Raw genomic sequence first — 121896 nt, forward strand, 5'->3', positions numbered from 1 at the left:
TTTAAACGGTCCTCACTATGTCCAGCAATTCTTTATTTTTATGAGGACACCTGAGAACACCGTTTTATGAAGAAGGATCGCTTCCAATATAGTCCAAACAGCTTTGCAGGAGACAAATGAGAAACAACAGCTCACTCTACTTTAATCTGCTTCAAAATCACCACATAGTGGTAAGTAGATACCTTAAGGGGGATACCCCGAAGTCGCAAGAATAAGCATCCAGTTTCTGCTACCTCAAAGAACTGTTTTATGGACTGTTTGCACATAGTTTGCATTTTTGGAGTTTTACATTGTAATATCTGCACTTTATATGCATTGGTATTTTGCACAGTAATTGCACTGAATGGCACTTTATTGATGGTTTACATTGATGGTCTATTTACCACTTTCAGTTCAGGATAACTGTTTTTTATGAACACCCATTTATTTATTTACTATTTTTTTATCTTAAGTAGCAGCGCTGCAATCACTGACCTTCACTCATTTAAAGCACTAGCACTTTCCTTGCAGCAGGCAGCTAATTTACAAGCACTTAATTGATTATTATTTCACACCCCATAAGCGCGAGGTCCACAGTCCTGATAGGCTGCTAGTATGGCATTTGGTATAGCAAATGGCAGTGATTATGGTGCTGGTATAGCGTATTGTAGTGATCAGGATGCTGGTATGAGGTATGACAGTGATCAGGATGCTGGTAGGGGGTATTGCAGTTATTAGGATCCTGGTTTGGATTATGCCGGTGATCAGAATGCTGGCATGGCAAATGGTGGCGATCAGGACCCTGGTATGGTGTATAGCAGTGATACGGGCGCTGGTATGGCGGTGATCAGTCTGCTAGTATGGCATTTGGTATAGCATATGGTGGTGATTATGGTGCTGGTATAGCATTATTGTAGTGATCAGGATGTTGGTATGAGGTATGACAGTGATCAGGATGCTGGTATGGCAAGTGGCAGGAATCATGGTGCTGGTATGGTGTATTGCAGTGATCAGGAATCTGGTATGGGGTATGGCGGTGATCAGGATGGTGCTATGGGGTTTTGCAGTGATTAGGACACTGGTATGGGCATATGGTGGTGATCAGAATGCTGGTATGGTGTATGGTGATAATCAGGACACTGATAAGGTGTATGGAAGTGATCAGGATGCTAGTATTGGGTATGGTGGGGATCAGGGCGCTGGTATAGTGTATGACGGTGATCAGTACACTGGTATGACCTATGGCGGTGATCAGGGCGCTTTTCTGACGTGGTGCTGATAAAAGCGCTGGTATGATGTATGGCTGTGACCAGGGTGCTGATATGGCGTATGGAGGTGATCATAGGGCTGGTATGCCAAATTGTGGTGAACACTGGGCTCCCAGGTGCGCACTTGGTGAGTCCTGCAGGAGCCGCTGATGTGGGCTGACGTATGGGTACGTTAACCGGCATCAGTGCTGCTTCCCATCTTCCGTCTATAGGCTATGGGCAAATGGGAAGCGGTTAGGTTTTGCCATGGCCAGGAGGCACAGCATCGTAGCCACAGTATGTGTACAGCCCTCAGCAGATGTATCTTAAAGTGGTTGTAAAGGTTGAAGGTTTTTTACCTTCATTAATTCAATGCATGAAGGTAAAAAAACTGTGTGTTGGTCCCCCCACAGCTCCCCTAATACTCACCTTAGCCACCTCTCAGTCCAGCAATGTGCATGGGAACCTCGGCTGTTTTGGGTCTCTCTCCTCATTGGCTGACACAGCAGCGGGAGCCATTGGCCATTGTCAATTATAGCCAGTGAGCCAATGAAGAGAGAGCAGGGGACGGGGCCGAGCCGCGGCTCTATGTGTGTTATGGATGCATAGCGCGGGGCTCAAGAGAGAGCATGCATCAGTGCTCCCATAGCAAGCGGCTTGCTTTTGGGGGTACTGGTAGAGGAGACGAGGCCAGGAGCTCCGGTGGGGACCCAAAATGAAGAGTATTGGGGCTGCTCTGTGCAAAACCATTGCATAGAGAAGGTAAGTATAAGGTTTGTTTTTTTGTTTTTTTGCTTTTTGTCATTTTTTTTTAAACTGAAGCTTTAATATCACTTTATTTGTTCATGCAGGAGGTCAGGGGAGGTAAAACCACAGCTCAACTGCCTGGTTTTACTTCCCCCGACTACAAGTGTGAGCAAGTCCCAATGGACACTGAAATCCCACAAGATTTGGGTGGCCATTGTTGACACAGAAACACATGAAGCATTTTCTGCATCATTCAAGAGCACCTGCAGTGTGATAGTAGGTGAAGGACAGAGCCCCACTTGTCAGGAGAGAGCTGGAGCAGTGTTGAGGAAATTGTCTGCCAGCTTACTTTGCTTTTCTACTGGCAGGCAATCTGCAGAGACTTCTGGGGACCCTGCAATATTGGCACCTCCTCTATAGGAAGCACTTCTTACACATTTAGCAGACCGTAAGCCTGCATGAAGAAGTACCTTGTTAACATCCATTGCATCTCTGTCTAAACAAGCTGTGTAAACTATAACTTATCCTGTGCTGTTTTTGTAATCTACCATATTCCAGTTGTAATTAAAGTTTTGAAAAGTTGTAAAAAAAGTTTTTTAAACACCCCTCCCCTTTCTTGGATATAATTGTAAGCCCCGCCTACATTTGGGACTGGCTTTGGTGTTGATACCTTAATATAATGGCACAAATGCAGGCTGGAGAGTGCGGGAAGCCGGTTTATAGTAGGAACAGGACACACATCCCTGATCTGGCAATAACTCCATAAAAGATATTGCTGGGTGACCCTTACTCGTCATAGGCTCTGTATATTCACTAACCTAAAGGTGGCAGGCTGGGGAGAACATTGTGGAATAAATGTCCCCCTCTTTTGGGCTCCAGGCAATCATCTTGGGAAGGATGACAATCGTATTGGATACTGAAATCCCACAAGATATTAGCTTCCATCTTTACTCAGAATTGCATGAATGTGAGATTGTGTGCCATTTGGTGCACTCCCATTGTGGAAGCAAGATAGGAACAGAGCAATGCTGGTTAGGGAGAGAATAGGGATAGTACTGGGGAGAAGAACCTGTTCAGGAGGAAAAGAGTAGGTTTCCCCTTACAGGTTTGTCTCTTAGCTTCCTGGAATAGTCCCTCACTGCCAGCCAGATATCTGCAGGTGTTTGGGGATGGAAGCGTGACCAAACTATATCATAATCTCTTCCTCTGGCATTCAGAGGTATGTAAGTGCATGATATATTACTTTTGGAAAGAGCCTTGTAGATATACAGTGCCCTCTTCTTTCTGTAGAAGTGTATGTCCAGTAACATATATGGTGCAAATGTTCTAAATTGTCTTATTTCTGTAAACATTCAATTTCTACAATATAACAAGCTTAAATAACCTTGTGTGTTTACTCATTTCCCAGGTACACTGGTTAGGCCCCCCTACAATGTTATCAGATGCTGAACAAACGGCCTCCAAAAATGATATAGGTAGATAGTAAATCAGATGCATAATTTATGTCCCTTGAATGTCTGAAGGTGCTCCTTGGATTTTGGGCTGTTCTGTGCAGCTAGGCTGCAAAAAGTCCTATGCATGTAGCATCTCCATAGCCACGAGGAGCAGCAAAATGTGTTTTGGGATGTAATTGTAAACTATGTTGATACTGTCATGTGATTACAATAATGACTCAAGCTATGTGCCCACTGAAAATAGACCATACTTTCAAATAGAATAAAAATCACTTCACAAACCACCTAAAACTTTAACTTTTAATCACTTGAGTACCAGCTTGTAATACACCTTCCTTTACAACGGATTTTTCTGTTTTTATTGCTGTTTTAGTCAGACTGAGAATTACTTGGTTATACAACACAGTACCCCGTTCAAGTTTACATAATTTTTACAGACAATCTCAGCTTTCTTTTGGTGGTATGAAATAACCACTGAGAATACGTATATATATGCCACAAATTCCACTTATCTCAGATGGACATCTCTTAATGTCCAAAGGTGAAATTGCTTTTAATCCTTCACCACTGGATCATAGGATTACAGTACATCTTAGGTACTTATCAAAGACATCAAATATTATCTTTTAGCCATAGCCTGCATGGTGGGGGAACTCAAGTCACTGTGCCGCATTGACATGTTTCAATTAAACCATGAGCTTCTTCGGGAATGCTGCTGGGCATGTGCCGAGGGGTTTCCTTTATATTTATCATGACACCACAAGAGAGAGCTCTGACTTAGATCTGTCATTAACTTTTTTTTTTTTAAGCATACCATCCTTCTATGTACAGTATATGCATTGGCCAGGAGTTTCCACTGCTCCTAATAAACACAAAACCTTTTTCCACTTTTTTCCCCGGACACCCAAGTTTTAACCTATGGGTTAACCGTTTTAGTTGCAATGTATAAGATATATAGTATATATCTAGGAGCTTTCTCTTTGTAGAAGGATACAGTCAAAATCACCCTACAGGTACTTATCTGTAACTGATAAATTCCTTTCAATTTGAACCCCTTTGGGGATTTATCATGACATAAAGCAAAATGCAGAGCAACTGGACTTTTTTTGCTCAATGAACTTATATCTCTTATATGCTCTATAATACGTCACTTACCCAGTGCCATTATTTTCGATCACTTACTTATGGCATCCCTTATATTCATCTTGAACACAGACAATTTTATAAGGTTTCAGGACTTTTTTCAAGGGATACTTGTGCAATATTATTAGTAAGGGGCTGAAATGTGTAATTTCCAAAGTGATTTTTATTTTTTCAGGGTTGAAAGTTGTGTATAAAATTTTTCTTGGAGGTATTAAGGCTCATGCACACTGCCGATTAGGGTTGTGCACTGGCCACAGGGCCGGCCTTGGGGGTGTGTGAGCTGTGCGGCCGCACGGGGCACCATGGGCAACAGGGGCACCGTGCGGCCATCACAGCTCGCACATGATCAGTCTGGCCAGATCAGCATATTCCTGTGGCAAGTACAGGCAGGTGTTTTCTGTTGGCAGCGTACAAGATACCTGTACAAATCAATGACAGGCTAGCACTGCTTACGACTGCAGCTGTTTGTATGGAATTTAGGCATGGAGTGATTACCTGTGTTTAGGTAAGGACTACCTGCAGTTAGGGACTGATATGTGCCCTAACCTTAGGTCATCACTTTTTGTACAATCACATACGAACAACTGTGGACAACATCAGCTATACCAGCTTCAGAAATGCGCTGATCTGGGTGATTTACAACCCTAATGGGCCAAGTGCATGAGCCATTAATATCTTAGTTTTAGAAGATTACTTCTATATTTTAACATTTATATTTTGAAGGACATATTGTATAACTCATTTTTTGAATATGGGTTGTACATATAGGGTACCCTGAGTTTGTTGCTTTTTAAATGACAGACCTGTCTGTGGGCTAGGTGAAGCGTTGTGTGGCGGGCAGTGAACAAACAGGGGGAGACTTACTAAAACTAAAGCATGCAAAATCTGGTGCAGCTCTGTATACAAACCAATCACCTTCCGTGCCGGTTCACACTGCGAATTTGCAGCCTGTTCCCGCATCGCATCCGCACCTCTGGCAGTTCACACTGCCATATGCGATACGCAGGGGGTGTCAATTAAATGTTAACGACACCCCCAGTTTAATCGCATATCGCAGTGCGATCTTACAGTTCGCACAGGATCGGACCGCACAAGTGTGAACCACTGTGCGATCCGATCCTGATGCGGCTGAAAAAAAGGGTCCTGTGCGTCTTTGGTGCGGATACAGTGCGAATTCAGCCATACAAAGTGTATGGCTGAATTCGCATCCGCACAGGAGATCGCATGTAATGAAGGAGCAGTGCGCTCCGAATTACATGCAATCTCGCAAGCCGCACATATGTTAACCGACACTCCAGGTTTTATTGTCAAAGCTTAATTGAAGAAGCTGATTGGCTACCATGCATATCTGCACCATATTCTGAGTGCTCCAGTGTTAATAAATCTCCCCCACAGAGTCCAAGTTTGGCAATAACAATATATTGTAGAGAAGTTCAGCAAGTACAAACAGGCTCAGCAGGGAAGCATACCCGACTGGAGCCACTTACAACTGGGACAGCAGTGGAACAGCGGTTTGAAGAATGAAAGATACCGAGAGCATCTGCCATGTGGAAAGGAATGCGGTCTGGCTGGTCCACACCCAAAAGGGGAGGCTTCCTTAAAGAAGTAGACGTGGTCCCTGCACTGTCCCTACTCCTCCGGAATCTTTCCCTATATCTAAGCACTGTCCCTGTCAGACAGAGATCCTATCTGTACACTAGCCAATCGCATAAAGCGTGCAGATCCTGGAAGCCAAAGTCTTAATTAGACTCTGTCTGACCAAAGATGCCTGCAAAAGTCACATGGGGCCCCAGCATCCAATCGGATAGTGGCCCCCCTGTGACTGAGGAAATCATAGAGGAACCAAGTTCCCCTCAACTTCCTCCCACATCTGCATTGCCTCTGTTTCTCTACTACACATCCACGCTCTGTAGTCCTGCACAGAGCCAATGTGCACTCTCTGTGTCCTGAAAATTACCATTTTACCATGACAGAGTCTCGACCTGTCACAGTAGGAACATAGTCACCCTGTGCTTCCTCCCGAGATGGACTATAGGTTGTTCAGGAGGTTCAGGAGCTCATAGAGGATATTACAGAAAAAAAAAAAAAAACAAAAGGAAACAATTTCATGAAAAAAAGATTACAGGGCCATTAAGTAGTGGATGTGTAGGGATTTGGAGAATAAGGATATGGTTCAGTGCGACTTTAAAGTGTTAAATAAATCATACTTTCCCTATAAGGAGCAATCAGTATTTCTATTACCCTTGTGCTTGGTGATGTATTTAGTGCAGTGTGTTATTGTGTTTGTGAAATGAGTTGTGTAATTGGTATTATTCAATAGTCCGTACAAAGCAGATGACAGACTTTCACGTATCTTCGTCATATGTAATCTTGTTAATGTTAAGTCTAAGCAGCTTTTTTGAGCTGTCCAGTTAGATAACATAGCTACTGAGGTGTCTGCTCTGCCTCTTACAGTTACTGCCACACTTACAATCCACTTGTTGGAAGCCAATGGACAGCACATGTATGACAATGCACAGACTATGCAAATTCTAGCTCAAGATTGGCCAAATGGATGAGCTTTGTAGTAAAGTAATGTGAGGGTTTACACGTGTGATGAGGATTGTGCGTCATCAGCATCCAAACAATGAGCTGCATACGTCTGAAAGAACAGCAAGGATTCTTTTTTCTTATTTCTTTATTTAGATTAAAGTCTACAGACTTAGGCTCCATGTACAGGGGACTTTGTTCAAAGTCCCTTTGAATGCTGTAATTTTTAGGACGTTTGAAACGTCCGTTAGGTCGCGTTTGCACCCGCGTTTAGCGGGCGTTTGCGGGCATTTGCGTTTAGAACCGTTCCTAGAGGTCAAAAAAATTATTCCCCTTTAAAATGGAAAAACGCGAACGCTAAACGCGGGTCATCGCGTTCGGTCGCGTTTTTGCGTTTGAACTGCCGGGAAACACACGTTCGAACGCAAATAATTGCATTCTAAAAAACATCCCTGAATGCAACTGCCTGCAAATGACTGTAAACGACCATGTGTACATGGACAGATAAGATAACATGGAGCTGCGTTCAGGGGCTTCTGAAAAAACGCCCAACTGCTCCTAAACGGCCATTTCCAACATCCCGTGTACATGGAGCCTTAGGCTTATAAAATTCAGTTTGTAAATTTATAGAAAATTGGCTAAAAGACTGAATTCAGAGAGTAGTGGTTAATGATTCATACTCTGAATTGTCTAAGGTTTATAGTGGTGTACCCCAAGGTTCAGTGTTGGGACCCTTACTTTTTAATAAATATATAAATGATATAGGGTCTGGGATTAAAAGTACCATTTCAGTGTTTGCAGATGACACCAAGTTTTGCAGTAGAATAACGTCCTTACAGGATGTCTCCAACTTACAAGCCAACCTTAATGCATTGTTTAATTGGACGACTGTGTGACAAATGAGGTTTAATGTTGATAAATGTAAAGTTATGCACTTGGGGGCTACAAACATTCATCATACATACACTTTATTGTCAAAAGTATTGGGACACTTGCCTTAACACGCACATGAACTTTAATGGCATCCCAGTCTTAGTCCGCAGGGTTCAACATTGAGTTGGCCCACCCTTTTCAGCTATAACAGCTTCAACCCTTCTAGGAAGGCTATCCACAAGGTTTAGGAGTGTGACTATGGGAATGTTTGACCATTCTTCCATAAGCGCATTTGTGAGGTCAGGCACTGATGTTGAAGGCCTGGCTTGCAGTCTCCGCTCTAATTCATCCCAAAGGTGTTCTATCGGGTTGAGGTCAGGACTCTGTTCAGGCCAGTCAAGGCTCTCCACCCTAAACTCGCTCAGCTGGGAGCCAAATATGCACGCTAATTTGTATGTATACATGCGTATGTGTGAGTGTGTGCACGAATGCATGCACGTTGAATAGGAATAGTACATCTTTGTCTAGAAGTATTAGCACATGAGCAATGCACACGCGCACAGATATTAACATAAGCTTGCACTGATTTTATGGTGCTGAGAATCTGGTTTACCTTACAGGAATATGCGATTGACTCCTGTGGGATCAGGAAGAAATGTTTGTTTCCCCACAGGAGCAAATTGGATCATGCTTTATCGGGGTTTTTTTTGCCTTCCTCTGGATCAAATGTGGGTATAGAATAGTAAAAACAGAGGTTTTCTATTTATGTGTGCTTTTTTTTTTTAATATTGGCTGAACTAGATGAACTTGTGACTGTTTTCAACCTGACTAACTATTTAACTATGATTGCTAAACCTCTCATTAATCTTTTGTACATCAATCTTTTGTAGCCATGTGTTTGGGTAAGAATGGAGAATGAGAGGATGAGAGAAACATTGGCTGCAGCTGCTCTCTGTAGCTGTTGTCCTGCAGCGCTGAACTGGATAACAGCATTATCAGCAAGGGAAGGCAGCTGCTGAGCAGGAGGAGTTCAATAGACTGAGTCAGGCAGCACTGGACTGTGGGAACTTTAGTCCAGAGGAGAGAGTTTTTGATCTGCATTTCCCAGAGAGAAATTGCCGGGAGGAGGAGAAAGAGCTGCATTTTCTCAGGCTGTACAGGACATATCGCTGTTCAGTGTGCACCATTACTACTGCATGTGGGTGGCCTGAGTGGGTTCCGGAGTGCTAAATTTGAGAGTGCCGACATGACACGCTAAGAGGTAATTCTCAGGGAACATTGCACCATATCCTAGTCATCCTCCTAAAATGTACTGTAGACTAATTATAGTTAGTTAATATTCCCATAGCAGTTAATGCTCATATGCACTGTTTATTGCTGACTTTGCTGATTTATGTGTTGATTTCAGTCTACAGTAGTGGTATAGAACTTTAAGTTACTTTTGCATAGTGATTATACTGTCTAGCAGACTGTGTCTGAATCTACCTTCTGTGTACTTGTTTATGCTCAATTCACCATTTACTCTAACCCATACCAATACATTGAGTTCATTTACCACTAAACGGTCTTGGGTCTATTTCTTGAAACTAATTCAGTTGAGTTAAAGGTATCCACACTTCTGTTCCTATAAGTGTGTGCAGTAACTTTCACTCAACCAGGTGTGCCAGAGGAGTTGAGGTTGAGTCGAGGCGCAGAACAGAGAACCCAAATTACCAAGCAGCTCCATCACGGGAAGCGCTACACTTTAAATTACAATTATTCTTCCTCCAACCCTTTCAAAAAAACTGATCAAAACAATATAGTGCAGCGCTAATCACAGAATTGATTTGTGACACGTAATAAATAGCTACAAAATATGTCCTTATGTAAAAGTCCACCAGGAATAGCAAATGACCGCAGTTCCCAGAAAGGAAGATTCCACAGAGGTGAGTAAGATGTGTCAGGGAGTCACAGAAGGAAGTTCACCCAAAGTGATCCAATTGGCTCCTTACCAGATCCCCTCACCACCAAGTTATAGGTGGTTAAGCGCATCACACAAGAAACCAGATGATCCGGAGTTAAATAGCCATGTTCACCACAGTAGCCCTCAATAACCGGAAAGACCAGAACAGCTCTGGGGCAACGACTCCTTAAAGCGGAGTTCCACCCAGGATTTGTTTTTTTTTTTTTTAATACCCCCGGGACAGTCAGGGCTAGTGCATTCCACAATGGCTAGCCTCTGATCTGTCCCGGGTTGCACTTACCTGCAAGACGAAATACTTACCTTGCAAACGTCTTGTCCAGCGCTGCCATCTCAGATGTGGGCAGCTTGAAGCCAGCGCGTCCTCTTCGGCGTCTTCTTCCGCCTTCTGTGGTCCCACGATGCTCTGCGCCGGCCCCGACGTCACTTCCGGGTCGCGCGCGTCACCCCTCCACAGCTTCTGGGCATGCCCAGAAGCTGTTTAGAAGGGGATGACGCGCGCGACCCGGAACTGACGTCGGGGCCGGTGCAGGCGCAATGATTCCTGGGAGCTATGACGTTCAGCTCCCAGGAATCATTGCAGAGCCAGGAAGTGACGACGGGCCGCGGCCGAGGAAGGAGGAAGAAGGAAGTAAGGTAAGTATATTTTCTTCGCTACGAGGTAAGTAAAAAAAAAAAAAATATGCGATTATCCATTTATTTTTCAGGTGACCCGGAGCGAGAAGATGGAGGTAAGTATAAAAATAGGGTGGAACTCCACTTTAAACAAACTCTTCTCAATTTCAGTATTGGAGTGAACAAACTTCTACGTGCATGCGTCAGAGCTGTGGTATTCTGGCCCAGTCAACCAAGATAGCTCCAAGTTCTCGTACTGATGTGGATCAGTTCCTACCCGGACATGCACAGGATGAAGTCCTGGGAACGGGAACTAGCACTAGAAGCACAACAGGACATGAAAGGAAATCTCTCAATAGTTAGGGTTAATTCCCTGTTAGACAGTTGTCCTTGGAACAGGTATCCCCTTTGGGATATTTTCACTCTTCTTCCGCTCTGGTGACAACTGCAAAGTCTCGGATTTCCCATTACTTTCTTGGAGTCAATGATCACCGGGACAAGCAGAGACTATGAAACGCAACAGAGGGGTCACAGACAGCAATAAAAACCATTTAGTGCTTTTTTTTAACACTACTATTTCTTTATATTGGCTTTGGAAAATGTACAAATGCAGCAATTTAGAAATTAGATAAAAGGTTTACCACTCTGAAACACTTTTTGATAGATAAATAGTGCATTTATTACACAACTATATAGATCAGACCAAAATGAGGGACAAATGAGGAAGAAAGAGGGACAGAGGGACGTTGTTCCAAATCCAGGACAGTCCCTCGAAATCCGGGATAGTCCCTCAAAATCCGGGACAGTCCCTCGAAATCCGGGACAGTCCCTCGAAATCCGGGACAGTCCCTCGAAATCAGGGACAGTTGGGAGCTATGTTTTGACAATAGAACTCCTTTTCATATACTGTACATACACATACTGTATATCAACGATCACAATATTTTCACCTAGTATTGCAGGCAAATTTATTTGCAGATGATCTGTTCCTCCTAAAAATGACAACATAGTGGAGTGGTTTAATATTGTAACCAATCATAATTCTTTTTTATTTTTTACTAAAAGTTAAGCTTAAAATCTGATTGGTTTCTACTAGCAATGACTACATTTTTATTTTAGCCTTAATTTTTTAATGAATTAGCCCTAAAGTCTCTTACTATCTAGCACAATCTATAGCAGATGCTTACATGCAGCAAAAGGACTCCAATTTGTTGAAATATGGCTTTACTGTATTACATTACTGGGCAGATAAGCCTGTTATAGAAATGCCAACAAAAGCAGACAGTTTACATTCCCTTACAAACTAATAAAAAGCCATATGGGTAATATGTTATTGTTTGTCCTAGCTTACATGAGACCTTTCCCTAAGATAAAAAAAGGTTTCCCCTCCCTAGTTGAAAGTATACATTTGTGATAGCAGACACTAGATGGCAGTGCGGGGCCCTGCACTATTCAGCATAAAGTACTAGCTAAGGCTCCCCAAACTACGCTACAAACTACACTATATTGTAAAAAGTATCGGGAAGTGGTTAATGGCATCCCAATTTTAATCCGTAAGGTTCAGTATTGAATTGGTCCACCCTTTGCAGCTATAACAGCTTCAACTCTTCTGGGAAGGCTGTCCACAAGATTTAGGAGTGTGTCTATGTGAATGTTTGACCATTCTTCCAGAAGGGCATTTGTGAGGTCAGGCACTGATGTTGGACGAGAAGGCCTGGCTCACAGTCTGCGCTCTAATTCATCCCAAAGGTGTTCTATCGGGTTGAGGTGGGTATCTGGTTTTGACAGGTAACTGCTTCCATTTCTGGGTCGGATCGCTGTGCCAATCAGACCGGAAGTTTGACCCCCTTCTTCCCCCACAGCCTTCTGGGACATGTCACAGGTCCCAGAAAGCTGTGGGACCATTCAGGTAGCGGGACAGTGAGCAGCTGGCTGTGAATCCGTAACCAGTTGCAGCTGGCTGTCCACAGTTAATATGCTGGTGCCGAGGACCTAAGCCCAGTGAAGAAACCTGATGGGTGATCACAGTGCTGGATCCATGGACAAGTGAGTGTCTAATAATTAACCACTTGCCGACTGGTCACGTTGACCCTACTGCGGCAAAGTTGCTCGATATCATCCAGCGACGTAGACCTACGTCGTTGGACTCCTCCCCTTGTGGGCGGCGCGCGCGCGCCGCCGGAGGCTCGCTTCCACGGTATTCAGTCACAGTGGGAGTCGGGCCAGGGGAGGAGCGGCAGTGATCACCGCCGCTCTTCCCCGATCGTCGGGGATCGAGTATAGAGATCCGCCCACTTGTGTAAACAAAGCGGGCGGATCTCCTAAGTGACAAACAGTGACAGATTGCAGGATTCAGCATAGCTGAACCTGCGATCTGTGCCTTTGTCACACAGTCCCCTCCCCCCACACACGTTAGTAAGCACCAGGCATACATTAACCCCTCCCTCTCCAATACAGTTAACCCCTTCCCTGCCAGTGTCATTTTTACAGTAACAGCGCATATTTATAGCACTGATTACTGTAGTAATGTCACTGGTACCCCCAAAAGTGTCAAAAATGTCAGTCAAGGGTCCGATCTGTCCACCGCAATGTCGCAGTGCCGCAAAAAAATTGCAGATCGACGCCATTACTAGTTAAAAAAAAAACAATAAAAATGACATAAATTTCCCGTAGTTAGTAGCTGCGATAACTTTTGCGCAAACCAATCAAAACTCACTTATTGCGATTTTTTTTTTTACCAAAAATATGTAGCAGAAAAAAAATTGGCCTAAAATGTTAAAAAATTTTGATTTTTACATTTTTTTTTGGGGAATTTCATATAATAAAATGTGAAAAATATTGTTATTTTTTCAAAATTGTTGCTATTTTTTTGTTTATAGCGCAAAAAGTAAAAATCGCACAGGTGATCAAATACCACCAAAAGAAAGCTCTATTTGTGGGGAAAAAAGGACATAAATTTAATTTGGGTACAGCATCGCACGACCACGCAATTGTCCGTTAAACTAACGCAGTGCCGAATCGCAAAATATGGCCTGGTCAGGAATGGGGTAAAATCTTCCGGTCTTAAAGCGGTTAAAAATACGCTCATTGAGAATTTTTTTGTCAAAGACATGTAGCTAAATACATTTTGGCCTAAATATATGACAAAAATTGAATATATTGGATATTTTTTTACTGTCAAAGTAGAAAAATATTGTTATTTTTTCAAAATTGTCGCTTTTTTTATTAATATCGCAAAAAATTAAAATCGCACAGGTGATCAAATACCACCAAAAGAAAGCTCTGTTTGTGGGACAAAAAGGACGTGAATTTCATTTGGGTACGGCGTTGCTTGACCGCGCAATTGTCAGTTAAAGTCGCACAGTGCCGAATCGCAAAAAGTGGCCTGGACGTAGGACAGCAAAATCCTCCGGTGGTAAAGTGGTTAGTAGTTTTTGTAACTGCTGACTTTCAATTTTTTGAAAGGTGACTGAAGAACTGATTCGGCACTGCGTTACTTTAACAGACAATTGCACGGTCGTGCGATGCTGTACCCAAACAAAATTGATGTCCTTTATTTCCCATAAATAGAGCTTTCTTTTGGTGGTATTTGATCACCAGTGCGTTTTTTATTTTTTGCGCTATAAACAAAAAAAAAACAATATTTTTCACATTCTGCTATAGGACATTCCCCCCAAAAAATATTTAAAAATCAAAATGTTTTAACATTTTAGGCTAATTTGTTTTCTGCTACATATTTTTGGTAAAAAAATAGCAGTAAGCGTATTTTAATTGGTTTGCACAAAAGCTATCGCGTCTACTAACTACGGGAAAGATTTATGTCATTTTTATTGTTTTTTTTTTTTTTTTTTACTAGTAATGGCAGCGATCTGCGATTTTTAGCGGGACTGCGACATTACGGCGGACAGATCGTAACCCTAACTGACATTTTTGACACTTTTGGGGGTACTAGTGACATTACTAAAGTAATCAGCGCGCCGCCGAAACCCCTTTCCCTCCAGTCACGTAGTACTACGTGACTGGACCCAGGGGAGCCGCACTAATACTACTGTGGGTAGTCGGCAAGCGGTTAAGGGAACAAAAAGTTATTTATTCTTAGGGTTTATATACACTTTAATTATTCCCCCCCGTACTTAACACTTACACTAAACCCTACAATTAGCCCTTAAAGCTGGATTCCACCTGGTGGATCCCACTGGAAGCTGGAAATTGCTGTAGCAAACACTGCCACTACCAGGGCTTTTTTTCTCAGAAAAAAGGTGCAAGAACTCAACCATGACCCTGTGTTTATAAGTGATAGTGGTGTGCAGGGAGCAGAGGGCCTGAGCCAAAGGTGGTGGAATTCATATCCACCAAGTTCCAGCTGAAAAAAAGCCCTGGCTACTACACTTATCACCATTAGCTTCTGGGTCGGGTCCAATGTCAAGCAGCTGCTGATGCTTACGGAACACAGGAGTTTGCTGACTCGGCAGGGGGGGGGGGGGGCATTTAGGGAACACTTTGCATTTTCTCAAAGAATGCAAAGTGTTCTCTGATTGGATGAGGTGGAGATTGCGATCTCACCGCCCTGCCTCTCCATTTTGTCCAGGCAGAAAATGCAAAGTGTTCCCTGAATGGTGCCCATGCAGCAAGGCCACTGCTTGTACCTGTTAGAGACTGACATACTGTGCACTCCCTCCCTAGCCACTGCGCTCATTTTACTGAAAGCCACATGGCCGAGATGTAATGTAGTAGGGTGGGCAGAGCCTGTTGGGGAACTGGGAGACCAGTTCCCCATCCAGTCCGCTTTACTTTTGATTGACAGCACTTGGCAGTGGGCAGATGGATAGCTGCAAATCAGTTCAATAGCAGATTTAGAATCTGCCCATTGCCATGCGCTGTCACTCATAAGTAAAGCAGACTAGCCTCTCCCATTCAGGCTCTGCCCACCTAGTGACAAATAATTTCCCAAATATGGGCATTGCCACATTTAGGTAAAATAACATCACCTGTACCCCAGCCCCTAGGTCGGGGATAGAGTCCTGAGTGGGAAACTGTCAAAAAACATGACAGCTTCCCAGCACTAACATGCTCCACTCTAAACCCTAACATACCGCTAAATGCCAGATCAGAGTTGGTCTTAGTTAACACCAGTTTCCTAATCAGGGAACTTATTTTGATTCTTTAGGAATCTGTTGCTGCCATGGCGAAAGGTTCTTAAAGTGGTGGCAGTAAAAATTACTTGAATTGTTGTCAGTATTTATTGTTTAATATTATGTATTTGATTGTGAATATAATTGTATGTATGTACTCCCTTGTAGAAAATGTTTGTAAGTCCTCTGTAGCCCTGAGAAAGCCGACGCGTTTCGCCACAAGCTTCGAGGACCTGCACATTCTGCTATCAGGGACATTTCTATGTTTTATATCTTCAATATTCTTATTAGGGATATGTTTTATGTCTAATCATGTTTTGTAAAACAGTTTTTTAAGTATATGGATGTAATAAATTTAAATTTTTTATATATGTGTGATCATCCCTCCTTTGTGGACTTTAAAGTCCTGCTTTTCTATATATTTGGCTGTTCAATATTCAAATTGGATGATGGCCAATAGTACACAGTATTTTTCTATAATTAATTGTTGTCCGTAATTATTCCTGCTTGCCTAAATTAGGCCCAAATAGTTCTTAAGGGAGCTACCTGCAGAAAATCTTAAATAGGACTATTTAAATAATAATTAGTGCTAGATCCTGCAAAGATCAGCCCGTGTGCTGGGAAACCCCTGTATGTAATGATAACAGCTTCTGATATACAGTATAATGCTTACTTTTGATCTTTTGTGAACCCTTAGGAGGCCTGTTAGTTAAAAATGACATTCAGAGCGATTGCATCACTAGTGATAACTGTTTTCAGCCACCTTAGAAAAACCTATCATGATATTTCTGTAAATAAATATTAGCAGGCTTCAGAATGAGGACTTTGTGCGGGATTACATCTTCTCTTTCCTGCGAACAAATCTCTGGTTATACAAGTATGTCACAAATAGGATATTGTTTTCTCTTGTAGAAAAATCTCATACCATCTGCTAGGTAGCATACAGAACTGGAGATGCATCAGTATTCATCTCTTGGTGAACTAATACTTTCAGCATTATCTCTGACCCATTTCATATGAACTCTGTCTAATTAGATGGGGACAGTCTCATGATGATATAACAAAAAATGAAAATGTGAACAGACATAGTGTAAAATTTTTAATCATTCGCATGTGCCCACCAGGGGCTAATAGGCACAAGCGGCAGGGAAGAGGGGTCGGTATAAAGTAACTCCTTTTGCCTACCTGACATGCAATAAGATTATGGATCCGGGTTTCTCAAGCAAGGTTCCGTGGAACCCTAGGGTTCCTCCTGAGGTTGCTAGGGGTTCCTTGAGAAATGGGCAATTTCTGCCTCTCAGATAGGTTCCCAATGACACCATTGTTCCTTTTAGCTATCTGTAAGGGGAAATTCTTCCCAATGATGACAAGAGTAATGAGCATTCTTCCCACTGACTGTCACAGTAATGTGTCACAAGTTGTAGGTTTTTAATTGTTAGCAGGGGTTCCCGGAGACCAGAAATTTATTTCAAGGGTTCCTCTGTGTTGAAAAGGTGGAGAAAGGCTGTTATGGATGATTAAAATTTTGTTTTCTGCTACATATTTTTGGTAAAAAAAATTGCAAAATCATATTTTGATTGGTTTGCGCAAAAGTTATTGCGTCTACTAACTACGGGAAAAGATTTCTGTCATTTTTATTGTTTTTTTTTTGTACTAGTAATGGCGGCGATCTGCGTTTTTTTTTTTTGCATGACTGCCACATTGCGGCAGACAGATCGGACCCCTAACTGACATTTTTTACACTTTTGGGGGTACCAATGACATTACTACAGTAAACAGTGCTAAAAATATGCAGTTACTGTATTAATGCCATTGGCAGGGAAGGGGGTAACCCTGTGGGTGATCAAGGGGTTAAATGAAATGACCATAGAGACATGTGATCCTATATAGAAGGATCACATGGGCTCTATGATCATTCCAGGGAGAAGAACGGTCGGCTGTGCTTACAACAGCCGACCGTTGTTCTCTCTCAGCGGGGAGCGATCGCAGGTGTCAGGCGGCAATCTGCCGACTGGGGCAGAAGGGCGCCGCCCCCTAGCTCCCTGCTCGCGACCACCATACAGTTACGGCGATTCGCGCAGAAGCGGCTGCCTGCCGCAGTACATCTGCGACGGCCAGTCGTAAAGAGGTTAAAGCAGTCTTTTTCAACCTGGCTGCCTTGAGGTTTCTTCAGGGGTGTCTTGGTAAAATGCCTAAAAATTGATCAAAAATTATATACAAGCCAGAAGGGGGATCAATCCTGCCCCTTAGTTACACAAAGCCACTGGTTTTCATTATGCACCTTTACTACTTGCTAGACACTGGCATTCTAAAAACCAATGACGTCATCAGTAATAAGCAGAATGTCTGTTGCCTCCACAGCATCCTTGTTTGACCCTCCTATGCTCCTCTCCCTCAGCACTGGGGTGACATTAGCTGACTGATAGAGAGAAATTGAGGGAGAAGAGAAACATTGGAATACTAGTCAGTACCACTGTGCAAAAATGTATTTGCTTTGGAAGAATAAATTACCTCTAGTGTTGGGTGTCCTATGTGTAGATGTTGCTTTAATATGTAAAGCTATTAGAGTCGTTTTTTACATTTTAGAATGGGGTGTCTCAAGATTGTCCATAACTTTAAAGGGTGCCTTGAGATTGTCTACAATTTTAAAGGGTTCTTGACTGAAAAATGGTTAAGAAACACTGCCTTAAGTTTCATTAAACCCAGACTATGAAAAACCCTCATTACATGCTATAAGACAGAGTGTGCATTCTCACATAGCCACTAAAGCATTTGTTTTAGTGAAAAGTGAAACATACCTGGTTGATCCTGCTTTCAGCTGTCCCCCCATCTTCTCCGTGTCCCAACTGCAGCCTGAGATTGTGTAAACCAGCTGGTGTCCTCTATGAAGCATGCATAATTTCAGTTCCCTTCTAAGCTCTTAATTTCCTCCTTTTTCTTAATTGTGTAGCCCATATGACCATATGTGCAGCCCATAGATTCACTCTATGATGGTATTACCCATCACTGGGAGTGAAAGACAGATAATTAATGGTTTGACATGCTTCAGATGGTACAGTAATATTTGTCAGCAATATCTTCATAAAGAAATATGAAGATTTATTCCCACTTTACACTGGGTGACTTAGACTGTTATAGACCATTGCCATGAAGTCTGACTCCTAGATAATGTGTATTCCGTGTGCTTGTCTGTGAGAGAGACACACAGACTGTCATTGGCAGACTTCCCTATTGTTTGTGTATTGAAATGGAATGTGGATTGTGCCTGTCCCATTGTTAAATGTTAATGACCTCACATTGTCCTGTCCAGATGGCTAGATAATTAGTTTAGGTTAATTGTGTTCCTGTATACATTTTCATCTGCATATGATACTGTAATCAGCCAGAGGGAAGGGATTGTGTACACTGTATGGGAGTGTAAAACTCTGTCATTGGATTGTGAATGTCATGTCCTGTCCCCAACAAGGTCCACCTGGGCACGGTAACCTTGTGGGGGAAAACTGTATAAAAGAGCAGATGTACCATTAAAGTTTGAGTTATACTTCACCCTCAATCTAGAGTCCTGTCTCTCATTGGGGGAACCTGCTACAAGGGATTAGTATGTTCTTCATACTCCTTGGATAATCACTAAGCTTTTGTAAGAGCTTGTTCCTGTTCCTGCTGCTCTCTCTGGAGAAAGAGGTTCACCCACTGGAACCTGGAGAGTTGTCGTAGGTCCAGGGTGGGTAGGAGACGGCAAGACCCCAACCAAGCTGCGGCGGTTCGTGGGGTCTGAGGCGGTGTCTGGTGGAGTGCTTGGAGCCCTTGGGGAGCACTAGGAGCATCCGTCAATGGAGGTACCCGGTCAGGTTGCCGGTTGATCTGTTACACACACATGTGGGCATATACACAGTGTAAAACGACACTCAACTCCCTCCTCCTCCATGTCATCCTATTACTAAACACTATCCCAGACAGCAAGGATAACTTGCCACAAATTTGTGGTAGTGTTGAATTGTAAATCTTGTTAACTTGCTACACACATTCACCAGCAAGTTGTACACTTGCAGAGCACTTCAAGCACAAGTTCTAGTTGACACTTTTCCAAATTCAGCCACAGTGACCCCTGTGGTGGGATGACTATCGCACAACATAACTTAACCAGAACTCACAGCAGACTTGCAGACTGTTTGCAAAGAAAGTTGATCTGGAGCCATGCAATACAGACTTGCTGCAATTGTGCAACAAACCTGTGAAGCCTTGCAAGTCTAGCAATAGAGCAAGTAATTCATTTTCAAATTTGCAGCTCAATTGCTTGCTATCTTGGATGCGGGTGAGATATAGTATGCTGATTGATTACATTCAGTAATAAACACACAAAATGCTTAGTTTTAATATAAATCAATATTAAATATATCAAATGTAATTGCTAATACCTGTAAAGAAAAAGGATCTTGGATGCAGATGCCATCCAAACAATGTGAAAGCTAGTGTCAGTCATCCCTGACTCTGCCTACACCATGCTAATGCGCAAAAAATACATATTTTATGTTCACTATAGATTTATAGGGAGCTGTAAAACCTTTTTTTTATGTTTAAAATCAAATTCGAATTGCTCTTCTGATGTAACTGGCACAGCACCAATTAGGGCTAGCCAGACACAGACTCACACTGTGGAGAGCATATATCAGCAGGGTAATAATTGCCCCTTCCAAGGATCTTTCCCTGCATGTCAAAAAACAGGGATTGATCATGGGACCACACAAAAGCGCTGCAGAAATAAAGTACTTTGAGGATTTAAAAAAAAATAGAGTGGCATGATATATATGATTTATGTGACTGAATTATGACAATTAACACTTATGTTTGGTATTTTAACTTACAGGTAATGTACAGTCTTTTATACAGTAAAAGTAACAGTTTAGGAGTAATTATTTCACCTGTATATTCTGCTGTTTTTTTTTTTTTAATCCCTTTTCACTTTTGTGCAGAATTTTTCACAAGAATTATATACACACCCAATGAATCCAGCTTTGATCGTTCGTTCAGCTGCTGCACGCTGGGTCCAATCCTGCTATCTTCCTTTGTTGAGAGCCAGGCTGTCTCTTAGGGGTTCTTCCAGCTGGACCCTGATGATGCCCCAACAGGTCAGCTATCCAGCTACTACATGTCTTTGCTCCTGCAGCCTCCAGGGTATGCCAGGAAGCTCAGGGGCAAGGGCACATCATCCCTGCCAAGTCAAGAGTTGAGGCAGATGGGCAGACTGGACTAAAAAACAAGAATAATAAAAAACATAAATAACACAAAGAAAGGCTTTTTAAAAATATAGTGAGGGAAGGCTTGTTATGGTGAAAAGTCCTGTTTTTTTGTGTGAAGGTTAAGAGTCTTTGAAGTCTTCTTTAGAAAACTACACATCTCCTGGTGAATTATCCTAACTTTCCAAACAGATATTTTCCAGATTACTATTAAATATTAAAAATACATTTCAGGCAGAAGCTGATCATGAACGTTTTTTACTGACTGAAGTTCTCTTGTAAGTGCAGTTACGTTCGCTTTCAGAGGTTGGAGACTGAAACCAAGAATTTTCACTGTAGAGTTGCTGGTGCCAAACACTACAACCTACCCTAATACCAGAACTTACCCTTCCTGTAACCCCAACCCTTACAGTGGCCCTCCCTGTAACCCCCAAACTAATCAGTCCTGTAATCCTCATGCTAACCCTTCCTGCAAGCCTAATCCTACTTGTAACCCTTAGGCCCCTTTCACACAAGCGGACCGTTCAGATCCGCCTGTCCATTTTTTAGGCGGATCTGAACGGATGCCCCATGCATCCCTATGGGGCATCGGATGTCAGCGGAGACATGTCCGCTGACATCCGATTTGTCAAATCCGGACGGATGGAAACCCTATTTTCCATCCATCTGGTGGATCGGATGAGAACAGACACACGGTCTGTTCTCATCCGATTTCCTCATAGAGAAGAATGGGGACGTGACAGCTCTGTCTCCGCACACAGCGTGGAGACAGAGCTGCCATCTGCCTGCCTAGCATTGGATCGGCAGATCGATCCCTCGCTGAGAAAAATGGAGTCCGCCGACGGACTACCGTATGTGAAAGGGCCTTATGCTACCTCTCCCTGTAATCCTAACACTAACAGTCAGACTAAACCTGCCCCCCTAATCCTTTTAGGAAACCTTTCTGTAACCCTCAAACTATCTATCCCATTAACCCTCTGTAAGATTCTGGTACCTTCGGTACCCTTCCAGCCCAATTCTTCCGCATATAGCTACCTGTCCCTTTAAATCTCGTGACGTCATCACTAAGCGCCGCTCTGAGCGGCTATTTCAATCGCCGGTTTTCACTCACAAGGTGTTCGTACAAACCGCTTGTTACACAGCCTTGTCTGACGCTGCTGAAGCCTCCAGCTATTTCCTGTATCTCGCTACGGATCCTGTATCTCGCTACCGATCCTTCTCCTCATTACCAGACCCCTCATCTCTCTAAAACCAACTAGTGATAAGTACCCCGCAGGGGATTCCTTCCTATCAACTTGCACTATCTACTCTTGTATACTAAAGACTGTTGCTATCTATGCATTACTATTTCTATCATCTGCACTGTTACATAGATTGCTAGCTCTTGAGTCTACTACCATCTATATCCTTGCACTGAGTTAGCAATTCCTGTACACTTCATCTGCTGTCCCCTACCACCTGTTAATTGTACATGATTGCTAACCTATCTGCATACTATCTATCACCATCTGCTAACACTCCTGAACATTACTATTAAGTGCCTATCATTGCTATCACTACTCACGCCTGTCCTTTCAGCACATCACCTCTATACTATCGTATACAACCTATCACTCCGGGAACATCTTAAACTGAGTGCCTGTATATTTGCATGGTGAGGCAGGCTGGGCCACAATGATGAGTCTGGAGAGTTGGATATGGTGATTCAACACATCTCTGCACGACTACTGAGTGGAAATTCTGCAGCTGCATATCCATTTCACTAAACAAACGCCGGAGCGTTACAGATTGTACGAACCAGAAAAAAAAATGGATTCAGCAGAATTAGCCACTCATGTGATGCACCTAACACAAAAGGTAGATGCATTACTTGTTTCTCTTACCGAAGTGCAAAAAGAAAATCAGATTTTGAGACAGCAGATAGCCCGTGTATCACAGCTCACTGCTGCTCAACCTCGTGAGCCCAAAATAAACCCTCCACAAGTGTTTACAGGTGATCGGAAAAAAATTTGTGAATTTAAAAACGCATGTCAATTGCTTTTTATTTTAAAACCTCGTACTTACACTACAGACCAAATTAAAGTCTGTACCACTATATCATATATGTCAGGTGATCCACGGGCTTGGGAAGACTCCTTCTTTGAGAAAAACGACCCTCTTCTCAACACCTATCCTGCGTTCCTAGCAGAACTTTCTAGCCTGTATGAAGACCCAAACAGGCAGAGTACTGCTGACACCCAATTGAGGGCTTTAAAACAGGGAAGGAGACCTGTTGAAAACTTCGTAGCAGAGTTCAAATGGTGGACCCTAGATTCAGGGTGCAATGACGCATCTCTACAAACCCAGTTCAGGCTCGGGTTATCCGAAGCCGTACAAGACGAGCTCGCCCGAGCGGATTTACCTGGCACTTTGGATACCTTAATACAACTCAGCATCAATATCGACAGACGGTTATGAGAAAGGAAGGCTGAGAAAATGGGATTACCATTACCCAATCCTTCTCGATTTTCGGCTGAGAAAATGGGAGTACCATTATCCAATCCTTCTCGATTTTCGTCCTCCGACCCTACTCCTATGGAGGTAGGAATTATACATCCACCATTGTCGTCTGTCGAACGAGCTAGGAGAAAATCTCAAAATCTCTGCATGTACTGTGCATCCGCTTATCATCTGATAAGCGTCTGTCCCCTTGTCCTCAAAAAAGAGGGTGAGCGTTCACATGCATTACTGGGGGGGATTAACGACTTCTTTTTCTAATCCCTATCTTTTCATTCATTTGACCTTACAGTGGGACCACAATAGGATCACCACCAAGGCTATGATCGACACAGGATCTTGTGGGAACTACATTGACACTAGTTTTGTTGCTTTAAATAAAATACCTATTATTTCAAAATCTAAACCTGTCTCTGTTAGTTTTATTAACGGTATTCCATTATCTTCTGGTCCAATTACCAATCAGACACAAGCACTCCTTGCTACTATTAATGAGTCTCACGCTGAGACCACCACTTTTGATGTATTACCTTCACCCCATTTTCCCATTATTTTGGGACTTCCCTGGTTACACATACATCAACCAATCATTGATTGGAAAACACGGACTTTAACCTTCCCCTCTCACTATTGCGAGACCACGTGTAACCTCCAATCTTATAAAAAAATCCTGTCCATGGTGTCGGATGAAATCACACCACCACCATGCTATCAGGACTTGTCTGAAGTCTTCCTTGAGAAAAAAGCTCAAGTATTGCCTCCCCATAGGGACTATGATTGTTGTATCGATCTACTCCCTAACAGTAAACTACCTTTCGGACATGTTTATCCTCTATCTCAGGATGAACGTTCTCAAATCCCTTCACTTCCTATAATACCCCATGATCGTATTATTGGTGTTGTTCGTTCCTTAAAGGAAGAGATTCTGCACAGTCTAGGACTGGATTCACCACCACCACAACTAAGTGCTGATGCAGAAGGCTTCCTCTACTTTGACAACAAACTCTACATACCTCCTGGTATGCCTACTAAAATTTTAGAACTATCACATGACGTACCTATGGCAGGACATATGGGTATGACTAAGACATTTAATTTACTCACCAGGCAATTTTGGTGACCTGGAATGAAGACGTCTGTACAGAAATTTTGTAGAAGACCTTCTCCTCAATATGCTATTGGGGATCTCGTTTGGCTATCTACGAAAAACTTAAGGTTAAAGATCCCCAGTAAAAAGCTTGGGCCTTTGTTTCTAGGACCTTTCCCAATTGAGAAGCTCATTGGGAGAGCTGCAGTTCAACTCACCTTACCGGCAGATCTTAAAATACACCCCATCTTTCACGTGTCGCTACTGAAACCACATGTTCCCAACCAAGGAATAAGACCTACCATCTCGCCTCCAACTCCGGTACAAGTTGAAGGCGGAGAATAATTTGAGATTAAGGAGATTTTGGATTCTCGTATCCACAGAGGGAAACTCCAATATCTCATAAGATGGAAAAACTATGGACCCCAAGACGACACCTGGTTGGATACTTCTGATGTTCACGCTCCCAGGCTTATACGAAGGTTCCACTCCAAATACCTGGAGAGACCAGTACTATAGGCCTTCCGGAGCCGGCCTTAAGGGGGGGGGGTACTGTAAGATTCTGGTACCTTCGGTACCCTTCCAGCCCAATTCTTCCGCATATAGCTACCTGTCCCTTTAAATCTCGTGACGTCATCACTAAGCGCCGCTCTAAGCGGCTATTTCAATCGCCGGTTTTCACTCACAAGGTGTTCGTACAAACCGCTTGTTACACAGCCTTGTCTGACGCTGCTGAAGCCTCCAGCTATTTCCTGTATCTCGCTACGGATCCTGTATCTCGCTGCCGATCCTTCTCCTCATTACCGGACCCCTCATCTCTCTAAAACCAACTAGTGATAAGTACCCCGCAGGGGATTCCTTCCTATCAACTTGCACTATCTACTCTTGTATACTAAAGACTGTTGCTATCTATGCATTACTATTTCTATCATCTGCACTGTTACATAGATTGCTAGCTCTTGAGTCTACTACCATCTATATCCTTGCACTGAGTTAGCAATTCCTGTAAACTTCATCTGCTATCCCCTACCACCTGTTAATTGTACATGATTGCTAACCTATCTGCATACTATCTATCACCATCTGCTAACACTCCTGAACATTACTATTAAGTGCCTATCATTGCTATCACTACTCACGCCTGTCCTTTCAGCACATCACCTCTATACTATCGTATACAACCTATCACTCCAGGAACATCTTAAACTGAGTGCCTGTATATTTGCATGCTGAGGCAGGCTGGGCCACAATGATGAGTCTGGAGAGTTGGATATGGTGATTCTACACATCTCTGCACGACTACTGAGTGGAAATTCTGCAGCTGCATATCCATTTCACTAAACAAACGCCGGAGCGTTACACCCTCACACTAACCCTTCACATAACCCTGAAACTGACCCCCTCATAACCTCCATACTAACCTTTTCTGTAATCCTAAAACAAACCCTCCCTGTAATCCCAACACTTCTCTCTGTAAACCTCACATTTATACTCCCGTTAATCTAACCCTAACCCTCCCTGTAACCCTTACACTAACGCTCTCAATACTCCTCAATGTAACCCTAAAACTAACCCATCCTGTAAGCCTCACACTAACCTTCTCAATACTCCTCAATGTAACTCTAAAACAAATCCATCCTGTAACCCTTACACTAACCTTCTCAATACTCCTCAATGTAACCCTAAAACGAATCCATTCTGTAAGCCTCACACTAACTCTCTCAATACTGCTCAATGTAACCCTAAAACGAATCCATCCTGTAACCCTTACACTAACCTTCCCAATACTCCTCAATGTAACCCTAAAACTAATCCATTCTGTAAGCCTCACACTAACTCTCTCAATACTCCTCAATGTAACCCTAAAACGAATCCATCCTGTAACCCTTACCCTAACCTTCTCAATACTCCTCAATGTAACCCTGAAACTAATCCATCCTGTAACCCTTACACTAACCTTCTCAATACTCCTCAATGTAACCCTAAAACTAATCCATTCTGTAACCCTTACACTAACTCTCTCAATACTCCTCAATGTAAATCTAAAACTAATTCATTCTGTAACCCTTACACTAACCTTCTCAATACTCCTCAATGTAACCCTAAAACTAATCCATTCTGTAACCCTTACACTAACTCCCTCAATACTCCTCAATGTAACCCTAAAACTAACCCATCCTGTAAGCCTCACACTAACCTCAATACTCCTCAATGTAACTCTAAAACTAATTCATTCTGTAACCCTTACACTAACTCTCTCAATACTCCTCAATGTAACTCGAAAACTAATCCATTCTGTAACCCTTACACTAACTCTCTCAATACTCCTCAATGTAACCCTAAAACTAACCCATTCTGTAAGCCTCACACTAACCTTCTCAATACTCCTCAATGTAACTCTAAAACAAATCCATCCTGTAACCCTTACACTTACTCTCTCAATACTCCTTAATGTAACCCTAAAACTAATCCATTCTGTAACCCTTACACTAACTGTCTCAATACTCCTCAATGTAACCCTAAAACTAATCCATCCTGTAACCCTTACACTAACTCTCTCAATACTCCTCAATGTAACCCTAAAACTAATCCATCCTGTAACCCTTACACTAACTCTCTTAATACTCCTCAATGTAACCCTAAAACTAATCCATCCTGTAACCCTTACACTAACTCTCTTAATACTCCTCAATGTAACCCTAAAACTAACCCATCCTGTAAGCCTCACACTAACCTTTTCAATACTCCTCCATATAACACTAAACTAAAACTCCCTGTAACCCTAACACTAACCCTGTCTGTAACATTATCTCTTTGTACTCCTAACTCTTAAAAACTAACAATGAACTTGAGTATATTCAGATCTTAGTCCGAACCCACCTGAGTGAGCCTGCTCATCTGTGGCCAGAGCAATCTCTACTCCTCAGCTGCACCTATACAAAGGTTGTGTATATATATGTGTCTGTAGGACCTTGTGCATTACCACTAAAAAAGTTTATTAAAATGCAAATAGGTAGCATACATTATACTCACAAATGTAAGATGTATACATGCATGTAGGAAATAGGGACCAATTGCCTCCAGGACACTTCTATACTGCTGGATGGCGTGATGGTGTCCACAATGACCTGGCTGACGCGTTTTCAGGGAGAACCCTCTTCCTCAGAGCTAAATTTGCCACGCAGTGCGCCCTTCTCTTGTTGTTTTTGGGCATGGTGTGAACCAGCCCTAAAAGAGAAAAATAAATGTGTCTGGAAATTAATGCAGTTAGCTAGGGGTGGGTGGGATGGCAGGGTAATATAAAAAGAAAATATTTATTATTTTAATAAAGGTGTGTATATGTTTTAAATGTGTTTGTGTTTTGGGGGGATATATTTTAACCCCATAACTCAGTTCTGAGGATTAACCTATGATCCTTTAGGGTGGAGGATGTTAAGGGAATAGTAGAATTAAAAAATATACAGTATATGTAAATATATACTTTATAATATTACTCAGGGTATGTGCTTTTGCATGTGTTTAATTTTTATTTTTAAACATTTCTGAGAAATAATTACAATCCTTTTACTGTGAATCATAGGTTTTCCTACACAGGATGGCATCTGTGCAGCTAGAAAAACCTTCCCCACATTCCTTTCACTCTCTAACAGTGCTAACATGCTGCTAGCTAACACCGCTTATCACCGACCTGGAGTTAACACTGCACCGTTTATTAATGTCGCTCATCCCTAGAGACATCTAGGCTTTAGCCTGTGTAGTTATCATTTAAAGTATAAATATATAAGTTGTATGTTGTATAATCACATAATCAAAACTGAAAGAATGTTCTTTCCTTCTATTTTATTCCTATTAATTGCAAATGTACTTGATTTGTATTTCCTACATAGAAGTTGGGTGCACTTAGAATTTTTCCCATGGCATTTTATGTGTTTTATTTTTGGGATCAGGAAAATTTCAATAATTATTAAAGCGGAAGTATCGTCGCTTTTTTACTTTTTACCTACAGGTAAGCCTATAATAAGGCCTATAATAAGACTTACCTGTAGGTATAATTAATATCTCCTAAACCTGCAAGGTTTAGGAGATATTCGCCCTGCATGCAACCGCTGAAACCAGCGGCGCATGCGCTCTGAAGGTCCGGCGGACCTTCAGAGCTCTTTGCCGGCTCCTTGCCGGAAAAGTAAATTAAGTTACGTCAAGTAACGTTACATCATCGCGGCTTCAGCCAATCACAGCTCCGGAGCCGCCAAACCAGGAAGAGACGCAGAGGGAACATGACAGCTCCCTCAGCGGTGTCCGGGTGACCGCGTCGGGGCTTCGTTTTAAGGTAAGTATTTCATAATGAGCTAGTATGCGATGCATACTAGCTCATTATGCCTTTGTCCTGCAGGGTTTTTTTTTTTTTCGGTGAGGATACAACCGCTTTAATAGCCCCATATAAAAGATTTCTCAATTTGTCCAGGCTTGCACAAAATGTGCCTAAGCTCTCAAAGCACAAATCAGATGAAGTCTGTGTCCATTCCTGAGCAGCCATGCAGGTTAAACTGTATTTCTGACCAAAATTAGTATTTTTTTTTAGTTTTAGATTGAATAGAGATTGGTTAAAACCCCTGTCATTTTTGCTGTCTTTGTCCTTTCAGGGTGATTGCACTTTAACCACCTAAGAACTGCCCCACGTACATTAACTGCGGCAGGGGGACCCTTAAGCGCAAAATCACATACCTGTATGTGATTCTCCTCGTCGGCTTTGGGGCGATGGCTGCCGGGACCCCCGATCGCTCGTAGGAGAGACAGAACGGCGGTCTGACTATGTAAACAAGACAAACCACCGTTCTGTCACAGAGAGATCTTGTGTTCCAGTCAGTCCATCCCCCACACAGTAAGACAGCACACCCAGGGAACACAGTTAACCCTTTGATTGCCCCTGATATTAACCCCTTCCCTGCCAGTGTCTTTTATACAGTGACAGCGCATTTTTTTTTAACTGATCACTGTATTGGTGTCACAGGTCCCCAAAAAGTGCCACTTAGTGTCAGATTTGTCCGCCGCAATATCGCAGTCCCGCTAAAAATCGATGATCACCGCCGTTACTAGTAAAAACAATAAAAAAAAGAAAAAGTCCTTAAATCTATCCCATAGTTTGCAAACAAGATAACTTTTGCGCAAACCAATCAATATACACTTTTTGGGATTTTTTTTTTTTTTTTACCAAAAATATGTAGCAGAATACAAATTGGCCTAAATTGATGAAGAAATTAGATTTGTTACATTTTTTTTATTGGATGTGTTTTATAGCAGAAAGATAAAATATATATATATATATATTTTTTTTAAATTGTTGCTTTTTTTTATTGCGCAAAAAAAAAAACCGAGGTGAACAAATACCACCAAAAGAAAGCTTTTTTTGGGGAAAAAGGACATTAATTTTTTTGGGTACAGCATCGCACGACCATTCAATTGTCAGTTAAAGCAACGCTTAGAGGGTAAAAGAGGGTAAAACCTTCCGGGGCTGAAGTGGTTAATTTCAGTCCTGCTGGTATTGTTGTCACTATGATAGAAAATATTCCTTTAAAATATACCCAGTAAAAGTATTCAGCTTAGAAACATTACGGTTGTATTTTTTTTTTTTTTTTCATTCAACAATAAATTCTGATTATCAATGCTTGTTGAATATCTCTTCAGCCTCTATGTGCAATCCAAACTTTTAAAAGTTTTGCATTTTATAAAAACTTTTGCTGATGATCCTTTATTAGATATTCACATTCGGAATTCTGTTGCATTAGTAATACAAAATAGTCCAATCAATCAATAACGCTCTATGAAGCCATAACAACTTCCAGAGCGTTGTCCCATTCACAAAATGCCTTTCTGATGTGAGTTAAATAATGTAGCAGACAAAAATAGACTGTCCCTAACTGCTGTCAGACAGAATAAACAGAACATGTCTGAAGCCCAGACTCCAGTGTCACAGAAATCAAATAGCACCAATGTTTTCAATAACGTGTTCATGATACGTAACTCCATAGCCAAATGCCACAAAGTTAGCTAAAGTGTAACATAACTTCAAGGAGCTGTCATTATTTTTTCATTAGCTTAGTGTGATGGAGAAAATAGCATACTATGGGCAGGATGCAAGCAAATTCTAAAGGGTAACATGGTAAGCATGGTGGCACCAGGTCCTTCACAATGCAAGAACATAGAAATGAATGAAACATAATATTATAGCATTTCAATAAAGTTAAAGAAAAGAAAAAAAATGGTAAACAGTGCCTTGCTTGTAAAAAAACACCACCATGCCCCTTTTAAAAAAGAAACCAACCCATACAGGAATATGGCTCATGTTTCTGTGCCATCTAGTTTGCGTGTGCCTTTACAGTTTGTTTCCTTTTAAAAAGCAGCCACAGCCTGAGTAGAACATTCTCTCCACTGCCAGCCATAGAGGGATCTTAGCTCTCTGTGGGGAAACAGTGGTCTTTCTACAGAGGTTTAACGTGCCCCCTCAGAGAGAGGTTCTCCAATCATCAGGGAGCATGAGCTGCAGAGAGACCACTGCTTTCACCCAGAGAGCAAGGGTTACAATATAGGGCTGGTGGCAGGGGACAGGCTTTTCTATTCAGGTGATGGCTATCTTCTAAAAAAAACAGAACGTACGACTTTGAACACCCATTGTTTTGACGTACCTGGAATGTATTTAGCTAAATTAAACTTAAAGTTCAGTTGGGCTTTTAAACTATAGCCACGGTAGTCCCGTGCTCTATCGGTGATAGCAGCAAAGAGGAAAATTTTCCCTCTTCATTTTTGGGATTTAATTCACCAAACTGGGTGCGGACGGGTCCTTGTATATTTGATGGAATGATGTCTTTTGTGAACTTTTGTGTCTACCCCTGATTTTATGGAAGAATTTTACAATTCAACTTGAGTCCCTATTTTGATTGAATACTAAAACATCCATATTTCATGACGATACAACCTGGATAATCCTTGTTACACTGGCTGGTTGATGTATATTTGGTGCTTTTAGATATTGTACCCATATTATGATATGGAGAGCTTGTGGATCCTAAAGAAGCACTGGCCCTATTTGAAACGTGTCAGTTCACCAAGCTCAATATTTTGTATCCTATATACTCATATTATGGATCAATTTTTAATAGGAACAGTTGTGTTATAAATGTTAATAAAGATGTATTGTTTCTTTTTAAATAGCATTTCTATTTTGTGTATTATGTGACACCCTAAGGCTGCATTCACATGTCAGCGTATGGATCGCGGGCAGAACCGCCGCAATTCCGCCCGCGATCCGGAGATCGTTGCAAATCGCGGGGACGCCTGTGCGTTGCCCGTGATTTGCAATAGCACCCCAAATGCTGAGCGATGTTGCCGCAATTTCCGCCTGCCGAATCGCGGTAACATGGCGCAAAAAAATTTGCGGGACGCAATACGCTCCAAAGAAGCTCTTGTACTTTTTTGGGCGTAATGCGTCCCGCGATTTTTTTTGCGCCTGCGATTTTGCAACGATCTCCGGATCGCGGGCGGAATCGCGGTGGTTCTGCCCGCGATCCATACGCTGACATGTGAATGCAGCCTAACATCCCCTTCTTCCAGGCTCCCCTGTTGGAGACTTGAAGTTTATTTTTCCCATATTTTGTTTATAATGATCTAATGGAGGATGGTGTCAGGTACTTTTGATTGGGATACATTCTTTTATGAAGTCTAAGGAATTGTCTGTAGACCTCCGAGACTGTATTGCACCGAGGCACAGATCTGGGGAAGGGTACAGTAACATTTCTGCAGCATTGAAGGTCCCAATGAGCACAGTAGCCTCCAGCATCCGTAAATAGAAGAAGTTTGGAACCACCAGGACTCTTCCTAGAGTGGGCCACCCAGCCAAACTGAGCGATCAGGGGAAAAGGGCCTTAGTCAGGGAGGTGACTAAGGACCGGATGGATACTCTGACAGAGCTCCAGCATTTTTCTGTGGAGAACCTTCCATAAGAACAATCAACTCTGCAGCACTCTACCAATCAGGCCTGTATGGTAGAGTGGCCAGACGGAAGCCACTCCTCAGTAAAAAGCACATGACAGCCGGCCTGGAGTTTGCCAAAAGGCACTTGATGGACTCTCAGACCATGAGAAACAAAATTCTCTTTTCTGATTTAACAAAGATTGAACTCTTTGGCCTGAATAGCAAGCGTCATATCTAAAGTAAACCAGGCACCGCTTATCACCTGGCCAATACCATCCCAACAGTGAAGCATGGAGGTGGAAGCATCATGCTGTGAAGATGTTCTTCAGCGGAAGGAACTGGGAGACTAGTAAGGATCAAGGGAAAGATGAATGCAGCAATGTACATTCTTGATGAAAACCTGCTCCAGGGCACCATGGACCTCAGACTGGGGTGAAGGTTCATCTTCCAACAGGACAACGACCCTAAGCATACAGCCAAGATAACAAAGGAGTTGCTATAGGACAACTCTGCGAATGCCCTTGAGTGGCCCAGCCAGGGCCCAAACTTGAACCCAATTGAACATCTCTGAAGAGATCTTAAAAAATGGCTCCCTATTCAACCTGATGGACCTTGAGAGGTCCTGCAAAGAAGAATGGGAGAAACTGCCCAAAAATAGGTGTGCCAAGCTTGTAGCATCATACTCAAAAAGACTTGAGGCTGTAATTGGTGCCAAAGGTTCTTCAACAAAGTACTGATCAAAGGCTGTAAATACTTATGTGCATGGGATTTTTTTCGTTTTTATTTTTAATAAACTTGCAAAAATTTCAAACAAACGTCTTTCACATTGTCATTATAGGGTATTGTTTGAAGAATTTTAGGGGAAATATTTGAATTTAATCCATTTGAAATAAGGTTGTAACATAAAATGTGGAAAAAGTGAAGCTGTGAATAGTTTGGATAGATAGCATTGAATATATTGTTTTGGTGGTTATATTGAATCGCATTACTATTGGAAGCACAGTACTGATATAAGATTGTGCTGCACTTAGATAATATTTCAATCAGAAGCTTGTGTGGTAGATTCTACCTTTTGATTGAATCACATTGGCTTCTAAGAGTAGTGGTATCCACATATCATAAAGAAGCGTTCGTTGGTTTGTGGGCTAAAACTGATGCAGCTGATCTTTTACTGCTCAATTATCTACATACAAAAAACTGGCAAGCACTTGTACATATATCACATTTTTTCTGAATGTATGTAGTTCTCTTTAGATTAAGTATATTCTGAATTTGTGGATATTGGTTAGGTAAAAACCGGTTAGGGACTTGGGCTGCCCCAAGAACTGCTGAGTCAGCAGGATTGTTCAGCGGGTCTATGAATATTAAGGTTCATACAAACATTTATAATAAAACGAAAAAAAAAAAAAAAAAAAAAAAAAAACGCAATGGTCTGTTATGCTTCTATTTAGGTGTTTAAAAGATAAAACATTAAAATCCATAAAATTATTTTTCTAGTACTCTAGCTTTTCAGGCCTAGCATATACCAATGTACATGCATTCACGTGGTGTAATTGCCCAGAAATACTGACCGCATCCACAGAATTTTCTACTTTGAATACAATGCAAGATTACTGAACACAACGAAGTCTTACCTTAAAGTGATTGTAAAGTCTCACATTGTAAAACAACCTATTCGGTTTAAAATAGAAATGAAAGGCAAACCATTTGTGTATACTGTAGATATAAAAAGACATTATAATACCCTTTTCCCCCTTTTTTTATAAGTGATCATATTCCCTCGGTTCTCAGCTGCATACGAGTTGGGGGTGGAGAAGTAGCAGCAGCACACTGATCTTCTCTGTAGGCGGGGGCGCTGTTAGGACAAGTCTGATCATTGGAGGAGAGCACACTGAAGGGTTGATTTACTAAAACTGAAGAGTGCAAAGTCTGGTGCAGTTGTGCATGGTAGCCAATCAACTTCTAACTTTAGCTTGTTCAGTTAAGCTTTGACAAAAAAAAAAAAAAAAAAAATCTGGAAGCAGATTGGTTTCTATGTAGAGCTGCACCAGATTTTGCATGCTGAACTTTTATTAAATCAACCCCTTAGTTCTCAACATAGCTAGAGAATTGACCATGGTGTGCTTAGTGTGGTCAGCTTTTAATAGGAAAGCAGAGGGACTTGCAGAACAGGATATTTTTTCATACAAGTACATGGTACAGCAGGCACATATCAGGAATATGAAATGCTGGGTTTACATACTCTTTAATGCATGGAATGCATGAAGATAAAAACTGTTTAGACTTTAGAACCACTTTAAGCCCCGTGTCTGTTTTGCTGAGCAGTGTTTGCAGAGAGTGCCATGATTACTTATCTCTAAACAGTTTTTTGTAACCTTCCCCATCAATGTTTGCCTGACAATGACTGGCAAACTAGATACAGTATATGGCACTGTATGCCAGGCACAAACAATAGGATAGAGTGAATGTCATCTGAAGTACAATGTACGTGGGCAGTGGTGGCTGGTGTAATGAGGGCGCAGGGGCGCCGCCCCCCCATCTATGCGTCCAGCCCCCTAATCTGCATGCAAGGGCGCCGGACGCATGGAGCTTAATGGGTTTTTTATTTAATCACCTGATTAGAACCAGAGGCTCTAATAGGGTGATGCAAAGGGTGGAGCCGGGGCGCAGAGCAGTGCGCCCAGAGCCCACCCATTGTGTGACAATAGCGAATGAAAATTCGCTATTGTCACACCGATCCTCCTCCTGGCCAATCAGGAAGCGCCTCCGATACGCGCTTCCTGATTGGCCGCAAGGCAAACCACATGCCATTGGCCGAGGAGGAGGCAGGAGCGGGAGGACTCAGAGACGCGCTGCCGGGACTGAGGAGAAGCCGACGCCGGGACACTGATGAGAAGCCGCCCGCCGCCGCTGCTGCTCCAGGTAAGTAAGGGGGCACGCACGCTGATCTCTGCATTGGGGGAATGTATGCTGGTCACTGCATTGAAGGGGGCACGCACACTGATCTCTGCATTGGGGGAATGTATGCTGGTCACTGCATTGAAGGGGGCACGCACGCTGATCTCTGCATTGAAAGGGGCATGTATGCTGGTCACTGCATTGAAGGGGGCATGTACCCTGGTCACTGCATTGAAAGGGGCATGTACGCTGGTCACTGCATTGAAAGGGGCATGTACGCTGGTCACTGCATTGAAGGGGGCATGTATGCTGGTCACTGCATTGAAGGGGGCATGTACGCTGGTCACTACATTGAAAGGGGGCATGTACGCTGGTCACTGCATTGAATGGGTGCATGTTTGCTGGTCACTACATTGAAGGGGGCATGTACGCTGGTCACTGCATTGAAAGGGGGCATGTATGCTGGTCACTGCATTGAAAGGGGCATGTACACTGGCCACTGCATTGAAAGGGGGCATTTATGCTGGTCACTGCATTGAAAGGGGGCATGTATGCTGGTCACTGCTTTGAAGGGGCATGTACGCTGGTCACTGCATTGAAAGGGGGCATGTATGCTGGTCACTGCATTGAAAGGGGGCATGTACGCTGGTCACTGCATTGAAAGGGGGCATGCTGGTCACTGCATTGAAAGGGGGCATGTATGCTGGTCACTGCTTTGAAGGGGGCATGTACGCTGGTCACTGCATTGAAAGGGGGCATGTATGCTGGTCACTGCATTGAAAGGGGGCATGTACGCTGGTCACTGCATTGAAAGGGGGCATGTATGCTGGTCACTGCATTGAAAGGGGGCATGTATGCTGGTCACTGCATTGAAGGGGGCATGTACGCTGGTCACTGCATTGAAAGGGGGCATGTATGCTGGTCACTGCATTGAAAGGGGCATGTACGCTGGCCACTGCATTGAAAGGGGGCATGTATGCTGGTCACTGCATTGAAAGGGGGCATGTATGCTGGTCACTGCATTGAAAGGGGGCATGCACGCTGGTCACTGCATTGAAAGGGGGCATGTATGCTGGTCACTGCATTGAAGGGGGCATGTACGCTGGTCACTGCATTGAAAGGGGGCATGTATGCTGGTCACTGCATTGAAAGGGGGCATGTATGCTGGTCACTGCATTGAAAGGGGGCACGCTGGTCACTGTGCATTGAAAGGGGGCACACTGGTCACTGTGCATTAAAAGGGGGCACTGGTCACTGTGCATTGAAAGGGGGCACGCTGGTCACTGTGCATTGAAAGGGGGCACGCTGGACTCTCTGCATTGAAAGGGGGCACGCTGGTCTCTCTGAATTGAAAGGGGGCACGTTGGTCACTCTGCATTGAAAGGGGGCACACTATACCCTATTTACTGAAGGCCCCTTTCACACTTTTGCGACCTCAAAGTCACGCAATTTTTGACAGCGTTTTTTCCTGCAAAGCAATGCCTATTACATTTTTCTGTTTGCACCCCCCCCCCCCAAAAATTTTGAGCACCAGCCGCCACTGTACGTGGGTATCTGTGGGTTCTACATGTGAGCCCTACCCACTACTTTATTATTTTAGCATCATTTTCTAAAATTAAAAATTCTAATTTAATTTCATTTTAATTCTAATTAAAAATGTAACAAACAGTGTGAGATCACTCTACAGCAGGTAAGCAGACATAAAGAAATTTGGGAGCCATGACCCAGCTAACAGACAGGTGAAAGTGTTGTTTTTTTTTTACTTTTTATTTGAAGAGATCAAAATAAACAAGGGATTCTTCCATGCAAAATCTTTTATTCTAAGAGGCATAGCATATTCAAGTAAATACAGTGCAGAAAAAAAAAATTATTGAATCCCCTGGAGATTTGGTAAGTTTGCCAACTTACAAAGAAATGAAGGGTCTATAATTCTTATCATGGATGTATTTTAAATGAGACAGAAAATCAACCAAAACTCCAGAAAAAAAAACACATAAAACAAGCACTATAAATTAGGCTACAGTTCAGTGAGTAAAATAAGTGATTGATCCCCAAGCAAAACATGATTTAGTACTTGGTTGAGAATCCCTTGTTAGTAAGAACAGAGGTAAGGCGTTTCTAGGAGTTGGTGATCAGGTCTCAGGAGGGATTTTGGTCCACTCTTCTTTACAGATCATCTGTAAATCCTTAAGGTTACTTGGCTGTCTCTTGGCAACTCAAAGTTTAAGCTCCCTTCATACATTTTCTATAGGATTAATGTCTGGAGACTGACTAGGCCACTCCATGACCTTAATGTGCTTCTTTTTGAGCCACTCCTTTGTTGCCTCCGCTGTATGTTTTGGGTCATTGTCATGCTGAAAATCCCATCCACAACCCATCTTCAGTAATCTGGCTGAGGGAAGAAGGTTTTCAGCCAAGATTTTACAATACAAGGCCCCTCAATGCAGCAAAGTCATCTGTACCTTTAGCAGAGAAACAGCCCCAAAGCATCATGTTTCCACCTCTGTGCTTGACTATAGGGATGGTGTTCTTAGGGTCATAGTCAGTATTTTTTTTTCCTCCAAACACGGCGAGTCAAGTTAATGCCAAAGAGCCAAATTTTGGTCTTATCTGACCACAGCACTTGCTTCCAATCCTTCTCTGAATCATTTAGATGTTCATTAGCATGACTATAGATGTGCCTTCTTAGGGGGGGGGGGGGGGACTTGTTTGGAGGAAGATAAATGCTGACTATGACCCTAAGAACATCATCCCTACAGTCAAGCATGGAGGTGGAAACATTATGCATTGGGGCTGTTTTTCTGCTAAAGGTACAGATGACTTTGCCGTATTGAGGGGCCAAGAAGAAGAACATTAAGGTCATGGAGTGGCCTAGCTAGTCTCTAGACCTTAATCCTACATTGAATGGAGAGAAATAAAACTTCGAGTTGCCAAAAACAGAAAGCAAGGTCCAAAAAAAAAGACATGGGTGAGTGAGTTTGGGGTGGAGGAACTTGACTGGCCTGGACAGAGTCCTGACCTTAACCCGATAGAACACCTTTGGGATGATCGAGAGCGGAGACTGCCAGCCTGGCCTTCAACATCAGTGCCTGACCTCATAGATGCGCTTCTGGTAGAATGGTCAAACATTCACATAGACACACTCCTAAACTTTGTGGACAGCCTTTTCAGAAGAGTTAAAGGCTGTTATAGCTCCAAAGGGTGGGCCAATTCAATATTGAATCCTACAGACTAAGACTGGCATGCCATTAAAGTTTATGTGCATGTAAAGGCATCCCCATAACTTTGACAATATAGTGTATTTCTGGGCCTACCAAACCTGGACTTGTTTTATCCCACTGAGGCAATGCTGTGCCTTGGCTATAGCTATATACAGTTATCCACTTTTTATGGAGCTCAGCCACAGAGAAATTGTAACATTTCACAGTCCTGAAATCGCATTGCACCCACCTGCTGTTATTTTATAAACTTGAAAAGTTCCCATATTCTTCTGCCCTCAAGATAATTTCATATTTAAAATATGAACAAAAAAAAAACAAGTAAAAAGAAAAAAAAGACCAAAGTAGGTAAAGGTTTTACAAAAATAATGACAGCATCTCTTTAAAGTTTGTGTTACTTGTGTTAATGTACTTAGGCATACAGAAGTCTCCTGACATTCGCCCCTGCATTCCAGGACATCTTTAGAAGTGCCAACATGAATATCTTTTATCACTGGTTATGTGCCACTCTGGGTGTGATAGAATTCCAGCTGATTATAAAGCTGTAGAGAGGGAGAACAGTGACATTCAGTTTTATCTTGCCAATACCATATGCTCTCTATGTGAATCTGAATTTAGTAGGAATTATTGATTTACAGTATCTCACAAAAGTGAGTACACCCCTCACATATTTGTAAATATTTTATTATATCTTTTCATGTGACAACACTGAAGAAATGACACTTTGCTACAATGTAAAGTAGTGAGTGTACAGCTTGTATAACAGTGTAAATTTGCTGTCCCCTCAAAATAACTCAACACATAGCCATTATTGTGTAAGCCGCTGGCAACAAAAGTGAGTACACCCTTAAGTGAAAATGTCCAAATTTGGCCCAAAGTTTCAATATTTTGTGTGGCCACCATTTTTTTCCAGCACTGCCTTAACCCTCTTGGGCATGGAGTTCACCAGAGCTTCACAGGTTGCCACTGAAGTCCTCTTCCACTCTTCCATGACGACATTGCAGAGTTGGTAGATATTAGAGACCTTGCGCTCCTCCACCTTCCATTTGAGGATGCCCCACAGATGCTTAATGGGGTTTAGGTCTGGAGGCATGCTTGGCCAGTCCATTATCTTTACCTTCAGCTTCTTTAGCAAGGCAGTGGTCATCTTGGAGGTGTGTTTGGGCTCATTATCATGTTGGAATAATGCCCTACGGCCCAGTCTCTGAAGGGAAGGGATCATGCTCTGCTTCAGTATGTTACAGTACATGTTGGCATTCATGGTTCCCTTGATGAACTATAGCTCCCCAGTGCTGGCAGCACTTATGCAGCCCCACACCATGACACTCCCACCACCATGCTTGACTGTAGGCAAGACACACTTGTCTTTGTACTCCTAGCCTGGTTGCCACCACACACACTTGACACCATCTGAACCAAATAAGTTCACCTTGGTCCACAGGACATAGTTCCAGTAATCCATGTCTTTAGTCTGCTTGTCTTCTGCAAATTGTTTGCAGGCTTTCTTGTGCATCATCTTTAGAAGAGGCTTCCTTCTGGGTCGACAGCCATGCAGACCAATTTGATGCAGTGTGCGACGTATGGTCTGAGCACTGACAGGCTCACCCCCCCCCCCACCCCTTCAACCTCTGCAGCAATGCTGGCAACACTCATACATACGTCTATTTCTCAAAGACAACCTCTGGATATGACTCTGAGTACGTGCACTCAACTTCTTTGGTCGACCATGGCGAGGCATGTTCTGAGTGGAACCCGTCCTGTAAAACCACTGTATGATTTTGGCCATTGTGCTGCAGCTCAGTTAAGGATCTTAGCAATCTTCTTATAGCCTAGGCCATCTTTATGTAGAGCAACAACTCTTTTTTTTCAGATCCTCAGAGAGTTCTTTGCCATGAGGTGCCATGTTGAACTTCCAGTGACCAGTATGAGAAAGTAAGCACGATAACACCAAATTTAATACACCTGCTCCCCATGCACACCTGAGACCTTGTAACACTAACGAGTCACATGACACCAGGAAGGGGAAAAGGCTAATTGAGCCCAATTTGGACATTTTCCCTTGGGGTGTACTCACTTTTGTTGGCAGCAGTTTAGACATTAATGGCTGTGTGTTGAGTTATTTTGAGGGGAAAGCAAATTTACACTGTTATACAAGCTGCACACTCACTACTTTACATTGTAGCAACCCGTGTCATTTCTTCAGTGTTGTCACATGAAAAGATATAATAAATATTTACAAAAATGTGAGGGGTGTACTCACTTTTGTGAGATACTGTATGTATTTTAATTACAGATTTTGCCTTCTTTAAAAAGAGCTCTGGGTTAGTGTGATATTTAGAGATGTAAAGAACGTTCTTCAGTCCACCGTTAGAAAACACAGGATTGTTGAAGAATGCTGGTTCTTTATTCCAGTGTTTCCCAACTCCGCTCCTCAGGGCACACTAACAGGCCAGGTTTGCAGGATAATGGAAATACATCACAGATGATATCATTTGCTGCTAGGTGATTGCAGTATTCTAGTCTGCATCTCCCCAAGGTAATACTTAAAATCTGGCCTGTTAGTGTGCTCTGAGGACTGGAGTTGAGAAACAATGCTTTATTTGTCCAGTATCCCCCACTCATAGGGGTTGATTTACTAAATGCAAATAGATTGTGCACTTTGCAAGAGCAGCTGCTCCTGAGCCTAGTAAATGAACAGAAGCTCTGCTGACTGCCATCATCCTACCATGTGCAAACAAAAAAGCTGTATTTTCATTTCTTTTCTTTTCCTTGCATATGATTGGGTATTCTTTGCAAAGTGAAGCATTACCTTATTTACTAAGCACTGGAGCAACTGTCTTTGCAGAGTGCAACTTCACTTTGTAAAGTACACAGTCTAATTGCCTTTAGTAAATCATCCCCTAAGTATATGTAATCTCATTCAGCAAAATCTCACATAAGCTCAGGGGCGTAACTACAGGGGTTGCAGGGGTTGCAATCGCAACCGGGCCCCATGCTCAAGGGGGCCCATGTGGCTCCCCTGTACACCTGAATAGGAGGGGCGGCGGGGGCAGCATGTAGAGAAATCACTGTCCTCCTTTTTTCCTCCTGTAGCTGCAGGAGTAAAATGGAGGAGATTGGTTTCTCTGTACGCTGCCCCCGCCACTTCTCCTATCCAGTATACTTGTGTTCTGCTGTCTCTGGGCCCCTGTGTGCTCCCCTGGTCCCCCCCCCCTTCTGTGCTGCCCCCCCCCCTTCAGAATGCTCCCTTCACAATAGAGAACCAGAAAGGGGTCGGTAAATATGTAATTTACAAGCTCCTTCCTTTTCTGAATGGACAGAGTCATAGTCAGTGACATTGTAAAAAAATTAAATAAAATGATAAAAATAATAAAATTAAAATACCAAAAAAAAAACTACTGACACCAGTGGGTGAACTTCCAGGATTGCAAAGGTCACACTTGCGACAGGGCCCTGGCATTCCACCACCGTTAGTAGGCCCCAAGATGGCAGGAAGGGGGCCCACTGCAGAACTTGTGAAAGGGTCCCGCTGCGGGACCGTAATAAAGGGCCCCGCAACTAGAGTAAAGGGTGCCAGGGGTCCAGGGGGCCCTTCATGGTTTCTTGCACCGGGGCCCTGAAGGTTCTAGTTACGCCTCTGCATAAGCTTAAACGTGTTATTTAATTTCAAAAGTCATTCTCAGTATTTTAAAATCTGCAGCTATTATTAAAATATTATCTAGTGATCCTGCCATGAAGGTCTTTGTTCAGGAATTTTCATTTATTGAGTGACATGTATCTGTCTCCCGCCTTTGTCACCATCAAGGAACTCACTCTGAGTATTGACACAGGAGTTGCTGCACATGCATGTAGACAGGAAATGGTTGCAAAAGGACGCTGAAGATTTACACTGTAATTTGCAACAAAGTATAAAAAAAACATCATAACAGAGTTTATGATCCCCTGTGCTTTAGCAAACTAAATATAATCCAAATAGGGCTGCAGAGGATTTAAAGTATATGAATGCAACTGGCTTATAGGTGGTCTTAGAATTTCCTTTTTTTTTTTTTTATCAACTTCCATTGTTATTAAAAATAACCCCTATGGGTTCATATTCCCTAAACATAGAATAAACAGCTCCAAGACATTGAAAGTTACATTACAACCATTTGGAGATACAAACTACTTTGAATGCCTCCATTTCTCGTGTCTCCCAGAGATAAAAGCCGCCATTCAGCCCCCTAATACCTGTCAATCCTGTTTTTCTTCTTCTTTAAAAATCCAAACGAATGAGAATGTTTTCATTATTTTGGGTAAGTAATACAGACCCATGCCACGCCATGCCTATCCATTGGATAGGTAAAGGTCCTCAATCTTTTTCATTTGTGACCTGGGACTTCAGCAGTCATTTTCAAAAACATTTTTCAGTAGAACCTTATTAAACAGATTATCTCTGTTATTATTATTATACAGGATTTATATAGTGCCCATAGTTTACATTTGAAGTAATATATTAATAAATTCTAAGTTTATATTAGTTATAAAAGTCTGGACACACCTATATTGACTGTGGGATCGCATTTGGTAAACCCAGGTTCCAAAGCTGGAGCCAGCTTTATATACTGTAGCATAGACATTTGTCATTTTACAATGTAAATACAACTATTTAAATTACTTCTTATAAAGTAGAGTGTCAGGGCCTGAATCTGAACCCAGGACCTCTGCAGCATCTGGCAGTAGCTATTCTTGCTGAGCCCCCTGAGATTCTGGATAACTTTGTGCCTAATCCCTTAGACAAACTTACTTTTTATCATGTTTCTGGTGAACCTTGAACTCCTTGCTCCTCTCACGAACTTGCAATTTAAGCTATAACTTGGTACTTCCTGTTTGCCAGATTATTGTGTTCTTCTTCAGTCAATATCTTGGTCCTTACAATCCTGCTGCCATTCACATCCTCATTATCATTCGTTACTGACCTTTGGCTTATTCCTCAACTACTACTCTGATTGTGACATAGAATATACTAATAAAGTCACCCATGTACACTAAAGGGTCAGGTAAAACGATACAAAAGTCTTGTTGTTTTTGCACAAAGCAGCCCAGATCCTCCTCTTCTCGGGTCCCTCGCCGCCACTCCTGGTCCGTCCCCCCGGCTGGGTGCCCCTTGTTATTGGTGTACCTGAACCGAGCCACTGCCCTGTGTGTCCATTCAGACATGAAACTGTGGCTCACCCCCCCCCCCCTTATTGGCTTACTGACTTTGATTGACAGCAGCGCCAGCTGCTGTGTCTCAGCTAGTGATGGGCCGAACACCCACCTGTTCAGGTTTGCATCAGAACATCTCGAACAAGGAAAAATTCTAGCGAACATGCAAGCTATATTAAAGTCTATGGGACACGAACATGAAAAATCAAAAGTCCTCATTTTAAAGGCTTATATGCAAGTTATTGCCATAAAAAGTGTATGGGGACCCTGGTACTGCCCTGAGGGACATGTATCCATGCAAAAATGTTTTTTTTTTAAACTATAATTTTTACAGGAGCAGTGATTTTAATAATGCTTAAAGTGAAAGAATAAAAAAAAAATTCCTTTAAATATCGTGTTTGGGGGGTCCCCTTAATGTGCCTGCAAAGTGGTGCATTTGTATAATGTATAGATCGTGCTGCAGCAATAGTGACATTTCTAAAGGAAAAAATGTCATTTAAACTTGGATGGGGCTGTAATGTATTGTCGGCTCCCGACAATACAGATAAAAAAATGAAAAAACTGCTGTGGGGTCCCCCCAAAATCCATACTAGACCCTTATCCGAGCATGCAGCCTGGTAAGCCAGGATAGGGGGGCAAGCGAGTGGCCAACTCCCTCCTGAACCATACCAGGCTGCTTGCTCTCAACATGGGGAGGGTGCTTTGGGGTGCCCCTCAAAGCACCTTGTCCCCATGTTGATGGAGACAAGGGTCTCTTCCCGACAACCTTGGGCTGTGGTTGTGGGGGGTCTACGGGTGGGGGGCTTGTCTGAATCTGGAAGCCCCCTTTAACAAGGGGGACTCCAGATTCTGACCCCCCCCCCCCATGTGAATGGGTATCTGGTACATCCTACCCCTACCCATTCACCAAAAAAATGTAAAAAATAAAAAACCACAGAACACAGTTTTTGACAAGTCCTTTAGTAAAAAGAAAAAAAAAAAAAATAGTGTCCTTCGATATAATTCCATCGTCAATCACGATGCCCAACCACCTGAAAAATAGAAAAAAATTCAAAAACACTTCGCCTCTTCTGAGGCTACCCGCTGTGTGCCGTATTTCAGCTTTGACAGCTGTTTTATAGGCAAGGGATGGGGCTCCCAGTTATGTCACCTGGTGGCACTGCCCCTTCTGACGTCACATGACTCGACTCGAACTTTGACTCGAACATCAAGCCCATCTCTAGCCTCAGCCAATGAGGAGGGAGAGTCCCCAGACTTCATGGCTCTCGTGCAACATCGCAGGATTGAGATGGGGCTTAGGTAAGTATTAGGAGGCTAAAGGGGGGCTGCTGCACACAAAAGGTTTTTTTATCTTAATACATAGAATGCATTAAGATAAAAAAGCCTTTTGCCTTTAGAACCAATTTGACCTACCTTTACTCTATATTATGGAGAATGCAACAGGAGAAATGGAAAGCCCCAAACACGTTTAGCATCCTCCGAGGTAGGTGATAAGATTAGGTACATTTAGTTCTGGTTTAGAACTCCTAGCTCCCTGCCCAGCCACTGTGCCTGTCATTGTGAATGAACTGCATTTGACTCATACCACGTTAAAAAAAACCAGAAGCCCTAAAGTTCTTTAAAACATGAAAGAATTGCATCATTAGACATAGCACAAGTACTGTAAGATTACATCTGTTATTACTTCAGCAATCAGGTGTATGGGTAGAATGGAGATCTTTTCATATACCTAAAACTCTTAAGGCATGTACACATGATCAGAAAATTGTTGAAAAATACATCTAGAAGCGATCATACAATAATCTGATCGTTAGTATGAAGCTTTCATCCAAAATTTTTCCGAAGGGACAAACACAAAAATTTTTCTCGTACAATGCCAGATCTTACAATTTTTGTGTAAACAGTACCGTTTTTATGCAAAAATACAATAAAAATACACTACAACACATGCCATCAATTCTGAATTTTATTCTGTCATATGAGAATTTTCGTACTTTAGTAACCTTTTCATTTCGGATCTGGAGACTAGCATGAAAAAAAAAAAATGGATGATCATCTGTCAAATAATCTCATCGTGTGTAGTAGGCTTTAAAGGGTAACTCCACTTTGGTGGAGGAAAAAAAATTGAAAATAAAGAAAAAACAAGATAGCGTATACAATTGCGACACAAATCATATTGTACTTGAATGTTATTAAAAATGTCCTTTCCTTTTCAATCTGCAGCTGTTTTTAATTTTCTGAAAATGCAATATGGCTACCTGGAGCTGTTCTGTACACAGAATGTATACTGACCACACCCCAGAAACATCATTTCCTGCTTGTGTGATTGGCTCACCAATTTTCCCAGAAGTCTGCCTAAGATACAAATCAGATTTCTGGCATCCCCTGCAACAAAAATGTAATTTTTGGTGGGATTCTCCCAATAGGAACACGTCTAAAGGGATGCAGACCCAGCAGATTTCCTCATTAGAGCCCTGCAACTGCCACAGCTGATAGATAATTATGAAACCACTCCAATTAGACTCACTCAGCACAGAGGCACAGCAGAACAAACAATGATTTCTTCCGAATAACAAAATTACTCTGCAACAAAGTTTGTTAAAATCCTTGCAATGTACAGAGATCACCCAGAGGGGAATATTTATTTCTCAACAAAAGTGGAGTTACACTTTAAAATTATTTGAATTGAGAGAGTCAGAAGGGAAGAGACATTTGTGTCTTTGCACTGCATGGCTCCTATACAGATTTTATTTGGTGCTTTAGTAATAGCTGTCACAGGGTTTGGGAATTCATCTGTTCCTGCTAAACCTCCACAACAACTCTGCCAGTCTCTGGAAATTGTCAATACGTCCATTCCAATTTTCATAGCTGCTGCCTCATTGAAATCCTAGCACATAGTGTAGCTTGCAGGCATGTTCTCGCCTGCCAGACCTGACAGCTATCGACTGTTAGATGCAGTGGGCAGCAGGGACGCTGGACAATGCTGTAGCAGTTAGCACCCTTTAGGCTGTGTGACTTTGGAATCAATGTAATGGAAAGATTAAAAGACCTATCCGTGCTCCTTTGATAAATAGATTACAAGGGATTGGCTTATATAAAGACCGTGGCTACAACTGCTGCTTTGTTGCTTTTTTCAACCCCCCCCCCCCTCCTTAAAGTCAGCTTAAGAGGGGGCTGGTTTGAAATGATCTAACCCTTTCTCTTGCTAGCAGATCTGCACTGTTGTGAGCAGCGACGTTCTAAAACTTGTCCTACTGGGCATTGCCTGCACTGGTTGGGACTTTACCTGACTTGGGCCTTTTGTACATGGAATACGAGGAAGACGATGATGACATCCTCTTTGCAAAGTGGATGAGTAGCTTTTGGGGACATAGCGGAATTGAGGATAACGACAAAGATGTCAGGAACCACAGGAAGCGCCAGTCACGGGCTCTTTCAGAAAGGAGGGCATCCCTTCCATGTCCGGTAGGTATCATGCTAAATTGTCTTTAAAAAGGTGCTGTGAAGTGTCGTTTTCTATAATAACCAATGAAAAGTCATCTTTCATTAGTTGGGAGTAGTCAATGAATGAACAACAATTAAAATTTGGTTGTAGGTTACATAGGTAATAATTTACATCACTAAATGTGTTTTCCCTGTTTGGGTAATGAGGATTTTCATTCATATGAAAAATGATTTAATTATTGATCCATTTTATTTGTATTATTTAATTGTGTTTGTAGTAAAAATGCTCATTGATTGCATTTATAGAAATTCTGTTGGGCTACATGATAAGTATAGTAACACATAAGAACCAATCTGCGTAATTTTGCGTAAAAAAAGAAAAAGAATCAATCAAAATCATATTTAATTTCCTAGATTGGTATTAAAAAAATGTAAAGTAAACTATCAGAGACTGCTGAGGGTTTCTGCATCATCTTATTAAACATGTTCATTAGTATGTATAGGGTTTGTCCCTGAAGGTAGCGATCACCTCAATGTTATTACTCCAAAAACTGAATTAATTTTTATGGCAAAAGCAGTTGTATGCAGAAAATCTTTGCTCATTCCTGCATGGGTATTGCTTGATGGATTTTAGGTGCATTTAGTAGTTAGCCAAGTGTTAATAGGCATCAGTTATCAATCACAATAAGTCTCAAGAAGATATATATACCGCACTTTGCACCTAGGGTTCATTCGCACATTCCCAATGCATTCACACTATTCCCAATGCACGGCAACCAAAACATAATGGTGACCTGTGAATGCAGTTCACACCAGTGCATTAGGTTTGCCCAGCACTGAAAAAAAAAAAAAGTACAGCATGAACTACTTTTTTTTGTATCATAATGCAACGCGTTTAGATGCAGGCAGATGTGCACAAACGTGCATAAATGCAATGCACTGCAAGGCAAATAAAGGCAAAAAAACCCATCTACAAAGCATGTAAAACACACGCGAATGTGTTATAACACGTTATAAAAAACTGCAACGCAACACGAAAACATTAACACTTGTGTTGTGACATGAATGAGCTCTTAGAAACTAAAAGGGTCAGTAACCCTTGAATAAGGCAGTCACACCCATTAATTCACATAAATGGCCTCATATAAAGAGTGCTTACACCCTGGGGTTATAAGGTAATTGGCATCACGCAGTGGGGTTTATTTACTAAAAATGGAGAGTGTAAAATCTGGTGCAAATCTGCACAGCAACCAATCAGCTTCCAGGTTTTATGGCCAAAGCCCAATTAAACAAACTGAAGTTAGAAGCTGATTGGCTACCATGTACTGCTGCACCAGATTTTGAGTGCTCCAGTTTTAGTAAACATACCCCAATGTCCAAATTACTTAAAATAAGATTACATATGCGAAAGAAACATATTCATGATCAAATGTGTGTGAGATTTTTGGGGGGATTTTATTTTTCGCTCTTCCTCCATCCCCTATTTATGTAAACAGTGACCAACACTAGCTGTCAATTTCTACAAATTATCTCATTTACAATAAAGTGCATCTTTAGTTTTTTTTTCTTGAGCTTTAACTATTCTTTTAGTCTTTACTGCAAATGTAGCCTACTTTTCTTTATTTTTTTTCCACAAATAAAGAAATTGAGTCTTTACCTGTAGGTAAGTGCAAATGTACAGCAGTAAAAAAAATGTTATCAAAGTGATACCTTTTAATAACTAAAAAATATAAAAACTTCAAGCTCTAAAATTTCTTCTTCAGGTATAATGACAGATAAAATGCTGTTATAATACCCGAAGAAACAGAGCCCTGAAGCTTTTAATATTTTTACTTAGCCACAAAAAATGTAACTTTTTCGACATTTTTTGACTTCTGTACCTCTGCACTACAGGTAAAAACCCAAGTTTTTGATTTGTACTAAAAATATGGAAAAGTAGGCTACTACTACAGTAGTACAGTAGCACTCTTTTTTTCTTGATAGGTAAGAAAACTAATGTCCAGAATGCTTGGAAATATGTATTATTTTTGTATAAGGAACTTTTTGAAAGTTTGACTAATTTAACAAAATTGACCAGACTTTCACATGTCATTTCCTAACATATTATTAGGTTATTAATTTGTGGCAATCATAGTAATATGTGCATTTATGCCATTTTTACAGATATTTAGAAACATTTACTTTTATGTCTCATGCTTTGATCTTTCTGCACGAATCCAGAATTTGTATAAATCTTTAATTTATTAAATAAAGAATATGTATGTCTAATGAGGGTTAGTACTCAGTAAAGTTCATAACCGACCTTGTCAGAGGAACAACTTTGTTGTTTTAATATGTGATACAGAAATTATAGAAATGTTTTAGAAATTTAACACCATATGTTTCTAACAACTTGGAGAATTTGTAATATATTTCTTATCACTACAGTGTAGCAGTGGTAAGGAGATTGGTGGATTTTTGTAAATCCTAGTTCTGAAGTGCCCTTGAGCTCTATAAAACAAATACAAGGACACTGTAAACTCCATTTAATAATGAAAGAGTAACTGAAAGGCCAAAATATTTACCTTCCTGAAGAAAATGCTGCACCAGTCTCACCTTCAGTGCTGCTTACATAACAAAACACCTAGGCTATGGCTCGTTTCCACTGAGCTTTCTGGTACGGTTCGGTTCGGTACGGTACGCTATTTATGCCGTTTCCATTGTGAATGGTACCCTAATTCCGAACCGTACCGTACCACTTTTTTGGGACCCTTTCACTGGGGTACCAAGCACATTAGTACCTTAACAACAGGGTGGAGCTAAACTCTGCAGAACTTTGATTGGTTGACAGAGAATCATCTATCACAGCTTTCCTGCTACACCACGCCTATCATGAAAGGGTACTATTGGCAGTGGAAAAGCAAGGTGTACCGTTCCGAACCGTATCGTACTGAACCGAACCGTACCGTACCACTCAGTGGAAACGAGGCATAACCCGATCACCATAAAAGTGGAGGATTATCCAAAATAAAACCTTATCCTATCTTTCAACAAAGATGACCATGTGTTTAGCCTTCAGACATGTTTTCAACACTGGGTGAAGCTTGAAGCAGCACTTTATGTAGGAATTTGGTTGCTCTACATCTGTGTATGCCAGCCAGAGTTTAATACATTTTTATACTATTATTTCAGCATAGGTTCTCTTGACATTCTTTACAGCTGTCCATTGCCTGTACTCTTACTTTTTAAAAGTCAGAAAGCTGAAGTTCAGGGTCAGTGTGGTACTTCAGAGGGATGACATATGGAGCCTAAAATAGATTTAAAGTAAAAACAAAAATGACTGTGCCTGCCTAAGCAGAAAATGAATGCCTCTGTCTGATATAGAACCAAGGCAGCGTCTGGTCAGACCCAATTCCATAAAATGGGTGAGTATTAGGGTGTAAGAATGACATTCTTTGGCAGCGGCAAAGGGAACAACAATGTTCATTTTTGATTCACTTTAAAGTATGTAATGGCACCTTTTATGATGATCCACGTTTTTTTTTTTTACATCATTTATAGTTAGGTTTCAATAATAGTATTCATTTTCTCATGTTATCATGCACCCTACCTGAAACTACCACATTTTTCTAGCATGTGGGTAGATTGTACATGGAATAATATATGGACTTCTAGAGAACAAAATCCTCTACTGCCTGAGAGCTTTTATTAGCAAATAAAAATATCTGGAGTTTCATTGATCAGGCACAGTGGATGTTACTCAATTTCAATGAAATTTACCTATTTAATGATTGCCGCTGCTTGGCCTTTACCAACAACATATTTTCCAAGTAAATAATTCTAAGAGGTCTTGGTGTTTATGGAGGTTTGATAAAAGGGAATAAATCTTAAAGCGGAGTTCTAGCCATTTTGTGTTTTTTTGTAAATGTCAGCAGCTACAAAACGTGTAGCTGCTGACTTTTAACCATTTTAAGACCGGAGGATTTTCCTGCTTAACGTCCAGGCCACTTTCTTCAACTTGGCACTGCGTGACTTTAACCTTCTTAGCGGTATTCCCGAGCGTGCCTCTGGGGTTACATTTCAGAGCCAAAAGCGGTAGCCCCGAGCCACACTCGGGGTACCGCCAGAAGCATTGCTGGATCCTGTAAAAGAGGTTACTTACCTTGTCACCGGGATCCAGCGATGTGTGCGAGCGGTATGCGGCGGCGGATCTTCCTCCCGATCGTCTCCGTGCCCCGGCTTCCGTCTCCTGCGACGTGACGTAAAACACACCAAACACACTGATACTATTCAAAATAAAATAAATTCACATTACATTGCCCCCCAGTGCCCTTTCCTGCAGTTTTACTGTACTTTTTATGTATATATATATATATATATATATATATATATATACGTATATATGTATATATATATGTATATATATATATATATATATATATATATATATATATATATACACAGTATATATATATATATGTATACATACATATATATATGTATACATACATACATACTTTACCTTATTTATAGTTTTTTTATTATATTAAAATTTATGATTTTGTGTTTCAAACTTTATCATACCCAAGATGTTATAAAGAAGAACGCACAGTAAAAAAAAAAAAATATGTAAATAGTTGGTTTGGGCTGCTCATTCTCAAGAATTACATGCAAAATAATGGTACCGCTTTCCGCACCTAAAATCCGAAAGAATCATACCGCCAGGGAGGTTTAATGACTGGCGGTCATTTTTTGTGATATTAATAAAAAAAAAGCGAAAATTTTGCGAAAAAATTGACATTTTCTACTTTGACAGTCCAATATATTCAATTTTTGTCATATATTTAGGCCAAAATGTATTTAGCTACATGTCTTTGACAAAAAAAAATTCTCAATGAGCGGATCTTTAACCACTTTAAGACCGGAAGATTTTACCCCATTCCTGACCAGGCTATATTTTGCGATTCGGCACTGCGTTACTTTAACGGAAAATTGCGCGGTCATGCGACACTGTACCCAAATTAAATTTATGTTCTTTTTTCCCCCACAAAATAGAGCTTTCTTTTGGTGGTATTTGATCACCTGTGCGATTTTTAATTTTTTAACAAAAGAGCAACAATTTTGAAAAAAAAAACAATATTTTTCACATTCTGATATATAACATCCCCCCCCAAAAAAAATTATAAATCAAAATTTTTTAACATTTTAGGCCAATTTGTTTTTTGCTACATATTTTTGGTAAAAAAACTCACAATAAGCATATTTTGGTTTGCGCAAAAGTTATTGCGTTTACTAACTACGGGAAAGATTTGTCATTTTTATTATTTATTATTTTTTTTACTAATAATGGCCGTGATCTGCGTTTTTTTTTTTTTTTGTGGGACTGTGACATTGCGGTGGACAGATCGGACCCCTAACTGACATTTTTGACACTTTTGGGGTTACCAGTGACATTACTACAGTAATCAGTGCTATAACTATGCACTGTTACTGTAATAATGACACTGGCAGGGAAGGGGTTAACACTGTTGGTGATCAAGGGGTTAAATGTGTGCCTCATGCTTACTGATGTGTGTGGGGGGAGGGGATTGTGTGACAAAGACACAGATCGCAGGTTCAGCTATGCTGAATCTTGTGATCTGTCCCTGCCTATCACAGAGGAGATCCGCCCGCTTTGTTTACACAAGCGGGCGGATTTCCTCACTCTTTCTGCGACGATAGGGAAAGAGAGGCGGTGAGAGAGGGAGGAATCCAGCATCGTAGGTCTATGTCGCTGGACCCAGCCGAGCCACTCTGCTGCAGTAGCAGCAATGTGAGCGGTCGGCAAGTGGTTGATAAACACACACTGCCCTGTCCAAGATACAGTGATGCAGCCGACGGGAGCCTCACTCCTCTCCCTCTTCTCCCCGCAGCGCTGGCATCACAAGTGTGGGCACCCGGCTGTGACAGCTTGCGGCTTCACAGCCAGGTACGCACTGCGCATGTGCGAGTCGTGCTGCGCTTCTTTAGTACCCGGACAATCTTCTGGGACCTGTGACGTTTCCCAGAAGATTGCAAGGAGAGAGGGGGAGAGGAGAAATTCCGCTTGAGCCGCCTAAGCGGCACGAGTGGAAGTGGGAGCGGGTATCTGTAAAAAATAAGTACCTGCTCCCCCCAAAAAAAATGACATGCCAAATGTGGCATGTCAGGGGGTCAGAAGCATTTAAAGCGGAAGTTCCACTTTTGGAAAACAGATAGTGGCTGGACGATAATAAACTTGTGTACAAGCACTGTTAATGATTCATTTTTTGAGGGATAGTTGCATAAAAATTCAACCTGGCCAATAGGCTTTGCCACTTACAATTACACTCCCAAAGATGTCCACTGAGGCATGTGATGGCTCAATAGATCCTCATTATTGCCCAATTCTGCCATTACTAGAATGGTTAGTGGATCAAATATTTTTACCATTTCAGCTATCATGCCTGTATACCTCTTATGGATCAGAGCAGTTTTTATATTTCAAATATGTACCTGTTTATTTGCCAATAACTTTGCAAAAATTATTTTATTTTCTATTGAATCTATGGAAATTAAACATTGTGTTTTTTTTTGTTTGTGTTTTGATCAGTGCTAGTTCTTAAAAGTAGTTTACTATAAATAAAAAGTATACATTTTGTTCTATAATTTGTCCCTTTTAAAATGATACCAAAATATAATTTCTTTTACAAAGTATGGCAAAGAACTTTGCAAATCTCTTTTGCTCGTTTTCTTGCTATGCAAGCCTGAAATACATAGTAACAAACGTAAGGAATCAAAAGTAAAAAAATAAAAAATAAAATAATATTAGGAAAAGGAGAAAAAAAATCCGAAAATCCTTAGCTTAAGGAAAAGGGGAGGAAGGGATTAGTCAATAATGACTGGGGTTAACTAAGGGTTATTTAGGGGTTTGATCTACATATCAATGAAATAGTAAATGTAATGAAAGAACACAGTGAAAAAAATGACGCCCACCTGTCCATAGGAATGCATGGACCCTCACCTTAGGTCTGCCTGAAAAACTGACAGGCAGACCTGATCAGGTCGCCTTAGGCTAGTTTGGTGGTTCACATCCCTGACTGCTGTTTGTAGGTTTTTTGAAAGAATAAGTAATGGGTTCCCCTGTGAGGGTGCAAATATCTGCCCCCCCCCCCCCTTATTCTAAAGGGTCCATCTCCCACAAACTCCCACAAATGCCTTTTTGGAGGTCAGGATGTAGAAATTAGGTTCTTGTTCCCTCAACATGGGGACAAGATCCTTTGTTGGGGGGGTTTGGCTGCTTCCTCTTGCAAGGTGCCCTCCCAATGTTGAAAGACATTTGGTTTATTATGATTCAGGAAGGTATAGGAGATGCACGCTTGCTGGCCTCTCTTTCCTAGCCACCCAGACTGAATGCCTGGATAAGGGCCTTGTGTACTATCCCACAACACCCCACCACCTGTTAATATTGCTACAAAGACCCATCGCCCAACCATTCAGTCTGGGTGGCAAGGAAAGAGAGGCCGGCAAGTGTGCATCTCCTATACCTTCCTGAATCATACTAGACCACATGCCTTTCAACATTGGGATGGCACCTTGCAAGAGAAAGCAGCCAAGCCAATTTAAATAGTCATGCAAACACAGCAAAAGTGGTAGTAAGTATCTGTCATAAATAGGTACCTGTTCCAAAAAAAATAAAAAAACAGTCGGGTTGAAGAAGGATCGGTGGAAATTCACATTTTAGGTGGATTTCTGCTTTAAGTGCCAGGCTGTGTTATATCAAAGTCCCGTCACATTAAGTAAAATTATTGGGGGTAACATATCTTACAGTTAAAGTAGCGGAATGTTTCAGAGATACAATAGAAAAAAGAACAGTACTGAAGAAAAAGGCGAAATATCTTCCTTTCTCTCTTCTCCTCCAGCATATCCATGGTTTCTGTGTTTCAGCAATCAGTCTGGTTACTTCATAACAGCTGTAACGAGAGGTCTGATTAATTTGATCCGTCGCATGATGAAAATGTTGTCACTTATTTTAGAAGAACAAAATTAATTCAAGGATGCCAACATGATTATTCAAATTCATGGCAGCTTAACTTGAATGTGAGCAGTTTATGAGCTTAATGGTCATGATACCGTCATGAGTGCCCAGTCCAAAATGTGCATATGTGACATTCCTGTAATGTGACAGTGTCATCAACAACCACTTCTCTAATCTTCCTTTGGAAGGCTTTCTCTGTGTCACTGCTATTAGGCTTTAATATACTGTAGCTGAGATATTATGACAGAATGTCATGTTCCCAGTGCTTTAAATCCTTCTGTAGAAAAATTGCATACTGCATTTTTATCGGTCTATAGTTCAGTGTCATCTGTAAAGAGGATAATCTTTAAATCTTGTGGTGTTCCACTTAAAAACACCAGAGAGATCTCAGCTCATTCTTTCAGCTGTTCCATAGTTCTACAGAGGGTCAAGTACACAGCCAGATTAAAACAGCTTCACCGATGTAGCCTTTACAATGGTTATACTGACATATTCTGCATGGATTAATGTCATTACTATGCAAAATGAGTGTTAATGCCAATGCAGTAGCCATCGGTGTTTAGCTAAGCACGGCCGCTTTTACTTGTATTGGCGGCTGTACGCAGCACCTGTGGTTCCTTGGGCACCAGAGATTGGTGGGGGATTTTTTCCTCAACACATAGGAGCTGCTAAGCGGCTGTGTGTATGAGGCCTTTGGGTTGCGGGTTTTTGAAGAAGCGCAATGTCAGTGTGAAACGCGTCACCTCAATCCTCGTCTGTGTCCTTGTTCTGGTGGCAGTCAATTACATGTTCAATAAATCTGTTGGATCGGCGATGGTGTGTAGCCAATATTTTTTTCCTTTGATCCCATGCTTACAGACGTGAGCCGGGGCTAGCACCCAGTCCATCCAGCCTTTTGGATTACAATACTCACCTGGAGCAGTGGCTTTTGTTTCCAGTTTGTTGCGGGCGCTGGATTCCTGTGGCAAGAATCTGCTGATTCTTGATGCTGGAATGAGCAGGTTATGCGATCAGGAATCAAAAAGGACAAATCCTGCACATGCTGATATACAACAAGTACAAAGAGGAGTACTTCACCAGCCCATGGCGCTGTCCATGTGTTCACCTCCTTTGTTTGTATGTTTATTAGCTGAAATGTCCTGGTTGCTGCTGCTCCTCTCTCACTCCACTGGGGGGGGGGGGGGGGGGGGGGGCGGATCAAAACAATTCAAACCTGTAAAGAAAAGCGCACGCAACCTCGGGCAATAACGCTTTAATAAAGGACAAAAAAACAGTACATAGGAATTGCACTCACACTTTTCCTTTAAGACAATCGCTTTACAGCATTCCAACAGGAGCTACTCGCTCCTCCCGTCCCTCCAGATGGTGACTCTGCGGTCTCCTCATTCGCGGCTGCCGCCGCTGTATCCCCGCTCTCCTTCACTTCCTGTGTTGCCTGGTCACCGGATGCCGGTTCTAGTGCGCCTGCGCACTATACCAACGTAATCTACGGCGCCTCAGGAGAGCCTCAGCCAAAGCCGGAGCCACAAGTTGTACGGAGCTGCGAGGTGGGAGATTCAAGACACGGGTGCACTGCCTCTGCTGTTACTACGGACAACGCGTTTCGGAGGCGGAGCCTCCTTTCTCAGGTCCCGTGTCTTGAATCTCCCACCTCGCAGCTCCGTACAACTTGTGGCTCCGGCTTTGGCTGAGGCTCTCCTGAGGCGCCGTAGATTACGTTGGTAATCGCAGAGTCACCATCTGGAGGGACGGGAGGAGCGAGTAGCTCCTGTTGGAATGCTGTAAAGCGATTGTCTTAAAGGAAAAGTGTGAGTGCAATTCCTATGTACTGTGTTTTTGTCCTTTATTAAAGCGTTATTGCCCAAGGTTGCGTGCGCTTTTCTTTACAGATTTGAATTATGCGATCAGGAGCATGTAGCCACACACTGGGCAATTGGCTATGGTTTGGGATGGATGTTCAAGCCTGGACGCCGTCAGGTCTCTGATCAAAAGAGAGAATACGTTTTCCTGATTGTAGAGATATAGGTGTGATTTAGCAGGAGTGCAAGTTGGAGCTCTGCTGGGTGACCACTGCTTCTTTGAGAGTGCAAGGGTTCTGATCTGCAGAATACTGGCAGGGGACAAGCTATTATAAACTGTATGGATGTTGTCTAAAAAAAAAAAAGACTATGCACACCTTTTATTTTGATGATCCTAGAAAGTATCAGCTTTCTGGCCAAAGTCAAGGGACCACTTCTCTATATAAAAACAGTGTTGAAGGACAGGGACAACTACAGAGGTAAGTATTCAGTCTCTTCTTTACAGGCATATGCTTCCCTGGCACAGTTAAAGTGGTTGTTAAGGCAGAAGGTTTTTTTTACCTTACTGCATTCTTCAGCAGTCAAGGATTCACACAGCCCCCCTAAATACATACCTGAGCCCGATCTCGATCCAGCAATGTGCATGAAAGCAGACGCTCTTTTGCTCCTCATTGGCTCAGCCATTGGCTCCTGCTGCTGTTAATCAGAGCCAGTGAGTGGGGAGGGGGGGGGGGGTTGCGGCTGAGCCCACTCTGTGTGTCTTATGCACACATAAAGCAGGGCTCAGGAGCAAGCATGCACAAGTGCCCCCATAGCAAGCATGTGGGCAGGGCCACACCCTGCACTTGGGGGTACTTTTCATCGTGACCACGCTCATCAATACCTAGGACCAGACTGGGGATGTGGTCATGTGAAAGCATAACATTAAGGCAGTTCCCCAACTTAAAGATGAGCCATTTCACTGTGTGAAGTCATAAAAGTACAGAGTTCCTCTGAAACATGCTGTCTGATGTCACTGCACACCTTAGCTTGATGTATGTTGCAATTTAGGAGGGACACTGCTGAGCCTGTGCCTTCTCTACTTGTCCAGTGCACCTCCGCCTCCTTATGCCCCGTACACACGTACCGATTGTCGGCCGTAAATATTCGGCCGGCGACCGATCGGCCGATTGTAGGCTTGTTAGTATGATGCTTCCGACAGCCGACAGCGCATTTTCGGCCGAACAGAATCTGTCGTGCAAGCATTAAAATTTTTGTTGGCCAACGCCAGAACGGCCGATTGTTCGCCAGTCAGTACAGATTTCGGCCGACAGACAGCAGATGAGCAAGACTGGGCATGCTCAGAAAAGAAAAAACACACGGAAAGTTAACCATCACATGACATCATTTCTGCAGTCGGCTGTTGTTGGCCGACAAAATTCGTGTGCAGTCTTTTGCAGTTTTCAACAGACACGACAAAAGACGGCCGATCGTTCGGCCGACGATCGGTACGTGTGTACGGGGCATTACTCCCAGTGACAGAACAGGGTCCCGCCGTTCAGCCAGTATGGACCCCTTGCGTTCACTGTACCATGTGTCCAAGCTATGGGTCTCCATTAAAACAGGTTTCTGTTTCGGTTGCTATGGGAAACCAATCGCTGGGGAGGGAGTTGCACCGCGACTTCCTCACTACCGGAGAACTCTTCAACATGCCATGTACCACGCTTCACGACTGGCTGCAATGTACCTTGCACTAGTTCTTGGTTACCAATAGCAACTGCATGACTCCTCCTATTTGTATTGCCTTGTAGTAGTGGCTTTACTTCATATCCTATATGTGCTTTAGAGACCCTAGTTCTTTGAATATGCCAGGAACCATCCCCTTTGTAATGACTTCAGACCAGGAACAGTTAACAGCTTTACTGAAGAATAAATAACACAGTTCAACAGCACAGCACACAGGAAACAGGGTCCAGCCCTAACTATTTAACCACTTCAGCTCCGGAAGGATTTACCCCCTTTCTGACCAGGCTAATTTTTTTTTGATACGACACTGTGTTGCTTTAACTGACAATTGCGCGGCTGTGTGACACTGTATCCAAATAAAATTGATGTTCCTTTTTTCCCCACAAAGAGAGCTTTCTTTTGGTGGTATTTGATCACCTCTGCTGTTTTTTGCACTATAAACAACAATATTTTTTACTTCCTGCTATAAAACACATCCAATAAAAAAATGTATAAAATCACATTTTTTCATCAATTTAGGCCAAAATGTATTATGCTACATGTTTTTGGTAAAAACAAATTCCCAATAAGTGCATATTGATTGGTTTGTGCAAAATTTCTACAAACTATGGGATAGATTTATGGATTTTGTATTATTGTTTTTACTAGTAATGGTGGTGATCAGCGATTTGTAGCGGGACTGCGACATTGCAGCAGACAAGTCTGACACTAAGACTTTTTGGGGACCAGTGACACCAATATAGTGATCAGTACTAAAAAAAAAATGCACTGTCACTGTACAAATGACACTGGCAGGGAAGATGTTAACATCAGGGGAGATCAAAGGGTTAAGGGTGCTCCTTGGGAATGCTTTCTAACTGTGGGGGGAATGCTGTGAATGGAGGAAAACAGAGATCCGTGTTTTTGCTTAGCAGAACACAAGATCTCCATTTTCCTCCCTCACAGAATGGCGGTGTGCCTTGTTTACATAGACAGACCGCTGTTCTGCCTCTTCTCTGAACAATTGTTGGGTCCCGGCAGCCATTGTGGGATCCATTCACAGCGGGTGTGGGGCTCCGGTGGCACGCGCATGCGCGCCAGAGCCGAAGGCCTGAATCACGTACAGGTACATGATTTTGTGCTTAAGGGCAGTCCTGCCACAGTATATGTACGTGGGGCGGTCCTTAAGCGGGTAATGCAGGCTGCCCATGTTTATACCTTCCAAAGAAGAAAAGTCCATTCAGCAAAAGTCCAGTAATGGTAGGTTCTTAGTCCAGGGAATACCCCACATCAGGGAGGGGGCACACAACAGGGAGGGGGCATGTGCTCCGGTAGGGCTACATGTTGCAGCGGATCTTCAAAGAGCAGGACACAGGAGAAGATTACAGAACAGGGGAGGAAACATTGGAAAGGTGACATGCAATGACTCTTCTGCAATAAAATGCACCTACCTGCCTGCTTACTGTCTCCTCTGGCATTGTAAACTGAGCTGCGCACGCGCAGCTCAACTTTCAGTGCTGGGCCAATCCCTGTGTGCTGGGATTTGTGGCTGCTGTGCCTGTGCAGGTGTGATGTCATCCTGGCCAGCCAATGAAAACAGCCGAAGACCAGCACACAGGAGAAGATTGCAGCGCAGGGAAGGGATTGTTGGAAAGATAAGTAATAATCCTTTAGTTCTGCTTTAAAGTGATTGTAAATGTTTGTTTTTCTTTTATTTTTTTAAATAACACACATGTTATACTTACCTGCTCTGTGCAAAGGATCTGATCCTGTCCGTGAAATCCAGATGGATGGAAACCCTATTTTCCATCCGTCTAGGGGATAGGATCAGAATAAGATCAGATGAAAATGGACAGGCATAGAGGAGAGTGGGGCTCTGACAGCGCCGTCTCTGCAAAGTAAGGGGAGACAGAGCTGTCATCCGCCTGCTCAGCGAGGATCGACGTATTCATCCCCGCTGAGCAAAACGAGGAGCGTTGGGCGCGTCGCCCATTTCAAAAGTGACATTAAAGGTCATATACTTACCTGCTCTGCAGTGGTTTTGCAAAGAGCAGCCCCAATCCTCCTCTTCAGCCAGTGCCCCCGATAGCAAAGCCACTCCCGAGCGCCGCTCTATGCATCTTCGACTGGCTTTGATTGCCAATGGCTCCTGCTGTTGTCTCAGCCAATGAGAAGTGACAGACCCTGGAGAAGCTCAGCTCTCATGCACATCGCTAGATCGAGCTCAGGTAAGTATTGGGGGGGGGGGGTTGCTGCACACAGAAGTTTTTTTACCTTTGTGCATGCATAGGATGGACAAGGTAAAATGACCATTGAAAACAACTTTTAGGTGTACAAATAGTCAAATTTTTATTTTTAGGTTTTGAAAAGGGTGAAGAAATATTAAAACCCCTGTCGGGTTTTTATTACTACCTGTGTTCCTGCTGGGCTGGTTCACTTTTGTCGTGGTCGTGGTCAGACAGACAGTCAAGGGAAATCCAAAGTTTTACTCAAAAGAAATAGAAGGAAAATCTTCTAATGGGGATACCTGTTCCAGTGACAACTTTCAAAGAAGGGAACCACCCTCACTTTGTCGATATGTCTTCTTTTTTTTTTTTTTATCTTTATTTATTTATTTTCATTCCTTTCCTACATAAAAACAAATAACACAGGTTACAAAAAAGACAAAACATAGAACTCTATTAATACAACCAAATAAGCTGGGCGTGGAGGGCAAACACAAAAAGGGCCCTACCAACAAGGCAGCTAAGACACTAACCAATTTAATCACATTAGGAAAACAGTGCATAGGATAGCCATTAAATATAAGCCCAAGTACTAAACATATAAAGAAAAATACAATGGCCATCCTAAGGTGACATCCATCTTAATATAGCTCGGTTCATCTGAGTTAGACAAACCATCCAGATAAAAAAGTACTACTTGAGAACACACATAGAAAAAAAAAAAAAGGAAAAGAAAAAAACAAAAAAAAAAAACAACAACAACCCCAAAAATAAATGGAATGATAAAACGTCATAGAACGTCACCAGCATGGAACAGCAGAGTATTCTAAATTTTCTTTTCTCTTTTTTTTTCCCCTTTTTTTTCCTCTCCCCCCCCCCCCCCCATAGGTCTACTATACACCAAGATACCAAGATAGCAATATGGGATGTAGATATGCCTTCTGACTTCTTTGTTCATCTCCAGGAAGTGAAGAGAAATCTCCCCAAAAGACACCGATAGCAAAGAATAAACTGACGGGGGACTTAACTCTTCCTTTTTTTACACAAAAATAAGAAAGGTTTTTGCTATTCACATACCTTACCCACTTGGTGTATAAGACAGTTTTTTAGGTTTTATTGTTTTTTTCTTAGCAAAAGTGGAGTTACTCTTTAATTTTATAGCTATCACAAGGGGGATAAGATGTATGGGCATGTGACTGATCCTCTTTATGGAGTCATCAGGGGTCTTTTAGACATTTACACTCCTAATGTCACTTTTGCCCTCCACTAAAGCTAATCAAGCACAGCCAGTGCGTGATTAGCTGCTTTCCCCGGTCACAGCAGCCAGGGAATAACAGCTTTGAAACTGGACGTTGATGAAATGCTCATTTCCAGGTTAAATATTCAGAGAGGAGATTAGGAATGGATGTTCATCAAGCTCCTTCCGCTCTCCATTCCGAGGCTGGTTACAGCGATCAGGGGGAAGGGAAACATATTCTTAGTACCACAAAAGTGATCTATAGAGTTGCCTGAAACCCCTTTACTAAAAAGTTGGTTACTAGCTGAAATAAAATTCTACCAAGCCTATAGCTGCAGTAGTGAGCTTGTTTTAACCACTTGAAGCACGTGCCTTTTAAATATGGCCTATAGATGACAGGTGGTTAAAGTACATGACCAAATCCAAATAATAACATATTTTTAATCCCGCTGTATTGTAAGCAGGCACAGTCTACATGAGAATGACAACTCTGCTCTCAGCCCAGAAGCAGTGCAGAATTGTTGCTGCATTAGGTGGACTTCACTAGTAGGATCAACGAGTAGAACTTTTCAGGGGGTTAAATTGTAAATGTGCTGCAGCTTATGCACATGAAAATGTATTACTAAGTTTTGAAAATCGACAAACATCCATATACAAAAAAATAATATATTGGTACATTTCATGTGCAATAAATAGTCACTGACCACCTCCGCCTGCATATTACCACTTCTATACTGCGCTATAGCCCAAAGTCAATTAACATCCTCCCAGAGCCCCGCCCCACAGGGGGCGCACATTGAGCACACTCTGTGAACACTGCGTCCTACGGACACATCTGATCACACATTAGGGTTAAGGGCCAATCACAGCAGCCCTTTATCATGTGATCAGTTGTGTCCAATTACAACTGATCACATGTAAACAGACTTGCCGGTTATCACCAGTCCTTTCCTCACATGCTGTGTCTGTGTGAAGAAAGGAGAGCCAATAACTGGCAAGATGAAAGCACATTGTTTACACTGATAATCAGGGCGCTGATCATCAATGCCCCTGATATCAGTGCAGCCCCATCAGTGCCAATTCAGTGCCCCCTTTTAAAGCCCATCAGTGCTGCCTCATCAATACAGCCTTATTAATGACTCCTCATCAGTGCAGCTTATCAGTGTCCATCAGTACCGCCTTATTGTACCAGTCAGTGCCCATCAGTGCAGCCTCATCAGTGCTCATCAGTGCAGCCTCATCAGTGCCCATCAGTGCCACCTCATCAGTGCACATTAGTGCAGCCTAAACAATGTCCACCAGTGTAGCCTATCAGTACCCAGCAGGGAAGCTTCATCAGTGCATATTAGTAAAGAGGAAAAATTACCTAATTGCAAAAAAAAAAAAAAAAAAACATTTGTTTTTTCAAAATTTTCAGGGTTTTTTCATTGGTTTAACAAAACACAAAAGACCCCATGGTGATTAAATACCACCAAAAGAAAGCTTCATCTGTCTCAAAAATAAAAGATGAACATTTAGTATGGTTACAGTGTTGCATGACATTCAAAGTGTGACAGCACTGAAAGCTGAAAATTGGCCTGGGCAGGAAGGGGGTGAAAGTGCCCAGTATTGAAGTTGGTAAATTATATTTTAAAAGAATTCAAAAAAATTGCACAAAATTGTGCATTATGCTGACCTCCTACCCTTCTTCAGGACCAGAGTAAGCAGTCATTTTCATACATTTGGTAGCCAGTGGCTTTTACACATACATAAAAAAAAGATTTTAATCCCTGCCCCCCAAAGGAATAAGAAAGAAAGCCACTTCTCTTATATTGTCCAGACATAGGGAAAATTCAGCTGATGGAGGACAAACAATAAATAGAGGAGAACATAATGGTCACAAACCGTTCACAAAAGAAATGAATGCCCAGATATTCCCCACTGAGTGGTGACTAATCTTATCATTAAAGCAAAACACCACACAAGTCAGAGAACCTGCCACTACACAAGTCAGAGAACCTGCCACCACACAAGTCAGAGAACCTGCCACCACACAAGTCAGAGAACCTGCAACCACACAAGTCAGAGAACCTGCCACTACACAAGTCAGAGAACATCACACCTCCACCTCACCACCCTAAGTATGCCTGTCCTTGTGTAACGCTCCTGCGTTTTACGTATGATGTGGATTTTCAGCTGCAGAAATATTCCACTTCAGTAGTCATGTAGAGAAACGCTGAGACACCATTCCCAACTCTCAATGACTCATCATGTGTGGATGATCTCAATTCAGCAAGTAAATACACACACTCAATAAGATGTTTACTAGAGTGACTTATGTATATAGTAACACAGTGATGATAGGCTGAAGAGACAGGTTGGGTAGAGATGGTAGATGACAGACACTTGAAAGGAAATGTTCTTGAAAGTAAGATAGTAGCAGATGGGATGCAGATAGGTTTAGCAATCATGTATGGTAGTAGATGACAGAGTAGCAGGTGGACATACAAGAGAGATCAACCCAGTGCAAGAACAGGTGGTAGTAGGCTCAAGAGCTAGCAATCTTAGATAATGCAGATGTAGTAATAGTCCTTAGTATGCAGAGCTAGATAGTGTAAGCTTTAGTATAAGGTTATAGAGGTTTCCCCTGTGGGGTACTTATCACTAATAGCAATGTAGCAGAGGAGAGGTTCGGTAAGAGCGGATGATCCGGTAGCGGGATACAGGGATCAGCGCAGCGTGGTTCCGACAGCGAGGTATGCTTGCAAGCATGTGAGCTTCAAGACAGGTTAGCATCAAGGCACAAAGCAGTTTGAACGAACACATGTGAGTGAGAGCCGGCGATCTAAATAGCCATCCAGTCCGGCGCTCAGTGATGACAGCATCAGTCTTAAAGGTGTATGCGCACCTTACCAAAAGAGAATGGTGGGGCGCATACACTTATGAAAGAGTAATTAGGGTACCCAAAGGTACCAGAACATTACACCTTGCCGACCTCACCCATAACACTCCACGCATTCCCAAAAATGAATGGCAGTGCAGCAGTTACAGGATGCAGTACCTGGCTGTCACAATTATTGCAGATCCCCCCAGTTCCAAGAAATTAGGCATACATTACAAAGAAACAAAAATAGAACAAAATATATTAAAAAGTCTTACAGAACTATGAGAATAAAGTAATACTGAGCAAATAGAACATCATGAAAGTATTGACACATCTAATACAAATCTTTTTACAACATATTATTTGGTAAGGTTGATTGTGAGGGATATACAGTAGAAACTGCAATTAGGTCATATATCCAAAAATTTCAATTGACAACAATATCAATTTCTAATCAATTTAATGTTAAGACCTTCTAATATACGTGGGAGCATCGTTGTAATGAATAACAATCAGTATGTGAAGATTTTCACAGTTTTTTCCATTGTAGATGAAGCTCTGGAAAGTCATAAGGATATTGACATAGTAGCTGCTAATCTGCCATTCAACCAGACCTCTAACTACCAAGTGGCCGTCGGATTCCTAACCTGGCTATAGCCTATGCTGGTCATTGAGCCCTAAGCTAAAACTAGGTATGGAATCACAGACCAGAAGGGACAGGGTTAACTAAAATACCAAGAGCTGTGTATAAACTCTATTTCAATGGAAAGGTTCACCAGCTAATGTACAACAAGGTGACTTCTATACACTGTATCACAGACAGCTATTTGGTATAGTGCATGTGAGATAACAACATGGGCGCAGATATACTTCCAGGCACACAAATTTTCAGTCACTTAGAGACAAGAAGCAGTTCTTGCAGCTTTGTTTGTTTTTTTATTTTATTTTTTATTTTGGGGAATTTAACTTGGTTGGGTAAGGGTGCATATGGGATGCCCACTTGATTGAAGGAAATTGGAAGGGACTTAACTATATACACTCCGGTATATACAATATTTTCTCCTTAACCTCCAGCACATACACTTGCTTGCAGACTATCACTCCCAGGACCAGCTGACACTGATGTGAGAATCTGACATTGGCTCAGTCAGACCCAAAGCAAATGCCCTTTGCAAGTAGGGACCGTGGGCCCCTATGGTGTGGCAAAAATTGGTAGTCCTTATTGCTTGCTGTCCTACATGTGGCTACTGCTTCCAGTACCACCTCTTCAGGCACTCCCAGCCCTCCTGGCTGCAGCTGCCCCTTTCCACTGCCCATGCCACCACAGTCCTCCTGACTGGCTCTGCAATCATCCCAGACTGCTTCATCCCAGTTCTCTCAGCCGTGCCTCCCAGTCCTCCTGACTGTGTGTCACTCACTCCCTCTTGGCTGTTTCTTATTCCTCTAGGAGACTTGCCTGGCAGTGTTTTCCCACTGTCCTCTCCTTGCTCCCGTGCCTCCTGTCCAGGACACCTCCATATGTTTTGGGAGGGTCAAGTCTGCACCCGAGCCAAGGCCCAAGCTCACCCCATCCCCCTTCCAGACTGGGGAGCTCCCTCAAGGGCCACTGACAGCCTAACACTCCATCTCCAACTTTCACCTGAGCAACTCCTCCTCAAGACCCAGATTATTGATTGGGGGATTGATCAGTGCCCTCAGAATACTTCAGGCAGCTCCACCTTACTTCCCCTCCCATTTTTCTAGAAGGTTCCAGCACATTCTAGAAATTGGGGGGAGGTCTCAGTGATGCTGTCTGTGAGTCATCCAACTATCCCTGGATTTCTGTCCAACCCAGGAAACAAACAGAGAGAGACTTGGCAGCAAGCCAAGCCTGCATACATTTATCTACTCTACAAGAAAACCTACCTACACTTCTAGCACTAGAGGGTGCTACATATATATGTATATACCCATAAGCTATGGACAACAATAGTAAACACTTTTCCAATAATCGCTTCTTTTGGTTTGGATCAACAACAGCTCCTCCATGGACATAGCATATGGTCTCAGAATCTCTCTCTCCCTCTCGCCACGTCCTTACAAAAGAAACTATTAAACCAGGCTTTTAAAATATGTTATATAGGTTTTATTTGTATGTAATTTTTTGCATTTTCCTGTTATTTTCCAATTATGTTTATTAAGATTATAAACCATACATATACAGTATATATTTATATCTGTATATACATTCATATAAAAAATATGTAAATATCGCTGTGGCATGCAGGACAATGTATTGAAAAAATGTAAAAATAATAATCAACAAAAATAAAAATAAAAAGTGTTCATAGTGTGGTGTGAATGTCAAGGGAAATATGAACATTAGAGTAAAATGTAAAAAAAAAAAAAAGTAAAATAGAGTAACACAATCTCATTAAAGTACGTATACATCGCAGGATCACAAAGGAACCTGCAATGAACAAACAAACAAATCCCTTGATATAGACACAATCAGAACAAATGACTAAAAAACTCTACATGGGAGATGTAATTTCAGAAAAGTAAAACAATATATGGTGAATATACAAAAGCTTGGGAAAGCTAGAAAAAGACAACATTATATACACAATATAGAACACATCAAATGCAAAACATGATGTAAAATATAGTATTAAGTACGAATGCAATATTCAAAGAATAATGGATAGAGTACAAAAATTCCAATGTTTCCACCCATTATGGTAGACAAACTGTCTACCATAATATGGAACTTTACAATTTTTTGTGAATTCGGACACTGATTTAGGAGCAGACTACCAAGTTCACTCATAGTGAGTTTACTCATAAAAGTTTGACACATTTCAAGGTAGGTGGAGGATCCTAAAGAACGATTTCAGGGACTTAGGTAATAGATTGAGGAAAAGGACCTCCAAGGTGGTTTTCTCTGAAATACTGCCTGAACCTCGAGCCACACCAGAGAGGCAGAAGGAGATTAGGGAACTTAACAAGTGGCTGAGGAATTGGTGTAGGAAGGAGGGGTTTGGGTTCCTGGAGAACTGGGCTGACTTCTCAGTCGGCTACCGGCTCTTTAGTAAGGATGGGCTGCACCTTAATGGGGACGGTACAGCTCTTTTGGGGAGAAAGAGGGCCACCAAGTTGGAGGGGCTTTTAAACTAGGAGACGGGGGGAGGGCTCAGAAGTAGAATCAGTCAGGAGGGAGCAGAGGACTGAAGGCAGTATTAGGGTCAGCAGCGACAGTAGGTCCACAACGTCAATTGGCAGGTCTGTGCGGGAAATTCTCAGACCAAACAGGAATAAACATAACCGCCAATCGCGTTTAACTTCTGTAAAACTAAGAGGGGTATATGCTAATGCCAGGAGCCTAGCTAATAAAATGGATGAGTTGGAAATGTTAGTACATGAGGATGACATAGACCTTGTGGGAATAACAGAGACTTGGTTCGACCCCTCACATGACTGGCTGGCCAATATCCAAGGGTATTCGGTGTATCGGAAGGACAGGGTAGGAAAAAGAGAGGGAGGGGTATGTCTCTATGTCAAGAAGAATATAAAGGTGATAGAAAGGAGTGACATTACGGATGGGATTTAGAATCTGTGTGGGTTGAACTCCATAGGGAAATAGAAAAGGGGAAATTAATTGTGGGGGTTTGCTATAGGCCACCTAACCAAGGGGAGGAGGTAGAGCTGGAATTTTTAGCACTAATGGGTAAAGTGGCAAAATTGGGGTCAGTCATCATATTGGGGGACTTCAATTATCCCGACATTGACTGGGAAGAGGGGACTGCACACTCACAGAAGGCCCGTCTATTCACGGAAACCTTACAGGACAACTACATGTCACAGTTCCCCTACCAGAGAAAACGCAGTCCTGGATCTATTGATCACTAATGACACAGGCATATTCTCGGAGGTAGGAGTCCAGGACAACCTGGGCTCTAGCGATCACAGGATGGTCACATTTAGTATAAATAACAATATAACAAGGCAAGTGGGGAACATAAGAACACTAAATTTCAGAAGGGCAAACTTTCCAAAATTATACTCCTTGATGGAAAGGGTAAACTGGGACCAAACCCTGGGATCACTGACCACAGAGGATAAATGGGAATGCTTTAGGAACATATTAAGCAAAGGCATCTTGCAGTGCATTCCTATGGGAAATAAATTTAGAAGAGACAAGGCCAAACCTGGCTGGTTAAACCGTAGCGTCAAAAAACTTATTAGGGGAAAAAAATTGGCCTTCAAGAAATATAAATCAGAGGGCACAGTATCGGTTTTCGAGCAATACAAGGAGGCAAATAAGAAAAGTAAACAAAAAATCAAGATGGCTAAAATCAACTTTGAGAGACAAATAGCGGAGGATAGTAAAAAAAACCACAAAGAAATTCTTTAAATATATCAACAGCAAAAAAAACGAGGCCAGAGCATATTGCACACATAATTAACAATGCTGGGAGGATGGTTACAGAGGACACTGAAAAAGCAACCGTGTTGAATGCTTTTTTCTCGTCAGTCTTTACTCAGGAAAAGGAGGGGTACACTGACCATGACTGTATGGTTAGTAGTAATACACAGGACTTGCCACTATGGCTAACTGAGGGGGAAATCAGGGAAAGGCTGGATAAACTTAACACAAACAAATCACCAGGCCCGGATGGCGTACATCCGAGAGTACTCAAGGAACTCGGTAAAGTTATATCTAGACCACTGTTCCTGATCTTTGCTGAAAGTATTAGGACAGGAGATGTACCAGGGGATTGGAAGAAAGCTAACGTGATTCCGATATTCAAAAAGGGCCAGAGGCATATCCCGGGAAATTATAGGCCTGTCAGTTTGACATCAGTAGTATGTAAACTACTGGAGGGGATGATAAGGGACTATATCGTAGAGTTTGCTAATGACAACAACATCATCAGCGGTAATCAGCACGGGTTTATAAATGGGCGTTCTTGTCAAACCAATCTCTTAGCATTCTACGAGGAGGTGAGCTGTGAGCTAGATAGGGGCAGACCAGTGGATGTGGTGTACTTGGATTTCGCTAAGGCGTTTGATACAGTTCCCCACAAGCGCTTAATTTATAAAATAAGGTCTGCAGGTATCGACAGCAGGGTTTGCTCTTGGATACGGAACTGGCTAAAAGGCCATGTCCAAAGGGTGGTAATAAACAGCGCATACTCAGACTGGTCTGAGGTAGTAAGCGGGGTGCCCCAGGGCTCAGTCCTGGGACCAACCTTGTTCAATTTATTCATAAACAACATTGAGGACGGGATCAGTAGTTCAATATCAGTTTTTGCAGGTGACACAAAATTGGCCAGGGCAATAACTGCACAGCATGAAGCAGATATCCTACAGAATGACCTGGACAAAATAACGGAGTGGGCAACGACATGGCAAATGAGGTTTAACGTGGAGAAGTGTAAGGTTTTGCACTTGGGGACTAAAAACATAAAAACACAATACACGTTAGGAGGGGAACCCTTGGGGGAATCAAAAATGGAGAAGGATCTGGGAGTCTTGGTTGATGATAGATTAGGCTAACTACATGCAATGTCAAGCGGCAGCTGCCAAAGCCAGCAGATTATTATCATGCATAAAAAAAGGGATGTATTCCAGAGATACGACTATAATCCTTCCACTTTATAAAACTCTGGTCCGACCACATCTGGAGTATTCTGTCCAGTTATGGTCGCCAGTCCTCAGGAGGGATGTGTTGGAGCTGGAGAAAGTCCAGAGAAGGGCAACTAAACTGATTAGGGGATTGGAGGACCTTGACTATGAAGAGCGTCTGCAATCGCTCGATTTATTCTCCCTGGAGAAGAGACGTCTGAGGGGGGACATGATAGCAATTTATAAATATCTTAATGGGGATCCCAGCTTAGAAAAAAAGCTGTTCATTCGAAGGGATTGCATGAGGACTCGAGGACATACAATGCGATTAGAGGAGAAGCGTTTTAACCTCAGGAAACGAGGGGGGTTCTTTACTGTTAGGGCTACAAGATTGTGGAATTCTCTACCACAAGAGGTGGTTTCTGCGGGTAGTATGGTGGCTTTCAAAAGACTCTTAGACTTACATCTCAAGGATCAGAACATTAAGGGCTATGTGAGATGATTACAGCCACACACACCTATACAGGTTGAACTGGATGGACTATTGTCTTTATTCAACCTCACCTACTATGTAAACTTTAAACCAGCCGGCTTTCTTGTATTGAAGCTAAAGATGTAGAATACTTTTTTTTACAGAGCATCCTAAACTTATCACCACCTCTAATCGGTGTTAGAATCTTTTCAACCCCTTGAATAACCAAACTGGACATATGTAACAAACTGCTACGTGGTTTATCCTCAGCGATACTGATGGCTCAATAAGGACAGACCTAGAATACCCTCTATCCAAGAATCATTGTGCAATGTCTGCTGCTTTTAACTTGAAGTCTGTGCCCTTGCTACAAATACGTTTTAATATTAGAAATTTGCCCACAGGTATACCTATAATGGTATGTTTTGGATGGCTAGAGTGAGCCCTTAAAGGAGCATTACCCGCAGACGGTTTTCTAAAAAAGATTAGAGACCACCCCATTATCCTCATCTGTCAATAGGACATCAAGGAACTCTATGGACTTCAAGTCCCAATGTCCTTTAAAATGTAAATTTAGATCATTGTTGTTAAGATAATGCAATGAGTCATCCAGACTGTCAACATCACCAGAAACAATGAACAACAAATTGTCTCTATAGTGACAATAAAGCTTAGTATCTGAATGATGGGGACTGCTAGGTCAAAAGATGTGGGACCTCTCCCACCATCCCACGTAGACACTGGCCAGGAAGGGGGAAAATTTGGCACCCATAGATGCCCTGCATCTCTGGAAATAGCAGTCCCTTCGAACATGAAGAAATTATGAGTAAGCAGATATTCCAAACTCAACAAAACAAACTGTTAATGGACAAGGGAATAACCATTGAACTTCTCTAAAAAGAAAGAAACTGCCTGCAAACCTAAAAAATGGAGGCACCCCTCATCTCAGCCATGAATTGATTATGGTAGTTGGTCATTATGTTGGATTACACAGCCCGCAGACTGGGAGTGGGACCAATAGCGGTTAGCCAGTGATCCTAGATCACTCCTCAAACTATCAAAGGGTTTAATAAGTAGGAAAAAGGAAAAGATGAAAAGGAAAGAGAAGGGGATAAAAGAGGAAGAAAGGGGAAAGAGACAGCAAGCCTCTCCTGGGGCACTAAGAGGTTAGCGCATTTTACTTTTCTAAAGGCAGTACCATTCATGTCAATTGGCAGGCAGTGGACACAACCACTGCCCAAGTGTTCATAATCTGTGCAGCTGTAGGTGTATGGCCCAAATGCAGACAGTGTAAGTTCTGGGACATACACCTGCGCCCACACAGATATCTAATTGGAAGCAGCCACTGCATCCCAGCTGATATCAATGTGACCGCCTACACCTGTGCATTGCCGTGTGGGTAAACACGGCCTTGCATATGCTGTATTATGCCTTATGTAAATAGGGCCTTAATATGTTTGTTTTTGTATTTATATTTGTTACTTACAATGTTACTTGTAATTTTTCTAACTTTTTTTTGGGGTGGGGGTAGTTGGAACATCAGTGGTCCTGATATCTTTTTTTTTTTAAGAAACAGTCCCCATTCCCTTTCTCTGCAGCCTCAGCTGCACTGAATATGAATGAGTAGAAGTCTTTGTACAGAGTGACTCCTATTCATTCACAAACTGAAGCATAGTAAATACAATAAACACAGTGATGAATGAACATAGAAGCAATTGCTACCAATTGCCTACTGTGTTCATTCAGGAAGGTGCTGGTAAACATTACATATTTACCAGCTAGCCTACCACCCCCCCCCCCTTCCTGCTCTCCATCCTGAAACCAATCTCCCGCCCCAGCAGCAACTGCAGCCGGCGGCATGGGGAGGTGGGGAAGCCAGCTAGCAGTGCTAACGGGAGGGGTATATATTTGGTGGACAGTTAAATCCCCCTGTGGCTCTCCTGCAGCACCACAAGCTGCAGGGGAGCCACAGGGGATCAGTGGGGGGGAATCAACACTGCTGATGGGGATCAGTTGGATTATTTCCGGTGTGCAGTGTGTGACACACGCACTTGCATACTGGATGATATGTCACTCTCACCTAGATAGTTTTTTTGTTCTTTACAATAGATTTGTATTTTGTCTCTGTTATTGCAATTACTGTATGTGTTGCTTTTGATGCTCTATTGACTTGTATTATCATTGCTGGTTGTTCCACTTGTTTTCTTGCTCGCAGGGCTTTTGACTGTTTATTAAGTCCCATTTTAAGCCACAGAAGTGTCGGGAGTGTGGGCTTCTTACAGACTTGTGGGCACTGGGAACAGGGGACCTGAGGAAACAGTGGCTCCTTTGGGGGGTGAGCTCTACAGTAAGATCACTCACTGTGGGAGCTTTTGGGCATCCATTTATTTTGTAGACCATCTCGGTCTCCTCTTTTTCTATTTACCCTCTATACAGCTGAACAATTTGCCTTAACTATATGTGTGGACCAGGTGGGGAAAATGCCTTCCTTACTTTTTTCTTTGCGGGACAGAGAGTACCATCCTTATTTTATGTGGTGCGATCTGTAAGTATTATATCATTTTGCTGGCAAGAGGTGTATATAGATTTTATGAATACTGTATATAATATACTGTATATATAAAACCACATATGTATATTATAAACATGTTTGTTGTGATCTGATTAAGATATCTATTTACTATTATGCTGCATATTAATTTTAGATATGAGTAAAAGCCACTGACTACAAATATCTGAAAACTACTGCTCAATCTAGTCCTGAAGCTACAAACCAAACAGGGTCTGCAAAGTATCCACTCTGGTTTACACATATTCCTTATAGTTTTACAATGAGGTAGATCACCCTACTCCTGAAAAAGTCTTTGATGATAAAACACGTCAGGGAAAGGTTCTTCATGTAAAGATCCCTCAGTGGGCAGCAGTTCCTGCCAAGCTGACTCTAGATCTGCTCCTCTTTTTCTTGTATGGGCTAGTCACATTACAGGGCTGCTAATAAAAATCGCGGGGCCCCGCACAGACTCCCCGACAGGGCCTCCCACCCCCACCCCCCCAGGAAAACATTAAAGCTATATTTCCATAAAAATATAATAAAATCATTACTAGCAGACATTACAATACTATGGTATGTCATCCGTTGAGAGTACAGTGCACATGCGCCGGTGCTATCACCGGCTGCTACGTTTAGGAGATATTCACTGTACCTACTTGTAAGCCCTATTATAGGCTTACCTGTAGATACAGGATAAAAAATGGAGTTTACTACGGCCAGATCAATTAGTAAATGGTTAAATAGAAGGAGTTGATACATGGATGAAGAGAAAACTGACAGTGTATGGGAGAAGAAGCAAAGTTGCATAGATCAGGAAGCAGTCTGAGGGGAGGGGAGTGGGAAGCCCAGCTACATAAAGCACACTAAACTATACTGGGACAAGATAACAGGCAGCTACTGGTGTATCAGTAAATTCTTCACCCCATAGGAATGCAGCTGATCAGCTGTGACTGCATCAGGAAGACGGAGCAATGGGGGAGAGAGATGAAAAAATATACGGGCTGGGACAAGGAGTATAGGAAGAACTGCAGGGAGAGAAACAAAGTTACATAGATAACAAACTCAGGAGCAGAGCTAACATTAGAGCCAGCGCTGGGAGGGGGGCCCACACATGGAGGTGGATTAGTGAGGGACACCCGTCTCTTTCTAAGCAGATAAAAGCTGGCAGCAGGAAGAGGGGGAGAGATCAGCTTATAGGAGGAAGATTTCTGTAAATGTTGTTCATCAGTAATCCCCCTCCCTGTGTGGGCCCCCTTGTGTGCTCAGGCCCCCTACAAGAGGACTGGTGGTCCCCCCTATCAGTGGCCCTGGTCACATACCTTTTGTTTGGGAGATACTCTGCCACATTGTGTTCTACTTCTTCTGGCCTGAAGCTCTTCTCTTCCATATTCCTGGCCTAAGGCCTGTTATTTAGAATAAATGAATGTCCAGTCCAGCTGCATTGCAAACGTTTTACTGTGCAAATTCACTCCAACACAACTCTTAAGGTCACATTCACTTTACAGTACAAGTAGCATTAACCTGACTCACTAAAAAAAGTCTATAATGCAAAACACTTTCCCTTCTTCTCATGACTTCCCATACAGTAGTCACTCAAGAACAGAACCCTTAATTACTTCACATTTTCCCAGATGTTAGTCTTTTAACACCGATGGTCCACACACAGGGTGTACCTTCCTCTCACATAAAGGATGCTTCTCTTTTAGCCCTGTGGGACCCACTAGAGGAGGATCAGGGCTGGTAAGAATTTTTGTTCTGTCCCCAATGTGTCCTCTCCAACCACCCAGCAATTCAGCCATGCAAATATCTCTCTCACTCCTGCAGAACAGCATTACATCTTGCTGATCAGGGGTGTCTGACTCCTCTACCCAATACTGGGCCCCACCCACAACTGGCATATAAAGAGAACTATCTACACCCACTATATCGTTGAAAGGAAAGGTAACAATTAAAGGGCACTAACACCTGCCAGCATTCTGATGTCACCATGTTCTGTGTATGGACTCTTCATGACTACTGATGTTGCAGGTATTAGTGCTGTAGAGTGGGTGCTGTGAAAGCCCTTTCTTACAGATTTTTGAATGATTTGATGTGAGTCTCTTTTTGTTTTTAAAGTTCTGAGATGCAATATTAAGGGAGCCTATGTACATGAGAGGTAGATCATTTGAAAGCACTGTTTGATCATACTTTTTGAAGCGGGCCATCCTAATCTGGTGGGTGTGATTCTCTAAGATGGCGCACTCTCTGGTTATACACCATGCTTGAACACCATTTTTCCATGATGAATATCATCCACATTTTGTCACTGTTGGGATGCAACATTTATTTGTAGGATTTTCAATGAATTAAGATGATGAGACTGCTTGTTTGAAAATTGTGATGTTTATGCAGAACTTTCTGATACTGTGTTTTGTGTTATTGGCTATATACTGTATACAGTGCCTTGCGAAAGTATTCAGCCCCCTTGAACTTTGCGACCTTTTGCCACATTTCAGGCTTCAAACATAAAGATATAAAACTGTAATTTTTTGTGAAGAATCAACAACAAGTGGGACACAATCATGAAGTGGAACAAAATTTATTGGATATTTCAAACTTTGTTAACAAATAAAAAACTGAAAAATTGGGCGTGCAAAATTATTCAGCCCCTTTACTTTCAGTGCAGCAAACTCTCTCCAGAAGTTCAGTGAGGATCTCTGAATGATCCAATGTTGACCTAAATGACTAATGATGATAAATAAAATCCACCTGTGTGTAATCAAGTCTCCGTATCAATGCACCTGCACTGTGATAGTCTCAGAGGTCCGTTTAAAGCGCAGAGAGCATCATGAAGAACAAGGAACACACCAGGCAGGTCCGAGATACTGTTGTGGAGAATTTTAAAGCTGGATTTGGATACAAAAAGATTTCCCAAGCTTTAAACATCTCAAGGAGCACTGTGCAAGCAATAATATTGAAATGGAAGGAGTATCAGACCACTGCAAATCTACGAAGACCTGGCCGTCCCTCTAAACTTTCTGCTCATGCAAGGAGAAGACTGATCAGAGATGCAGCCAAGAGGCCCATGATCACTCTGGATGAACTGCAGAGATCTACAGCTGAGGTGGGAGACTCTGTCCATAGGACAACAATCAGTCGTATACTGCACAAATCTGGCCTTTATGCAAGAGTGGCAAGAAGAAAGCCATTTCTTAAAGATATCCATAAAAAGTGTTGTTTAAAGTTTGCCACAAGCCACCTGGGAGACACACCAAACATGTGGAAGAAGGTGCTCTTTTCAAATCAAACCAAAATCGAACTTTTTGGCAACAATGCAAAACGTTATGTTTGGTGTAAAAGCAACACAGCTCATCACCCTGAACACACCATCCCCACTGTCAAACATGGTGGTGGCAGCATCATGGTTTGGGCCTGCTTTTCTTCAGCAGGGACAGGGAAGATGGTTAAAATTGATGGGAAGATGGATGGAGCCAAATACAGGACCATTCTGGAAGAAAACCTGATGGAGTCTGCAACAAGACAACGATCCAAAACATAAAGCAAAATCTACAATGGAATGGTTCACAAATAAACATATCCAGGTATTAGAATGGCCAAGTCAAAGTCCAGACCTGAATCCAATCGAGAATCTGTGGAAAGAACTGAAAACTGCTGTTCACAAACGCTCTCCATCCAACCTCACTGAGCTCGAGGTGTTTTGCAAGGAGGAATGGGCAAAAAGTTCAGTCTCTCGATGTGCAAAACTGATAGAGACATACCCCAAGCGACTTACACCTGTAATCGCAGCAAAAGGTGGCACTACAAAGTATTAACTTAAGGGGGCTGAATAATTTTGCATGCCCAATTTTTCAGTTTTTTATTTGTTAAAAAAGTTTGAAATATCCAATAAATTTAGTTCCACTTCATGATTGTGTCCCACTTGTTGTTGATTCTTCACAAAAAATTACAGTTTTATATCTTTATGTTTGAAGCCTGAAATGTCGCAAAGTTCAAGGGGGCCGAATACTTTCACAAGGCACTGTATATATACGCTTATTTTTAATTACTTGCACTTTTAGAATTTTTTGGGTACGTTTATACCAGAAACCAAGAGGCTTTGCTTGTGAACTGATGCAGATTTGATGTACGTTTTTTTGCAGATTTACATGTTTTTAGGGACTTGTCTTCTTGCATTTACTTTGAGGTCACTTCCTTCTTCTTTCTTCTTCTGACTTTTATGTGTGCTGCTCTGTGTTTATTCAACTTTACACATGTTTGCTTTGTGAAAAGAAGGAGCTTGCTATACATTTCTTTACTGCACTACACTGGACTGCAACGATGTGTACAAAGCCAATTGGAGGACATGGATTTTGGACTGTTTTACGCAGTGGGAATGGAATCAGAAGCACATCCCACCACACTTGGTGTGAATGGGCCCTAAGGGTCCTTTCACACGGCCGCTCAGCTGCTTTCCGTGTGTCCGCAAATCATCCTATTTTTTTGCGGATGATTTGCGGACATCAATGTAAGTGAATGGCACTGCGGGTGTCAGCGGAATACCATCCGCTGACACCCGATTTTCCTCCTGTCAGTTCTGTTCCGTTTTTATGAACGGAACAGAACCCTATTTTTCCTTCCGTGTAAAAAACGGAAAGGAAGGAAAATCGGATGTCAGCGGTGTCATCCGCTGACATCCGCAGTGGCATAGACATACATTATGTCCGCATATCATCCGCAAACGGATGGGATGATATGCGGGCACACGGAGCGGATGACAGAAATGTCATCCGCTCCGTGGAAAAAAAAAAAAAAAAGTCCCGCAGCGGACCTTTCACACGGAGCGGCCGTGTGAAAGGAGCCTTACAGTGTGTTGCAGATATGGGAGTAAAGCCCCGTACACACGCACAGATCGTCGTCATACAAACGTCGGCGGACGAAAGATCTGCCGATTGTACGCGTGTTAGTATGGTGCCTCCGACAGCTGTCTGCACACAATCCACGGACAAGAGTCTTTCTTGCAAACATGAAAATTTTTGTCTGCGGACACCAGAACGGACGATTGTTCGCCTGTCAGTACAGAAATCAGCCGACAGACCGCAGATTTGCAAGACTGGGCATGCTCAGAAAATAAAAAACACAGGGAAAGTTAACCATTACATGACATAACTTCTGCAGTCAGCTGAAGTCTGCGGACAAAATTCTTGTGCTGTCCTTGTGCTGTCTTTGCACTTTTCAACAGACACCGACATCCCGGGGAGAAAAGACGAACATTTGTATGACGACGATCTGTGCGTGTGTACGGGGCTTAAGTCACACATGTGCAAGTCACAAACAAGTCTCAAGTCTTAACCTTCAAGCAAGTCCCAAGTTACTGTGGCGAAAAGCAAGCAAGTCAAGTTGAGTCCCTGCTAGAAGTCAAGCAAGTCAAGTCATTTATTTTGGTCAAGTCACAAATCAAGTCAAAATACTGATCTACCCCAGTTTTCACCTTTAAATCACTTAAAAGTCAGTGGTCAGGAAAGGTTTTGTTTTATTTTCAAAATTAACAAAACTGCTTATTTTTTTTGGGCATATTAAAGAAACACTTTGAATGCCAAAACAGCTAAAAATCCTTCATCCGGTCATGTTTCAACACCACAGTTACTAAGAACATGTTAAGTATTTCCATTGTTAAACAGCCAGTGTCCTAAAAATCCGAACACACTGAGGTGTTTTAAGTGACTGTGGTGTCAGAAACATAACAGGCAGATTAATTTTGCTTTAACACATCTTGAGAAAAATGCAAATATTTAATAACTTAAAAAAAGTAAAGTCATTTCGAGTCATATGTCTCAAGTCAAAGTCAAGTCTCAAGTCATAAATACCAAGTCAAAGTCAAGTCGAGTCTTTTATTAATTTTATTCAAGCAAGTCTCAAGTCCTCAAACTGGTGACTTAAGTCTGACTTAAGTCAAGTCATGTGACTCGAGTCCCCCACCTCTGGTGTGTTGTAAAATTTGATTTAGATTATTCAAAGTGTAATTCACTTTCACAAATAGCCACCACTTTTTTCTTGGGAGAGGTTTGCTTTATCAGACTGCTGTTGTATGTAAGTGAAGTCCGTTTTAATTGACCATTCTTTCATTTTTATATTTCTCCAATTGTACAGATTGGCAAAGCTGTCTGCCAAAATTGACAGTGACAATGGTTAGGACAAGCTATAACACTGGGAGGGGTTCGAGCAGTTGCAGCAAAGTTTTTTTGTAAATATTATTTAAACCTTGAGCATACGACCCTGTTCACACTGGGGCGACCTGTCAGGCGACCTGGTCGCCTGACAGGTCGCCTGCCATAGAGTAGCTGTGGACCCGTTCTAATAGGAGCGACACAAGTCCCTCAGACTTAGAAAAAGGGTCCGGAGCTTCTTTGGGGCGACCTGGAGCGACCTGCATTGACTTCAATGATATGAAGTCCGTGCCGGCCGCTCCGAGCTGCGCACCACGACTTCACAGGTCGCCCCGGCAAGTCGGGTCGCCCCAGTGTGAACGGGGTCTTAATGTTATCTGTAAGCACATTTGGCAGTGTTATGATTGGTCTCAGACCCTGTCAATTTTTTGTGGGCTTGGTCTGCATGTGAATTTGGAAAATAATATACCGTAACTAAAGGCATGTAAAATAATGTAAACTAGCACACATGTATTAATCAGATACATTTATCAGAATACAATTTTTTTCTGTAGTTGTACTATTTTCCGTTGCTTATAAAAATTCATAGGTTTGAAAAGATCTGCTATAGAGAATAAGAAATACCCTGGTATGATCCTGTGCAGTGGCGGGCTGGTGCTCAAAATTTTTGGGGGGGGGGGCGCAAAAAGAAAAATTTGCGGCAAAAAACGCGGTAAAAAGTTAGCATAGCAGTACTTTACCTGATGTACAATGTCATTGGCTTGGCCTGAACTTATATTGTGTATACTCTCACTGCTAAGCAAGCTGCTGGCCTGGCACTATATATTTATTAATAGTAAATGGATGGCACACAGCGGCCTGGTATAAGATCATGGTTCCCAAGTTGGGAACCATCTTATACCAGGCCGCTGTGTGCCATTTACTATTAATAAATATATAGTGCCAGGCCAGCAGCCTGTTTAGCAGTGTACACAATATACACAATATTACATTGTACACAGGTAAAGTGCTATGCTAAGTTAGCATAGCAGTACTTTACCTGATGTACAATGTCATTGGCCTGGCCTGCACTGTCTTATATTGTGTACACTCTCACTGCTAAGTAGGCTGCTGGCCTGGCACTATATATTTATTAATAGTAAATGGTTATGGCACACAGCGGCCTGGCCTGATAGTCGTTTAATTTCCACATGCAGAGATATCATACAAAGAACTCAATTATAACCAGAAGTTACAATATGCTTATACTGTAGTAAACATTTTTTTGTATGGTGAAGATTACAATGGTGAACATAAAGTTATTCACTAATATGTACTCACTTGTACACACAACAGATGAGCCCACACCACAGACCTAATTCTGACCTCTGGCTCGCAGTTGCTCACTCCTCCAGGATGTGTTTCTCCCATACACCAACTAGCAAAGCCATCTATTCCACTCTGCAAAAAGTTCCCCCACCGGGCCCACCGCCAGACGGACACGAGTCCGCAGTCCCAGACCCGCACACAGACAGGAGAGAGAGGCACCACTGAGTCTGACTGAGGCACTGGCAGCATTTAATCACTTATCTGAGTGTCACTGCTGCCTGGCGTGCTGCTGCTCTCTGCGGCGCTGCGACGGGACTCAGGAGTCGGCCAGTCGGGACTCTAGTCTGGAGAGTGGAGACGAGACGTCCTCTTCTCTTCTTCCTCCTCGATCACCACGTGCGCCGGCCCGCTGCTCCTCCTCTCTGACCGTCTGACGGCGGGCGGGCGGGAAGGTGACGTGACGCCGGGACGGTGAGTGACTGACGCACGCACCGCCCCCACGTGACGTCAGTCACCCGGGATGTCCTGTATGATTGGTCCAGGCTGGAGTCTGGACCAATCCCAGCCGGGACAGCACTTGAGTGGCGAGTGTCGGGGCGCATTGCTCTGCGCCCCGATGACTCCCAGAAGGCTGCCAATCGGCGCCTCTGCGTGGCGCACGTGGGGTGCAAACCCCCCCCCATAGCCACCAGTAGGTCCGGCGCCCCTAGTGGGCTGAAATTTTTTTTTCATGCCACAGATTGGGGGGGGGGGGCGGCGCCCCTGCGCCCCCTACAAACCGGCCACCACTGATCCTGTGATATGGTGCATCACACAGTTGGTGTTGGGAATAATATTGTGTAAGCTTGGGAATAGGTAGCAGGTACAAAGCTCCCTGGGATAAGTAGTCTCTCAGGCACAGATACCAAATCCAGTGAGGTAGTGACAAAACAATGCAGCGTTTATTTGTGATATATATAAGTCTATATACAAGTGCTGTACAGTTTTCAGAAAACAAACAGGAACAAAAAAACCAAAACAAAACCTAACCGTGTCTCGGCACTAACTATACAAAATACAGGCCCTCCCTAACAGGCTGAGCAAGGCTACAGCTTGTCAGCTTCCACATATACAACTTGTTAGCTTTTACCAACCTTTTGCTCTCACAGACAGGAGGTGTCTGATTTCCTAGGATGAGAGCACTGGCTGTCTGTCTCAGGTGAGTTTAAATTAGCCAGGGGAAGAGAACCAAGATCTGAACTGGATCATGGAGCAGAGATCCATGAACATTTATGAGAGAAGCATAGGAGATGTATAAACCTCGAACAGGACTTTTCCGTCTCTCTCTGGGACACTCTGCTATAATCAGTATACAGACACATCTGAAACTAAACACCTAGGTAACAAATTTAGCATTTATGCCTCATTCACTACATCACCTTTATGTTTTTATTACCTTTTACCTCTTATCCATGTGGACACTTGTGAATGAAGCCAAACTATACATTATGTTTAAATAAGATCTGAGTGCATCAAACCAAAAGGTGTGCAGTGAAAATTTCCTTGGAAAGCAGCCACAGCCTGAATAAAAAAAACAGTTTTCCACAATCATGCTGCAGAAAAAGACCCTTGATCTCTCTGTGGCAGCAGCGGTTCTTGCTGAGACAGGCCTATAGATCTTCCATTGGCAGAGCTTACTTTCCCTGTTGATTAGAGAGCTTTGGCTCTGACTCATCAGGGGACATGTTTATCCTTTCCAAGGAGCCCACTGCTTCCACACAGAGAGCAAGGGTCCTTCTCTGTAGCATGCTGGCAGGGGACAGGCTTTTTCTACTTAGGCTGAGGCTACTTTCTAAAGAAAACAAACTGCATATTGAGGCAACTGGAATGTATTTAACTCATTTAAACTGAAAGTTCAGTTAGACTCTAAAGAAGAGAGAATCAATCCACCTAAACTGAGATTTGGCTGTCCGGAGGGTTAACATGAGCCTCCTAAGGCTTTGGTCTCTGGCCTACAGTAATGGGACTAGTGGGAAATGTATGTTTGTGAGATTGACAGCTGTGACATTAAGAAAGTCATGCTTCCTTATGGGGCAAATAACTTAGTATGTTAAGGTTCTTACATCACTGGTGTCATTTACCACCTGCTATTTTAATAAATAGGGAAAACTCAATGCTTTACCCAAAGTTTGATGATGGGGGTGACAAGCATGCAGATTCCAGGAGACTGTGGGCACACCTATAAACTGGTACGTATCCAAAGAAAGCTGTGTTTATCAGACACTTAACATGGAACAAATCATGAGACCAGATTCGGTGCACTGAGAGCAGAGAGGATTTTGTTTGATCCATTCATCTCTACCTGTATTGGCTTCCTCAATGTGCATTCCACTTTAGGCATGTTCATAGAATATGGTTAAAGCGGTGTTCCAGCCTCCCCCTCTAAAAATTAAAAGTCAGCAGCTACACATACTGTAGCTGCTGCCTTTTAATATTAGGACACTTACCTGTCCTGGAGTCCAGCCATGTCTGCACCGCAGCCGATGTTTCCATCGGCTGTTGGGTGCTGCCGCCATTGCCAGTAAGGGAACCTGGCAGTAAAACCTTGCGGCTTCACGGACGGGTCCCTACTGCGCATGCGTGAAGTGTGCTGCGCATTGGGATTGGCTCGGTGGTGGGGGAAGAAGGAGGGGGCCAAACTTTCGAGGGACAGTGCCGTCTCCCGGGAGTTGGGAAGGGTACCTGTCAAAAGCAAAGGGGCCAAATGTGGCACCAGAGGGGGGGGGGGAAGCAAATGAGTGGAAGTTCCACATTTGGGTGGAACTCCGCTTTAAGTGAGTAAATAACACCATGTCCCTGTTTTCTTCATTGACCTGTTTTAAGAGAGTATATACACATAAAAAATTCCCCTAGATAATTTCAACTGACTTAGTATTAAACTTGGAGGATCAACATGTCAGGTGTCCTTCTAATATTGTCATCCTTAAATATTAGTGATTAATGTTGTCCTTAATGACTTAATGTTCATACTACTTTTTCAGGCCCAGCTTACTGCCATGCATGCGGCTCGATTCCACTCGGTCTCTAAGGCACCGTCTCCAGTCTACCTGAAGGGCTACAAGGAACCTCGAGAGGACAAGGACAGCAAATGCAACAATCACACCAAGATAAGTAAACTGTTCTCAGTGGAAACCTCAGTGCCTGAGAGCAAAGGACAGAAAAAACGATCCAATTCCATACAGGAATTCTCAGAATCATTTGATAAGCAGCTGCGCTTTCGGACAAAACGCTCCACATCTCTGGTAGGTGAATTACAAGAAGAATTGGTAGTTTTAGACTTCATGAAATCATCCTTATTTGGAGCTCTGGTCCCAGCATCCCATATTTGCATTGTGGGATCCTCAATGAAGAGTACAAGCTCCCTCATTGTAATATGGGATATGGGGGAGGAGGTTAACCAGAGCCCCAAATTCATGAGTAATATAACATGATTGGGAAAGTTGTGGGAGCTCCCAGTGTTAGAATGACAGCACTGTACTCTAATGGCACTTTTCCACTGCAAGTACCGGCTTGGCTCCACTCGGCCCTGCTTGGCCCGGTTTGGTTTTCCACTGCATGGTACCGCATGGTACGGTGTTGGAACGGTTCAGTACGGTACGGTATGGTTTGCTTTTCCACTAAAGTAGTACTAAAGTAAGTGGGTGGGATAACAACGATTCTCTGACCTATCAGTGGCTAGTAGTGACAAACAGTCAGCTGCATGCAAAGGATTGTGGGATATGGTACCAGTATGGCCCTCTTGGAACCACAACTGAAGTGGTACTGTACTGTCATACTGTACCGCCGTACCGTACCGAACCGTTCCTACACCGTACCATGCGGTACCATGCAGTGGAAAAGCACAAAAGCGAGCCGAACCGTTCAGTTCCATGCAGTGGAAAAGCGCCATTAGAGTTCTGTGGAGAGCATTACAGGAAGATAATCTGAATCCAGAGTCAGTAGGTGGGGGCACCGATATTTTGAATATACTTTTCTATGAACCTGCACAACATTGATCTCTCACTGTAGGCTAGGGGATTGAGAAGGAAGGAGTTGCTACATCACTCCTAAGAGTTTTGGGTACCACAAGCCTACGTATATTGAACTACTATTTATGGTAAATTAGTTATTTAACTGGGTCCCTGTTATACCCTATGCATCAGAACTCTGAAAGAGGTTTATACATCACTGTAATGTAATACATGCCAGAGCTATGTAAGTTCTGAAGACTACATTTAGGAACCATCTGCATAGCTCCCAACTGTCACTAATTTGAAGGGACTGTCCCTTTTTTAGTCCCTCTGTCCCTCTTTCCTCCTCATTTGTCCCTTGTTTTGGCCTGATGTGCTGAATAAACTGTAAACGGTAACTGTATAAAACATGCACTATTTGTCTATCAAAAAGTTGCTAAACATTTTATCCAATTTCTTACTGTTGCACTTGAAAATTTCAAAGGCTAGTATAAAATAAAACAGTAGTAGGCAAAAGACAAGAGTAGGTTTAACCATTATTTGTGCATGACTTCTCCATATAAGAGGGGTGTGGCAGAGGTGCAGAGTTTGCCTACATACATTTTGCTCATAGGTGTCCCTCTTTCCCATCGCAAAATGTTGGGAGGGTTTTATGTTTCCATATTTTTTGGTATTTATCAGTGTGGGTCATTTCTTTTCTGATTAAAGGGGATATTCCAATACTGAACACTAGATGGTGCCAATACAAGTATATTGCTTTTGAAATGTTGATGCATTCCAAAATATGTCTGGTTTCAAAGGAAAATTTATTTTGAATGTCTTATATTATAATATCTTATAAAAAAAAAAAAAAAAAAGAGAGGTTACTTGTACTGGCTATAGCTTAAAGTTTAACTAATGGCATTAAAGATTTGGATAGAGTAGGGAGAAGTTAGAACCACTGTCATGTTTTTTCTTCTATCTGGAACCAATTATCACTTGGGAAAGTTGCTTTGGTTAGTGACAAAACACATCAATCCTTGCGGTGCATCTCCCTAGCCACTACTGGGACAGCCACAGGAGATGTAACATTGTTTCCCTATTACCTTTCTTATTTGCTGATCTCTCCTGGATGGACTGATATTGTGGTGCATTGACGTATGTGTACTGTGAACTGTATGCTTGGAAAAATCATTTAACCCATGGTCCTATTAGGGTCCTCTATCAATCAACACAACAATATGATTAAACACCTTTCATATTATCATTCATCATTTCTGATCATATTTGGTTATGTTCAAGATTTCACCACTTGTAATATGCATGGTCTGACAATCTCTATATGGCCATATAGGTGGACATACTTATATGCTGCATATATCCAGTTCATCGTTTGCATATACAACCACTGGAGAGGATGTGATCTACTAAGAATCCTTATATGACTGTGGTAGGTGATGAGGGCTCTCCACTTTGTTGACTTTAAGTTTTAAGCTTCAGCTTTTATATCCTTTGGAGTTGAGACATCTTTGATTTCTGTTACTTCTTCCATAATGGCATGCAAGGTCCTATTGTTCGGCAGGAGTATATACTATAACTCTTCAAACCTAAACTGCATATCATTTAGATTTATTAACTTTAACATCCTATAGCTTTTTAACCACTTAAGCCCCAGAAGATTTTACCCCCTTCCTGACCAGGGCCTATTTTGCGATTCGGCACTGCGTGACTTTAACGGACAATTGCGCGGTCGTGCGATGCTATACCTAAACGAATTTGACGTCCTTTTTTTTCACACAAACAGAGCTTTCTTTTGGTGGTATTTGATAACCTGTGCGATTTTTACTTTATAAACAAAAAAAACAGCGTCAATTTTGGAAAAATAACAATATTTTTCACATTTTTTTATATGAAATTCCCCCCCAAAAAAAAGTAAAAATCAAATTTTTTTAACATTTTTGGCCAATTTTTTTTTTTACCATATGGTTGGTAAAAAAAAATCGCAAAAAGCGTATTTTGATTGGTTTGCGCAAAAGTTATTGCGTTTACTAACAAAGGGAAAGATTTTTGTTGTTTTTTTTTAACGCGTAATGGCGGCGATCTGCGTTTTTTTTTTGCGGGACTGCGACATTGCGGCGGACAGATCGGACCCTTGACTGACATTTTTGACACTTTTGGGGTTACCAGTGACATTTCTACAGTAATCAGTGCTATACATATGCACTGTTACTGTAAAATTACACAGTGAAGGGGTTAACTTTTTTTGAGAGGGAGGGGTTATGTATGTCCCTAGGGGCGTGATTCTAACTGTGATTTGCTGTGGCTTGAGGTGTAGGAACAGTGATCAACGGTCCTACATAGTAGAACCATATGATCACTGTTCATACACAGGGGAGAATGACAGGCGGCTTGTTTACATCAGCCGCCTGCCTTTGTGACCGGCGGACATCGGGTCACACGCGCGGGGGGGGGGGTCTGTGACCACGCGGGAGCGGGAGCGCGGCTCCGGCGGCGCGCGCTCGCTCCCTAGACCCTCACAGGCTAGCGACGTAGCCCTACGTCGCTCTGCCTTTGAGGGGCTGACCGCCGATGTAAATAGTCATGCGGCGGTCGGCAAGTGGTTAAAGGAGTGATTTTATTCATCCCAAATGACCTACCTTGCACTACATTACTATGATCTCATGTTGATTTTTCCAGCTATAGACAGTACAATTCAGCCTGTTGTCGTTAAACCCTTGACGTGGTATGCATACCACTAATACCATCATTTAAATGCCCTCATGCAAATTGATTTAGTCTTTTTTTTCAACACAGAGTTAAAGAAGGCAATATTTGCTATACTCAATAGTATTGTTGTGCAATGAATGTATTTTTCTTTTATAATGGTCAAACTGATTGTGCTATTTAATCCATATTGTAGATATTGAGACTCTCTTGTTATTTAGTTCTTAGCGTCTTGATACAGCCAGTTATCTGGACAATTGTATTAATAACTTTTGACATTTTGCAATTGTTTGATTGCTTTAAAGATATCTTCGAATATACAGGTGGTTTAGTCCCAATTAGTGGAAAAGCTTATTTTAATTGTTTTTAAATCTTGATGAATATTTGAGGTTAAAATAAATATGTGTTGTCATTTTTGATATATATTGTTTCTTTATATATCTACATATATATATATATATATATATATATATATATATATATATATAGTATCTCAGAAAAGTGAGTACACCCCTCACATTTTTGTATATATTTTATTATATCTCTTCATGTGACAACACTGAAGAAATGGCACTTTGCTACAATGTAACGTATTGAGAGTACAGCTCGTATAACAGTGTAAATTTGCTGTTCCCTCAAAATAACTCAACACACAGTCATTAATGTCTAAACCGCTAGCAACGAAAGTGAGTACACCCCTAGGTTAAAATGTCCAAATTGGGCCCAATTAGCCATTTTCCCTCTTCGGTGTCATGTGACTCGTAAGTGTTACAAGGTCTCAGGTGTAAATGGGGAGCAGGTGTGTTAAATTTGGTGTTATCGCTCTCACTCTCTCATACTGGTCACTGGAAGTTCAACATGGCAACCCATGGCAAAGAACTCTCTGAAAAAAAAGAATTGTTGCTCTACATAAAGATGGCCTAGGCTATAAGAAGATTGCCAAGACCCTGAAACTGAGCTGCAGCATGGTGGCCAAGACCATACAGAGGTTTATTAGGACAGGTTCCACTCAGAACAGGCCTCGCCACGGTCGACCAAGGAAGTTAAGTGCACGCGCTCAGCGTCATATCCAGAGCTTGTCTTTGGGAAATAGACGTGTGAGTGCTGCCAGCATTGCTACAGAGGTTGAAGGGGTGGAGGGTCAGCCTGTCAGTGCTCAGACCATACACTGCACACTGCATCAAATTTGTCTGCATGGCTGTTGTCCCAGAAGGAAGCCTCTTCTAAAGATGATGCACAAGAAAGCCCGCAAACAGTTTGCTGAAGACAAGCAGACTAAGGACATGGATTACTGGAACCATGCCCTGTGGTCTGATGAGACCAAGATAAGCTTGTTTCGTTCAGATGGTTTCAAGCATGTGTGGTGGCAACCAGATGAGAAGTACAAAGGCAAGTTTGTCTTTCCTACAGTCAAGCATGGTGGTGGGAGTGTTATGGTCTGGGGCTACATGAGTGCTGCCGGCACTGGGGAGCTCAGTGCAGTGAGGGAACCATGAATGCCAACATGTACTGTGACATACTGAAGCAGAGCACCATTCCCTCCCTTCGCAGACTGGGCAGCAGGGCAGTATTCCAAAGTTATAATGACCCCAAACACAGCTCCAAGACAACCACTGCCTTGCTAAAGAAGTTGAAGATAAAGGTGATGGACTGGCCAAGCATGTCACCAGACCTAAACCCTATTGAGCATCTGTGGGGCATCCTCAAATGGAAGGTGGAGGAGCGCACATCCACCTGCTCCGTGATGTCGTCATGGAGGAGTGGAAGAGGACACCAGTGGCAACCTGTGAAGCTCTGGTGAACTTCATGCCCAAGAGGGTGAAGGCAGTGCTGGAAAATAATGGTGGCCACACAAAATACTGACACTTTGGGCCCAATTTAGACATTTTAACTTAAGGGTGTACTCACTTTTGTTGCCAGAGGTTTAGACATTAATGGCTGTGTATTCAGTTATTTTGAGGGGACAGCAAATTTACACTGTTATACAAGTTGTACACTCACTACTTTACATTGTAGCAAAGTATAATTTCTTTAGTGTTGTCACATAAAAAGATATATTTTAAAATATTTACAAAAATGTGAGGGGTGTACTCACTTTGGTGAGATAATGTGTGTATGTGTATATATATATATATATCTACAAACACACTATGTTACTAAAAGTATTGGGATGTCTGCCTTTACACATGAACTTTAATGGTGTCCCAGTCTTAGTCCGTAGGGTTCAATATTATGTTGATCAATCCTTTGCAGCTATAACAACTTTAACTCGCCTGCTAAGGCTGAACACAAGGTTTAGGAGTGTGTCTATGGGAATGTTTGACCATTTTTCCAGAAGCGCATTTGTGAGGTCAGGCACTGATGTTGGAGAGAAGGCCTGGCTCGTAGTCTGCGCTCTAACTCACCCAAAGGTGTTCTATCGGGTTGAGAACAGGACAAGCTGGTCAAGTTCCTCAACCCAAACTTACTCATCCATGTCTTTATGGACCTTGCTTTGTGCACTGGTCCAAATCATTTGGTGGAGAGGGGATTATAGTGTGGAGTTGTTTTTCAGGGGTTGGGCTTGGCCCCTTAGTTCCAGTAAAGAGAACTCTTAAGGCGTCAGCATACCAAGACATTTTGGACAGTTTCATGCTCCCAACTTTGTGGGAAGAGTTTGGGGTTGGCTCTTCCTGTTCCAACATGACTGAGCACCAGTGCACAAACCAAGGTCCATAAAGACATGGATGAGTGAGTTTGGGGTGGAGAAACTTGACTGGCTTGCACAGTCCTGACCTCAACCCGATAGAACACATTTGGGATAAATTAGAGCGGAGACTGCAAGCCAGGCCTTCTCGCCCCTCGTGAGCTACCCAATTATTATTTTTTTTCTACATTATAGACAATCTTTTGGGACATGTCCATTATTTAGCTTTGTAAAGGGCACACTAGATGGACAGAACTACAGAACTGAGAAGTGACGTCTTCAAGATACTACATATAAATCAATATTACAGCTACCATGTAAAGCGGGACCAAGGTCGAGCTGGTCTTTCCAGCAAATGTAAAATCTTACATGTTAGTATGGTATGGTATGTTAGTTATTTCAAAAGAAAATGTCATACATGGATTTATTTAGTGAGGCAGATATTAGGGGGTGACATGAAAAATTTAGCAATCATTAATGACACACAGATGACCGATAAGTGGGATAGAGCCCCGCCTACTGCTTTGTCTTGCTATCTTCCACTATTCTGCACATCACTGTTCCTTTATTTTGTGTCCACTTTATGTTTTATTGCTTGGCCTATTATATTAAAATATGACTCTTGTGTTTTGACAGGGGGAGCACTCAATACCACGGAGGAACTCCTCCTGCAGAGAGAAGGTAGGGGATGATGCTGTCCATCACTTCCGAATCCCCCATCTATCCCGTAAAGAAAAATCGTGCTTTCTTTTCAAAGACAAAAAAAATGACACTGTGACTTAAAATATGCTGTCTTATAATGTACCACTTTACGTGCCAGGAACACACTTGTTCTATTTTTGCTAACTATGTTAAATCTTAGCCAAATGTATAATTTAATTAAAAATGAATGTCGCCATAAAAACGCTACTTCAGTTCTGGTGATAGTGGTTATCAGGACAAATACAAAGAGTAATTGTCCCTTACGGGAACACAGAAAATAATTATATTCTGAGATTTTAACCCCCAAATCTCTCTATCTAAAAATATCCCAAAAAAATTACATAAAATACATAAAATTTACTTCTAATACACTTTAATTGTGCCCAAATTGCTACAAAAGTACTACTGCCTGAATCATTGCTGTAGATAAAAAAAAAATATATAAGATTGGCAGCTGACATTTTATTTTTATGAAAGTGTATATTAAAAAAATAATAGTTAAAAGGCAAGAAATTCTGAATATATATGAAGTAGCAGCTATTGGACCATATGTAGTAGAGCAAAGCCAATCTTGGTAAAGTTCACAGTTTAACACTTTTATCAACAGAAATCTAACATAATGGTTTGCTGTATATAGGTCTTTGTAAATACACACAGATCCTACCTTTGCAGTGGATTTCTATATTCATGGTCTTTGTATAGGGTTGTCATCCCCCATATTTATCTTGCTGATGCCATATTTTTATTTAAAAAACCAAGTGAATCATTACGTAAGTAAGTTGGTGGATAGCTCATGCTATCCAAATGTGCAGCTTCCCAAAAGACTTCATAGCTATCAGTCAAGTACCCAAGCAATATTTTTTATCAGTGACAGGCTGACAGCCGCCATAGCTGTACATACATCTGAGCAGTTACATGTGGACAGGGACAGATGAGTAGCCCTAGATGCAAATTGTCTGGCACATTTGTCCCGTTACATATGTAACCACTTGGATGTGCATATGTGTCTGTCGGCCTTTTATAGATTTGTTTATTGCTGATCAAAGCTATATGCAACTGCCTGCGACTCCCAGGTGCAGAAATATGCTGAATTCTGTCGGCCCTTTGTGTCCATATGAATGAGCCCTAAATGTCAAATGAGAGTGTCTAAATGACCCACAAGGTACTTTATTGACAGTTTGGTTTTATTCTGCATCACTATTAATGCATGTATGAAAGCGCAAAAGCTTTTCTGAGCCCTAAGGCATAGAGCAATCTGAAAAAAAAACAGTAACCCTTACAAACTGTACAGCAATCACCTTTTATTGTTAAGACTGCACTAAACTAATGAAAGGTCAAATGTGATTTGTTGCTCCATCATTGCGTGAAAGCAGATCTAAAGCCAATCAATGTCTTTGTCTCAGCGATGACAAAGTAGTGAAAATGAAGATAGCAGCTGGTGACGGTTGGTTATAGTATCACTCTGATTGGTTACGACTGATGACAGAAAAAATCCCTTTTCTCAAGCTTTGTACATTTTATAAATTGTTGTTATTACTACTTTTTATATATTTGTATTAGTATTATATTTTGCAGTGCATGCTCACTGTGGATGATGTAGTGCACATTACCCAATTGTATTTTTTGTATCCTGGTAGGCTTGCTTGGGTTTTGATCTTGGTTACTCTGATGGTCTTTAGAGGCTATCAGTCTGTTTTACCTAAATCTGTTGAGATAAGATGTTGTACACCACAGAGGCCTTGTATATTAAACTGTGATTATGACATACGTGCAAAAACTGTAACCGTAGCCTTTCATTATTGATGTTAACAGATAGCCTATTAAATGCTACCAATCTGCTGTAGTAAATTGTGTATACTAATAGAAATGCTTTATTAAAACTGTGATATATTCTAAGAGAGAATGCCAATGTAAAAATCCATGTAATAGAGTTATGAAATGCTTTATGCCGACCTGCTTTCTCTCTGTAAATACTATATACTATTAAAGCCAAAGTGCAGCCAAAATAAAATAAAAAACAGCACAAGTGGCATAAATTACAGCCATTAGGATGTACCCCTTGTGCTGGTGTCTCTTCTTTTAGTAAAAATCCTCCTCTGTTCATTTCCCACCCCCACTGCTGGTGCAGAAGGAGGTAATACAATTAAAGGGCTGTCACAGGCTCTCTTTAAGATAGCCTAACTATGACAGCCCTTTTCTTCCAGCTACTAAACTCATAGAAGCCGTACTGCAGCTTCTATGAATGAAACATGATCTATGAATGGAGGGTGTGGGGGGCAAACCTTTCAGTCATCCACTCATCCTCCATTCATAGATCCTGTTGTATGGCTTCTACAAATGGTGGAGCTAGGCAGAAAGGGCAGGCATATTTGGGCTCTCTTGATTAGCGAATGTGACAACCCCTTAGCTGTATTAATCGCCACTGCACCAGAAGATTATGGCAGCGAGGGGGGGGGGGGGGGGTGGATAGATAAAGAAGGATTTCAACTAAAAGAAGAGATATCAGCACAAGGGACACTTTATACCGATTGTAAATTATGTCCTTTGGGCTGATTTTACATTTTTCTATTTTGACTGCACTTAGGCTTTAGCACTAGAAATACAAGATTTACTTTATAACATATATACTCTGCCACAAAATTCTAAGTAAAAACCTTTAAAAATATTGTATAAGAATAGTATTTTTTTTATTTGTTTAAGTAGAAAAGGATAGATCAGCTCATGTATGTACCATATATGAAAGCACATGTAGACCTACTAAATAGAACACTGCAAAAGTGTGGCTACTGTGTGCAATTCAGATCTGATTGATTGCCAGGGTAATTGCAGTTTTCACATTACTCATGCACTTTGTGATGCGTATATAATAATTCTATTAGTGTTATGCCCTGTACACACTATCAGATTATCTGAAGACTTTTGTCTGCAGACTTACCAAAACCATATAATATGAGGTCAAACCTAAACACTTTCAATTTGTATGCAATCCGGCAGGCCCTTGCACTACATAGAAAAGGTAAATCTGAAGACAAAAGTCTTCAGATAATCTGATAGTGTGTACAGGGCATTAGTATTCGGTTTTAATCCCCAGGGTATCCTGTGCACTTAGCACTTGCCCCCATCTAAATCTGTGCAGGGGTTGCTGAGCTGTGTTGTCGGATAACTATCCCTGCCCAACCACCATCACTGATCAACACAAACAGATTTCTGATTGACAGCTCATGAGAAGTGTGACAGACAGTGCACACAAAGCCTGCACATCCCCACCCTGCCACCTTCTAAATTGTCAGACAGAACATTGGTTTTCTGTGGTGTGCTGTATCGTCTTTAGTTTACACTGAGTCTGGAGCTGCAGCCTGCTATTCAGGGGAGTCAAAACTGTCAGCTTGTGTGCAATTTAAATCTGATTGATTGCCAGAGGTAATTGCAGTTTGCACATTACTCATGCACTTTGTGATGCGTATTTAATAATCCTATTAGTGTTTGGTTTTAACCCCCAGGGTATCCTCTGCACTTGTCCCCATCTAAATCTGTTCAGGGGTTGCTGAGCTGTGTTGTCGGATAGCTATTCCTGCCCACCCGCCATCACTGATCAACACAAACAGATTTCTGATTGACAGCTCATGAGAAGTGTGACAGACAGTGCACACAAAGCATGCACAGCCCCGCCCTGCCACCTTCTAAATTGTTGGTTTTCTGTGGTGTGCTGTCTCGTCTTTAGTTTACACTGAGTCTGGAGCTGCAGCCTGCTATTCAGGGGAGTCAAAACTGTAAGCTTGTTTTGTGAATGATTGCAGCTGGAAAAATAGGGCTTTCATTCACAAAAACACAAGCTGACAACAGCACAAACCAAGTACTACACTGGGCTATCTCGGACTAGTCACGTAGTACATGGGTTGTGCTGTTGTCAGCTTGTGCTTTTGTGAATAAAAGCCCTATTTTTCCAGCTGCAATCATTCACAACACAAGCTGAAAGTTTCCACTCTATGTGTCTTTATGGAAGGCTGCAAGTCTGAATTTAGGGGGGTGTGGACTGTGGAGCCACCACAGCTAACAATAATATAAGATTGCTTTAGGTAACCTTCACTGCTCAAATTTTTCTTCTAGTGATATTTCTACTTTAAAACCTAAATTTAATTTGCTTATTTTTTGATCTTCCCTGGTTCCTCCTTGTGTCCTTCCTCGTCTACATACTGAGGAAGCTATTAACTAAAACCTTTCTGTTTTTAAATTAAACCTAATGTCAGATCCCGGGACATCATTACTAGGTCTCTGTGTAATTCAGGTAGATAATGGCTGTTGGGAGGGACCAGCAGCGTTCTGTTTAAAAAATGGGAGGTGCAGTTGTCACCTCGACAGCAAGGCATGGACAGCAATAAAATAATAAAATATAGTGAGATATTTAACCCTTCCTCACCTATTTATTTTTGTATGTATCCTCATTGGAAAGATTATACATCATTTCTGGTCATGGCTGGAAGTGAATGAAATTCCCTCAGTAGGGAAACAGGTGGAAACAAAAACACAACAGTTATTAACCCTTCAATAATTTATCCAAAAGTAAAAAGTTCTGGCTGGATTTGAGCTTAGAAAAAAAATATTAATATATATATATATATATATATATATATATATATATATATATATATTTTTTTTTTTTTTTTATATGAGTACATACAAGTGAGAGCTACTGTATCTTCTGTACATTTTATTAACCTTTTTTAGATGTACCTGGACTTTATTCTGTGAGGTCAGAGTACTTTATTGCATCAATGGAAACACATTGGAATCATGCTGCCCAGCCGCCCAAAACATTAATAAAACATGCATTGAAATCTAATTTCAAACACATGTAGCCAAATGTGTAGAAGACACACATAAACACACAGCAGGTAAAGCTGAACTCCAATAAGATATAAAAGGCAAAAATGGATAGAGCTCTGTATAAATGAATGCATAAATGTATGTATATATACAGCTGAGCCTAGAGAATGGGTGGGAGAAGCAGCACAAGGAGCCAATCACATGTGCTGTAGTGAAAGGAGCATGCTGATAGAAGGAAAGAGCTCCTCAGTGTGCTGTTTCTCTGTTTATTGTCCAATCACAAAATGGAAGTGGGCAGGAGACCTGTAAGAGTGAAACTGCATCAGATTTAATTCTAGCTCCCAATCGTCCCTCATTCAAAGGACTGTCTTTCTCAGGCTAGGTTTGCACTTGTGGTTGGTAAAAAAATAAAAACACGTGGTTGAGCCCCCCAACCCCTAATGCTGCAAAAGCAGTGGATGGTGGTATGTGTCCTTGATGCTTTGCATTGTAAAGCAGCAAAAATGATTCCCAGTACTGCCCGCTGAATATGACTCATTCAATTGAATGGTGCCACACTGCAACTGCCTTGCAACAGCTTGCAGTGTCCAGGGTTGTGGTGTGGGTTTTAAAGGGTTACAAAACAGGCAGTTAGAGGGTGACATAACATAGATTGCTCTTCAGAAAGTGATGCATGTACAAACGAACCCTTATGGAACTTAATCCCTCTATGTGTAATTGTGTATGTATGCATCTGAGTTAGGAACCTTAGATTGTAAGCTCCTTCAGAGCAAGGATTGATGTGAATGTAAAATATGTAAAAAGGGCTGTTTAAATTGTTGGCGCTATATAAATATCTGTAATAAATAAAGATTGAATATATATATAGACCGCTATACTGTACCCATAATTACTGTTTAACCACCAAAAGTGTTATACTGCACTAAACATTTCATCCAGCCTTTATATTATTGCATTTGTTATTTTGAAAAGCCAGTATAAAGGAAATGGTATAAAAATAGTGGGTTTAACCAGTCATTTTTGTGCATTAAATCTTCATGGTTCATGTTTTGTGGGGTGGCAGGATTATATCCTTGGTGTACATACTTTATAGGAGGTATAGATGTATTAAAAGTGTAGAGAATGTCCACTTAGAAAATTGCAGCTTGATAATTGATGGGATTCATAAATTTTACTTTGTAAACATTCTTTACTCCTTTTATAAATCAGCCCCATGAAAAAAAAAAAAAACATTTAAAAGGTTTGAGAAGCATTTCAATTTCCCTGATAAAATGTATAAATTTATATATTTATATGCTATACCAACACATAGGCAATGGACTATTATAAAGGGGAAAAGAAATTTGTTTTTTTTAATTAACACATGGACATACTTCATTGCCTTTCAAACTATTTCCATCCCATGCGTAGCAGCGATCCTGTATGTCACTTTCTGGAACTCTTGTGTATCTGCTATAATCATTTTCAATGGATTTAATGAGCTCACTTTACCTAGAATTGCTGTTCAGATAGTTCACGTATCGCCTGTGCCTCACATTTGTATTTTTCACTGTACAATATAAAGCCAATAAACTGTTCAAACAAAGTTTATTTTGTCTGTTTTATTTGAGTAAAAACCCATTATGCTAGGAATAGAAGACAGAGGACCATTCATTTGAAGAGGTTTTTTTAAAAAAATTCAGCCATTTTTAGAGCGCCAACAATTTACACAGCACTTAACATTCACATCAGTCCCTGCCCTCGAGGATCTTCCAGTCTATGAGCCAATGAACCTACCAACATGTCTTTGAAGTGAGGGAGGAAACCAATGCAATCACATGGAGAAAGTGCAAACTCCATGCAGATAGTGTCCTGTCTAGAATTTGGACAGAAGCAGAAGTGCTAACCACTACGCAATGCTCATGACTCATCATTTGCTACAGATTTAAATCTTTAATATTTTTAAAATAAATTATTATTCTTGAGCAACAGAGAGTTAATATCTCAAATAAATAAATTAAGACCACATATTTACACTTTAAAGTTCCTCCAGTTGGGGCTGATATATGAAACGTATGCTACAGAAAAGGTTCCCCATAGGCTCAGCAAAAACTTAGCATCCTTATTTCATTTTCAAATATGAACTACGAAGTAGTAGTTGTCTTATTTGCTATGGGCAGCAGAAATATTGCTCCTATAACCATTTTCATACATGACTCTACAACGGTGTCCGACATGGTAAGATCTAAGTGTATGTAAATATAAAAAAACTACTGCTCTAAGACCCTATTCACACTACCGTGACTTGTCAGGCGACTGGTCAGCCTGACAAGTCACGGTCCATTGTGTGGTACAGGAACCGTTCTAATAGGAGCGACTCAAGTCGCTCCGACTTAGAAAAAGGTTCCTGTACTACTTCGGGGCGACATCGGTGCGACTTGCATAGACATTCATTATATGAGGTCCGTGCAAGTCGCGCCGAAGTCGCGGTGCACGGGACTTCACAGGTCGCCCCCGAAGTCGTGCCGCGTTAGTGTGAACAGGTACTTACTAAAGAAAAAAACAGCTTCAGGCACTACAATACAACAATATTATTAAAAGCAACTAAAAAACATAAACAGTGCCGCACTAAAGACATGGAAACCAGTCAGATTGCTCTAACATGCATGGGATCACATAAGTGCATTTCAATCATAAAATGTGATAATAAAAAAAAAAACAACTAACGTGCATCGTGCAAAGCTGTGCAATATAACAAAGTATAACAATGTATATTTCCATATAACTCACAATTTTAGTAAAATGTATAACAGTGTAATAGTCCACTAAATTGTGAGTATATAATGGCCAAATTAAAAGTAAGATCCGTGTTTGAAAGAAAAGTATTCTGTGTTCCAAAATGAAAAAAGCATCACCGCCAGTGCATCAATCACCCAAAGGAAAAATTGGGAGCGCTTACCAGAGATAATGGACTCTAATGTCAATGGCAAGAGTCGTATAAGCAGTGGGTTATTAAGCTTTGTTAATATGACCCTTGGTAATCTGTCTCTCCTCCAATCTCTCAGGTGGTCCAAAAAACAAAAAAGCTCCACATAGTGTAATACCATCCAAAATTTGTAACTTTATTAAAAAGTAGAGAACTTACATTTTACATTTAAATAACAGGCATTAGCGCAATATTTTAAGATGAGCTCCATTCAACTTTGAGTTGGATTGAGCTCATCTTAAAATATTGCGCCCATTTGAGACTGTTTTTGATCACAATCTGATTGGATTAAGCTCATCTTACAATACGAATGCCTGTTATTTACATGGAAAATGTAAGTTTTACTCAGTGCTGGGTTCTTTTTCTGGTCAATGACATAAAGCCAGTGTCGATGGTCTTTTGTTTGATTTAAGCGGGTATTGCATTCTCATACAAGTCGATAGGAATGCAAAACAAGCTTGAAGCATGTCTAGTGCAGGTCTGAAGGAGGTCAACTGCAGTTTAAATGTGCCTGTCAATTAATTCTGAGTGATCATAGAAGTGTCTCAAACTGATGCAATTTACAAAAGCTCAAAGCCCATTGGCACAGGCTCTTGAAGAGCAAAGCTAGGCAAATAGCATGTTCAGAATAAGGTTAGCCAAGGTAGTCAACAGATAATGTTTCTTCCTTATGCAGCCTATAAGGTTTGCATTAATACTCCCTCCACAACAGGTCTTAAATTTCCATCACTCCCTCCCAAGCTGTGAAGGAACTTCTAGGTACGTACAAAAGAGCATTTTATTCACTCCATGTGACAGCCCTGGTGCTTGTTATTTGGCCTGGGTTGTAACATAGTGGCAGGGAGAGTCCTTAGCTCTGTGTGGACTCAATATAGAGCATACCCAGGGCTTTTTTCCCCCAATACTAACCATGCACAGCTCAAATTTCAGCCAATTCCTGCTAAATTGACCACATTTTGAGCCATTGCTGGCCTTGACAGCACAACCCCAAAAAAAGTAAAAATTAAAAGAGCTGGGTGGAAAATTCTCAACATCCAATCAGATCCTATCAGATGTAGTCAATTTGTGGGAATTCATGCAGCCATAGGTGTAGGGGCCTATCTGGATACAATAGCTGGCAGTAGAGATGCTTTTTAGCATGGTTGGGTAATCAAGTTGTTTTCTCTTGTTTAGCTCACGCGCTAAACAGAATAAATGGAAGCATGAGCGGCGACCCTTATTCCCAATGGCTATATATGCTTTGAACCCACATAATCTCACTCTTTCTCTGCTTTCCATGCATATATATTCAGGGATGATGGCCCAGTTCCCCTAGACCAGGGGTCTTCAAACTATGGTCCTCCAGTTGTTCAGGAACTACAATTCTCATCATGCCTAGTCTTGTCTGTGAATGCCAGAGTTTTACAAAGCCTCATGGGATGTGTAGTTCCACAACAGCTGGAGGGCCGTAGTTTGAGGATCCCTGCCCTAGAACATACCTTCTTCCCCTCAATAAATATGTAGGCAAGGGATTCATTAAATGGTGACGATATGCCACTGGGCAGGGGAATAAAAGCAAACGTGGTGCTTTTCTCTGCCTAGGAATTGTCCCTGTAAAGATTCAAATACCTTTACCCTCAAGATAAAATACTGTTAAATATTGATATAGGTAGTGTAGAGGTGGGCCACCGTACACGCTTATTGATATTGGCCCAGGTGGAATCCATGGAAAAGGTACGTAGAATATGAAGCAGGCAGTAGGTGCACTCAACTGGACATACAACAGCAGGAATTTTCCAACATAGGTTAATCAGTGTCAATGTTTTGGTGGGGCACAGTCCGCCTTAATAATATTATGGTAAACAGATCTTTTTACAGCATAAAGAAGATTCAGTTATCTTTATTTTTATCACTATCATCAAACACAAAGGTTAATTAGTAAGAATATCAATTATAAAATGGATATGAGCATCCTGTTGTGTTCACTGCTCTCTTGAGAATCACGATGGCACACCTGTCACACATTCATCCCCCAGGGCTCCGGTAAAAGCTCTTAGTTGCTATGAATCAGTGCGAACCTTTTTTTTTTTTCTCCTTGCATGTACTTATCCAGATTGTAAGCCTGTGTGGTCAGGATGACCTTTATCTGACTGTATTACCCACTGTAATGTCTGTATGTATCACTGTTTTCTATGATTTGCATGCTGTCTTAGTCTTATGTCTTGTGTAACATTTCAGCATGCCGTACCAATATTTGCATGCCATGTCAAAGTGATATCTATGATTACATTGTTTTTAATGCAAGTAAACAGCTCTGATTCTGTGCAGGCAAGACAATGATGAATATATATTGGGTGGGGGAGGTTGCGCTTATTACATTGTCCCACCAAGTACCAGGGTCAGGAAGAACTTCCAAATGGATTTATGAGGCAGTTGACAAGAGCATTGCAGACAGTTCGATAGCCAAACAGTGTTTTGTAATGTGAACCACATCATTTGAATGGGAAATGCATTGAAATCACATAGACTTGAAAAAAAAACATGAATTAGAATGTATTTTAATGCTTTTAAAATGTCAGTGCCCTACATGTGAACAGAGGTGAGCTGGTACATTGCGTAGTCTAGAGAAAGTACTAAGACTGCATGAACCACTGATAGAAGGCAACAAGCAGTGTTCAAAAAATATTAGGGGCTTCATAATATTTGTGTGGTGTGCTAATGTGTGTTCTATCATGTAATAATGTGGGTTGCATTAAGGCAGGCCATTGAAATCAATGGGCTTTCATCGTACCAAAAATCCGACATGTCACAAAATTATTGTCGAAACACATTATGGTGCTTTGCAATGCGTTGCAGTGAGTTGCAATCCAAGGGCATTGCCCTAGTGCATTGTGGTTCTATTCAAAATGAATGGCACTCCACATGTCAACCCTTGTAACAAACGTTGTGATAACATGCATGTTTCCCCAAAGTACAATGCCTTGCGAAAGTTATCGGCCCCCATGAACTTTGTGACCTTTTGCCACATTTCAGGCTTCAAACATAAAGATATAAAACTGTAATTTTTTTTGAAGAATCAACAACAAGTGGGACACAATCATGAAGTGGAACGAAATTTATTGGATATTTCAAACTTTGTTAGCAAATAAAAAACTGAAAAATTGGGCGTGCAAAATTATTCAGCCCCCTTAAGTTAATACTTTGTAGCCCCACCTTTTGCTGCGATTACAGCTGTAAGTCACTTGGGGAATGTCTCTATCAGTTTTGCACATCGAGAGACTGAAATTTATGCCCATTCCTCCTTGCAAAACAGCTCGAGCTCAGTGAGGTTGGATGGAGAGCCTTTGTGAACAGCAGTTTTCAGTTCTTTCCACAGATTCTCGATTGGATTCAGGTCTGGACTTTGACTTGGCCATTCTAACACCTGGGTATGTTTATTTGTGAACCATTCCATTGTAGATTTTGCTTTATGTTTTGGATCATTGTCTTGTTGGAAGACAAATCTCCGTCCCAGTCTCAGGTCTTTTGCAGACTCCATCAGGTTTTCTTCCAGAATGGTCCTGTATTTGGCTCCATCCATCTTCCCATCAATTTTAACCATCTTCCCTGTCCCTGCTGAAGAAAAGCAGGCCCAAACCATGATGCTGCCACCACCATGTTTGACAGTGGGGATGGTGTGTTCAGGGTGATGAGCTGTGTTGCTTTTACGCCAAACATAACGTTTTGCATTGTTGCCAAAAAGTTTGATTTTGGTTTCATCTGACCAGAGCACCTTCTTCCACATGTTTGGTGTGTCTCCCAGGTGGCTTGTGGCAAACTTTAAACTACACTTTTTATGGATATCTTTAAGAAATGGCTTTCTTCTTGCCACTCTTCCATAAAGGCCAGATTTGTGCAGTATACGACTGATTGTTGTCCTATGGACAGAGTCTCCCACCTCAGCTGTAGATCTCTGCAGTTCATCCAGAGTGATCATGGGCCTCTTGGCTGCATCTCTGATCAGTCTTCTCTTGTATGAGCAGAAAGCTTAGAGGGACGGCCAGGTCTTCGTAGATTAGCAGTGGTTTGATACTCCTTCCATTTCAATATTATCGCTTGCACAGTGCTCCTTGGGATGTTTAAAGCTTGGGAAATTTTTTTGTATCCAAATCCGGCTTTAAACTTCTCCACAACAGTATCTTAGACCTGCCTGGCGTGTTCCTTGTTCTTCATGATGCTCTCTGCGCTTTAAACGGACCTCTGAGATTATCACAGTGCAGGTGCATTTATACGGAGATTACACACAGGTGGATTCTATTTATCATCATTAGTCATTTAGGTCAACATTGGATCATTCAGAGATCCTCACTGAACTTCTGGAGAGAGTTTGCTGCACTGAAAGTAAAGGGGCTGAATAATTTTGCATGCCCAATTTTTCAGTTTTTTATTTGTTAACAAAGTTTCAAATATACAATAAATTTCGTTCCACTGAAATGTGGCAAAAGGTCACAAAGTTCAAGGGGGCCGAATACTTTCGCAAGGCACTGTATTGATTTAAATCAGTCCTAATGTGGTTGAAAAGGCATTTTTTAATTAAAACAAAAAATTTTTTATGCTTACCTGCTCTATGCAATAGTATAATATTCTAATACCTGCTCTTCGGGAGTCCTCCCCGCTGGTGCTGTCCATTCCTTCTTCTGCCGAGTGCCCCCTCAGCAAGCTGTGTGCTACAGGGGCACCCATTCAGGTGCGCTACTGAGCTGGGCTGTGTGCATTCATAGACACACACCAGCTGCCTTCTCACAGGATTTGACTGACAGCAGCAGAAGCTTATGAAATCCATAAAATTGCTGAGAGGACCAATGCGCTACCTGAGGGGTGAGACAGATGTAGCTGATGGACAGGGCCAGTGCAAAGTGAAATCAAATGTGATCAAGAATAATGTGGAAAAAATAAGGGGTGAAAATAAAAGTGCACAGATCCAATAATGTCCAGTGAATAAGTATCAGGGTGCACTAAGAATAAATGATATATATATTAAGACCCCAAACTTCACCTTTAAGGTGTACTATCAGCTCATTTTAAATGACACAGTGCATCATAAGGCTTTTTCAAAAAATCTGTGTGTGACTCTTTGTCTTGGGGTGAGTCCATTGTCCTGTGTATGCTTCAACTTGAGTGACCTGTAGCTTACTGTGAGTGGCATCTCCTGCAATCAGCTGCTGAACAGAAAGGTGTTAGAATAAAGGAAAGCTGAGTACCTGCTATTGGGGAGGGTGCATTAAAATGAATCTGTTGCTTATTCTTTTGGGACAAACTTACCTAGTACCATGGCACCATGAAAATAGAGTAAGGTATCTCTGATGCCTGCAGCTTGCCTGCACCTTAATACCTCAAAACTTCAAGCTATATTATACTTCAGTGCTATATTATCTAAATATCATCTACAACTTCAGTGCTCTATCTCTCTCCCATGCCATCCTTTGGGCAACAAGGCTGTCTATTGGATTTCACAGGCAGTAGAACCGAAGAGGATGGAAGATTGACCGCAGAAGTTATAATATATAGCAGCATGGGCGTTCGCAGGTAGGGGCAAAGGGGGGCAAATGCCCCCCCCCCCCCCTGAAATCTCAACTTCCCCTTTCAAGTGGTTGTTAAGCCACTTTATACCATTCTGTCTGGTCTGGTCAGGAGGGCTGCGGATGACGGAGACAGGTAAACTGACCATGGTGTCAGGACTCAGCAGCCATGGTATACCGTGGTCAGTTTACAGAGGGGAGGACATAACCAGGCAGGATCAGCCAGGTATTTTAGGTGATAGAAAGGGCCAAATTACACAGCAAAGCACTGTGCTGTATAACATGCTTTAAGGGAACAGGATACATATTTTTTTTTTTTTTTTTTAGGTTAACAAATGCTTTAAAAATAAATACTCAAAATAAGTTTAATGACTAAGCCCCTCCCCTTTATTACATTGTTGAAAAGGGGTGGAGCATGGGTGATCCTAAAAGTATGCCCCCCCCCCCTGAAAAAAGTTCTGTGGACGCCCCTGTATAGCAGCGATGGTGAACCTCCGCACCTAAGATGTTTTGGAACTACATTTCCAATGATGCTTAGCTACACTGCAGAGTGCATGAGCATCATGGGAAATGTAATTCCAGAACATCTGGGGTGGCAAGGTTTGCCATCACTGATATATAACATATTTGCATACTACAGTGCCCAGGTTTTTGTGATGCTTTGTAGTAAAGGCAATCGTTTAAATTTTGTAACTGACACCTAGAAGTGCCAAGTCAATAGTCTTTGGCCAATTTTATAAGGTAAGGTGACCCTAGAAATTAACAAAAAGAAAAGTGAAAGCTTTATCCCTTTTTGTTTAATAATCCTATATCTCAGGGGAAGATGTAATGACACAGTTTTGGGATCTTACAGTTTCTGGGGACATCCAATAAAGAGCTTATTTATTTTACGTGAGCAAATGCTAGGACAGCATCATCTTAACATGATATAAGACTGTGTAATCCATAGCCATAAATCCCTTAGAGATTAGCATATCAACGTCAGCTTGTTATATGCAGTGTAAAGGACTGGAAATACAGAAACAATAATTTCTTATGAAACCTTTAAATCTAGAACAAATTCATCCTGATGTTGCTTTGTAAGCACAAGGAAAAACATGAATTCAAAAACCACAGTCAGATTTTAATGTAACTAATGCTGGCCATACACGTATAGATTTTTGGACGAGAATATTCGTAGAACATTCGTACGAACATTCTTTGAACATTCGTTGAATAGACGAATGTCGTTCGAAAATTGTCTTTTGCTTTTAACATTTAATTTTAAAATGAATGTAATTTCTGAACAATTACCACATACACTGCCCGAACATTCGTTGATTGAGAAAAGTTTTCCCTTCTGCCCCTACGAATTTTCCCGTTGCTGCAGTCGAAAAGGGACATCGATTTAACCCCACTAACGATTAGAAAATCAAACGAATTTTCTTGAAACGAAAATTTCCGGATGAAAATCTATACGTGTATGGCCAGCATTAGACATATAGGGGTTTATTTACTAAAGTTAGAGAGGGCAAAATTTGTCACAATTCTGCAGAGAAACCATTCAGCTTCTAACCTCAGCTTGTTTAACTAAGCTTTAGCAATAAAATCTGGAAGCTGATTGGTTTCTCCCCAGAATTGTGGCTAATTTTGCCCTCTCTCGCTTTAGTAAATAAACCCCATAGCACTAACCTAGAAGGGGTATTAACTGGTTATTCTCTAAAATTACAGAGGGTGCCCCACAATTACAAGTCCTTTCACACTGACTTCAAAAACACATTCTAGGGCAGGGATATGCAAACTGTGGCCCTTCAGCTGTTGCAAAACTACAAGTCCCATCATGCCTCTGCCTCTGGGTGTCATGCTTGTGGCTGTCAGAGTCTTGCTATGCCTCATGGGACTTGAAGTTCTGCAACATCTGGAGGGCCACAGTTTGCATATCCTTGGTCTATGGATGTGTTTTTAAGATTTATTGCTTGAAGAAACTTTAAACAGGAGAGGTGTTAGGGCATGGGATACTCCTAAACAATTAGTTCTTAGCAATTAGAGGACAATCTTCTCCGTAAGTTTTTGTGGGTGTTGGGCAGCCTAATGCTTCACAGCTGGGGAACATGAGGCAAGTCTCTTTGCCATCTGGTTACCTTGCTCCAATGAAAAACTGCTGGTACCCATTGCAATCTCCAGAACACTACATAGTCGCAGAAATCAGTTTAGGGTCTGTACTTACAAGTCCCCAGAACAGCTGCCACCTTCCTGCTTTCTCTGGACAAGGTAAAGTGAGTGAAACAGTTCTCAGACCAGATCCCTTGTGGTGAAGTCTGTAAATCCAGGTCCTCAGCCCTGATTCTGCTGAGATCTCAAGAACAGCTTCACAGTCCATGGTCTGCCTAATTGCAGCAGCCTCTCAGGCTTGGAACCCTCCTGGGGAAAGAGATAACCCAGCTCTTCAGTGCTTTAGATTATTTATCATCTTTCCAGCCCCCTTCTGGACACTCTGACTGGTCATCTGCATCTCCCTCCCTAAACTCTGGAAGCTTCTTCCAGAGGCAGGGGGAAGCAATCAAACTACATACCTGTGAAATCCTGAACAGACCAGGACAATCAATCACTGCTCCCTTGATTACTGAAGGAGCCAAAAACGAAGTTTATCTGGCATCCTACGCTAGGAGGGTGCTGCATCCAAAATACAAAATGTCATATATGCAGTGTTTAAGCTTTAACGCAGTGGTTTTTGTTGTCAGCAGTTAATGCCACTGGTATTATTTTTTCCACTTCTTTCAACAGACCAAGCTGTTCATCAAAAATTATAGTTACAGGTGCAATAAACGATATAACGTATATGGTAGAGAAAAGACCAAGTGATCCACTGCTTCTGCCACATGTTTATATAGATATTCAGTATACATATGGATATATATATATATATACATATATATATATATATATTACATATACTTTTTTTTTCGTCTAGGTATAGATCTATGTAGCAAGTATGCCTACAATTGTCAGCTTTTATTCATATAATTTAAACATTTTTTTCAAAGATAGCAAAAACTGTTGCTGCTTATAAAAATTTTGAAAGTTAGACTTTATTTGCCGTTTACTTAACCACTTGCCGACCAGTCACGTTGACTGTACTGCAGAAAAGTGGTTCGTTATCGTCTGGCGACGTAGACCTACGTCACCAGACATTCCCCTCTCTCGCAGATCGCCGCCATTACTCGTTAAAAAAAAACCACCAAAAATGACAGAAATCTTTCCCTTAGTTAGTAAACGCAATAACTTTTGCGCAAACCAATCAAAATACGCTTATTGCTATTTTTTTTTACCAAAAATATGTAGCAGAAAACAAATTGGCCATAAATTATAAAAAAATTAGATTTTTACATTTTTTTGGGGGGGAATTTCATATAAAAAAATGTGAAAAATATTGTTATTTTTTCAAAATTGTCTCTCTTTGTTTGTTTATAGCGCAAGAAGTAAAAATCGCACAGGTGATCAAATACCACCAAAAGAAAGCTCTATTTGTGGGGAAAAAAGGTCATAAATTTAATTTGGGTACAGCGTTGCATGACCACGCAATTGTCCGTTAAAGTAACGCAGAGCCGAATCACAAAATATGGCCTGGTCAGGAATGGGGTAAAACCTTTCCGGTCATAAAGCGGTTAAAAATACACTCATTGCGAATTTTTTTGTCAAAGACATGTAGCTATATACATTTTGGCCTAAATATATGACAAAAATTGAATATATTGGATATTTTTTAACTGTCAAAGTAGAAAAATATTGTTATTTTTTTAAAATTGTCGCATTTTTTAATTAATATTGCAAAAAATAAAAATCGCACAGGTGATCAAATACCACCAAAAGAAAGCTCTGTTTGTGGGAAAAAAAGGACGTACATTTTGTTTGGGTACGGCGTTGCATGACCGCGCAATTGTCAGTTAAAGTCACACAGTGCCGAATCGCAAAAAGTGGCCTGGACGTAGGACAGCAAAATCCTCTGGTGGTAAAGTGGTTAAAGTTAATTTAAAACTACGTGACAACTCTGCAATGCAATTTCTCTGTAGAATAAACAGGTGTTGGACAATGCACCATACGGAATATTTTATTAGGGATTTTGCCCACAGTTGCACTTTAGACAAATATACATGAGCACACTTGTATCGTAAGCTTAAAGCAGTTCTTCGCCCTGTTTAAAAAAAATAAAATTGAAAGTCAGAAGGTACAAATACTGTAGCTGCTGACTTTAAATAAAAGGACACATACCTGTCCGGTCCGGAGGGCCCAGTGCATTCCTCCACCAAACAGTTCTGTGCCGCTCTTCAGGTCCCCGACATGTTTACTGTGGGCAGCCGGCTGTCATACGTTTCACAACCGACTGCCCACTGTGCATGTGCGCTACCCTTTGTAAATGGTCCTGCAGCCTTCTGGGGCCTGTGATGTGTCCCAGAAGGTTACAGGTGAGGGGAAAGATAACTTCTGGTGGATCTCAGCGGTGATTCGACCAGAAGTGGGAGTGAGTACCCGTTAAAACCAGGTTCCCGGCCCCCCCCCAAATTAAAGTGGCAAAAATAGAATGGGGGGGGGGGGACCAGGACATAAAGCCGGACTTCCTCTTTAGGGTAAAGTTCCACTCTTAATTATTTCCTGCACTCCACTTAAAGCGGTAGTATACTGCTTTTTTTCACTTTTAACTACAGGTAAGCCTATAATAAGGCTCACCTGTAGGTACAATTATTATCTCCTAAACCGGCACGGTTTACGAGATATTTGCAGTGCATGCAGCTGTTAACGCGAGCGGTGCATGCGCTCTGAAAGTCTGGCGGACCTTCAGCTTCTCTTGCCGGGAGCTTGCCGGAAAATGACTCCCGCGCGTATGCACGGGAGTGACATCATCGCGGCTCCGGCCAATCACAGCGCCGGAGCCGCCGAACCCGGAAGAGACGCCGCGGGATCATATCAGCTCCCACAGCGGTGTCCAGGGGTCCGTGTCGGGGCTTCGTTCTAAGGTAAGTAATTCATAATGAGCTAGTATGTGATGCATACTAGCTCATTATGCCTTTGTCTTGCAGGTTTTTTTTTTTTTTTTTTTTAGGTTTACAACCGCTTTAAAACAAACAGTCCCAGTGATTGTACTAGTGAGTGACAAATTATGATATTTATACACCAAGGAGGTGATTCAATTAAAGCATTTGGAACACTTTTCTGGCATCATAATATTATTAGAAAACTCTGCACCAAATTCATAAAAGATATTCAACTATTTTCTAGCTACAAATTCAATAAGAAATACCACCATAATGGTGCTAAGAAAAGTGGAGATAAATAAGACCTCCATGCTGGATAAATTGTATAGCACGTTACATGAGTCTGTCCAATTTTTAGTGCAGACGAGAAACAGATTTCTAATGAGTGTCTATGACATTTTATATGAGTCCTAGGGAAAGAATCCTCAGTCATGTTTCAGTATGCAGTGTTTTTATAAATTTGTGCAATAACCAATATCAGCTAGCTGGAAATCATTATTTATTGATCAAACTATAAGAACGTTTTATAAGTTATTGTACTTTGCACATCCTTATTGCAGTCTCTTTCTAAGCAAGCTAGCCAGAAAAATAATTGCATGCTCAGAAAAAAGTTGTTGCATTTTATGGGAGTGGGGGAGGGGACTGAGAAAGTAAAGAAATGAACAATTGTTCACCTTAACTTATAACTGTCTATAGTCTATTCAGTGAGTGTTTATTCACACCAGTGATGATAAACAGAGCTGATGACTTGAGAAGTAGAAGGTGACATAAGTGTCTGGGATCAGGTCTCTTGATCACACACAGCTCCTCATTATCCATAGGTCACAACAGAGACATGGCAGGGTTTTCCAAGTGTTCACACAGCAGAGATTGAGTATGTAGTCTTGGTAAGAGTTCTCACACCACTGCTTTAAAAGTCTGAGTGCACATGACCTCTGCATGCAGCTTCCTAGTAACATAAAAGTAAATTTCCTTCCACAAACAAGGGCTACATTTCCAGATGGGTCTGCTATGCAGTTATAAGCCCTTTTGTAGACTTTGAAATCACTTAATGCACAATAAGGAAACCTGTACTGAGAAAAATATGGGTCCTCTATTCTTTACCTCCATCTAAAAATATTACTTGCTCGACTTGCCCGGGGTTCTCATTTGCCCACGTAATGGCACAATTGCAAAATATTGATTTGGTCCAAAGTGTGGCCAAGAATTATGTGCCAGAGCTGCTTTTCAGTCCAAGACAACGAATACTGTACAATGGTCAAACTATACTCATAATATTCTGTGAATGTAATGCTACGGAAAGCTGTCAGAGACTACAAACTTGCAAAATGAGAGACTGGACTGGACACAATGAAGGTATTTGCCAGCACAACACGGATCTTCAGGTCATGTGATGCCTGACGAAGGGGTTCTGCGTGACTCTGAAATGTTGCACTCTTGTTTGTGATGTGATTATTCTTCGATAAAAACCCAAGTGGACTCAACCTGAAGATCTTTGGTGTGCTGGCAAATATCTTCACTGTGTCATGTATGATCCAGTTTCCAGCTGGTGGCTGCTGCAGCACCCAATATCTTAGAGCCTTTTCCAGGAACATGTATGATGGGAATATTGATGGTCAGAAACTAGAGACATGCAAAAAGAGATTGCCAGAGATTGCAGAAATAATGCAGGAGATGATGAGAGACTGGTCAGAGACTGCAGACATCCAAGAACAGATAGGGACTACAAACATGCAACAGGTGATGGGTATGCTATAGAACAGTGGTCTACAAACTGCACCCCTGGGGCCAGATGCAGCCCTTTGCTTGCCTTTATTCAACCATTGAAGCATTATTCTTGCCACTGACACCAACAATGGGGCAAAATTTCTTCCACTGACAACAGAAATGGGGCACTATTCCTCCCAGTGGCACCAACTGTTCCCCCTAATGTCAAAGATCGGGCATGGTTTACTCCCAATGGGCACAGTCTCCTCCCCCCCCCCTTAAGTCTGAAAAACAGTAAACTGGCCCCTTTTTTTTTTTTTTGGAAAGTTTGGAGACTCCGGCTATAGGAGATGCACCAAGCCCGCAACATGCTATAAAAGTTGTTAGAAATTGGTCTGATGCTTTAGGAGACAGCCATAGACTGAAGACTTGTTACATTAGACTGCTAGAGATCACTGTGTTCAGAGACCCTTTATAAAGCATTATTTCCACATTTTTGCTCCCTACAGCTTTAAATATTAACTGTGCCGCACTTGATAATTCTTTTACCAAGATGCATTAAAAAAGATCCCTTTAGAAATAAAACATAAAAAAGAAACAATGGATGGGCAGCACACAAAATAAGACAGTTTGAAAGAAATAAACTAAACCATTTACCTACTAGTAGTCTAAAGAATATTGTTCCTTCACTAGCGTATGTAAGCATCTAGTAAGGAAAACACAGACTCTTGTCTGTAGGGGCTCTGAGGGCCACAGGTTGGGTACCAGGACTCTAACACTTCTGCACTCTAGCCAAAACTTAAAAAAGGAGTTTTGGTTGGGCTTTACCTAGGCAGAGGTTGTAGTCATGAGCCCATGTCATTAGGTTCATGGGATTCCGTGGGATGGGATGCTTTTGGGGTTCTTTCAGACATAGATGTGGTAAGAAGAATTTCTGGTGCCTCAGGCCAGGAAGGGGTTTGGGACTATTTAGGCAAAGATATGAAATATTTTTGTAAAATAAAGCAATTTATTGTACATTTTTTAAAAAACCATACACGTTTTATTTGGTGTAGGGCTATCGGCCCTATAGGTGATAAAAGAGTTGAGTTTTACAGTGACTTGGTGATAGTATGATAGTATGATAACTTGCAAACAAGTCCGGTGAACAGAGAAACACATTCATACTATCACCTAGTCACTGTAAAACTCAACTCTTTTATCACCTCTTTGCACAATAGGGCCTATAGCCCTACACCATATAAAACTTGTATGTTTTTTAAAAAAATGTACAATAAATTGCTTTATTTTACAAAAATATTTCATATCTTTGCATAAAAAGTCCCAAACCCCTTCCTGGCCTGAGACACCAGAAATTCTTCTTACCTTACTCACCCAGGGATGTTGGCAAAACTATATCTTAAAGCGGAGTTCCACCCTGGAATTTTTTTTTTTTTTTTAAAAATACCCCCGGGACAGTCAGGGCTAGTGCATTCCACAATGGCTAGCCTCTGATCTGTCCCGGGTTGCACTTACCTGTTAGGACAAATACTTACCTTGAAAAAGTCTTGTCCAGCGCTGCCATCTCAGATGTGGGCAGCTTGAAGCCAGCGCGATCCTCTTCGGCGTCCTCTTCCGCCTTCTTCGGTCCCACGATGCCCTGCGCCGGCCCCGCCGTCACTTACGGGCTCAGGCGTCATCCCTCCACAGCTTCTGGGCATGCCCAGAAGCTGTTTAGAAGGGGATGACGCTCGCGCCCCGGAACTGACGCCGGGGCCGATGCAGGCGCAATGATTCCTGGGAGTGATGACGTTCAGCTCCCAGGAATCATTGCAAAGCGGAAGTGACGACGCGTGCCGCGGCCGAGGGAGGAGGAAGAAGGAAGTAAGGTAAGTATATTTTCTTTGCTACGAGGTAAGTAAAAAAATAAAAAATGCGATTAGCCATTTGTTTTTCAGGTGACCCGGAGCGAGAAGATGGAGGTAAGTATAAAATTAGGGTGGAACTCCACTTTAAAGGCATTCAGAGTACTCTAAAAACCCACGATCAGACATAGATGTGTGCCTAGCTCAGTACTGGCCGTCACTGCAACTGTTTAAAGCTTGTATTACTACGTATGGCAATTGTGTAACAAGACTAGAGCATTTATTCTTCTCCAATAAAAAGGAAAGTGATGAAATAGTGTAGCATATTTCGCTCAGCAGCTAATTTTTGCATCTAACCCCATGTTCAACCCTATCTGTCTATTACTAATAAAACTCAAATCACTTACATTGGTGTCACAATTGTGTGGTGCATCACCAATCTAATTCATTTTGTAGAGCTTTCTGGAATCTACTAATTCTTTTTCTTGTGAGTATTGTGTGTAACAATCAACATTGTATTCTTTGCATGTTTATGTTTGTCCCATTGGAATAAATACTGTGTCTTGTGTTGAATGGTTAATGCTTTCAATGCCAACATCTGCAATAAACATCCTGGCTCCCATCCAGGGCCCAATAAAGCTCATTGTCACCTTAGGCCATTCATTGTCATCTCTGTTTCATTTGTCCGTGACCTTGTTAAGCATTTGGATGTGTATTGTAATTATACTAATAATGATTTTTGTTCCTTTGAAGGATGAAGATGAGGACCCATGTGTCATTTGTCATGACGACCTCCACACTGGTAGTATCTGGGAATTGCATTGCATGCACAGATTCCATAAAGAGGTATAGTATGTATGTACACATACAACACTTATAAACACAAAAAAACTATAAATAGGGCAACAACTGCAGCACTTGGAGCAGAGTCGTAACTAGAACCTGCAGGGCCCCCGGTGCAAGATGTGCACTTTATTACAGTCCTGCAGCGGGACCCTTTCACAAGTTCTGCAGCCTCTCCACAGTGGTGGAATGCCAGGGCCAGGTCGCAAGTGTGACCTTTGCAATCCTGGAAATTCACCCACTGGTGTCAGCAGTTTTTATTTTTTGGTATTTTAATTGTATTATATTTTATCATTTTATTTTATTTTTTTACAATGTCACTGACTATGACTCTGTCCATTCAGAAAAGGAAGGAGCTGGTAAATTACATATTTACTGACCCCTTCCTGGTTCTCTATTGTGACACATCCCCTGCAGCAGCCGGCAGGAGAGGGGAGGGAGCACAGTGGGGGGGGGGGGCACAGTGGGGAGGGGGGGTGGCAGCACAGTAGGAAGGGGGGGGCAGGGGAGCACACAGGGGCAGCTACAGGAGGAAAAAGGGCAATGATTTCTCTACATGCTGCCTGCACCACCCTTCCTATCCAGGTGTACAGGGGAGCTGGTTGCATGGGTCCCGATTGCAATTGCAACCCCTGTAGTTACACCCCTGACTTGGTGGCTGGGATCTTATGACAGAACCTCTTTCCTTTTCACCTTTACTTTCCTTTTCAGTTCAGTTACCTGCATTTTGAGCCTCTAAAACCCTTATTATAGAAAGTTCAAATGTGCATATAATATATAAATAACAGATATTACTGCATTTTTTTCAGCTGATGCAGGTTTAGAGGGCAGAAAAAAAGGGTTGATGTACCTTTTTGACCACTTTTCTTTTGGGTAAACTGTATCTTAATATAGGTGCATGTTGTCCCTTGATAGTTGTTTCCGTGGCAGATCTAATAGGACTCTTCTCTTCTTCTCTATTCATTTTTTCCAGCTAAGAAGCACTTGAGATAGTTGTTAATTAAATGAAATAAAGTGAAAAAACAAAAAAGCAGTCCTGTTTCTTTTTTTGTATGCTGGAAGCTGTGGTCAGGAGATTTTTGCTCAAGTTCTTACAGGCTATTTAGTAGCAGAGGTGGGCACCGGTCATACACATAAAGATGGCTTTATCTCAGGAACCTTATTCTTTAAGAGATTTTTTGGCCATGTATATATTTGGTCAAATCGGTAAGATCTGGTAATTTGGCCAACATGCTAAATGTCAGGATCACATTGGGAACAACAAAACCTTTCTCTGTAATGAGTTAACTTGACCCTTAGACCTATTGAAGCAGGCCTTGGCTGTGCTATTGAGGTAGGTAAGCAGCTGGAGTAGGGGTTTTCATGTAGAATAGTGCATGAAGGCAGGGTAAAGTGCAGCTGTGTTTAATATGAACACTTAAAGGATTACTATAATAATTTTGGTGGTCTTATTCTTTCTTACATAGCTGTCATTGCACTGACTCATTATCTTGTATATGTAAACTTGAGCCACTGAGCTCTATAAACAGACTTTTAACAATACACCTTAAAGAAATGGAAGAAAATATGCGGAAAGGCTCCTCCTGCTGACTGATAAAATACAAAATATTATTATGTATTAGCTCATACTTACTAGTAGGCATCCACTGCTGACTTATATAAGTTAGTTGCCTGGTCTATTCAATATTTTGAGTCACTGTTCTGGAGCAATTGTTCAGATAAAGAATTTCTTTTTCTTTTGACTTACTCACTGTAGATGTGTTCTGCGTCAGAGTATTGAAGCCAGGGACAGATAGGAAACGAGAAACTAGATAGATGTCTGTCTATCGATTTCTCCCAAAATTTATTTTAACCCTATAGTTGCTGCGGGTGTAACTATTACAGCAGGGGTAACACCAAAAGCAGTTGAGAATTGGTTTACCCTTTTACATTATGCTGCCACTAAGGCCTCTGATGTCTCATTAAAGAGGACTTGTTACTTGCAATACTTCATTACACAGGGGGCTCGTTTAAGAAAAAAAGTTTAATAAAGTGCGCATGCATACAAATATGATAATTATGTAACACATATTATGTATTGCGGCACATATTGCAATGATAGCAAAAGTTCTAGGGCCATCATTTACAACTCTAAATTGCTGACTTGTCAAGTCAATGCCTAAAGCTGGCTACACATTTTACAATTTTAGTGTTCAATTTCCTATAGATTTACCTTCAACTATGTAGTGGAAGGCCCTGCCTGATTGCATACAAATTGAAAGTGTTTTGAGCTCATATTAAATGGTTTTGGTAAATCTAAAAGAAAGTTGTAAAAGAAAATTTTATAATGTGTAGCCAGCTTTACTGATGGATAATTTTGGGTGCTGTGTCATGGGTACATGCAACTTTTTGAGGCTTAAAGAGGAAGTGAACCCTCCTCTGCAAGTTGTACCTATAGGTAAGCCTATGATAAGGCTTACCTATAGGTACTGTAAATATCTCCTAGTCTTGCACCGTTTAGGAGATATTTACCTTACATGCAGCCAGTGACGTCACTGGTGCATGAACTCTGAAGGAACTGCCGCTTGTGCCGTTCCTTCAGAGCCCCGTGCCGTGACCGTCGGCTCCCGCACGCGCGTGCGGGAGTGACGTCACCGCGGCTCCGGCCAATCAGATGGCTGGATGCCGCGATCCCGGAAGACATGTCGCCCGTCATAGAGGTGAGCGGGCGGCACGGCGGGGACTCGTACTAAGGTAAGTATTTCATAATGAGCTAGTATGCAATGTATACTAGCTCATTATGTGTTTCTCTTTCAGGGTGAAAAAAAAATGTGGGTTTACAACCTCTTTAACATATGTGATAACAAATTACTCAATAGAATCTTCTATTTTTTACTAGAAAAATTGGGATTTTATAATGTTAGTGAGAAATAAAATACATTTAAGTGTATTTTTTTTACTATATATATATATATATATATAAATATATGTAAAATCATAGATAGCAGTGCAAAATATCATTTAACAGAAGCAATTGCAACTCCCAATATTTTATTTTACAAAAATAATATTTGAAGTTTTAGGTGTATATTTATGTACAAAATGCGCATTTTAGTATGTGTATGCAAAATAAAAAAAAAAATGGCTTCAGCAGTAAAAGGCTAAAGCCCAGTTTTGGAAAACTTGGAAATTCTCTCTTGTAGTGGAACTGCACCTGCACTGCAGGAATTACCTGCTCATTTTGGTCTAGGGGGGCACAGAAGAGGATTTACTTACCCGATCCTTCCTGCTTGTAGACTAGTGTCCACAGTGTCTTCTCTCCATGCTCCTGTGGTCTAGGGTCCTAGGATCATCAAGACCAATGGAGGGTCCATAGCCCTTCATTGGACATAATGATGCAATGGGACAGTCCACCACCACCAGAGCATAATAATAGTACACCATCTGTGGGGGAGCAGGGGAGGGAAGCAGAGGATAGAATGATTAAAAGTGCTTTTACTTTTCCCTAGAATAAATGAGCAGTCAACCCAGTTTTGAGATTCCCCAGAGCTTTATTTTGGTGGTATTTGATCACCTCTGCCCTTTTTAGTTTTTGCGATATTAATAAAAAAAGAGCGAACATTTTGCGAAAAATTTAAATTTTCTACTTTGACAGTAAAAAAATATCAAATATATTAATTTTTTTGTCATATATTTAGGCCAAAATGTATTTAGCTACATGTCTTTGACAAAAAAATTCTCAATGAGTGCATTTTTAACCACTTTAAGACCGGAAGATTTTACCCCCTTCCTGACCAGTCCATATTTTGCGATTCAGCACTGCGTTACTTTAACGTACAATTGCGCGGTCATCCGACGCTGTACCCATATAAAATTTATGTCCTTTTTTCCCCACAAATAGAGCTTTCTTTTGGTGGTATTTGATCACCTGTGCGATTTTTAATTTTTGAAAAAAAGAGCAACACAATTTTGAAAAAAAAAAAAAACAATATTTTTCACATTCTGATATATGACATTCCCAAAAAAAAAATTACAAATCAAAATTTTTTAACATTTTAGGTCAATTTGTTTTCTGCTACATATTTTTGGTAAAAAAAAAAACCGCAATAAGCGTATTTTGATTGGTTTGCGCAAAAGTTACTAACTACGGGAAAGATTTGTCATTTTTATTGTTTTTTTTTTTTACTAGTAATGCGATTTTTTGCGGGACTGCGACATTGCGGCAGACAGATCGGACCCCTAACTGACATTTTTGACACTTTTGGGGGGACCAGTGACATTACTACAGTAATCAGTGCTAAAAATATGCACTGTTACTGTAATAATGACACTGGCAGGGAAGGGGTTAACACTGTTGGTGATCAAGGAGTTAAATGTGTGCCCCTTGCTTACTGACGTGTGTGGGGGGAGGGGGTTCTGTGACAGAGACAGAGATCGCCGGTTCAGCTATGCTGAATCCTGTAATCTGTCACTGTCTGTCACAGAGAAGATCCGCCCGCTTTGTTTACACAAGTGGGCGGATTTTCTCACTCTTTCCCCGACGATCGGGGAAGAGAGGCGGTGATCACTGTCTCTCCTCCTCCGGCCCGACTCCCGCTGTGTTTAAACACAGCGGGAGAGAGCCTCCGGCGGCGCGCGCACACCGCCGAGATAGGAGTACAGTGATGTAGGTCTACGTAGCTGGACCCAGGGCTGCCACTGTGCTGCAGACGACCCCTGCTAAAATGAACTAATCAGGGATTAGTGGGAAGGATACCTTTTACAGTGGTGGTGAGAATTCCAACTTTACAGACAATCAGGGGCAGACTGGCAACTTTCAGCTCAGGGGGCAAGTACAAACCAGAGGCCCATAGTGCAGCGACTTAGCCCCCCTCCCACTCTCCTTCTTCCCCTCCTCCTCCTGACCCCCATTCCAAGCTGAAGCCCAGCTCCAAATACTCTCTACTTACCGGCTGAATCCGGGTTCCTGACCTGGCCAGCAGGGGTTGGTTGGGGGAAGCTAGGACAGCTCGGTTGGGGCTGGCTGGGGCAGAAGAGTCTCCAGTTGGACATGGAACCGACTTCTGCTCAGACACAGTTTACACCATCCATGGTGGGGGGGGGGGGGGGGGGGAAGACCTGCGCTCTGTCCTTGTCTTCATCCCGCACTCAGTAGGTCAGCCATGGGGACTTATTACTTCTCTTCACCAGGAATCCTTTAGGCATGTCTGTGGCAGAAGCAGTGCAGCCTTTTTACAGGGCATAAGAGCGGCCCAGGGGGCAATTGCCCCCCTGCCCTCTGGCTTTTCCAAGTGACTTTGGTCCCAGAACTATACAGGCACCATCAAATGGGAGGTCAATAAGCCACAGCTCAAGGTACCCACTATTCTTAGGAGGTCAACAATAAAAGTCCCAGAATTTCTCTTAGTATAGATTTCATTTGTATTTTTTTATATAGCCCATTTATAATGGAGAGAAAATATCCACTCTTTTACAGAACACTACATATTATTTACTCCACCCTTTGCCTGTGTTTTATGAGTCATTTATAAAATGTTGGGAGCAGTGTGGAGCATGTAGTGTCCTACAGAATGTTCTCTGCATAACAATGTGATAAGAAAACCTTGTTACTTTGATGGAACTTGTGACTGGACCGTCCTCTTAATGCCCTACATTTTAAAACATTCATTGAAATGGATGAATCGTGCTTGTCCTGAAGCAAGCAAAGGGCTAAACACGTCTGTAAAGCCAACCACTGTGTGTATTATAAATGTGCAGTTTCTTTTAGCTAAGGAAAGGCTATAATACTACTTTATAAATGGGCTCCTTATATGTGATGGAAACCATTATTTCTTCTGTCTTGCTCTGCAGTGCATAGAGAAGTGGCTGTGCAAGAAACTGACGTGTCCAACGTGCCGCGTCCAGGTCATCACATCCAAGTCCTTCTTCTTGTCCTCTGCTCGAATGAAAGTCCCATGAAGCAAGACATCTGTTCAGACGCCAAGCTTACAAGGCCAGCACTTTTTGTTACCAGCCAGCTATGCAGCACATCTGTCCCTTTTTTTATATAAGACAGAACCTTGTTTTTACAGCAAAATAATATTTTGTGGTACTTAATGTCCTAGAATGAGCAATTTGGGTTTTTAACAAGCAGTTTCACTGTAAATAAAGTCACTTATTTGATACACATTGGTTCTTGTCATTCATTTTTCTGAGTAAGAGCCGGTTCACACTGAGGCGATCCGACTTGCCGGGGTGACCTGTGAAGTCGCGGTGCACAGCGCGCACCGCGACCTCGGAGCGACATGCACGGACTTCATATCATTGAAATCAATGCAGGTCGCTCCAGGTCGCCCAAAAGTAGTACAGGACCCTTTTTCTGAGTCGGAGCGACTTGTGTCGCTCCTATTAGAACGGGTCCTGTGCTAATCTATGGCAGGCGACCCACGGCGACTTGTCAGGCGACCAAGTCGCCTGACAAGTCGCCCCAGTGTGAACCGGCTCTAAAAACGCTTGCAGTTAAAGTGATTGCAAAGTCTTGTTTTTTTTTATTATTAACCACTTTACCTCCGCTCACATGGAGGCTACTGCGGCAAAGTGCCGCGATCCCGTCCAGCGACGTAGACCTACGTCGCTGGACTCCGCCCCTTGTGGGCGGCGCTCGCGCGCCGCCGGAGGCTCGCTCCCGCTGTGTTCACTCACAGCGGGAGTTGGGCTAGGGGAGGAGCAGCGGCGATTGCCGCTGCTCTGACCCGATCGTTGGGGATCGAGTCTGGAGATCCGCCCGCTGTGTGTAAACACAGCGGGCGGATCTCCATAGTGACAGGGACTGACAGATTGCAGTGTTCAGCATAGCTGGACATCCGATCTGTCCTTCTGTCACACAGTCACCTCCCCCCCCACACGTCAGTAAGCACCAGGCATACATTAACCCCTCCCTCTCCAATAAAATTAACCCCTTCCCTGCCAGTGTCATTTTTACAGTAACAGTGCATATATATAGCACTGATTACTGTAGAAATGTCACTGGTACCCCCAAAAGTGTCAAAAATGTCAGTCAAGGGTCTGATCTGTCCGCCGCAATGTCGCAGTCCCGCAAAAACAATCGCAGATCACCGACATTACGCGTTAAAAAAAAAACACCAAAAATGACAGAAATCTTTCCCTTAGTTAGTAAACGCAATAACTTTTGCGCAAACCAATCAAAATACGCTTATTGCGATTTTTTTTACTAAACATAGGTAGCAGAAAACAAATTGGCCAAAAATTAAAAAAAAAATTTGATTTTTACATTTTTTTGGGGGGGAATTTCATATAAAAAAATTTGAAAAATATTGTTATTTTTTCAAAATAAACGCTCTTTTTTTGTTTATAGCGCAAAAAGTAAAAATCGCACAGGTGATCAAATACCACCAAAAGAAAGCTCTGTTTGTGGGAAGAAAAGGACGTAAATTTTGTTTGGGTATGGCGTCGCACGACCGCGCAATTGTCAGTTAAAGTCGCACAGCGCTGAATCGCAAAAAGTGGCCTGGACGGAAGACAGCAAAATCCTCCGGTGGTAAAGTGGTTAAACAAACATGTTATACTTACCTACTCTGTGCAGTTGGTTTTGCACAGAATGGCCCAGATCTTTCTCTTCTCGGGTCCCTCTTTCTGCTCCTGGGCCCTCCCTCCTCTTGAGTGCCCCCACAGCAAGCAGCTTGCTATGGGGGCACCCAAGACAAATCACAGCTCTCTGTGTCCATTCAGACAGGGAGCTGTGAGCCGGCCCTGCCCCCTCTCTCTCCTGATTGACTGACTGACTTTGAGTGATGCCAATCGCGCCACGCTGCTGTCTCAGACAATGAGGATGGGAGTCCCGTGCAGCTGAGGCACTCCCGCAACATCGCTGGATAAAGATGGGCTCAGCTAAGTATTAGGGGGGCTGAGGGGGCTGCTGCACACAAATGTTTTTTTTTTATCTTAATGCATACAATGCATTGATAAAAAAAACCTTCTGCC

General features: G+C 41.9%; 1 protein-coding gene across 1 annotated transcript; it reads left to right on the top strand.

Annotated features, from left to right (window-relative positions):
- Window positions 1-46718: 46718 nt before the first annotated feature.
- LNP1 (leukemia NUP98 fusion partner 1) lies at window positions 46719-120002 on the top strand. Its single transcript, XM_082245513.1, has 5 exons — window positions 46719-47226; window positions 84149-84409; window positions 91143-91187; window positions 113848-113940; window positions 119767-120002. The coding sequence occupies exons 1-5, from the start codon at window positions 47068-47070 to the stop codon at window positions 119872-119874; spliced, it is 666 nt and encodes a 221-aa protein (XP_082101639.1). The 5' UTR covers window positions 46719-47067; the 3' UTR covers window positions 119875-120002.
- The last annotated feature ends 1894 nt before the right edge of the window (window positions 120003-121896 follow it).

The sequence above is a fragment of the Pelophylax lessonae genome (assembly GCF_965119305.1).
Source record: "Pelophylax lessonae genome assembly, chromosome: 2".
Taxonomy (NCBI): Eukaryota; Metazoa; Chordata; class Amphibia; order Anura; family Ranidae; genus Pelophylax; species Pelophylax lessonae.

Bases quoted from the DNA above. Each gene is read 5' to 3' on its own strand.
- LNP1 (XM_082245513.1), top strand. From the start codon at position 47,068: ATGGAATACGAGGAAGACGATGATGACATCCTCTTTGCAAAGTGGATG. The intron at 91,188-113,847 runs GTAGGGGATGAT...GTTCCTTTGAAG, and splicing joins ACTCCTCCTGCAGAGAGAAG to GATGAAGATGAGGACCCATG. The intron at 113,941-119,766 runs GTATAGTATGTA...CTTGCTCTGCAG, and splicing joins TGCACAGATTCCATAAAGAG to TGCATAGAGAAGTGGCTGTG.